The sequence below is a fragment of the Mesoplodon densirostris genome, chromosome 15 (genome assembly GCF_025265405.1).
Source record: "Mesoplodon densirostris isolate mMesDen1 chromosome 15, mMesDen1 primary haplotype, whole genome shotgun sequence".
In the NCBI taxonomy this organism is placed as follows: domain Eukaryota; kingdom Metazoa; phylum Chordata; class Mammalia; order Artiodactyla; family Ziphiidae; genus Mesoplodon; species Mesoplodon densirostris.
In genome coordinates this window covers 74,767,784-74,911,962 of record NC_082675.1, presented here as the reverse complement: position 1 = coordinate 74,911,962, position 144,179 = coordinate 74,767,784, and the positions used below count along the sequence as shown (strand labels likewise).

Here is a 144,179-nt window from a genome sequence, read left to right as displayed (position 1 = left end):
ACAGCAATACAAATCTACCTCTTTTTAATCGTTAGCAAGAATCTGAGCTGAGTATTCAAAGCAGCTAATAAGGATCAGAGCTGTGTGTTCAAACCCATTTTAATCTGAACCCCTAACTTCTTGCCCTCTAAAATATACAAAAAGACCCTGTTTTTGTTTGTCAGTTTGGTATGTCGGTTCTTATATATAGCTAAAGATAATGATCTTCCTTAGAGTGAGTGGGGAGAAAACCCCAAATACAGCTGGGCAAATTATGCAGCTCCTCTTGCATTTCTGTCTCTGTCTTTACTAATAATTGGGTTCCCAAGTGTAATGTAGAAATCAGGTTGAAGGAATTGCATTTTGCTTACATGAGTGCTTTTTAAGAAAGTAATATGTTATTTTGAAAACCTCCTGGCCATAATTGGGCAAATGGCCCCTGCTGAGCTGCCCAGGGTAAACTGACTTTCACCATGAACCCTCTCCTCTTCTAGCAAGTTCTGCTGCTCTGGCCACTTGGGCTCATCCAGTGGGTGTCTGTTATCACTGGCCTCTTTTTTATGCTTCTAAGTATTCCAGGTTATTGCTGTGATAAGCGAAACTTACTTTCCCCTTTTCCCTCCTGTGAATGTGACCCTCCTTGGCTCTGACCACACCCAGAACCTTAGAGCTGGTATCCACAGTGACTTGTAGCCAGCGATCATCTTTTAAGCTAAACTGCCCGAGTCATAAGATTGACCACATCCCTCGTCTCCTTACAACGCTTCCAAGGCACCAGGAACAAAGTTAAAATGTAACTCTTAAGGGAGAGGTCATATTTACCGTATTAATAACTCGGGTAAAGAATTGTATTCTGATCATATAAAAAGCCCTTACAAATCAGTAATTTTTATTTTTATTTTTTTCATTATTTTTTTGCATTTATATTGGAGTATGGTTGATTTACAAATCAGTAATTTGGGGGGACTTCTCTAGCGGTCCAGTGTTTAAGACTTGGCACTTTTACTGCTGTGGGCCCAGGTTCGATCTCTGGTCAGGGAACTAAGATCCCACAAGCCGTGCGGCGTGGCCAAAAGAAAAAGAACCAAAACCAAATACAAGTCAGTAATTTTTAAAAAGTCAAAGAAACTGATTTAAAACCTGCTAAGGATATGAACAGGCAACTCTTGGAGAAGGAAATCCAAGTGACCAATAAATATGAGAAAGTTGTTCAGTCTCACCAAGAAACCACAATTAGACTCCAATTTTTTCTAGCCATCTGATTGGTAAGAATTAGAAGGTTGATAAAATTGAATGTTGGTAAGAATATGAAGAAATCGTTCTCTCAATCTGGCCTCCTGGGAGCTAATCTCCTTCCTAATAGCAACTAAATTTTCTTTTGGAAAATTGCCACTTTCCAACTGCATGGAGTCTTGAAAAAATACCAAGGTGCTGTGTCCTCTCATTGTGGAAGCTGATGGGATCCCTGGAGGCCGCTCCTGCTCTGCCCTCCTGTCCCTGTGACATGAGGTCCCAGGACTAGTGAGGAGTGAGTCAAGGCCTGAAGAGAAGCTTGGGCTTCATTCATCCACAGGTGGTTTCCTCAGAGGCTGTAGCATGTGCGCTGCTGTGGAGGCTGTTTGGACCTCACTGGTCCAGTGACGGGTTTCAAGCCCAGCAGGCCTTACTCTCCCTTCTGTGAGCTGCCCGGCGTCTGCCGAGAAACTCCCCTTTTTGCTGAAGGTTGTCAGGGTTGATGTCTGTGGTTTAACCGAAGGCTCCTTTCTGACCGTATCCCCAGTGGCCCAGCAATTCCACATCTCAGAATCTGCTCCAGGGAAACACATATGAGCACAGAATTGCCAGATGCTTGTGGTATTAATGCTTGTAAAAGCAGAAAAATGGACACAAACTGTTAGGTGGAACCACATGAAAGATCCATTTTATGGGACAAAAACAGTTTAATGTCAGTAGTTTCAAATCGTTCAGCAGGAAAAAGTTAAATGAGCTACAGTACTTTCATGTGCAACAACTAAAATGAGGTAGATCTATATTTGCTGCTGTGGGAAATGCTCCAAGACACTATAACATGGAAAAAAAAAAAAGATTAAGAACAATAAATATATTTTTCAATTTTACAAAACAAAACAATATCTTTCTGGTAGATATAGATGAACAAAAATGCAAGGAGAAAGTTCTAGAAGGATACACACCTATTGCTAAACAGCTGTTATCCAGGAAGGGGACTAAGAATTGAATGAGTGAACAAAAAAGACTTGAGCTTTGTCTGTATTGTTTCCAATCTTCTTCTTCTTTTTTTTTTTTTCTTTTTGCGGTACGCGGGTCTCTCACCATTGTGGCCTCTCCCATTGCAGAGCACAGGCTCCAGACGCGCAGGCTCAGCGGCCATGGCTCACGGGCCCAGCCGCTCCACGGCATGTGGGATCTTCCCAGACCGGGGCATGAACCCGTGTCCCCTGCATTGGCAGGCGGACTCTCAACCACTGCGCCACCAGGGAAGCCCTGTTTCCATTCTTTTACAATGAGAATAGAATCACATATTTAACAAATATAGTGTATAAACAATAAAATATGAACAGAATTTTAAAATCAATATTTTGAAAAATTCTTCAAAGATATTCCATCCTCTAGAGTAGGAGTTGGCAAACTATGGCCCTGCTATTTTTGTAAGTAGTTTTATTGGAATATAGCCATCTCATTTGTTTACATATTGTCAATGCTGCTTTATTAATACAGGCAAGGTTGAGTAGTTGCAACAGAGGCTGTACCTGCCCACAAAACTGAAAATATTTACTATCTGGTTCTTTAGAGGAAACCTTTGCAGATCTCTTATCTAGAGAGGGGATTTTCAATCCTGGGAAGACCTTAGAATCACCTGGGGCAATTTTTAAAAAATACTAAAGCCCAGGCTCCACCCTCACAAAGAATGACTTAATTGGTCAGGGGTGAGGCTTGGGCATTAATTGTTTTTCAAATGTTCCCAGGAGATGCTGTGTGTGGCTAGCCTTGACTGCTGTGCTCTTTCAGATTAATTCCAGACTCCAAGCTCGGTTTAAAAGGCCATTCGTGACCAGACCTGCCTCTAGTTTCATCGTCCCACACCCACACCCATTTCCTCTGCTCCATTATACAGAACGCACCAGGCCTGCACTTGTCTGTCTTTCTGCCTGGAATGTCCCTCCTTCCTGTCTGCCTGGCAAATGCTGAATCATCCTTTGAGTCTGGGCTGAAAGATGGTCTGCCCAGGAAGCAGCTTAGTGTATCAGACTAGAAGGCCTGTAGCTGTTGGCCTGTCTCCCCTGTGAGGGAGGGGCTGTGTCTTCATCAGTGGATATTTCAGAGGAGGAGGTCAATAAACATTTGCTGAGCTAGTTGAATTAAACTTTGAAAAAAACAAGTGCAAGTGCCCCAAATCCAGCTCCACAAATGTATTGTAAGGCCCTCTCTGTGTCAGAAACAAAACTGGATGTATTTATTATAAATAGACTGCATGATTTCCAAATTCCCTTCTCCATCACTGAGTATCCCAAACTTGATAGCCTAAAGTTTAAGGATCTGGAACTATAAGAGCCTTTCTTGACCCTTGGATAAATCCCTGAAGGACAAATGTAGAGAGATACCTAATTCTTCACTTGAGAAGATTAAACTCTAGTTCTCTTTCCAATTGGTGTTTTGCTTTGTAAATGGATTGGATTTATGGTTTTCTACCTGAGGTTATTTTGTATGCTGTGCAGATTTTCAGTTGCATTTGCTTCCTTTCTGGTTATGAAATCGAATGGACAGGTTGTTCTTTTCCTGCCTTATCCTTAATTAGTTTCTGTCAAGAACCTGAGGTGCCAGGCCATGGGCCCTGTCCAAATCTAAATACATTGTGATTGTCACGGGAGGGAAGGATAGAACAAACTAATGATTAAGCCCACCTGTTACTTCAAATTGCATGGCAGTTGTTCCAAGTTTTCATTTCCAAAAGATTAAAAACAATTTGTTTCAATTCTGCTGAGCGAATTAGCAGACACATTTTCTTTCTTGGCAACGATATGCAGATATTAAAATGCAGAAATGATTAATTTCTGGGTTTAAATGAAGGAAAGAGAGACCTTGGTCAATGGTCTTAAATTTTAAAATATGGGGCTTCCCTGGTGGTGCAGTGGTTGAGAGTCCGCTTGCCGATGCAGGGGACACGGGTTCGTGCCCCGGTCCAGGAGGATACTGCGTGCCGCAGAGCGGCTGGGCCCGTGAGCCATGGCCGCTGAGCCTGCGCGTCCGGAGCCTGTGCTCTGCAACAGGAGAGGCCACAATGCTGAGAGGCCCGCGTATCGCAAAAAAAAAAAAAAAAAAAAAAAAAATCTTTAACTTAAACTTATCTGCATAGCTCTTGTTTCCATATAAGGTAATATTCACAGGTCCCAGGGATTAGAATGAGATATCTTTGGGGATCTATGTTTCAGCCTACCACAACATGGATGTTTGAAATCCAGCTAACCCAGAAATTTCAGTGAAGCCCCTTGTGTCGGCCTTTCTCTATTCTGAGATTTTCTTGGTTTCAGCATCTTTTCTGCCCCTAGCTCCAGCACCAGTGGAGAGGCTGGGCTTGAGTAAAAAAATGCCCTCTAGACTGGCAGCCAGATGGGAAAAGAGGCGACATTCTGAGAACACAAATCATGTAGATGGTCAGTCGTCCACTGATGACCAGAGAACAAAGGCAGGGCTGGGGCCAGTGATTGGCTCGCCCAGTGAGTGCCACCTATGGATTACCTCCTATGCCAGGAGCGTAACCACAGGCCTTGGCTTCCAGGAGAGAGAATGAGACACACAGATAGGAGACATGAAATAATCACCTCAAGAGATAAACGATGAAACCAAGGGAGTAAGTGATCAGAGTAGGAAGTTCGGCAACCCAGCCATCAGGGTGGGCTGAGGGATGAGGACCAGGGAGAAGGGACTCGAAGGGTTAAAAAAGTTTCATAGCAAAAGTAGCTGCTTGGGGAAGATTTCAAGGCTGTGAGGAGATTAGAGAAAACAGGAAATGAAAAACCCTGCAGGCTGCTTGGGAAACCGAGGCCTCCCTCCACCCACCTCCCCACGCCCCCCACCCACCCCAGGAACAAAGTACAGGAAAATGCAGACATCATGTGAAACCATCAAGCCCTCAATATGCTAAGCAAAGTTTTAATTCCATATAAATAGATTCCCTCTGAAAGGCCTCCGCTGCAGACAGTGCTACAAATGGGTCTGCTTGGACTTGATGAAATGACCATGGGTGGGCCTGGTACATCTCAAGGAAAATGAATTCCAGGACCTACCTGAGACTGCTTGTTTTGCTTTTTTATTTTTGTCTCAGATAATAAACACATGCTTTTTTCTTCTGGATGGTGGTTTTAAGAAGCCATAGCTCCCTGTATTTGTTTCCTAGGGCTGTCTTAACAAATTTCCACCAACTGGGTGGCTTGAAACAACAGGAATTTTTTGTCCCACAGTTCTGGAGACTAGAAGTCTGAAATCATGCGGGCAGTCCTTGGCGTTCCTTGGCTTCTAGACACATCACTTCAATCTCTGCCTCAGTCGTTACGCATCAATTCTCCCTGTGTGTCTCTGTGTGTCTGCGTGTGTAGTTCCCTCATAAGGACACCAGTCACTGGGTTAGGACTCTTCCAAATCCAGCATGACCTCATCTTAACTTGATTACATCTATAAAGAGCTTATTTCCAAATAGGATCACAAATCCATGGTACCAGGTGTTCGGGATTCAACATATCTTTTTGGAGGACACAGTTCAACCTGCAACACTCTCAGAGTGGGGATTCTAATCCAAGCCAAGGATGCTACTAACTAGCTTGTGAGGTGTGGCTGGGGAAGCTACGAGCCTAGAGAGAAGCAGCAGCCATGTGCTCGGGGAAGGTATGACAAGTTTATGGAGAGACAGGATCCCAGGAGGGTGGAAATTGGAGAACAGAGTGGGTCATGGAAAGACCTGAAGAAATAACCGATCGGACGCCTGATGGGACCAAAGACACACAACATGGCTTCAGAGCCCCCTTTCAATAGTTTTTCTATTGTGTGGTCTGGTCATCTGCTTTTTAAATTATATACATTTATACCAACTGCCAACATAGAAGGGCATAAACCCTTCTTAGTTTCCAGGTGCCCCTCCTCCAGAGAAAAGATGGAACAAGACAAGATAGATATTCAGACAAGAGACATGAAATCATTATTCCAGAACACATATGATAAAGCCAAAGTCAGTAAGTTCCCAGATTAGAATAACTGAAAAGGATATATGGATATATAGATATACTTCTACAAGTATTTAATAAGGATCACATATTTACTAAATATATTCACCATTTTATACTGGAGTCCAATATTAAAAACATAGCAAGGAAAACAAGTAGATGTCGGGGGTGGAGAACCAAAAGTGGTGATAGAACAAAGGGGTAGGAAAAACTGTAAGAAATGGGGTCACCGGGATGTGTGGCCACACTAATCAAAGTGAGCTTCCTGCAAGGCTGTATGAGTTTCCTATGGCTGCTGTAAAAAAAAGTAACTTTGATTGTTGTAACTCTGTGGCTTAAAACAACATACATTATTTATTGTATAGTTCTAGAGGTTAGAAATCCAAAATGGGCTTTTACAGGGTGTATGGGCTGAACTGTGTTCCCCACACCCACCTCCCCACATTCCAATATTCATATGTTGAAGCCCTAACCTCAGTACCTCAGAATGTGACGGAGATAGGGCCTTTAAAAGGAGGTGAATAGGTTAATATTTATTTATTTATTTATTTTTATTTTTATTTATTTGTTTATTTATTTTGGCTGCACCGGGTCTTAGTTGTAGCATGCAGGATCTTTTTAGTGGCAACATGCAGGCTTCTTAGTTGTGGCATGTGGACTCCTTAGTTGTGGCATGCGGACTCTTAGCTGCGGCATGCATGAGGGATCTAGTTCCCCAACCAGGGATCAAACCCAGGCCCCCTGCATTGGGAGCTTGGAGTCTTACCCACTGGACCACCAGGGAAGTCCCAAAAAGGGGTTTTTAGGTTAAAATGAGGCTGTTAGAGTGGGCCCTCATCCAATCTGACTGGTGTCTGTGTAAAAGGATATTTGGACACACAGAGAGACACCAGGGAGAAGGTGGTCATTGGCCATCTGCAAGCCAAGGAGAGAGGTCACAGAGGAAACCAACCCTACCAGCATCTTGATCTTGAACTTCCAGCCTCCAGAGCTGTGAGAAAATAAATTTCCCTTGTTTAAGCCCCTCAGTCTGTGGTACTTTGTTACAGCAGCCCTAGCAAACTAATACAGGGGGTTGGGTTTTTTGTCTACTTTTGGAATCTTGTCTGACGTATGTTTTCACCAGTAATTACCAGTAAAACTGACATCCCTATTTTCAGCTAACTATCACAATGATCAGAATCAGGTAAGAAGCTTCCTTAAAATTCAGATTCTTAAGTCCAGCTCCTAGGGACTTCCCTGGTGGTGCAGTGCTTAAGAATCCGCCTGCCAATGCAGGGGACATGGGTTCAAGCCCTGGTCGGGGAAGATCCCACATGCCACAGAGCAACTAAGCCCACGTACCACAACTACTGAGCCTGCGCTCTAGAACCCACGAGCCACAACTACTGAGCCCGTGCACCACAACTACTGAAGCCCATGTGCCCTAGAGCCCACGCACTGCAACTACTGAGCCCACATGCCACAACTACTGAAGCCCACATGCCTCGAGCCTGTGCTCTGCAACAATAGAAGCCACCGCAATGAGAAGCCCGCGCACCACAACAAAGAGTAGCCCCCATTCGCTGCAACTAGAGAAAGCCCGTGCGTAGCAACAAAGATCCAACGCAGCCAAAAAAAAAAAAAGAAGTCCAGCTCCTAGAGGTTTTGCTAGCAGTGGGGTGGGGCTGGGCAGTGAAGATAAATGTTTAATAATCTGCTCTCTCCCCAAAATGAGGGGGAAAAATATATATATATATATACACACACATATACACCATACATTATACTGATATAAAGGATGTATAGCATAGTATATTACTTTGCTCAGGCTACCATTACAAAATACCACAGACTGGGTGGCTTAAACAACAGAAATATATTTCCTCACAGTCATGGAGGCTAACAGTCCAAGATCAAGGTGTTGGCAGGGTTGGTTTCTACTGAGGCCTCTCTCCTTGGCTTGTAGACAGCCACCTTCTCTGCACCTTCACTTGGCCTTCCCTCTGGGTGTGTCTGTGTCCTGATCTCCTCTTCTTATAAAAGCACCAGTCATATTAGATTAGGCCCATCCCAATGACCTCAGTTCACATTAATTATCTCCTTAAAGACCCCGTCTCCAAGTACAGTCACATTCTGAAGTACTGGGGTTAAGTCCTCAACATATGAATTTGGGAGAAACACAATTCAGCCCATAACACGTACAGATTACAAATAATAATTAAATCAATAATATTCCTTGTTATAAATTCCATATATAGCCAACTGATTCTCACAGAATGCATTCACTAATTTTTGCCAAACTCTCATATCTGTAGCCAATCTATGATTTTACCTATGACACCGGTGAGTGTCATCCCCACATAAATGTTGGGTGATATTTTTGTCCACCTTAATGAGTAATACGGATGTGAAGCCAGAAAGATATATGTCAGAACTTCACTCATTTGTCCATGATGTGAGCAATGTTTTTGCTGAATAACAGTTTTTGGGTGCTATTTATAATGCAAAGGCTATAGACATAACACACGTTTAAGTTTTATTTTAATTTGTAACATTTTCTCCATCAACTTCTGAAGCCTAGACAGTCAACAAAACATCAAGCCCTGACCTACAGCGATTGCTGACTTGTGTGGTGAATATACTTCTACCACAGCTGACTTCAAGCTCCCAGCCTGACATCCCTGAACTTGAGCTTAAAGGATGATGTCCAGTAGCACAGCAATACATTTTCACCACACAGACTCAGTTCAAGAGTACAGAAGATGGTCAAGTGCATACGACAGTTAGGAAGTGGTGAACCTGGGGTATTCATTCCTTTTGCTCTTAACATAATTTACTCAATTGTTAATTTATGTGATTCAACCCTTAAAAGTCACTGTGTTGGACAACCAGATTGAACATTTAACCCCGGCTGGAGCAGATTGGTGGGTGCAGGAATTAGAACATGTTTTAAGCTGCTGTAGATTTTCAGACTTGGAGAAACACAGCCTCTCCACTTCATAGGTGAGGAAACTTGTTCAGCAAAGTGACATGGCTTGGGTAGGGCCAACCGCACAGCTGACTATCGGCCTAAACAGGATGAGAGCCCAGGCATCAGGATGTCTGTGGGCCAACACCTTGTCTCTAAAATGTGACTTGTTTACAAGAAATGTACGATGAGGAAAGGAACAGGTGGGAAGGTACAGGCGATCAGGTGGAGAGAGAAAGGGCAGGAGAGAGAAGAAGGATCCCCATCAGGAAAGACCATCCCTGAATTAGAAACAGATGAGTTTTAAGAAGGAAGTGAAATCCCACAGCGGTCAAGGAGAAAGGAAATTGAGAGAAAAAAAGATTAATCAGGAGGGAGGATGCCAGAGATGTTTTTTGAGTGTTTTCATAGTCTTTTATTAATCATTCATTTATATATATGTGATTGATGTGGTATACACCTAATACACACTCTGAGTTCCAGGCACCGTGCTAGGTTTTGAGTTTGCAAAGGAAAACAAGATAGACAATCTCTCTCTACAAAAGAGACATAGCACCTCTCTCTCTCTCTGTCTCTATAAATATACGTTTCTGTATAAATATATATATATATATATATACACACATATACACACAGTTATCTCTATATGTTTTCCAAAAAAGGTATTATATTATACATATTGCTTTGTATCCTGATTTTTTTCCTTAATAATATACTAAGATTATCTTCCATACCATTAAATATTTTTCAAAGGCATTATTTTTAGTTCATAATATTTTATTTTCTAGATGCTCAATAGTTTTTCATCTAATTTTTCTCTTCTTGATAATGTAAGTTGTATCTACTTGGTTACAGAGATTTTTAGGCTGCAATTTTTATATGTAATAAGGGATTCAGTGTAGATTTCTGTGGATTATGGAGTGTAAAAACAAAACAAAAACAAAATCAGAAGCAGAGGGGCCAGGGCTTCCCTGGTGGCGCAGGGGTTGAGAGTCCGCCTGCCCATGCAGGGGACACGGGTTCGTGCCCCGGCCTGGGAAGATCCCACATGCCGCGGAGTGGCTGGGCCCGTGAGCCATGGCCGCTGAGCCTGCGCGTCCGGAGCCTGTGCTCCACAATGGGAGAGGCCACAACAGTGAGAGGCCCGTGTACCGCAAAAAAAAAAAAAAAAAAAAAAAAAAGAAGAAGAAGAAGCAAAGGGGCCAGAACACTGGCCTGAGGACTTCAGCAGTGAAAGAAAGGATAACAGACACGGACCCAAGAGCGTGGCAAAATTAAAGCATACAAATACTGTTTGATGGATTCTGTTCCCGTTAAGATGGTGGGCTTGAAAGTGAATGGAGAAGGATGGCGGGAACGAACCACGGGAACTTCACTTTGGAGTTGTATTACTATACGCTTCCTTCTCATAAACTCTATGCTGCTTAATCCGTCCTCCCACTGCCAGACTGTCTGTCTCAGGCTCTAATATCAGGCTCTCTCCCTGCTCCTGAGGTGCAATGATGCCAATTCCCTTGTGCAAAAACATGTCAGCCTGAATTTCAAGAACACTTTCTCTCCACTTTATTCCTCAGACCTCACCCATATTCAGAGGCTCTCCTATTGTCACCTCTGTGCTTTGGATTGGGGATGGAGTTTTGAAACATTATTAGGCAACATTTAATATCTTAAAAAGGCATAAAGAGAAACAGCAAGAAACACCTATGTTTCAATCACAAGCTTAAAAAAACACAGCCTGACCCATCGTTTGAGATCTGGTGGGTCCCCAAGGACATCTGCACCCTCACCACGCCCACTGCAAGGCAACCTCTAACTGAATTCGGAGGTTATCATTTCCATTTGTACTACTTACATAGGTCTCCCAAAGGAGAGCACCTTAATTTGCATTTTGTAAACTTTACATACTATATATATCCTTCTACAACTTTTGTTTCTTGATGTTACTTCAGTATATTCCCTCCATATTGATACATGTATCTCTGCTTCATTCCTTTTTTTGCTGATGACTGTTTTTTTGTCTTGTTTCTCTGGTTGCTGCTTATTTAGGCAGTGATTGAAAATGCAGGCTCGGGAATCAGATGATCTGGGTTGAAATCCTATCTGCACCACTTATTTCGGCAAGATACTTTACAACTTCGTGGTTCATTTATAAAATAGAGGTGATAATAACACCCTCCCCATGGTGGTGGGGTGCATTAGGACTAAGTGAGACAACTTTTGCCTAGGGCTGGGGACAGTACCTGCCATGTAAAAGTACTCTCTAAATATTGACTCATATTTTTGCATCCACATGACTGCCAGGAAAACCATGCTGAGAACAAAGGTCAGAACTACGTTCTGCGCTCAGAAATCTCAGGCAAAATGTCAAAGCAACGATGTCAAGTGTTTTTGGAGTGCGTTAGAAAGAAAATCAGTTAAAACACTAGATAGTAGTATTCATCTGTTAAATTAAGTTATTGTCATCTATCCACTTATGTACATCATTCAATTCTTTCTTGGACCATTCAACACAGGGAAATTTTTTTAACTAAAAAAAAAAAAGAATTTCAACTTTCAGATGCCTACAGATGAAACATCATTGGTACATGACTAGAGTAACTTATAAGACAAATAAAGCATCAACAAGCCTGTGACTAATGATGACAATATGTACGACCACTGCATCACCAGAAATCATTGCACCCTTCTGGATTTTCTTGGCCAGCTTATTTGGCCTGGGTTTGTCAGAATGTTCCCTGTCAAACATCACCAAATGTTGTAGCAAAACATAATCAATTCCAAAATACAACTTGAAGGTGGTTATTGAATCCATTGGATTCAAATCTCCCTACCATTTCATTAACTATCAGGACACATAATTCAGTGTAGAATGGCACTTGCTTCAAACCATGTGCCATTTTGAGTTACTCAATATTAGATCAAAACTTGTTTTCTCTTTATAGTGTATATTACGCTACTAAAGGTTTTTCCAATACAAAGTAAACTAGTCATGTGTACAAAGCAGAAATGGAAATTGCTATGATAGTGTTTCTGGCTTTGGAAAGAGTGAGTTTTTACATTTTTCCTTGTTAGTTGTTTACATCAGCATCAACAATGAATCATTCTCCTAGAGAGGTTATCCCACTGAAAATGAATCTGATTTCCTGCCCCTTTCCGTCAGGAAGATATCAATATATGTCCCTTTATTTGTGAAAATAATTTTGGGAAACTAACAAAAATAATTACAGCAGCCTGATGTCCACCCATATCACATGCAAAGAGGTCTGGCTACCATTGAACTTCTTCCAGCTTGAGCCAATGCATTCACCAGAATACTCCTCAGAATTTACTATCCGACATATAATGGGCAAGACCTGTTTCCTGAATAATGAAGCTATTCTTTACCCAAAGCAGACTAAATGTCTAGAAAAAGAAATAAACCAAGCCATCCCCTATGACAGTGAAATGTTATCAACTTCAGAATAGTAAACAGCATCATACAGTTTACAAGTAATCCTCGTCTTATTAAGAGATTGGTCCTCACGAGATTCCTTCTGGCTAGAATACCACGCCCTCTATTGCCTTCTGCAAAAAAAATTCCTCCTCCCTCCTTGATTCCTGGAGCAATTTATAAATTGAGGATCCTTCTCTCTCCTATTTGGTTCTGGGTTTTTAATTCTCAGGAGTTTCTCTAGCCCCCAGCCCAAACCTGTCTGCCCTGCGTTCACCTACCCAACCGGTTAAGAAAAACCTACTTACTTCTTTGAGCATATTCTTTGGGTTCCACTGAATTCAGATCAGAAAGTAATTCATCAGTGTCCTGCAGGCACTTGAGAGAAATGTTTCTTGCAGGAAAAACAAAAGGCAATTGAAACTGAAAAGAGAGAAGACAAAATAGTAAGGTCAGGACCATCTTTGGTCAGGATCTTAACCTGTCAGGATAAAACTCCCCTCTTAGACAAAGCCTCATATGTATGAAACACTAGTCTATAACGTGTTGTGGGGAAATGTGACATTCTCACCCCTTAACATGCAGAGACAAGCTGCGTCTCCTCCGCCACCTGCAAAGCGGCTGCAATGAACAAACCATGGAAACGGATTTGTATACAACTTGTTATTGTTGAGCAAAATCGTGCTGTGGATGTGAGGGCCGCTGACCACCTGGCTTCCTTTAGTTATGCAGATTAACATTTCCAGCTAACATGGATAAAGCTAGATTTTCTCTAGTTAGATGTCTTGTGTATACCTCTGGGTTTAAAAAATAAATATACCGAGGATGTTAAGTGGCAATATTTGGTTTTTATCTGAGAATGAGTGTGAATCCAACCTATATAACATTCAGATAAATGATAAGCAAAGAAGGGCTTCTACATCATCATCTGGGCTTTGTATGCATCTGTTAATGTGCTTGCCGGACTTGAAAGCCACACGTGGGAGTGATTAACTCCCCCATGGAAAGAGACGGCATTGCGGTAGGACAAATAAACACACCCGTCCTCTTGTGGGAGCTTAGGACACATGTCCTGGGAAGCAAATGATGCTGACATAAGACGGTGGTAACTGCGTTCATCTACTTTAAAAAAACATAAAATGTGTGGATCTGGATTTCTCATGGTGTAAATATTCTTTCCAGAAAGCCTGTCCTTAAATAATAACCTCGCCAATTACATTTAAAATGTGATGCAAATTTTGTTTACACTGATGGAAAACATCCACTGTGACTCAGTTGTACTTCCTGGCTTCACAGCAGCCTCTAGCCTCCCAGACCCCTACCCTTTGTCTGAGTCCATTGGGGCTGCTATCACAAAATACCACAGACTGGGTGTCTTATAAACAACAGAAACTTAGGGCTCACAGTTCTGGAGACTGGGAAGTCAAGATCAAGTTGCTGTTCTGGTAAAGTTCCTCCTGCTGTCTTAGCCAGCACCTTCTGTGTCCTCATGAGTCAGCAGGGAAGGGGGCAGGGCACAACCTTTCGCCGTGGCGTACAGGACATAAACTGGTTAGAACCACTTAGGCCCAAGAAGGTGGAAGACTCGACTTCCAGAAGACCTTGAGCCTCATTTTACGCTCATTGTAATATATTTGCATATGCTAAGTGACACACTCACAGTCGCCATGACAGTTCCGAGGCTGACCATAAAAGGTCAAAACGTGGACGGTGGCCCAGTTCCTGGAAATCCCTGCCCCTTTTCTGGAATAGTTGGAATAATCCTCCCACTTAGCCTGTGAAATTACCCAGCCCATAAACACTAACCACCCCACTTTTCCAGATGACCCGACACCCTGGGACCACTCTCGCCTTCTGAGACAGACCACGTTCTGCCTATGGAATGTGTATCTCTCTCAATAAACCTGCTTTCACTTGACTATGGCTCACTCTCTTGAATTCTTTCCAAGGACTCTCACTTGGAGGCCCGTCCCACGGACTCACCCAAGACCTGGGACGTGACCATCCCCTCACGCCCCATTTTCCTGGAACACTCACAGGATGGAAGTGACGAGGGAGCTCTGTGGGATCTCTTTTAAAAGAGCACCATCCCATTCATGAGGGGTCCACCCTTAAGACCTAATCGCTTCCCCAAGGCCCCACCTCCTATTATCATCTTTAGGGGTTAGGATTTCAACATCTGGATTTTAGGGGGACACAAATATTCAGACCAGAGCACACTTCCTTGTACACACTCCACTGTCTCTCACCTCTGTTCGTTTGTTCCTGCTGTGCCCCCTGTCCCAGTGCTCTTTGCCCAGCTCACCTCCTCCTGAGCATTACTAGCCTACTTATTCTTCTAAGCTCTCTTGTCCAGGAAGCCCTCCTGGACTTCCCCTTGGGTCAGAATAGGTGTCTGTTCTCTGGACTCCCCACTCGCCTGGCATATTCTCTTTATCTCCTCACATTGAAGGCATCTGTTTTCTGTTTCCCTCTCTCCTACAGCCTGGATGCTCCATATGGGCAGGCAGTGTGCCCTTTTTAGCCTTTTGTGCTTTTCTGAGTGGCAGTTCATATAATAGCTAAGACCCAACGCTGACACTTCCTGTGTGACCCAGGGAAATCTCACTGCCTCAGTTACTTCATCTGGAAAATTAGGAAAACAAGTAGTCTCTACCTCTTGGAATTGCTGTGTGATTTAATTAACATATTTAAAGTACTGCCAGTATCTGGCTCACCATAAATACTCAAAACAATTAGATGTTATTCTCTTTATATTCAAAATGCCTACTACACACATTGCAGATGATAATATATATACCAGACACCCAGATAATGTATATACAAGGGGGCCTTGCAGGGTCTGACCTATGGTAGACCCGTAATAAACAGTGGCGATTTATTATTATTCTTTGTTATTGCTATTGACCTAAAGAAAAAGATTCAGGCACACAAGCTGAAATAGTTACAGTGCTACTGGTGAATAGTTCCTTGAAAAAAACAGATCATTAGATCCACGTTACAAAGGGACACTTTTGAAACAGTAAAGAGCTTTCTCTTCAAAACTACCCAAAGATGGCCTGGGCTCTTTCCAGTGGTATAGAGGTCTCCAACCTTGGAGGTATCCTAATAGTGGTTGAGCACTGGATGAGAGTGTTAAAGACAAGATTCAGCATCAGATGGTCTTTATAAAAATTACCTTTGGGCTTCCCTGGTGGCGCAGTGGTTGAGAGTCCGCCTGCCGATGCAGAGGACACGGGTTCGTGCCCCGGTCCGGGAAGATCCCACATGCCGCGGAGTGGCTGGGCCTGTGAGCCATGGCCGCTGAGCCTGTGCGTCCGGAGCCTGTGCTCCGCAACGGGAGAGGCCGCAACAGTGGGAGGCCCGTGTACCGCAAAAAAAAAAAAAATTACCTTTAAGGTCTTCTCTGACCTTGAAACCCTCTGAGTCTACCTTCAAAATTATTTTCTGCCATGAATACATTGGTTGTTACTATGCACCAGGGACACTGTTCTTAAATTGAAGTAGAAGCTGAAATATCAGTGCAAAAAATGAAGGCTAACATCCAATCTGGAACTACACAGAGAAAGCAACAACTTGGACTAAAAAAGGGACCTAATTTGGCACCAGAAACCAGGGTTTAAGCTCTTCACTTTCCTCATCTGTAAATTCATAAAAGCACATAATCAGCCTACCTCAGTTGTTTCCTAGGATTACGTTAGAGTGATAGACAAACATTAATCAGTGTTTAAGGTCTCAATTCCGTATGTATCTCCTGTGCTTAACTCTCTTTCGAAGTTAAGAAAAGGTGAAGAAGGGGGAGGGGTGAAACTACTGGAGGTTCAGGTACTTTGAATCTTTAAGAATGCTTAAACAGAAAAATCCCCGAAACCTAGATGTATTTCCAAGTCAGTTGTTGATATTGTGTAGTTATTGAAAATATGAAATCGCTGTTAGAATTCAGTACTAAGTACTCCATCTTTTGTCAACTGGGGGCAAAATATAATGAGCGGAACACATATCCACATTTTAATCATTAGTAATAAAAACCGCCTCAATGAGTTTTTAAATTCCACCTAAACAAAAAGGAAAAAGAGAATCTTACTTTTCAAGATCGTTGTAACGTTTGTCCCAACCCTCAAGGAATAAAATTATGACTAATCAAGTTTCAAAGAGATTCAGCTGTTTTATGAAGACATTTTAAGCACCTGTTTTCCACAAGGCAATGAGCTGGGCATAAAAATAGGACATGAAAATAAATAACGCCTTCCTTTCCTGAAAGCAAGCCTCTATCATGTCCTGAGGCCGTGGCCATCACTAGCTGATGCTGGTATTCATGCCACAGTCATTTTATTCCAGTAACTAGCTCTACAGAAAAGGAAAGCGCATTCGGCCTCTCATCATTTGGCAATGGACTTGAGAAAACAAGGAGTTGTCTTTGCTGACAAGAATAAGGGTCAACCGGATGGGAAAACTAATACCTGCTGCTCCCAGGTTGCAAAATTTTCGAAAAACGCCTCTTGCAATGAGAGGAAATGGTGAACGCAGATCAGAAAGCAGGCAAGAGTTCATGGAACAGCTTGGAATGTTTCATCCAGAGGATGGCACAGGTTTAACAAATAAGCATACAGTAGCAGGAGGGATTAGTGCTGGGAAGAAAAATAATGCGGGTAAAGAAATGGAGAGTGTCGAAGGGGGTGTGTGCTGTTGGTGGGCGTGGGCACTTTGAGTGAGGTGACCCCGAGATCCCTCTGAGCAGGTGACTTCAGAGCCAACCTGAAAGAAGGGGAAAGGCCCCCGTGGGAATAACAACTGGGGCAAGCAGTCCAGGCAGAGGGATCAGCAAGTGCCAAGTCCTGTGATGGGAGGAGGAGGGGTGGGGGAGGGAAGGACTGGGAGTTTGGGGTTAGCAGATGCAAACTAGTATCCATAGGATGCATAAACAACAAGGTCCTACATGTCCCTATAGCACAGGGAACTATACTCAATATCAATATCCTGTGATAAACCCTAAAGGAAAATAATATGAAAAGAATGTATATATGTATAACTGAATCACTTTGCTCTACAGCAGAAATTAACACAACACTGTAAATCAACTATACTTCAATAAAATATTAAAATAAAATAAAATAATTGATATTGTCATGTTGCTTGGATGGTGTCTTATTAAGAGGGAAGGAAAAGCTTAAGCTTCAAAATGCCCCACCATGATGGCACCCCGGGTCCAAGATGGTCCGTGGTTTCCGGAAGGCAGACTGGTTCCCAACTGGCCGAGATTCCGAGGAATGTCTACATTCTTTTCTTCCAGATCTTGGTTCTTCCTTTTCCCTGACCAACAAAAGCAATGCTCTGTGTAATTCTCCACCTGCAATCACCATGACCATCGCCCCCATGCCACCAGAATGAGTACATTTAAACTGTCCCTACTTTGTTGTATCACCCGCTTGAGAGTCAAAGCAGGAGCATCATTTGGACCAAGTATTGGTCATCCCATGCCTAAGGTTAGGCTGCTGGGGGTCAGGGAGAGTGACCTTCTGGTTTCGGGAGTAGGAGGCAAGATCCATCCCTCAGAGGTTCATACAATGGTAGATTCCCAACCCCAGAAAGGGATCAGATACTGAACTGACAAAGTCAAGATAAATGTCCATCACCCCTGCTTAGAGATGCATCTTCTACCCTTTCCAAGACAGGGTCGTTCCCTTTGACACATACAACTCTGCTTTTTCCTGACTCATGTCAACCTCACACCATTCTCTCCAGTCAGTGGATCTCTGCCTTCCTTGTTTTTTCAAAAAATAGATGATGTTTCTTCTCCAGAAATAACTGATTCAATTAAACTTGACTCGACCTGAAGGTCAGACAATTACTCTTAGGCTAAACCCACACTTTCTGGAACTGAGTTGGAGGTGTGCTAGGGTGAACTCTAATTATAGAGTGCCTCTAGATAAAAATATCATCTTGCAAAGGAGTGCACTTAGAAACAGACTTGCCATGGTAGTGTAATTTACAGTTATAACTGTAAGAAAAGCTCAAGGATAGCAGCTTATAATAAAAAGCAAAGCAAATTAAATAATCAGTTCCTTTAAATACTGTGAAAGAGTATAAATAGTGTTGCTTTCGGAGTCAAAACTAACCTCATAAATTTAATTTGGAAACTAGCTAGGGAAGACGGACAGTAGCCAAGTCTCAAATTTGGCCTTACACCCAAAACATGTAGACCGAGACTGGGCTGTTCAGAGTCAGTGCTTTGGGAGTAATGGTGACTACAAAATTACAACTGGCTAGTCCAGAAGCTTCTAGCAGCAGGAAAAGAGGCTCTTTGCAGAGAAATAAGTTCACATTGTCATATCCCAAAGGTTTATGATTAACTCTGTAGGGATGTGAGGTTCCTCACTGCAAAAAGAAAGTCAAACAAGAAGGTTCAAGGATCCATTTAAGCGAAGACTGCATAGTGCAAAAGCAGAAGCCAAGTTTTTAAGGAAACTAATTCCAGGTTATTTAAAAGATGTATGCTTAAAAGTAAGAGCTACAATCTGGGATCCTTACAGCATCTGATTTGGAGAGAGAGAAAGAGAGAGAGAGAGAGAGAGAGAGAGAGAGAGAGAGAGAGAAACTAAATGGCATAAATAGCATCCTGCATTTGGCACTCCCCTCTTTATTTTCAGACAATTCTCTGGGACAGATGAATGGTTCCTTTAAGTCATATTTTATTTATGAAGTTCTTTAAACACATTTCTTTTTTCCCCTTCCAAGTAGGCATCAAAAAAAAAAAAAAAAAAAGAATAACAGTGCTCACAGCATGATGAATATATTATGAAATGATGTATTTATCTCAGCCAAAATTTTCAACAGGAAATTTCCGTTGGTCAAAGATCCTGGGACAGAACTCACTAGCCCACCGACCCCGAAGAGAGGCACCCATCAGAGCTTTGGGGTGGAACAGTTGTTCTTTGGAATACTTACTGGAGTAGGAGTCAGGAATTTGCAGAAAATGTGTTTGGGAGGAAGCAGTTGTCTATGCCAGGGATTCTAAGCCTGCATTGTCCTTTTCTTCATTTCATGTTTTACCACCTTGATGGCATTCTTCCTTATGCATTACTGTTACTCAATTATTGATAATAAAATCACCCAACCACACACATTCAAACAAAAACTAACCTTGAATGAATATCTAAAGTTCATCTGCCCCATAAACAGCTCTTAATTTTGACTTCCATATTTCTATTTAAGTAATCTAAACGTTGAAAAAAAATCTGTTCAAGAAATCACCTAGGTTTGAACTTTCAGGCTTCTCTTCTTTCTCTGTATCCCACAGCACGAAAATTTCCTTGATACTCCTTCTGAAATGCTACCTACAGCTGCAGCCTCTTTCCAAGAATACTTCCCCCACCCTAAGCCGAGTCCTCATGCCCACGTGGACCACTGTGTTGGCACCATAGCTACTTCGATTTAAACTTCATTCCTGTGATGGTCATTTATGCTGTGCAAATATTTTCAGTCTTCTGCCTTCTGGGCACATGGTAGGATCACACTTCTTGACCTCCTTGTGATTAGGTGGGACCACGTTACTGGTTTTGGTCAATGAACTGTGAGAAGTGACATCTGTCACTTCTGTGCCAGAACGTTCAATTGCACTTTCCGTCTGCCCCAATAAGCAGCAACTTTTGTTGAAAGTGGGGTAAGGGGATAAAGAGATTTGGAGCAATGTCTCCAGTCTGAGCAAGAAATAAGTCTCAGGGGACTTCCCTGGCGATCCAGTGGTTAAGACTCCGCACTTCCACTTCCAGTTCAACCCCTGGTCAGGGAACTAAGATACTACATGCAGTGGGGTACAGCCAAAACAAAAGAAAAAAAGAAAAAGAAGTCTTGTTATAAGCCGTTAAGATTCAGGGTTACAACCATAGCATAACGGAACTTATGCTGATTGATACACTCCCACCATCCTTTTTTTTTTTTTTTTTTTTTTTTAAATTTATTTATTATTTATTTTTGGCCATGTTGGGTCTTTGTTGCTGCACACAGGCTGTCTCTAGTTGGGGCGAGTGGGGGCTACTCTTCATTGTGGTGTGCAGGCTCCTCATTGCTGTGGCTTCTCTTGTTGCCGAGCACGGGCTCTAGGCGCTGGGGCTTCAGTAGTTGTGGCACGCGGGCTTCAGTAGTTGTGGCTCATGGGCCCTAGAGCACAGGCTCAGTAGTTGTGGCACACGGGCTTATTTGCTCCGCGGCATGTGGGATCTTCCCAGACCAGGGCTCGAACCCATGTCCCCTGCACTGGCAGGCGGATTCCCAACCACTGTGCCACCAGGGAAGTCCCATCCTTTTTTTTAAAAATAAATTTTTTAAAAATAAATTTTTATTTTAAAAATAAATTTTTATTTTAAAAAATAAATTTATTTATTTTGGCTGTGTTGGGTCTTCATTGCTGTGTGCAGGCTTTCTCTAGTTGTGGTGAGCGGGGGCTACTCTTTGTAGTGGAGCACAGGCTCTAGGCACTCGGGCTTCAGCAGTTGTGGCTCGTGGGCTCTAGTGTGCAGGCTCAGTAGTGTGGCACACAGGCTTAGTTGCTCCACTGCATGTGGCATCTTCCCGGACCAGGGCTCAAACCCGTGTCCCCTGCATCGGCAGGTGGGTTCTTAACAACTGTGCCACCAAGGAAGTCCCTCCCACCATCCATCTTAAGCACTGTCACCAGTTAATCTGGTTGTCACTCCCCTGTCCAAATAACTCATCTCTATCAGAGTACAAACCCCTGAGATTGTCATTCAAGGCTTTTTACACCTTGGACCCAGGCTACTCTGTCAGCCTCACCTCCCCTTCCCCACCAACAGAGGAAATGGGACTCCTAAAAATCCATGGAATGTGCCCCAGTTTTCTACCTTTGGTCTATGTTCTGTTTCTCAAATGCCCACATTGACGACCACACCCAGTATCTTCAACTAATGAAAAATGGGTAGAATTCACAAGTCCCAACGTGGACTTTTTGCTCAGCATTCACCATGTTAACCCAAGTATTCATGTCTTTTCATTAACAGCTAAGAATTTTCCACACCGGCTCTCTCCAGTTCCTTCTATTCCCCCTTCTGGAGCTCCTATTAAACTTGTTAGCGCTGCTTATTTTGTCCTTCTGGACTCCTATGCTCTTTCATATATTTCATCTCCTTCTCTCTTTGCTGCATTCTAGGGAATTTCTTCACAATCCATCTTCCAGTTCATCAATTCTCTCTTCAGTTGAACCATCCAGGTTTCCTCCCAGGGCTACAGCATCGGGTGCTGTTTTTCTACTCTGGATTTTAGTTTCTTCTTCATTTTGGACCTCTGGGCCTATTTTAAAACTTTCCTGGATGCTCATCTAGGCATTTAATAGATGCCAATTTCACATTACCTAGCACATCTGGGTATTTATGAGTAGATAGACTCCCAAGTTATCTTATAAAAGTCATAGTGCCACAAACAAAAATTTCTAGTACTGTGTTTTGCACATACTTTTTATTTGTTGAATAAAGGAGTATTTGTGAATATGTACATAAACACATAGCGCGAGCACTAGATTTAGAGCAAGAATATCTGGGTTGTCATACGCAAAGCCACTTACCAGCTCTGAGGGCTTAGGCCAAGAACTTAATGAGTTCAGCTTCCTCGACTGTAAAACTAGGCTATTAGACCCGTGCAGCCCACCACACAGGTTTATTGCAAGGTTCAAATGCAGAAACATATGAAAAGTGCTATGAATACAACTTAAGAGCAATACAGTATAAATATAACAAGTAACAGCAATTGAATTTCAAGTCGAGGCGTACTTAATCACACCCTCGGGTTATACCGATGTACTGATGGAGTCAATATGAAAGTGACAAAATAGCCGACTGCTAACGAGAATGAATATGCTGCTCTTCTGAGCAGGGAGAATTCAGCAATATCCCGTAGCCCATCCCTGCAATGAATCACTCCCTAAACTTCATGAAGATGTCAGCGACCCACCATCAATAACTCTCTCACGGAAGCACAAGGGCCAAATGTCCCACGTTTATTTACATATGAAATGCGTTTAATACAGTTAGGATGGATATGGTTAGTGCATGACACCTGACAGCAGCAAGACCTTTTGAGGAACCGAACGTTGACTACAGTATCTCATGCAGGTATATCTATATATACACAAAAGAATTTCTTCTCTTAAAAAAAAACAAGTACAAAACATGTTTAGGGATAAATACAAGATATAAAATGCAAAAGAAAACACAAAACACAAAACCAAAAAGTATAACTCTCCCAGAGAACTATAAACGTTTGGAAGGGACAAAAGAGTACCTCGGCTGCACTAAGAAAGCGGAACTACCGATGTTAACGATACTAATTGAAATGGCTGAACTAAACCCAGGTGCCTCAGTGCTGACTCGAACGGCCAATTGCGACACGCCGGCTGCTGCATCAATAAGGTGGAAGTTGTGCATCCCAAGTCTAAGTACCAGGACGTTTGGCAGTAGCACCCTGAACAGGAAACGCCAACTCTTTAGACAGCAAAGGGTTAAGTCAATTGTGATTTTTTTTTTCTCCTGTCAAGAGCCAGAGAAATACTTGATATTTTTAGTTGTGTCTTTGCAATAGTTAATAAATTACATGACAAAAGCTTGACTATATAAATCTATTGGTCTAACTATGTATTTGTAACTTTTACAGTAGTCCAGCCCTTTCGCTGCTGTATCTCCTTGTGCTCTTCAGAAGTCAGCCTTGCAAATCGGCCCAGAAAGCCACCGCTGCCCCCAGCCACTCCGCACCCCCGTTTTTTCCCTTTAGGATACCCTCCTTCCCCATTCTGAGACGGAACTAATCCACGTTCCTTACTGGATTTCTGGCCCAAGTTTTCATCCCCCTACTGAGAAAGAAGCGACCTGCAAGGCTGCTTTCGACACAGTTTGGCCTGGAGAAGACGCCACACGCCGGGCTGTGGTCCTGGCGGGGCCGGCACTCCCTGGCGGAGCAGGCACGTTGAGGATAGTGCTAAGACACTTAAAAGTCCCTAGTGTTTTTGAGACCTACAGTCACCTACAATTTATGTAGTGAATTCTAAAAATTAAAAACACTAAAAAAGGCATTATCGTAGCCTGTAATTAGTTAACCCATTCAAATCTGTGACATACAAAATGGTTTATTTGAATTCAGGAACTGCCCCTGATACTAAGAACTGTTTTAAAGAAACAGTACAAAAAGAAAAATTCTAACTCAAATTAAAAAACAAAAACAAAAACCAAGAACGAAACAAAACAAAAAAACTTCAAAACATTTCCCACTAAATACTGATATAAACATGTAACAAAGAGTATAAAAAGTTATTCATTTAAATATATACAAACTCTTTTCAACTCAAATACTGTTTTAATACTTAATCGAGGAGGATATACAGGAGGAGGCGGAGAAGGGAGTGGAAGGCGGATATATTGCAACAGCCTAGACAGTACTGTTCACTCTATGAGAACTGCCAACGTTTTGTAAGAAAACTGTCTCTATGTTTCCAATGTGGACCAGGACTCTCGGCGGGAAGGGTGCGCGGCTATTTCTCTGCCGAGCTCACTCTCTTGGATTTGATGAAGGCCATGCCGTGGGTCCGCATGTGGGCGTTTAAGGCAGCTTCCGTCTCGAACGTCTTTGCACACACTTTGCATGTTCTGTCCGACACGGGGCCGTCGGTCGGCGCGTCCTCTGGGCCAGGCTTGTTCTCCTGCTGGCTCTCCTCACCAGCCCCGTTCTGCTTGGCCGCCGGCTGCGGCTCCTTCAGTTTGTGGACGATGAAGAGGTGCCGGGACAGGGAGACGTGCGACGTGTAGCAGAGGCCGCACTCGCGGCACTGGTGGGACGAGCCGTCCGACTTGTGCTGCGGGATGTGCTCGTGGAACTGCAGCAGGTTCTCCGTGGTGAAGCCGCACACGGCGCACTTGTGCACCTTGAACACATTGATCTTCAGCTTCTTCAGGGGCTGCGTGATGGCTCCTCGGGGAGGTCTGAACTCTAAAACGGGTTCTTCCAACTTCCGCTTGGGACTGGGAACCTTGGAGAGAAAAACAGAGCGGGTGACGCACTGAAAACCGGTCTCTGGGCGGGTGACGGGCGGTCGGTGCTCGTGGGCTCCGGGGCTGCGGGGAAACGTGTCCCAGGAGCGGGGGGGTGCGGGCTCCTGACGGCTGCGCGGCCGCCACCCCACCCAAGGGTCGTGCCTTCCAGCCCCCCGACAGAGGTGGACTCAGCTCCAGGATGACCAGGCATCCTCCATCAGCCGGCTTGGTAGGACAGACAGGTCCCGGCCCTCGTGGGACGCAGGCGCCAATGGAGTGACAAACAGCCATGAAGGAGCCAGCGTGCAGTGTGGCAGGGACAGCCTGAGCCAGGAGGCCACATGGGGAAAGGGGTCCAGGAGGCAGGCCAGGGGGGCCGGGGCAGGGTGACCAGGTGAGTGCGCAGATGAGGCCAAGCAGAGGCAGGGGGCGGGCGGACTGAAAAGCAACCTCGTGGAGGAGAAGATGTCTGCACTTGTGCTTTTCCCGAGACTCAGATGGAGCCACCCGAGCCTCCCCGGGTCTCCTAAGCGCCCTTTCCTGCCCACTCACTTCCCACTCCTTCCTCTCTGGCCCCATCAAATTGTCTCCCTTCCAGCTCTCTAAAAATCCAAGCCGAGGGGACGCCCTGTCCTCCCAGCTCCGCGGCCGTCCTGCTTTTCCGCCTCGACCTAAAGCTGCTCCTGCACATACATTCTTTAATTCCACCCCCGCCTCCCCATCACTTGAGGGAAGGGGTTACAATTTAATGCAACACGACTCTGACTTGTATTCTTTTTTTTTTTTGCGGTACGCGGGCCTCTCTCTGTTGTGGAGCACAGGCTCCAGACGCGTAGGCTCACCGGCCATGGCTCACGGGCCCAGCCACTCCGCGGCATGTGGGATCTTCCCAGACTGGGGCACGAACCTATGTCCCCTACATCTGCAGGTGGACTCTCAACCACTGCGCCACCAGGGAAGCCCCTGACTTGTATTCTGATTTCAACGATTAACTCCTTGAAAGCACACACAGGCTTTTACCCAGGAATGTTCCAGACGCAGCACAGGGCCAAAGACAGCAGGTCTCCTAAGTGTCTGCTTTACTGCAACAGCACTTGCGACACACACACTGTGTACTCAGGTTAGTATACGTTCTACTGTCTGCTTCAAGTTCACTACCTACTGATAAGGCACTATCTACGAATCTTATCGTAATCCTTTATCAGTACAAAGAGAAGCTAAATGGAATCAATTTTGATTAGGTACCTCTCACAACCAATATACTGCCAATGAAAAGGAGTCTAGATTCACACAATCCCCTGGCTAAGAGACAACTTCTGTGAGTCAACATAAAATTAAAAAAATTTTATATGTAAGTAGATCAATCCCTAAAGTTGTGTCTGGAAGGATACAGAAGAAACTTAATAAAGGTTACCTTTTAGGAGCAAGATGAAAGCTCAGAACGAGTGCAGAGAGAGCGTCCCTATTATTTTAAAGCTTTATGCACAGTCTGAATTTTTAAAACTGTGTAACCGTAGAATAATTTAAACGCAAAAAACAAAATGGCAAAAGCAAGTCAACACAACTTCACTGTAAAGAGAACACGTGCAGTGTTTGACCTTGGTATCTTCTTTTATTTCTGTTTCCTCCTCATTGGTGGCTTCTGTCATTTCTTTCAAGTCAGGATCCTTAATTCCGTGCATGAGTTGGATATGTTTCTCCAGCATTAACCGTTTCGTGAAGGTACGCCTGGAGTCTGGGCAGTGCCTGTGAGGAAAAAGACAAGGAAATAACCTACTTGCTTTAAAGGAACTGACTGAGGCGCACATTCACTGCTGAAAGCCCTCAGCCGGCCGACAGCCCGCTCAGAGGGGCCAGGGTCGTCTGCATGAGTACCACTGGTCCAAAGCGAAAGAGTAATTTTGCTATGCATCATAGTTTCCAATTGGTGAAAAAAAAAAAAACAAAGTTCTTGCAGCTTTTGTTAAAAGTTTTCTATCAGTTTTTGTGTCCTTACAGGACCAGCCTAATTTGGGTCTGATGGAGTATTTATTTTCTGAGTTTGGTTAAAGTATTACTTAATCCGTTATTCTAGATGGCTGTAATTTTAACATGGAGAACATTAAATTTCAAAAGTTTTCTTTCCAGTGACTCAGACTGTTCCCTCAGAATTTACGTCATGAGACACTTTAACAGGAAGAAAGTCCCTGCCTGACTCCTTCACGCTGGTGTTAATGATTCCTGTCCACTCTGCCGTAACACAGACAAGACAGACTGTCTCCCCATCAAATTCCTCATCAAAGCACAAATGCAATATGCATGGTTAGAACCGCAGTGCTCAAATACATGTGTTCAGTCAGTCGATTAAAATGCAGAAAACTGTGACCAGATATCCAAAACGGGTCAATTATTTAAATTGTCATTTCAGCTTGTGCAAAATTGTTAATGATGATTACAGTTTTTCTTTAGAAGATATGAATTTATCATTTTCTTCATCAAACAGGCCAAAAACAGGTAAAGGAAAGTGAATGACCATGGTGATGACAGATACTCTAAGCCAGACATCAAGAATACCACTGCAGCGAAGGTAGATGGAAAGTTCCTCATGGCTTATGAAGAACCAAATTTGCTGTCTTCAGAGAGGTTTCTAAGAATTTTATAACGATTGGCTCCCAAATCTGATGATATCCTGTTAGAGACGCTCTATGGGGCAGCAGTGGGAACCAGCACCAACACCGAAGAACCAACGAAGTTAGCCGGACAACCCTGGCACCTCACTGCCTTACAGGCACTTCACGAGGAAATGAACACACCTGTTAGAGGAAGGACTGTGCCATCCACGCCAGCCTTCCTTTCCATTTTCTCAGCCCAGGGTTTCCTCCTAAATTCACTGATTCTTTCAATGCAGTCTCAACATACAGTCTGTATTTACAGCATGTTCTCATCTCACCAAAATCACTCCTGGCTTCAATTTCACGGAAGGAGGGTCCCTGTTTTCCTACCCAAGAAACTTTCCCTAACTAATGAAGACACAGCAAAGCAGCAGCGATCTGGCAGCTGACTTTCTCGCGTTCCCTCAGCCACATGGTACACGGAGCCCTGCTTTCATCATGGCCACACGCTGGCTACATGGCTTCTGTGTCGTTTAGTCCTTTTTTATGAGAAGTGCCTTAAAGTAAGTAACCCTGTTACATCACCTCACTTCAGGCATGTTCTGAGTGGGTGAGAAAGCTTTCTCACTAATAATAAGCTAATAATCTCTGACCTTCATATACAAAGAAGAATCTCATGGACTGTCCACTCAGTGGGTTGGCCCACTCAGTTCCTTGAATTTGGTCTCTAACCAACAGTGTGTGCTGAGATGACGGATGCACTGCAGCCGAGGGGCAAATGTCCAGTCCAGGATGACTCCATGACTGGCCCCACCAGGGCCCGCTCTGAACCCTGAGTAGATCCACCAGCCCAAATGGCTTACTGCTGCTGCAACTCACTGTGTGTAAGAGACCGCAGGGCATCTCATTCAACCGTGCACCTACCTGCCCGTGAGCCACTTCTCCAAAATTCTCAGCAATAAAATGCCTATCTCTGTATAATGGATAAGAACATAGGTGGGAATTCCCTGGCAGTACAGTGGTTAGGACTCTGTGCTTTCACTGCTGAGGGCCCGGGTTCAATCCCTGGTCGGGGAACTAAGATCCACAAACTGTGTGGCCAAAAAAAAAGAACAAAGGTAACAGATAAGAACATACAAAGGGTGGGCAAGGGACTGCCCCCTTTTATTTTAATATTGTTAAGTGTTACAAACCAAGCAAGAATGGTCTGTCAAGACAAAATACAATTCCGAAAGGAAATCCATACACCATGGAGCAGAGAATGGGAAAATGGAAAGTTAATGGTGAAATGGGAAAAACCTTCGAGAAGTTCCAGGCTAATCCTTTCACTGTGCTTCCCACATTAGAAATCACGACTTACGAGCAGGTATAAACTTTCCTGATGCCTTTGTGCTTGATCCGGTTGTGACGGCACAGGCTGTGGGATGAGCTGAAAGACTTGTCACACTGGCGGCAGGGGTGCTTCTTCATTTGCTTTATTAGGAGAAAAGGAAAGAAAGTCACTTGAGAGAACAAAAACGGAAACACTTTACAAATTAAAAACTTTTGTAAGAGTCTAAGTATCATTGCTGTTTAGCAATACAGTAACAAGACTAGAAGATTTTAAAGATGTAAATGAGGACTTGCCTGGTGGCGCAGTGGTTAGCCTGCCAATGCAGGGGACACGGGTTTGAGCCCTGGTCTGGGAGGATCCCACAGGCCACGGAGCAACTAAGCCCGTGCGCCACAACTACTGAGCCTGCCTGCGCTCTAGAGCTTGTGAGCCACAACTACTGAGCCCACGTACCACAACTACTGAAGCCCACGTGCCTAGAGCCAGTGCTCCGCAACAAGAGAAGCCACTGCAATGAGAAGGCCGCGCACCGCAGTGAAGACCCAATGCAGCCAAAAATCAATCAATCAATCAATCAATCAATCAATTAAAAAAAAAAAGTAACAGGGGCTTCCCTGGTGGCGCAGTGGTTGAGAGTCCGCCTGCTGATGTAGGGGACGCGGGTTCATGCCCCGGTCCGGGAGGATCCCGCATGCCGCGGAGCGGCTGGGCCCGTGAGCCATGGCCGCTGGGCCTGCGCGTCCGGAGCCTGTGGTCCACAACGGGAGAAGCCACAACAGTGAGAGGCCCGCGTACCACAAAAAAAAGAAGAAAAAAAGTAACAGAAAGGGTGGGCAGGGCTGGAGTAGTCACGGAGGGGTTCAATTCTAGAGAACACTTTATCATAAGACTAAAAAACGATTTTTTCCCTTAAAAACACTTATGATTTTGATTCAACACAAACACCCAGATAGCTGAAAAGAAAACATTACATAAATTTTCTTTGCGTAAGAGACGTTATTTTTAAAAAGCAGATAACCTAGAAAAACAATTCTTCAGCAGATACCAAATAAAGCCATTAGTTAATTTGTTATATCCAGAAAGAACAGGTTTCCTTCTCCAATATGCCATTTTAAACTACATCTCTGGCTAATTTTAAACATTTTAGCTTCTCCACTAATAACTAATTATTCCTTAAATAGGGAAAGAGTTTTCCAAGAATGCTTTTTGTTTTAAATGATACCATTTGGTTATCTCAAGAACACAAGCTTGAAACCACTTTGGGGATATTGCCTGTTGGTATATGTAGAGTGTGTGTGTGTGTGTGTGCGCGTGTGTGCGCGCGTGTGTGTGTGTGCTGGGGAGGGACACTGAGAAAGCAAGAGAGCACGATCAAGAGATATATAAAAATCAAAGTGAAAGTTTCCCACTTTGGCTAAGACATAATGTTAATTCAACAGATTCCCATGTGGAACCTTTGAAGTCAAATTAGTGGCTTAACGTTTAAAACAAATTATTTGGGCATGATATGTACTGCAGTCTGGAAGTAATGTCATATCACAAGGAAATGAAATCAAGAAAGAACTGTTCGCCTCATGAATGAAACAAATTTGGCTCAGCCCTCGTGAAAAATAGGGATGAAGAAGGAATAAGTTCTCACGTGAAATTGGGTTACTATCTTTGGCAATAAGAAGAGATAAGCAAGCAACTGTGACCTAAGCGATAAAGGAATGATGGTTTGGTTTTTTTTGTTTTTTTTTTGCGGTACGCAGGCCTCTCACTGCTGTGGCCTCTCCCGTTGCGGAGCACAGGCTCCGGACGCGCAGGCTCAGCGGCCATGGCTCACGGGCCCAGCCGCTCCGTGGCATGTGGGATCTTCCCAGACCGGGGCACGAACCCGTGTCCCCTGCATCGGCAGGCGGACTCTCAACCACTGCGCCACCAGGGAAGCCCAGAAATGATGTTTTTTAAAAAATTATTTTTACATTAATCACCTGACAAACACATCCTTATTCAAGCTGGTAAGCAAAGCTACTCAGGCGGCTGAGAGGAGTCCCAGAGATGGGCTGGCACCTTTTCTCCACCACTCACAAACCACGTGATGGGGGAAAGTGTCCCAACCTCCATAAACACCCACTCCCCAAGCTGCCAAGTGGGGATCACAGCAGTGCTGTGCTCAGAGAGGGTGCTGGGGGAAGGGGGCTGCTGAAGGGCTAACACAGTGCTCGGGACAGAGAAATCCTCAATATGTGTTACTTTATTAGTAATAATAAAGTTACATATCCAAGTTTCATTTTTTAAAAAGTGGAAAATACTATCTTTTAAATAAAGCAAATCAGTCCGGCGGACAGTGAAAAGGTCTTGAACCCAGACAAAGGCAAAGGAGGAAGTTCCTTCTCCAAGTTAAAGATGCAAGTCGTACCATTGCTTGTACTGTTTTCCTAAGCATATCCCCGGGATATATGCACATACATCATATATCCCAGACTGTAAGAATCATCTCTGGGGAAAAAAAGAGAGACACAGAGAACAAAGCAAGTGACCAACTAGTGCCTGAGACATCCTGTCCCTTCTGCTTCATAAAAATTTTTGATCACATTAAACAGGCCATCCCTAGTCTCTTTTATTAGCATATGTAGCCAGAGAATGAATAAGAGGTTTCTTTTACAATAAAACTTTAAGTCAAGAACAGTCAGTTATGAATAGTTCTACTATGTTTCAATAAAGGTTTTTAACATCTACGAATACCTAACTCCTGTTGAATTCTGTACATATAAGATGGACAGTGTTAAGACCACCTGGGAGAGTTGAAACACAAGACATCTTTCTGAAAGCAAGACAGTTGTAGCAAATAATCATAAAGGAGGGAGACGATGGAAGTATATCTTTCTAAGCACAGAACAGGGCAGAGACCTCAGAGACATGCAGACTGGATTTTCTATTATGGTGAAGATTTTAATATTCTACTTCTTGTTACTGTGTAGTTATATTAATATCAAATCAAAATTGTAATAGAGAAATATCAATAAAGAAATCCTCAGAAGATAATAAATGAAGAGCAGCTTAGCTAAATCAATAATTATTATTTTCAAAAAGAGTTGACAATGTATGAGATACTCTTTTTCAACATCTTTATGAAAAAAATTGCAGAAATGAACTGTGCAATCTCAAAACAATGGGGCAAGGTTTCAAAATCACTGGGGACAAGAAATCTACAAGTTAAACTCCAGTTTCCAGATCAAACCTGCCATGTTCACAATACCTAACAAGACAAATGACTTTCTTCTTTGTTAAATTTTAAATACTAACCTGTTTAAAGGTGCTTTGCCTAATTTATCTTCATAACTTGTATCTTCAATATTATAATAGTTCATACTGCTACTTTGTGACACAGGAAGCAATTTTTAATCAAACAAACATGGGAAAAAACAGTATTAAGATAGTGTAGGACTTCCCTGGTGGCGCAGTGATTACGAATCCGCCTGACGATGCAGGTGACAGGGGTTCGAGCCCTGGTCCGGGAAGATTCCACATGCCGCGGAGCAACTAAGCCCGTGCACCACAACTACTGAGTCTGCGCTCTAGAGCCCGCGAGCCACAACTACTGAGCCCACGTGCTGCAACTACTGAAGCTCTCACGCCTAGAGCTCGTGTTCCGCAATAAGAGGAGGCACTTCAATGAGAAGCCCGCGCACCGCAACGAACACCCAACACAGCCAAAAACAAATAAATAATTAACTTTAAAAAAAAAGGAAAAAGAAAGTGTAAAAGTCTATCATGATTCTGTTTTCAAGACTTTTAACGTCCTTTACTTCTGCTGGCTCCAAGGCTACATAAACTGATATGAACAGAACCAGGGCCTTAAGTGCACTTTTTATAGTTAATTAAAATCAGAAAAGAAATTTATGAATTATAAACTATTTTGTTTTTAAAGAGAACTCTTTAAAGAAATAGTGAACTAATAAGCTGGAAGGGTCTGAAAATTTTGCTAAAACGTTAGGAGTAAAATATCAAATAAAACCCTTGGGTACACCTCCTAAACCTTCTCCCTAATCTCCAATTTTTGACTCTTTTACGTTTGTGTCCTTCTGGAAAGAAAGCGTTATTATTAACTGCTCTTACCAAACAAACTCCTTTGTTCTAAATGCCCCAGCCCTGGGCTCAGGTCTGAGCTCTGGGATTTTAAATGCCTCTGAAAGCCATTCTTTTTGGATGGCACTTGGTGGATGTGGGCATTCTCACGATCAGACATTTCCATGCTGATAACCAGTCCCTTCCTGTCTCAGGTGACTCTGAAGAAGTTAGAGGGAGAAAAGCCACAACTTCACACTCCCATCTGGCCAGACACCCACTCATCTCCATCTCTTCTGCGATTCCCTCCTCCACAAGATATCTGCCTCACACCAACACGCACAGGGCCTCCTTGACGACCAGCACACGTCCAGGAACAGCCACAAGTTTAAGATAAAACGGGAGCGAAGTTATTCCCAAAGCATGCTGACATACATCCTTCAGCTCTATCATAGCGGTTTTGATGAAAAAGGAAAACCAAACCAACTGCATAATTTACGCCTACCACAGCAGCAATCCCTCAGAATTTAACTCCTAAAACCCTGGACCCTTCCACTTGGGAATCTATTCTACAAATAAACCCGCACATGGTACAGTCAGTTCTGAATTAAGACAACATACACAGAACACGTGCTCTAAATCACTGAACTATGCAGAATCAGGCAACAAAACCCACAAGACTTCCAGCAACCATGAAGTTCAGGGCGTAACATTCAAAAACTGCCAATGACTCATTTAATAAAAACTAAACTAGCATGGATTTACACATGTTAAACGGTTAAGAAACACATATTAGGTGCTGCAAAAAATGTGGCACTTTACCTTGAAAAAGACCTTCAGTTTGCTTGTGGAAGTGAGCGCCAGGGGGCTTGCTTGAGTTTTTGTGAAGTGGTGTAAGGAGGGTTATCTGAAATTGGAGGGAAGTTGTAACACCAGGTGTGGACCTGTGTGACTCAGCCCATGGGGAGATGAGGTCACTGGTGAAGGCAGAAGGTGTGTGCACAAGTGTGTCGGGTGTACTCCTACACAACTCTGTTGCACAGTTTTCTATGTTCACCTAGTGTTTCTCAGGGATGGAATCACACGAGCAAACTCAGAATTCATGTTATGCTTCAACTGTTCCCTGATGTATCAACTACATTGGAACAAATCTGTGTTTTCAACATAGGCATTACAGCAGAACTGACCTTACATACAAGGTTATTCACTGCAGCACTGTGTGTAAGGGGAAAAGATGGGAAAAAATGTGGGCCCATCCAAGGAGGAATGGTTAAGTAAATGATAGGCACTCAAAACAATATTCTTGTCATGCAGCGGTAGAAAAGAACGAAAGATCTCAAAGCACTGATATGAAAAGAACTGTAACATAAATTACATGGAGACGGAACTGGTGCAGAAAATTATATTAATAACCCGTGTTCTGTGTTAAAAAGAGGTAGAAATGAGAACACAGATGCATATAGGATGATACTGGCATAGAGAAACTTCAAGGGTGGCAAGGGTTGAAATGAGGCTTTTAACTGCATTCCTTCATACTGTTCGGATTTTTGAACCATGTGAATATAGCTCATATAAAAAAATTTTTTTGTTGTTGCCTCAAAAAGATCTTAGGTCAGGTTCACTGAGGTATTAATTTACGAAATGTAAAATTCACTTTTTAATGAGTTTTGGGAAATGGATACAGTTAAGTAACTGCCACTACAATCAAGATATATAGAACAGTTCCATCACCCCCCAAATTCCCATGTGCCCCTTTAGAGTCAACCCCTCCTTCCTACACCCAACTCTTGAAAACCACTGATCTGTTTTCCATCCTACAGTTCTGCTTTTTCCATTTGGCACGTACGTGGGACCATGTATATAATGTGTGTGGTTTTGTGAGCCTGGCATCTCTCACTCGGCATCACGCGTTGGCAACTCTATCGAGTGTATCAGTAGTCCCTGCTTCTCACTGTAGAGCAGTACTCCGTTGTATGGACAGACCCCTGTTTGTTTATCCATTTACCAGGTGAAGGACTTCTAGGTTGTTTCCAGTTTTTGAAAATTATTAAAGTATACAGTATAAACGATAAACATTCATGGACAGGTTTTTGGTGTCAACATACGATCTTATTTCTCTTGGGTAAATACCTAGGAATGGGATTACTGGGTCCTACGGTAAATTACATAAGAAACTGTCAAAGTGTTTTCCAGATGGCCGTACTCTGTTTTTCCACCAGCAATGGATAAGAGCTCCAATGGCTCTGCAGCCTTCCCAGCATTTGATATTGCCGTTTTATTTTACTTTATTATAGCCATTATCAAGGGTGGCTAGTGGTATTTCATTGTGGTTTAATTTGCATTTCTCTAATGACTAATGGTAGTAAGGTAAAAATTTTTCAGTTAACAGATAAAATACCTATCTATATGGTGTGCCTCTTCCTCCAAAGAAAAGCCCTGAACTCTGTTTTTGGCTTTTTATTTTTATTTCAGGAGGAATTTCACTCTCTTGTAAGGTCCTTGAAAACAGAAGCTGTGGATCATTCGTCCTTATAGCCCTGGCATTCAGCATACAGAAAACACTCAGTAAATAGTCACTGTGTAAATGAATAAAAGAAAAAAATAACTGAATACACAATTATCTACTGGAAAAATATGAGCATGTTCTACAAAGTGTTCATAGAATAACAAATTTACCATAAAGTCCTGGACAGAGAGCAAAGCACTGCTTGTTCCTGGAAGATGGGTGAGATGTGGGCATGTTTAAATCCTGATAAGAGCCTCTAAAAAACAAAGACACCGAGGACAGAGGTGGGGAGACAGGGAGGGACTCACACAGAAGGAAGAGCACATCCTCCTGTGGACTGGAGATAAGGCTCCGTCCATAAACAGGTGCAATATTTACACGTCCAGTGGTGGGCGGGTGAAGGGACTGGGAAACTGAAGGAACTCCTGCCTGGCAGCTTCCATATCAAAGTGAAGTAACACGATGCATCTAGATGCTGCGGCTTTCACGTTCTTTCTCTTACTGTTGCCAATTATAAAAATAACAAATGGTTATTGCAAACTAAAAGAGAATGAGATTGCTTCTAATCTCACCAATTGAGGTAAACACTATCAATTTCTAGCTATATATCCTGCCCATGTCTTTTCTGGATACACGGATTCACGTGTATTTATGAGTCTGTATTATACATATTGATTTGTCACCTGATTTTTTGCTTGTAAAGCACACACAGCTACACATATTTTGATGATTCCACATTCTTCTGAATCCACCATTGTATTCTATTGTATAAATGGACCATAATCCATTTAACTATCTTCTATTAATGATTTAGATTATTTTAACTTTTACAGATAAAATTTTCTATAGTCAACCAATTATTTCCTTTGGATAGATTTCTGAAAATAGACTTTCAAGTTGTAAAAATGTTAAGGCCCTGTGACCCTTCTTGCTGAACTGTCCTCAAAAAGGATACCAGTGGCCCAAGTCGGTGTCTCTTCATCAGGAGTCTTCAACACCAGGTCACATTCTTCAGCTCTGCCAAAGGGAATGGTAAAAATTCTACTGCACTTTTGTTTCTCTCTGAGGCCTAGTGATGCTGGACATCTAGGCACAAACTCCTGAGCCATTGATACTTCCCTGGGGAACTGCCCGATCACATCCTTTCCGCGGTTTTCTATGCAGCGAGGGCTGGAGACGGCAGGTGGGGAGCTCAGAGCGCAGACAACAGAGCCTTGCACACCATGGTGAGGGCTCCGGATCGTCCATGAGTGCGAGGAGGGGGCACTGAAGCGTTTGAGCAGAGGACCAATATATCAGACACAGTTTAGATGTGTCACCCCGGCTGCCAAGTGTGGAAGCAGGGAGCCAGGGCACAAGCTCCAGGGGAGAGATCCTGTGCCCTAGGCTTGGGGAAAAAGGGTGATGATAAGCGGTTAGATTTGGTATGTACCTCCAGGGTAGGTGTATGGATGGGCTGAATGTAGGTGACAAAGACGAGAAAAAAAGGGGTCAAGCATCACTCCAAATTCTTTGGCCTGGGCATCGGTGGAGCAGTTACCAGTTGGGAAAACAGGGGAGAAGCAGGATTAGGGAAGGAGAGGAATCAAAAGAGTGACGTTTTGGATACGTTAAGTGTGAGAAGCCCATTGGAGATCTAAGCAGAGATGTTAAATAAATAGGTGGTTAGTCCGGATCTCAGGGGAGAGGTCTGGCTGCAGATATAGATCTGTGAGTCACTAGGACATAGATGGCACTCTGAGTCATGGGCCTGGATGAGAACCGTCTGAGAGTCAAAGGACACATCAACGTCCTAAGATGATAAAGACCAAGAAGAGCTATCGATGAGGCAGGATGAGAACCAAGAGAAGACAGTGCTTAAGAGGCCCAGCAAAGAAAGCACTTCTAGGAGGACAGAGCAGACGAGTGCTTCAGGCAGGTCAACGATGACGCCAACTGAGAAACCCAAGCCCCCTGAACTCAGGGACACGGAAGCACTGGACAGGTGGGCAAGAGTGGCTTTGGTGGAGTGGTGGGACGGAAGTCTGAACAGGAGAAGGAAGCAGGGAACAGAAGGACAGACAACGATTCCAGGGAGATTTATTACAGAGGGAGGGAGAGAAAAAATGGCAGTAGGGAAGGGGGGTGAGGAAGGCTGCTTTGCTAGGATAAGGGTACCAGGGCAGAGCTTTATGATACTGAGAAAGATGCAGGAGAGAGTGGACGAGTGCGGGCGGCTGACACCCTCGAGTGGTCAACAGGGGGCTGGATGGAGTGTGCAGGTGGGTGGGCTGCCCTCACAGGGGGCGGGGACACAGGACCATCCTCTGTCATGGGAGACGACACAGTATTTGAGATCAGATGCAACAGGGTTTTCACTGCACCGTCTCCTTATGTGTAAGGCAAAATCCAAACTTCTTGGCTTTCGAGACGGTCCACAATCTAATCCTCAACCCACCATTTTGACTACATCTCCTGGGACTTTATAAACCTTCCATTCAAAGCCTCTCAAATCCACATCTTCTGAAGACCATGACACATTCCTCCCTGCTCTTCTGAGACAGCTTTCCCTCTCCTGGACGCCCATTCACACCCTTTCCCCCTCCAGCCAGCTCAGCTCTCAGGTCCTTGGTGGGCCTTCCCGATCTCTCCAGCCACCTGCCTCTCCTTCTCTTGCCCATATCCCACACAGCTACGAGTGAACCTCTGGAAACACACATCTCAATGTGTCCCTTCTCTCCCTAAATCCCACCTGGCATTCTCTGTAGCTTCAGGGAATTAGGCCGCTGGACTTGCCCACCTCACCTGTCCCAGCCTCCCATTACCCGCTTCCTAGAGCATCACACTCCAGTACTACGTGCTGGCAGTCACTTGGCAAAGCCATGACGGTTTGCACCACATATCCTCCAGATACTTATGTGTATAGTATGAGGTAGCATTTCTTCTGTGCAGCCTTCCCGGGCATCTCCCCACCCCTGCTGATGCTCCATGGAACAGTGGTGCTCAAATCTGCTTCCCTGTACCTTAGATGTAAGTCTAATTCTTCTCTTCCACGTATCAAACCCAATTTTATTTATTTATTTATTTATTTATTTATTTTTTGGTGGTACGCGTGCCTCTCACTGCTGTGGCCTCTCCCGTTGTGGAACACAGGCTCCGGACGCACAGGCTCAGCGGCCGTGGTTCATGGGCCCAGCCGCTCCGCGGCACGTGGGATCCTCCCAGACCGGGGCACGAACCCGTGTCCCCTGCATCGGCAGGCGGACTCTCAACCACTGCGCCACCAAGGAAGCCCCAGTTTTAATTTTTAATTTCACTCTATCTTCCTGCAATTTCTTTTAAGGCTGGACTATATTTTATTGCTTGCTTTATTCACAGAGCCTCAACAGGTACTGAGCTAAAATCTGAACTGAATGCACCTTTCCCTTAGCATTTAATTACGTTAACACCTTGTGATGCTCCTAAGACTCTTGTTTCATACCCAACTCAAACTAGTTTTAGCTTTAGAAGTATTTATCCTTTCTTTTTCTACCCAACTATAAGCATCTATAAGGGCAAGAATTACATTTCACACTTTGTCTGAGCTCCCTCATAGCAAACACTATGCAATTTGATAAATATTTATAGAATAAAAGAAAGTTACATACGGAAGAACAAACATGGTGTAAAGCTAAACATTCCCTAACTATGAATGAATGGCCTGTTCTAAACAGTTTCAGAACTGTATCTTATTCCTATAATATGCAAGTACCCAGAGGCACCAAAGACTTTAAAAACATAACAGTATAGACTGATAACCTGAACAGGTGAAAAATCTCTATATATATACATATAGTCTAATATATGCCTCCTGTAAAATAAATTAGCTTTTCTACAGAATAAAAATGTACTCAGATTACATATAAATTATAACTCAGTAAGTTGATTATTAAAAAAGAAATTCACTAAAGAAACATGTATCATTAGCATATGTATTAAATAAATAAAAGGTATAATTTGCATTGTGAGAATTCTTGAAACTTTTCACCAGGATAAATAAAAATTAATGCTTCATTAGTATTTAATTCATCTATTCCTATTAGATCCGGATATAGTCAGTATGTGCCCACAAAACTGTAAAGCTTTCACTCTATATGAGTATTACCTACAGTCATGGATGGTGAATCACAAGAAATAAACCTGCTCACCCAAACCACCTATGCTCTCTTAGAAAATGGTCTTGTACGCACACAAGTAGAGTAGCCTTCCTCCGAAATCTGGAATACTGTGGGTCATAAATTCTAGTCTTTTCTGAGAGAATTTAATATTTAGGACACTAGTGAGATTTTCCAGTCTCACTACATCTAAGAATAGACAAATAAAAAGGTATTTAGATGAACACAGCACAGGAAGCTCAAACTTCATACATGTGAAAGCATCAAGAAAAATAATTTCTGAGTAATAAACCATCCAAGCTTCTACAAATTGGAACTGAGTGGTTTGGGGGAAATACATACAGAGTATAAATTTAGACCAGAGGTTGGCAGACTTTTTGCGTAAAGGACCAGATTGTAAATATTTCAGGCTTTGCAGGCCATAAAGTCTCTGCTGCAATTACTCAACTCTGCCTTGTAGTTCAAAAGCAGCCACAGACAATGACGAATAAATGAGTGGGCGTGGCTGTGTTTCAATAAATTATTTACAAAAACAGGTGGCTGGCCTGTGAACCAGTTTGCTAACCCAGATTTAGACCCCTGTCTCAAATTCTACAGAAAACAGAGCCAAGTCTCAATCATTCAGAACCAAATCTATTTAACAAAGTAAGTAACAAACCGGGTAAAAAAAGAAAAAGTCATGACTACAAAATGAGGAGGATGGTTTCCTTTCATAGGAAGTGCTCAGATCATGTCCCGCGTACCACCAGGATCTAGATTACTGAATGAACACCGAGTGGGAATCTGTGACCTCTGAGTCACCTTCCAGAGCCATCTATTTTATGACTCTTACCAAGTCAACCACAGCCAAGATGGCCTTGTATTTTCTTTGATGCCCCCACTTCGGGATGTAAAATTATTTTCTGGTTGTTTTGGGCTTCAAGGTAGTATATCAGCTTACTGAATTGGGTGCTGAATTATTATTATTATTTTTTATTGGCGTAGAGTTGCTTTACAATGTTAGTTTCTGTTGCACAACAAAGTGAATCAGCTGTATGTATATGTATATTCCCTCCCTCATGGACCACCCCCCCACCCCATCCCACCCATGTAGGTCACCACAGTCGGGAGCTAAATTCTTAAAATTTAAAAATTTGGTCTGCCAGTTGGACTTAGGAACGCATTTTCCTAAAGAGATTACAAATGGATGCTGCATTCCTGGGCAAGCACACAAAAGCCTCCTCACATCGCACCACAATACCGTACCAATATTCTAAAGCCTCGCCACCATTCTCGGATCTGGTTCAATGAAGAAACCCAATCCCAGAGCAAACCTGGACACTTCAGGTCATAAAAGAAACTACTCTCCTCCCCTAGCCTCAGCCCATTGGAACTATACCTATATCTGCCTACCGGGGATGCCAGGGGCAGGGAGGAGACGCTGGGGCACAGGAAGGGACTGAGGTTTGACAGAGAACAGGGGGTGGGACCCTGGGAGGCTTCAGTCTGGGTCGGGGGCAGTGGAAGCGGAGAGGAGGAAAACTGCTCATTGGTGACAGCGAGGGAAGTAAGTCCCTGGCTTCAGGCAATGTTTTTAATAACAAATGTTCTTAGGCCAGCAAGTCCTGGTACATTCACCCAAAGCAGACGGAGACGGCCAAGTCTCGTGTTTCTCCCATCTGGCAACAGCACCAGCCCAGCATCCAGGGAGCCTCCACCTCCTAAACCTCGAGAGATAAACAGAAAGAGCCCAGAGAGGAAGAGTCTTCCTTGGTCTCCAAAATCACAGCAGCCCTGCTGGGCCATGCACTGCAAGCACCCGAACGTCTGCGAACACCTCAGTCCCTGCAGGGGCGGGAGGCAGCCCTCTCTAAACAGGTGCTGCCGGCACGCTCTCAGGGCAGAGGACCACCGAGCTGTACTTCAAGTGCAAAGACACGCTGCGCTGCAAGGAACTATATTCAACATCCTGTGATAAACCATAATGGAAAAGAATATGAAAAAGAATGTATATATATGTATAACTGAATCACTTGGCTGTACAACAGAAATTAACACAACATTGTAAATCAACTATACTCCAATCCAAAAAAAAAAAAAGATACATTGTGCTGGTCAGCAGCACCAGCGCTTTAAGGTCAATGAACTCACACTGATCCAACCCCTTTGGGCCAGAGGCTTGCACCTGCCAGGCGGCAAGGTAAAAAATACAGGTGCCACCCACACTTACAAAAAGGAGTGAGAGTAACCAGCCAGAGCCTGGGCCTGGCCACACTGAAGGCCCAGACAGCCTGGTTCTCCAGCACCCCATGGGGCCCAGGGCTCTCTGATTCATTCCACACTGTTAACTGAGCTCCTACTTTCACTCACCAGGATCTCCCTGCTCTGTAGCGGGAAGATCACAGTCTGCTGAAGAAGACAAAAAAAAAATAAAGCGTGGATGTCCCGTTTATGAGCGCAGTGGCCACAGGCAGGCGGAAGAACACAGAGCGGCCCCGCGGGCACAGGGGCACTGCTGCTAGCCACAATTAGCTGGATCCACCTGGGAGTTAACCAGGCAATGAGGCAAGGACAGGGATTTCCAGGCAAAGGGAACTGAAGTGGCAAAGACAAGGAAGAGTGTGGTGTGCGTGAAGGGACCATAAGCAGCTCTTTTTGCTGGAACCACAAGGCCTGGCAGGGCAGGTGTGGGAAGGCCCAGGAGAGACACCAAGAGCTTCAGGACTCCACCTTAGACAAACCCACAAGGGTCCACCCGGGACAGACAGACAACATTCCCAAGAGATGCTCTGGCAGTTGTGGGGGGATCTACCGCTAAGCTGTGTTGTCTGCTGCTGGGTCTGATCTCCTGAGTTCTGATGGCAGGGCGATTGGTTCTGCTGGGGACCCTCTCTATTGGGACCACGAGCAGCTCCCGCTCTGGCTCCACCAGCCCCTAAATCCTACAAGACTTTCAGAGGCAACCTCACTGACCTGATGACTGAGACTTAACATATTTGCCTACTACTTTGTTATTATGTTTATTGTACATCTTTTTTTTTTTTTTGGCCATGCTGCGAACCTTGCAGGATCTTAGTTGCCCGACCATGGATTGCACCCAGACCATGGCGGTAAAAGCGCCAAGTCCTAACCACTGGACCACCAGGGAATTCCCTGTACATTTTTCAATTTGGGGTTTTATACTTAATATCCAATGGAATGTGCAGTAACATGCCATGTCCTACGGTGAATCAGAAAACGTTCACTAAAGGAGCTCACAGAGGAAGCCATTCTTATCCTTTAGACCATGTAACTGGGCATATATAAATATATATTTAGGGCTTCCCTGGTGGCGCAGTGGTTAAGAATCCTCCTGCCAATGCAGGGAACATGGGTTCAAGCCCTGGTCTGGGAAGATCCCACATGCCGCGAAGCAACTAAGCCCATGCGCCACAACTACTGAGCCTGCACTCTAGAGCCCGTGAGCCACAACTACTGAGCCCACGTGCCACAACCACTGAAGCCCACGCGCCTAGAGCCCATGCTCTGCAGCAAGAGAAGCCACCAAATGAAGAAGCCTGCGCACCACAACGAAGAGTAGCCCCCACTCACCGCAACTAGAGAAAGCTCTTGCACAACAACAAAGACCCAACGCACCCAAAAATAAATGTTTATTTTTTAAATAAATAAATATATATATATATATATATATATATATATTCAAAGTCCTTCAACTTTGTTGGCAGAAACCTCTTGGTGAGTTTACAGAAAAATGTCTCCTAAAATAGCTGCAAGAGACATACGAGCAGATATAAATGTTTTACATCTAAGAGCAAATCTTCTGAAGCATCTGAAAAAAAAAATCTCTTCTGACTATAAACAAAATTTGGAATAATATTTTATAGTCTTATTTGAGTCACACTTTCAAAAGAACTTATTAATCTTTCTTGAAGGTTTTATATTTCTTCATTTTCTGTCCCTCATAAATTTCAGAAGTGGAAACTGGTCACTCAACTTGTCCTTTCATCTTCTTTGAATTTAGTGCCAAATCTCATAGTTCCTTCTCTACATCTGTAACTGTATTTTGGTTCAGTAAAACAAGGCAGGATTGCTGGGAAGGCGGGGGCTTTCCAAGTTCTTGTTCAGGGTTCAAAAAAAAATAGGTCTGCTAAAATAGTTTAACTGGAATATATTAGAAACTAACATCAAAGAAGTAATTCTTAAACTTTTTTTTTTTTTTTGGCCGCACTGGGCGGCTTGCGGGATCTTAGTTCCCTGACCAGGGATTGAACCCAGGCCCTCGGCAGTGAAAGCGCAGAGTCCTAACCACTGGACCGCCAGGAAATTCCCTGAACTTTTTAAATGGAAGGTAATGCCCGAGATAAAAACTTGCTGCTTTCTACATATTTTAAAAGATGTATTAACTCCTAAATTGAAGTTATTCTCCAGTGCCATCTCCCTGTTAGGCATCAGTAAGAAGTGAATAGTGAATACCCTCAACAGCTCGTCATGCCGAGGCAACTAACTAATTCCTTTAGAGCAGAACTTCAAGGGACAAATCGAGGGGAGGAGTGTGAGCAAGTGTGATGCTGTCACAGTTACCCACAGTGGACCCCACCCAGGTCCCACCCGCCTCTCCTCGCCCCAACTCCCCAGACCCAGACCAACAGACAACACTCTGATCCTGATTCTACTCTCCCTGAGAGCCTCTACTGTCGGTAACTCCTGGAGTCAGGCAGCGGACTCCCTCATGCGTTTCTGCAGGTTTCCGAGCCCTCTTTCTGCAGGAAGATCCTCTATCTCCCAGGAAGCCCACTCCCGCTACAATCCACTCAGCCACAAACACAACCCAGGTAGTCTCTAAGAAAGGGGAGACACCCCAAGCATCCCAAGACCCCGCAGGAAGACCCGCACAATGAATAACGACACATCCCATCACTGCAACCACTCCAGGAAAGCCGTGCGTCCCAGCTAAGGAATCTGAGACCGTTACACTCAACCTTCTCCCTAAACCATAGACACATGCTGGTTTAAGGATGACATAAACAACTTTAACCAAGACCAAACGCCTAAATTAAAGTGACGATGGATGGAAAGTCACATACTTGCTAACTGTTCCACATCGGTATTGAAAGATCTAATGAGACGAAAAGTAAGCTATTTTTGAAATATCAAGCTTTCCTGCTCTGCAAACAGTAGCTGCTAGCATTACACTGGGGAGTCTGGATTGGAATCCTACTTCTGCTGCTTACAAGCTGTAGAGCCTGGGGTAATAAATCAACCTTCCCTAAGGTTCCATTCCTCGCCTGTAAAACGGCACTCGTAACAACGTCCACCTTAGAGCCTGCTTCAAGGACAAGTGCACTACTTATTAAAATGGTGCACGCCACACAGGCAGCAAGTCCTCAAGCCCTGTCATCTCATCACCCCACCTTCCAAATCAGCACAACTCACCCACATCATCAATAGGTGTGTCTTAATATGCTTTGAACTAAAAACTTTGACATTTTTCCATTTAAAGTTTTTAAATCACATAGACTCTTATAAAACCATATAAACTATACTAATAAACTATCCAATAGAATAAATAAAATATACTAAAATTATAATAAATGTATAATTTAAATTATAAATATAGTAAAATATATTCTAAAATTTACATATTAAAATTATAATTAAATTATAATAAAAAATATATTAATAAAATATCAATTTCAGTGGCCAAAATTAAAAATAAGTCTCCTAAAACCAGCAATGATGTACACTTCTTGCACAAAGCATTAATATACAAACTCTAACTTATGTGACTTTCAACCCTTGGGTTCAAATCTGATGCCAAACATACAATCAAGTGGGAAACCATCCTTCACCAACAAATGACCAGGAGTGCAGAATACACACGTGACTTAAACACACTTCTCCTGAGACCTTGAGCAATCACAAATAAGTTCTAAGCCAAAAAGATATGAGAAACTGATGTTTTTCACCTCTTGCCAGGGTAGTATAATTTTGGCAGCGTTAACCCCACCACAGCTAAAAGACTGAGCTTCAGGATAAAAACCTATTCCTCTCCTTACAGTCATATTAATTAAAGGCCTTTTTGTATTCCTAAGTAACGCAGGCATAATGACAACAGGATGAACTCTAACTAAGGCTAAAAGAATGAAAGTGAAACCATCTGGCAATTAACTGCAAACAGTTAATTGCAAACAATATTTTCATATTCTTAACTAATAATCAACACCACAGTAAAGCAGGAAGACAGAAACAAAAAGGAGATGTAACATTTTATTACATAATTTTCTCTAAAAATGTTTCAGAAAGATTAAGGGAAAAAAGTATGCCCTATCATATATTTTATAAGCATGGCTAGGATCCAGGTCGGATGGGTGCTTTAAAAAAATACACACATAAACACACACACAAATGTATACACACACAGGAAACTCACCATCACTTAAAAAGGCAAATGACAGCATGCTCACATCAATAGCTCTGCTTATCTCCCAGACACTCTCATCGTTTCATTCTCCCATTTTCCGTTTCTGCCATTGCCCCCTTTTCAACTACATCTCTGAGTATGCTGAAAGTGTATTTCACAACAGAAGAGACGAAATAATACCAAGTATTCCAGGTCACGCGCAACCAGTACCAAAACAGGAGGCGATGAGATCTGTGGACTTTTTTTTTAAAGGTTCACAAACTCATTAGCAACAGAAACATTAAGACACCCTGGAATAGTTTCCAATTAGGCACTGAATAGTGAGACTCGGCCCAGCTGCTCACCTACGCACTAACATTGAACTTTCCATGAGTTGTGTCACCCGCATTCACCCCCAACAGTGAGCATTAGGTGGAGTCTCGTCAACAAATGCGCTTGGGACCAGCCTCCCCTGCACCATAAACCAGCAAAGGTGTGTGCTTCCGTCAGATGAGCGAGGGCCACAGCAGGTCCCTGAGGACACCAGTGCTCTTGACCCTGCCTATACACCAGAATCACCTGGCTTAAAATGCCAATGCCAGGTCCCATCCACAGCATCGCCCGGGAAATTGGCCTGGGGAGCACATGGGTGCTGGGATTTTAGTGTTCCAGGTGGTTCTAACGTGCGGTCACTCTGTTGGACTCAGTTCCACTGGGGTCACAATGACTTTGTTCTGCAAGTTCTGCTGCAATTTACAAATTAGATCAACTGTGAGAAGAAATGCTTTTTGCAGACAGATGGAATGACTTTTAGACTATGATCGCATACAGATGCCTACTTCCTGGTAGCTAGGCCACCACTGCATGTATTACTACAGATGCTTTCATTTAATCCTGGTGTGAGTCTGAAAGGCATCCTTTCTATTCCATCCCTTTACAGGTGGTCACTTGGCTGCTGCCTGAATCTACCTGCCCATGACAAGTAGGTAGGTATTTCACCCACAAGGCTCCAGCTCCCCCATAATTAATCATGCACTGGTCCTTCTATGGAGGATACAGGTATCTAAAGACAGCTATCAAAGCTCCCTCGGACTCCAGCTTCTTTTCCTCCTTACGTTGTTTCCAGACCCTCACCCTTCCGGTTACCCTCCTAAGTGCTAGTGTTAATACCCATCTTCAGCCAGTGCCATGAGAACCCGGGCACACCACTTCCGATGCCATGGCCACCGCACTGGGCATGGTAAACACTGCCTGTCGTTTCCCCCTCCCCGGCCCCCCAGCCGGGGCACAGTGAAGACTACACTGCCAGTGGGTCTGGTCACATGACCTGTCCTGGCCAATGGCATGTGTTGCAGGTCACAGCCAGAATATAAGGGCATGTGATTCTCTAGTCTTTTTTCCCTACTGCAGGGGCACCTATGTTGAGATGATGGGGGTGAAAGAAACGGTCTTGATCACTGAGTCACTGGAAGGAGAGCTGCCCCAGAGAACTCCTCACACCGGTAACAAACTCTGCACGGGCAAGAAATAATAAGCATTTCTCGTACAAATCAATGGGCTCTAGGGGCTTTTACTGCTACCTAGGGTACACCAACGGTTGTCAAAGTGGAGACCTATAAGAAATGCAAATTATCAGGCTCCATCTCAGACCCTGCATCAGAAACTGTGGGGGGGATGGAACCCAGAAATGAAGATTTTAACAAGCCCTCCCCCAGGGGATTCAGATGCACAGTCAAGTTTTGAGAACTACTAGCTAGATTACAGTGCCAAAGCAAAGGGCATTTGCTCCCTTGATGTGGATGCTATCTCTGCAGCCACAGAGGATGGTGGTCTTAAGATGGGCAAACAAAGGTGGAATGTTTTTTCACGTAAGATAACTAAACCCTATCTTCTCCACATAATATCAGTGTGCTTGATTTTTTGTGTGTGTGTGTGCTTGATTTTTTAAAACCTAAATGAAACATCTGTGTTTACTTGTTAAGATTTACCTTGTGAAATCCCCCCTCAGTTTCTTTCCCTACAGTCAAAAGTCATTGATAGAAATATTGGGTAAAATCTGATCCAAAATGGAAGTTTTCTCTCCAACAGAGCAATGAATCATGAGTCAGCTATAAATTCAACGTCTCATCTAGGCCCTTCTGTGCGAGCCTACACAAAGCAGTACTGAGTGATTCTGTCAAAGGTTGTGCGAAACCCAGTTACTCTCCATCTCTGGTGTTACTCTACCTACCACCAAGTACCCTGGTAAACAGAGGAAAATAAAACTTACCTGGAACTACCTGTAGTTAGGATTCACCACATTCTTTTTCCTGGTGCTCAGAACCAAGCTACTCAACAACCTGTTCTCTGAAATGGTTGGGCTCCGTAAGGCCAGAGAAAGAATTCAAACCCAAGTCTGTCAGGCTCTGAAACCCCAGGCTCCTCCCAATTTCTAGACACAGAACTGGACCACACTTATACCTCGAGAGAACCTCAGAAAGTCTCAGAAGGTCCATTTTGATGGCATCTGAGTCCCAGAATTCAGTAAATGCAAATCTGCTTTAGGATCTTTCTATTTAAAAGTTAATAATGGTCCCTTGATGGGTAGGGGTACCTGGCAGCAAATGAGAAAATGGCTACAGTTATCATAGATCACTGAGTAATTCTCAAGATATGAACAAGTACAGACAACTTTCACTTTTTTATTTACTATCAGGTGCCTTAAATTCTAGATTTATTTGTTCTGTGAGAATGACCTCAGACACTTATCTCATTGAGGGGATCCTAATTTGAAGTCCCTAGGACACCCCTAGAGCAACCAAGAAATTATCTCAGGAGGTACGTGAGCCCCTAAAATTGTATATAAAATTCTGTGTATTTGTACATTTATCTGGGAGAAGGCTCACAGCTTGGATGAGATCACTGGATTAATAATACTGACAAGCTCATCTTTCTGATTTTATATTTGAGAATAGTTTATGTTCCTTGTTGAACAGGCTTAAAGCTTCTGTAAATGATACAAGAAGCTGAAACACTTGGTAAGTGGCTGGATTTCAGGGACTGGAATACAGGCAAGAAACCAGAGCTATAAACAGAGATTTGGAAGTTATCTGCACATATATTGATATATATGAGAAGTGAAGCTGTGAGGATACCTGAAACTTCCCAGAGAGAGAATTACCAGGAGAAAACGCAGGAGAGAGTGTACTTTCTCGCACTTAAGAGTAGAAAATGCTTTTAGGAAGAACCGTCAGTCGGGTGAAATACTGCAGTGGGTCAGGGACGTAAAGATGGAGAAATGACCACTTGCCTCGACAAGGAGGTCACGAGTGAGGTGGGTCTGGTGACGGAGCCCGCAGCGGTCAGCTGAGGAGCACAGTGGGTGGAAATGTGAGGACGGCAGGGTGCCTGCTGGCTGTCCGGAGGAAGGAGAGAGAAAAAAAGGGGGCAGGAGATCTGAGGTTTGGGGACAGGAGGGAAGAAGGAAGGAGTGGGAACAGACACCAGGACGTCTGTAGGTGGGGTGTGGAAGCAGAGGGCCCAGTGTGACTCAGCGCGGAGAACTCACGCTTTGGTTTCTGACTCAAGTTCAACACTCTTTTCATTTCAAAACAGCTTATAAAGACGTGTCTTTCCTTCCCTCCCCACCTCCCTTTGGTTCTTTCAGGAGGCCCAAGCGAACAGAATTGAAGCTGTAATCTAATCTGATGTGCCTCACTCCAAAAGGCAGAGAGTCTCAACTTCTTCAAAGCTAATCCTAAAATCCTGCTAAGCTAAACATTCCCTCGGTGACGAGCGGCGCCCCGAACGTCAGGGCTCACACCGCGTGCGCGGCGCGCATGCGCACACGGCCAGCTGTGGTCCCGCAGGAATGTGTGACATTTCATCCCACCAACTCTTTCGCTGAGCTGTCTGTTCATGTTATATTCTAAACCCAATAATTGTCAGACATGCAAGATAATTAAAATAAAAAAAAAAAGAAAAGAATTCTGAAAGGTTCCAAGTTGGTTACAGAAATCTCAAATGTATAAGAAATGAACGGTTCGGACTACCAGATAATTATTACCGTCTGCTCTTGTTTCAACGTTTGTTAAATCCAGTTTGGGTGCCAAGAAAAGAAGACGTTTCCTAGAATCATCACACTGGGCTCTGAAAGAACTACAGGTCGTGTATTTATATAGTAGGTTTATCAAGTATTGCTGCAAAAGAACTACCAAATATTTAGCACGAATATTCTAAGATGCTACAGCCCATGAGGGGAGCCTAAGGTTGAGACAGTTAAATGAGCGATGTGCTTGCTATTAAAGCCATTTATATTCTATAAGTAACTAATTCTTTTTGTGTGTGTGTGTGGTACGTGGGCCTCTCACTGTTGTGGCCTCTCCGTTGCGGAGCACAGGCTCCGGACGCGCAGGCTCAGCGGCCATGGCTCACGGGCCCAGCCGCTCCGCGGCACGTGGGATCCTCCCGAACCGGGGCACGAACCCGTGTCCCCTGCATCACAGGCGGACTCTCAACCACTGCGTCATCAGGGAAGCCCTAACTAATTCTTATATGAGGAGATACTGAATTAAGTGTAGCTAGACAAAATATAATAAAAAAACATCTTTTTGCCATCTGTGATCATTGTGATGAATGCTCAAAGGCAAGTTTACATTGTTGGGATGGCAGGAAGGCCAAACATGCCAGCTTCATGAATACCTCAAACAGCATAAATAAGAATACAAAGTAATGCTTTTAATTAATTTGTACATGCTATAGAAACAGACTTTTCAAGGATCTAGTATATACTAATCACAAACCAATTCTTATGCACTTTTTACACAGGTTCCCCAAGAATAACTATTTGGTTTTATTGGCTTAAATTAAAGCAATAAGATGGTTTCTTTAAAAGTACAGTGTTATCTGAACCAGAAGTAGGACAAGCTGGTATTAGGTGCCTCAGGATGTGAAACAAAAATACAGCAACGATGACGTATTCCCATCTAAAAAATTCAACCTGAATCTAATCCAATTTCTGGGAATTATGGGATAAAGAGAAACAAACAATGTCAAAAGGAAGCAATTACCTAAGTCCAGAAATGTGAGGGACAACTACAGGACAGATAACCCAATTTTTCCAACATATACAGCAGATTAAAAAATAAAACAAAATGTCAGAAGGAATGCTAGAGAATAAGAGATTTAAGTTATACAACAACCAAATGCAAAGCAGACTTTTTGGATCCTAACTGGAACAGACCAACTTTGAGACAATGAGAGTAATATTAAAAAATAATCTTGCTAGTTTTATTAAGTCTAATAATGGGCATTAAAAAAATCCATAATAGTTAGAGATGTATACTTATTATTTTAAAAAGAAAAAATAGCACACTCAGATTTTTCAGAGATTTTGAGTTACAGAGCTTCTCCTGGATGGTTTATGGATGAGGTCCTTCTCCTATCACCAAACTCAGGAGAGAATCACAGAAGTCAGACAAATGTTACAGTTTTCAAAACACCCACTTTCTTTCTCTCCTCCTTTCTCCTTTATTTGTCATAGAGCTAATAGGCAAATTCAAATGTTTTTAACCTTGGTTTATCATGGTTCTCCGTTTCCTCAGCTATAAACACGGGTGTGGTGGAAAACTCCCTGCTGGCCTCAGGGAGCACAAGTGAAGGCGTTATCAGCAAAATCACACAAGATTATAAGGACCTGGAGAGTCTTTTTTAAAAAATTCTTTTGGCCACGCCACGAGGCATGTGGGATCTTAGCTCCCCTATCAGGGATCGAACCCGTGCCCCCTGCAATGGACGTGCAAAGTCTTAACCACTGAACACCAGGGAAATCCCAGAGAGTCCATTTTATAGATTAAGAAACTGAGGTTCACAGATAATGAGTGATTTTAGAGGTCATCCTACTAATTACCGGCAGAGCCAAGCAAGCACCCACGTCTTGGGAGTGTCCTCCTTACACTGACAGGGAGGATTTCACTCGTCACTTACCTTCCCATGCTCCTTCCTCACGTGGGAAATGTAAACATCTCTTTGTGTGAATAACCGGTCACACTCCCAACACGTCCACCCAGGACTGGCCACTTTCTTGGGTTCCAAAGATTTTTTCACGGGTGATGGGGATTTCTTTTCCAATTTCTCTTTCCCGTTCACGGATCTGGTGTCCTCTTTGTTTTGATTTGCTGAATTTTGAGTTGTAGGCTTAATGCTCAAAGGCAAGTTTATACCCAAGTTTGGAGGCCCTTCAATACTTTTCAATGTTCCATGCATAGACTATGTTATAAAAAAAAAAAAGAAATATCTTTCACAAGTCACACCACTAAAAGAAAGCACATGTGGACTATCTTACTACATTATAGACATTTCAGTATGATTTTATTTTCACTCAGAAATATTTCTTAATATAGCAAGATGAAAATCTAAGCAAAATATACACATATAAAGAACTAAAGGAGTATTAACTTTTACAGTTGCTCTAAGTTATGCGTTTCTTGTTCCAAATAATTTTTAAAAGCTTATTTGCTTGTGCCATTTTAAAATTTGAAAAGAAAGACTTCTGTATTGAGTCCAAATCATTCCTGGCACTCTCTCATCCCCCAATGTACCAGAGTGAGTCCTCTCTACCACAGACCACTTCTGGTGAAGAACATTTTACTTTCACATCTACCCAGAAATGTTTAAATAGGCTAATATACTGGTAGGGGTTCAAAACCCTTAGCTAACCAACTTTAACAAACACCTGAGACCAATGTGTTAATAGCAAACCTTTCTCCTTCCCTTGAATGTCTTTCACATTCTTGAAATACTTCTTACAGTTTGGGGTTTTGCTGGGGGGATTTTTGGCAATTTTAATCTCTCTACCCCTATCCCAATCCATCCCTTCTTACTGATAGCACCCAGACATGTGAACTATACACAGTAGCTGCTCAAAAAGCCTTTCTAAATTGCCTGTTTATTATCGTTAACATAGTAGCCTCCATAGCCTCAACTTAAAACTCACAGGATTTCAAATTCCACTGGCGTAAAACTAGTGCAATTTGATCCTGAAGACCTCACTTTGGTTTTTGTTTTGTTTGTGTTCTAGAAGGCTGGAGTCCAAAAAAAGCAAGCAAGCAAATATGTCTGTGCCTCAATTTACAATTTATCTTTGGATGGGGCTGTCTCCTATCAGTATCCTCCGAGTTCTTGAATCTTCAGAAAGACAACAGGACACGTCCTAACTCGTGTTAGCACGGCTAGTGCCCTGGGCCACAGAGACTCACACTGCACAGACCTCAGCTCCCGACTCTGAGCGTTCAGGTAAGAAGCTGTTCCTCTGGCGAACTCACCAGCATACTTTCTCAAGGCAGGCTCTTCTCTAAATCGTACCAAGAATTAACCAACCTTCTTCAATACTGTCTCACCCCAGAGGGAAAAATGGGGCTTCTATAATTTCCTCATGAGCAGAGGTTATAGGTCTCCCCAGACAATCGTTAAACTGGGCTGTGGAAAGGGCCTGGGCTGAATGTCTAATGTGCCTTTGCAAAGAGAAGATCTGGGGAGAGACGTCCTCTCTTGACACCAAAAACTGTGCATTTGCTTCTTTTCCACCATGCAGTGCAGAGGCCTCTGTGTTTAAATGGTCCTTTTCAAAACAGAAGCCAAATTTTTACATTTTTAACCATTTAAAACCCAAAGAAAACAAACCCCAAATTTTCTGACATACTTTTCATAAGGTTCTAGGCAAATGCACTTTTACTAACTAAAAAGTTGAAGAGAGGGTAAAGTATCATAAGTATTCTAAGATAGCCTTATGCTACAGAAACTCCAGAAAAGCAGCAAAAAGTTCTGCTGTGACCACAGAGTAATGGAATGTGTGCAAAAATGAGAATTTCTGATTTACTCATTTTGTTTTTATATTTTAAGTAAAAATAAAATTATTTTTTAAGGATGAATTTTTTTTTTTAATAAAAGAAATACAACTTAATTCTTCTGGAATTAATGCTTCCTTAGCTCCTGCAACAATAAAAAACCTGAATGACTATAACTTGAAGGTTTACTTTAAATGCAGATGCAAACATGGAGCACAGGGGTCCCACACAGTGAATAAATCCACATTGTGGTGGAACAAAGAAATGATACAAATTGGATTAAATTGGGCAAATAAAAATCTACCTCTAAATAAATATGTATGTAGAGAAACAGGGTTCCTGGGCTCCTTTCTCTTAACTTCTTCCTCATGAAAAACTGAACAGCGCTGGTATCAGACAACGTAAATAAATTCACAAGCTAGATATATACATACATTTAAAAAACAAAAACAGAGTGCCCCTAAAACTATCTTTATTCTTACCCAGCCCCAAACACATAAAGGCAGGATAATATTTTCGAACATACAGAACACACTTGAAATAAGAACATCAGTGAGCATTCCCACTGTTTTTGTATCATGGAGTCTCGTGAAGGTTCGGATGAATAAAAACAATTCTCTCCTCCTTGTGGCCACAGGGTTTTACCAGTCTTCTTCAGTCTCTATTTCTTTGGAACCTTGTATTCCTCCAAATTCACTATTAACACAAGGAAGACCCTAACCACAGAGTCGGATGACCCCACTTCCAGATGTAACATGAGTTCCAGAAAGCAAATACCTTAAAAGCCTCTTAAGAAGCAACTTTTCTTCTTTTCCTCGCACCCCACCCAACCCGCATATCGTACATGTAAAATATCTGGGTCTAATTCCAATGTCCCTGTGTTTTTATTAGCAGTATGTAGAGTTCTTCGTGATGATTCATTAAATATTTATTGTCAAGATAATTTTGTAATTTTCGTAAGAATCTTTAAAACATCTTAAGAGGATTTTATCGTACTTAAAGTGAGAATGATGAAACACTTCTCCCATGCATTTTATTCGCCCTAGTAATGCCACGCCGTCACTGCCTTCACCTGGCTTCTAGTGAGTGGCCTGAGAGGTTTTAGGCAGTTATGCTCATATACACTCAACACGGGAACTTTCAAGAATTAAGAGTCCGTTCATTTAACTAACATGAGGTTAGAATAATTTAGAGACTTGGTTTGCTCTTTAAACTGACCTTTTCTGTATAATACATTTAAAAACAGAAAAACTAAGAGAAAGAGAGATTGAGTTTATGATAATACTGGGTCTGTTGTCTCTCTTTTTAAAAAGGAAGTCACTTTAATCTCTGAGAGCCGATGGATATTATCTCCTAATGACACAGGAATCAAATTGCTTAACCTCTCACAGTGGGCAGTTAAGAGGCTAGGACTAAGCTCTGTCCTTAGTGAGCTTAAAAGGCTATAAAGAGATTTAGGTGCCCCTTTTGGGGATTGGAGAGTGGGTCGTCCGAACTGGACATTTATTCATTTCATTAACTGAACACCCAGCAGGTGCCAGATACTGTGCTGTATCCTGGACATTTCACTGTCAGTTTACATGCAAACTTGATTTAAAAAAAAAAAAGACTACAAGATCCAGGGCATCAATCATAATGCAAACTTAACTGCCTAAGTAATTTCAAGGGAAAACCTTCATTTTTCTAAACACACCAATATTTATACAAATTAACATAATTCATCAAAGTCCCTGTCTATTTCTAAATCCTACATAACACCAAGTTCTCAAAAAAGTAAACTTCACAGCCTTCATTTTCACATATGGGGGAAAAAAAAACCCTAAAGCTTTGATTATTCTTTTAAAGTCAGGGCATGCATTTGTTACTTTGCTTTGATTTTTCATGGTATGCAAACCAGGGCTCGGGAATAAAAAGCATCCCTCAGTTAAGTGAACTCGTGATGACAGCATGTTGTAAATTGCTCATTACCAACGACCAGCGTCCATCCCTTCCTTCGACAGAGCACATGCTTTACCGTAATCTGCAGCTCAGCCTTGAATTATGACCAATGAATGGATCTGCAGTTCATTTAAAGGACGTAAGAGATGCGCACACACCTTGATATGGTCCATCATGAGTTGCTTCTGTGCATATAAGAGAGAACAGTCTGGACACTTGAAAACAGACACCTTCTGGTTTTCGATGTGTTGGTCAAAGTGGCGATACAGCAGGGTTTGCAGGGTAAATACAGTGTCACACATGGAACACTTATATATTATTCTAAAACAGAAGAGGTGCAGGGAAATGTCAGTCAGCCCTCGTCTCTCAGGCCAAAGGAACCACTACTTCACATCCAAGAATTCAGGAGGCAGAAGCAGCAAGAACAAACAAACACAATAAAAAGAATAGAGCAGTTTAGCTTTGAAACAAACTTTCAAAGGCAGCTGGCATCACTGGAGTGCAGCCCAACTTAACATTCTGGGTATAGAGGCACTGGACCACATTTGTTTAGAAATCATTCTACTACACACAGATCTACAACTGACACATTTTTACAAGGTCTTTACTTGTAAGCTACTTTAACACAGAGCAAAAGCATCCTTGATTTGTTTTTTTTTAATATTTTTAAAGATCAGACAAGGAACACAGCCTGATGGTGGTACCCTAACTTGAGAGAATTTGACTGATGAACTAAGCAGGCCCACACATCTTGGATGCCTGAACACACTGTTACTTGTTGCAAGTTTTCTTTCAGAGTTAGTAGTAATTTTACACTTGAATGTCACTATTTCTGTACCTGTTCTTAACAATGAAAGCCCTGCACCAGGAAGCAATTATGCATGAAAATAAAGACGCATAAAAGAAAATCCACAAATCAAATGTTGCTTCAACACCTGAATGTCTATTGTGCTCTAAATGGTTTAAAATACTCACTGTCCACTACAAATCATTTCCCTACCTAATATGTTACTACCAAGCAGCCTCCTTAAGTTAATTCAGCAGCTCTGAACCCTCTGGACATAATTCCTTTATCCATCCACGCTTTCCTCTGGCCCTCAGGGGAGAGTCCTCTGGGAGAGAGTCCTCCCCGCTGCCAACCTTTGCCCCCAGAGATTTGCTGGGTCACTGGTGAGCGCGTCTGCCCACAGGAGGTCACCCTTTCCCAATAGGGTCGTCCTGGGCCTTAAGGGAGGCCCTAGGGACACCTGTGTTTCCTCTGAAGAACCAGAAGCACCAGAACAAAGAATCCCAAAGAGCAGCTTAGCAAAATGGCAGAGAAACACTGACCAAAGGTGTGAGCCACATGAGAAAGAAAAAGCTGAGGTTTTGTTTGCTATTTCTACAGAAAAGTTAAAAAAAAGGAATGGCTTTCTTCTTGAAACCGCTTGTCTCCTCGTAGGGTCTTAAGAGAGCACTTCTCACGTACCTTTGGAACTCACTCTCTATTTCTATACCCCAAAATTATAGATTTAACTTGTTTTCTCTTTTTCCACATGAAATTTATAAATTTAATTGGCGTGAGTGACATGTTTTTAGAAGGTCCTGACATGTCAGTTACCCTGGCACAGAGCGCAAGCACCCTTGATATGAGAAAGGTTTTTTTTTTTTAAGATCAGACAAGGTTTACAGGATTTCATCATTCAGCCCAAAGGTGGTACATTAATGATGTGTCACCCTTAAGTCTACCAGATGCGACAAAGATGTGCATCTCCTCACTGTCTGAAATAGCTCAGAGCTGGAAATAACCGAAACGTCTAGTAATCTAAGTAGTTAAATAAGAGCAATAATGTATGAATTTTTAAAAATTATGATGCGGACATATACCAATGACATAGAATGATCTTCATGCAAATTAAAAAACAGGTAACCAGACAGTATGTGGGGTATGACCACATTTGTTTAAAGGGTACAGAAAAGAAACAGATGGTATATAACTATCGTCATCTCTGCTGGATGGTAATTTTTTATTGTTTTGCTTGCTTATACTTCCTGATTTTTCTGTAATTAGCAGAATAGCCTCAAGAAAAGTACTAAGACTTACTAGCTAGGCTAAGTATTTTCTCAGGACTCTATTCTCACACTTTCAGAAATAACTCCTTCATGAAAAATGGCATGGCTTGTTTTATTCATGCTACATTCCTTCAGATTTTGTTTGTTTTGCTTTGTTGCCGTCTACTGAACTGCAAAGAAAGTATAAAACAGGACATAATCTATTTACTTCAGCATTTTTCTGAGGAACAGGTTTTTGGTGTAATACTAGAATACACCCTACAAACCACTAACAAATAACCAGGGGGAGGGACTTCCCTGGTGGTCCAGTGGTTAAGAATCCTCCTTCCAATGCAGGGGACGCAGGTTCAATCCCTGGTCCGGGAACTAAGATCCCACATGCCGCAGAGCAGCTAAGCCCTCACAATGCAATGAAGAGACCGCGTGCCGCAACAAAAGAACCCACATACCACAAGGAAGATCCCACGTGCCACAACTAAGACCTAATGCAGCCAAATAAAAAAATTTTTTTTTAAAATTTGCTATCCTTTAAAAAAAAAAAAAAACAGGGGGAAATGGTGACCTCACAGTGCAGAAATCTGGCCGCTGCCAACTGGACTAGATGATGGAGAGTAACATCCCTAGAAGGACAGGTGGGCGGTGAGCATCCTCGATGGGATTTGATGAGGAGATTCCTGCCAGAGTATGTATCCCGAGTCCAACTATGAGAAAGCGGGGCCGGGCCGGGAAGGAGGGTCATCCTCAGAACACAAGACCGGTATCCTCTGCTGGATGAGAGGGGGAAAGACTGAGCAACTGCTCCAGATGGAAGCATGCTGATGGGACAGGACAGTTAAATGCAAAATGTGCTCCTGGACTAGATTTTGTACCAGAAAGAAAGAAAAAAAAAAGACAATTATCTCAACAACTGGAGAAATTTTCATGGGATCTATGAACTGGTTGGTAATGTAATCCATGCTGGTTCCTGGTTGGGAGGCTAGATGGTGGTAATAATATACATGAGTGTCCTTTTGGGGAGGAGAGGCAGAACACACTCAAATATTTATGTCATCATGCCCCATTATTCCTAAATAGGAGAGAGGGAGAGATACAGAAAGAAGAAAATGAAAGGATGAAACAAATGTCAGAAATGCTAACAACTGGGGGATACAGGTGACGGGGACGCACGAGTTCTCCACGGTGTTCTTCCAACTTTTCTATAAGACAGAAACGATTAAAAAATTAAAAACTGGTGCTAATGTCAAAAAAGAAAAGTCCAAATAAGGGTACCACGAACTTCACAGACATAGTGATAGACCATGACCACAGAGCAGACTCTCCAACTATTGCTACAGTGCAGGAAAGAACCACAGGGAGACTGGCAGGCAGAGAAGAGGGAGGGCTTTTGTTCAAGACAAGGAGACCAGGACTTCCCTGGTGGCGCAGTGGTTAAGAATCTGCCTTCCGAGGCAGGGTACAAGGGTTCGAGCCCTGGTCCGGGAAGATCCCACATGCTGCGGGGCAACTAAGCCCGTGCGCCACAACTACTGAGCCTGCGCTCTAGAGCCCGCGAGCCACAACTGCTGAGCCCAACGCACCTAGAGCCTGTGCTCTGCAACAAGAGAAGCCACCGCAAGGAGAAGCCCGCTCACTACAACGAAGAGTAGCCCCCGCTCGACGCAACCAGAGGAAGCCCATGCGCAGCAACGAAGACCCAACGCAGCCAAAAATAAATAAATAAATTTATTTAAAAAAAAAAAAAGACAGGGAGACCAGTGCGCACAAAGGCGGAGTCTACACGGGCACAGCATGCTGGGGATAGTGTGGCTGGATGCAGGGGAGGTACTTTGAAAGCTGAACCTAAAAGTTTTTGACTTGACCCAACTGCAAGACTGAGTGAACGGCAGGATAACTGGACTAGAACAAAGGAGAGAGGCAGTGGCTGAAAAAACCCTGCAGGGGTGGGGAGGCAGGGGATGGAAGGCAGGGGAAGGGAAATAGGAGGTGGGAAGGAAAAAGTAGATCCAAAAGCCCACCCTCAGTCAGGACAGAGCGCTACCCTTGAAACAAATGTAAAAACACATGAGGAAAGGATTCTAAGCTCAGAACTGCTGCCAACCGCGCCTCCATCACCACTGAGTGAGTACAGCCAGGTACAAGGCACCGTCCGAGTAGGACACGTCCCCACACCTCCATTAGGTGAATCTGCACCACTGCCCCCTCACAGATGGGACACGGGCTCAGAGATTAGAGAATCTGCTTGATGCTGTGTAAATCCCAGGGCCGTGCTTTAAATTCAGCTTAGTCTGAATCAAAGTCCTCCACCACGCCGCTACTGTAGTTTTGTATTTTTTTATTTCTTAGGAACTTGCTCCAAAACTCCATCTCTTGGGACTTCCCTGGTGGCGCAGTGGTTAAGACTCTGCACTCCCAATGCAAGGGGCCCGGGTTGGATCCCTGGTCAGGAAACTAGATCCCATGTGCCACAACTAAGAGTTCACATGCCACAACTGAGGAGCCCGCATGCCACAACTAAGGAACCGGCGAGCCTGCCCGGCGCAACCAAATAAATAAATAAATAAATATTTTTTTTAAAAAAGGAAAGAAAGAAAAGAAAAGAAACTGAGACATAAAAAACTAAACAACTTGCCAGTAAATGGCAGAGCAAATAATCTGGATTCAGGGCCCATATTCAATCACATAGCAATCAGCTGAGCACTAATGATAGGAGACCCAGGAGTGTCATGGATGAGGGCACTCAGACTCTTTAAAAAAACAAAACGAAACAAAAAAAAAAGAACAATCCGTCTCATACAATTCTTCACTTTGAAGTCCTCATTGCTCTATTTATATACATTTAGAAGAGGCAAATAGAAGGAAGGGAAAAGCAGCCAAAGAAACGGCTGGTTAATCAGACGTCCAGGAAGACATAAAAACAGTCACAAGACTGTATCACCATAAAATCTAGTAGTGGACATTCAAAATGATCTTAAATTACCCAGAAAAGATTAAAGGGTGTTCAAAGTTCCCTTTGACACAGCAGGGAAACATGCCTGACCACACACTGGAAAACAAAGCACTGGAATGGTACCTGCACATAATAATCACTACATAAACGTCTGTGAAATAAAAATCTTATGTTGTGCTTTTCAAGTTGAGGTGCTGGGACTGCAGGTCTTCATGGGTATATTTTCAGACTTCCATATATTCTCTAAAGGAAATGGGAGGTGGGATTTTTAGATTGATCTTTAAAAATTAACATAAATAATCTGCATAATTTTGAGTCATTTGCATAAAACCACCTGTTAACCAAAGACTGCTGGGAGATTTCACGCCTGACGCTCTACTGGAGTGGGAGCTACTTATCTACGTGGGGCTGTAACTTTAGCAGAACAGAGGTCTAATGTCGAAGGAAAGCTTCTGGGTCAAATGCAGGCCAACCAGCTTCCAGCACGGCACAGGAACCCAGGCTTTATAGGAGTGTGCATAGGGAAAGGTGGGACCTGTAGCACAGGGTGACAATCACAGGGCCCGAGGAGCAGCACCTGCTACTGCAGTGAGGACCTGACTCATTACCCTGAATTAATGCTCTTAACTGTGTTCACTGGTCTGGGAGTTTTGTTGTATTTCACTTGTAAATTTGTTTTAGTTTTACAGTTTAAAACTCAATCGTTAATGCCTATCTTTGGGCTTGCACTTGTTAAAAAACCACTGTAGTAGAGAAAAGTTTTTAAGACAATACTGGAATGATTTTTTTCCTATACATTACTCAAATTTGAGGAATATTGTTTTAGTTTACTTTAATCGTTTGCTGTGCTGTATTCCCAGGTAACAACTCCTGTTCCAGATTTCATGCACATTCCAGTGAATCAAGTTTTATTTACTTGAATTAAAAAAACAAGTCAAAAACTATATTCGCCGGGGGGAAGGTGGGGGAAAGAGTAGGGGGTAGGGCAGACTATGCTAGTGTCCGAAAGGATGATGACCAGGAACACTGAAGGCTGTTTAACTGATGTTTCACTAATGTCTGTCTTTGGAGTCAAGACACCAAGTCGTATGTGGATCCCCTAATTTGTAATGTGTTTCATTTTGAAGATCTACAAAGATCAGAGTGAAAGTCCTATTAGAATAAAATTCCATTTTCTCATAGTTTTTTAGTAAACAGAGTCACTTCTATCGTGTTTAGCCAATGACATTTCCCCCAAACTAAATGTTACATTAAAGCCAGACATACATAATACGGCATATCCACATATCTTCCCCTAATACTTCCTTGATTATAGAGTTTTAGACAAAACGCACCAATAGGTTTGAGGAAGCAAATCTAGCCTCACATAATTATCAAATTCCACACTGCTGCAAACACCACAGGAAGAAAGTGAACATCAGGCCGGGCATCTGATCCAGGGCTGTGTGCACATCCAGGGACCGAGGAAGCAGGGAAGGAGCCGAGGCTACGGGCCCTCCGTGTGCCAGAGAGAGGGGCCACGTGCCGTGCATTTTAAAGACCTCACCCTGCTTTATCCTCACACAAACCCGGGGACAGAAGCATGACCCTCACTTTACAGGGGTCAGTGCCGGCCCAAGGTCACTCAGCTGGTGGGTGGCGGCAGGGTCCTGACCCCAGCGCCCTCACTGCCTCGTCTTTGCTAAGCTGGCCACCACTGCAGGCGGGCAGCCTGTAACTGCCTGCTGAAACACCACCTCAGGATTAAAGACTCAACGAGGCAAACGCTGACAAAATTAAGAGCGAGATCAAGCAAAAAATGAAATTTACTTTTTACTAATCAAGGATTTACATCGGCTATGAAGTTAAATGCAGGAACCAGTGTCTTAGGTTGACTTCACCTTATAAATGTTACTGTGAAAAGTGTACACTATAAGAAACTATGAAAATTGCAAGAGGACAGTTTTTTACAGTCTTCCAAGAACCTATTAAAATCATCTTAAGAAAAAGAACAAAATCATCTTCAGAAGAAGAACAAAAATGATAAACATTCACTTGTTTAGCAGAAACTGATGACAAGAGCATAAATAGTAAGTGACATTTTAGGACAAAGAGTTCCCCCTGGACAGTACTGAAAGGTTTAGGGAGTTATGAGCTATACTTCACAGAGCATCAAAATCTGCACAGTGGCATAATTTTTCATATCTTAAATTATATCCCACAGAACCACCACCTCTTCTAAATTACTAATAAAGGAGTGGGGTAAAAGTCGAAAGGCAGCATGACTTACTTTGGCTCTCCTATCTTGATGCCGGGATGCTGCGTGTAGGCATGAGAATGTGTACTTGGGGCAGACTTAAACGCCATTGGACAAATAGGACACTTGTAGAAGACTTCACAGTGAGAACCTTGAATGTGAGACTTCAGTGCGGCCACATCGGAGTACACAACATTGCAATGCACACATCTGTTAGAAAATAAACACACAGTCGTTAGCACGAGACTACTAAACATGTATAACTTAACTGTGTAAAACTGGGTAAAATGAACAAATAGCCCTTTAAGGTTCTTAATGGCTTTTTTAAGCGTGTGGGGTTTTTTCTGTTTATAACAGATCAAATTATTTTTATATATTTGAGAAGGAAGATCATGAAGAAGAAAAATCAAACTCCAATGGACTATTTTTTGAGCATCTTTCAAGTTTCTAAGAATGAACATCCAGACTCCAGGCTGTGGTGAGACCAATGGACCATGGGGCCATGTCAAGGCCAGCAGCACAGCAAGACCCTACGACTGCTGGCTTTGAGAGGACCCCCACACGCTGGATTCTGAGGTCCCCACCAGCCCCAATACCCAACGGAAGAAATCTCTGCTATCTAATCCTATATGCCATCGACAGAGGGACCCAGAGGAAGGAATGAGTGCTGGCTCCAAAGCCACAGCCACTGTGTCCTGACCACACGGAGGCACAGAGAAGGTCAACCACCTAGTGTGTTTGTCTCCTGGAAATTCAATGTAAGTACACTTACATTTGTTTAACAAATGACGTGAAAGATAAACCGTCTGAAAAACCAACCTCCCTATGTAAACTGCCTCTCTATCTAACCTCTTCTTGAATTTCTAATAGTTTGATGATTAGCTCACTCTTCACTCAAATCTAGTCCTACAGAAACAAACTTTAGAACTTGGAGACATTTCTCCCCGGCCTCACCTTTCTCACGCAAGGACGCCCAGCACCACTTACAGTCCACCCGTCTATCACCTAGTCTTCCTCCTTTGTTCACACCTGAAAATTATTTGAGAGTGGTCTCTCTGTCGACCCTCGAGGGTCTGCAGGGGTAGACCTTTCACACACCCAGCCGACGTGTCCTGGGTGTGAATGTGAGAGCTGACCTGGGGGAGGAAGACTGCAGTTGGGGCTGCCTTCCAGGGGCAGCGCTCAATGGCGTTAACACCTAAGACACTTCTGTACTTAGAACCTCCCTCCAAGTTCAAGGAGCAGCTTCCGAAGCCATACAGGAGTGACACACTCTAAATTCCACGTGCTCTATAAAGCCTGCCATGTTAAGCTTTGCGGGCATTTCATAAAGACCATAATTAATGCCTTAGCATTTTAAATGACTTCAGGCATCACGTTCAGCAGCATATACATTAAAAGCACTGAATTTAGGAGAAGAAATACAGAAAGCTCCTCTGTCCTGTCTACTTGACCTACTGTTTCGGGCAATAAAGCCACCCGAGCACACTGAAACAATTTTGAGTTAACTAGAGCTTGGGTTTTCTTGAACAGGTTACTGATCCTCTCTGGGCTGGTTTCTCATTTGTTAAATGAGAAGAGTTGGGATAGATAATTTTTTAGTCCTTCCCAACCCCAGAAGCCAGTAATTCCTATGAAAGAGGATGATTACACAAAACAAAAATAGATGGGCTACTAACTATTAAACAAAAGAATCTGCTACATCGTGAATCATAAAGTATTTTCCCCATCAAGAGTACAAAGGTGTATTCAAAGGGCAAAACACCAAGGAAGGGCTGTTTCTCTGAAGTCGCCTGGAGAGGAAGATTTAATCTCTAAGAAAACAAGCAAGAGGTTAGAGAACCTACAGCTGATAAAGGAGGTGGCTAAGGCTTGGTCCGAAGAGCCTCATGGAGGCTGAGGGAAAGCCCCCCTCCCCTTAACGTGAGGAAAGAAAGGAGAAAACTTTAAAAGAACTTGAAAGAAAGTTGTAAAATATCTGCCTACAAGTGGAAGAAAAGAGGCCAATACGGAACGCAAATAAAATAGAAAAATAGAAGGAGAATTTGAAGGGTTCATACAGCATCCTAATGCTACTAAAAATCCAGTCTATTAATAAATATTTAATATAGCTGAAGCCCTGTGTGTTCTGGGTACCAATTAAGTTTCTCTTCATTAAAAAAAAATTTTACAGTATACAATCCTGTAATTCCCCTTCCTAGATGCAGATCTAGTGGATCAAGAAGCAGAAAAATTCAGAGAAATAAATGACTTTTACCAAGCCAACCAGAAGCTAGAAATGACCCCCTCAATATCTGGGAGATGCAGTATATGATCAGAAAGAGAGTAAACAAGGCGCCAAACCAAGAAGACACAAAGTCAGGCTAGGAGCCATGCTAGAGATGCTCCTCCGGCTAAAAATGAAATTAAAAAGTTTTTTAATTGGAAAAACTATAAAGCCAAAAAAGGAGGGGAAAATGTACAAGGTCAAGGGGCTGCTAAACCCCAGACAAGTAGCAGACTGGACCATTATTTGAAACAACAGGAAAAAAACTCAGGTCAAATTCTGTTCTATTACCTAAAGAGGTAAACATGAACTAAACTTCAGAACGTACAAACATAGTGTTTTTTATAGCTCTTGTAACCCTCAAATGGCAAGAAAAAAAAGTCTATACTAAACAAAGAAATTTTAGTAAAAATTCAAAGTGCCAAATTTAAGCAACTCTGTGAATGAGGGGGAAAAAAAAAAAAGAAAAGAAAAGCAAGGGATGGTCTTTTCCAAGTTGAGTTAATTACTTTTAGCTTGCCGGCAGAGCTTTTGTTTTAATTTAGAAAAGATACCAGGAACAGCTGGCATTACAGGAGTCTGACTTCCTTTATTCATTCCAACTTAAGTTTACTTTCATTATATTAGAAAAATCAACTACAAATATCTGAGGAAATTGGCATCCGTTAAAAGAACTGCACTTGTAGTTTTATATTAAATAAAGAATCCAGTAATAAGAGTTTCAAAACATGGGATAAGAACCAAAGTATCACTGTGTAGGAATTCTGTGGAGTCAAGGGCACCTTCCAAGTGGACCGTTCCTCTTAAGCACTTAGCATGCTTTCGGATTATCCTGTTTTACTCTAGAACATGCCCACAGAGATGGAGGCAAACATCACAGCAATGTTACAGACAGGGCACCAAGGCACAAAGAACACATGAATTACCACACAACGAGGAGCATAACGGGTACAAAAACCCTGGTTTCTACATTTCCAAACCAAAGGCTTTCTACTAGGGTGGTTGCCATCCATTAAACATCTGTGCATCACAGGTTTGGAGGCATGAGATAAAAATGTGAAATAAGTCTTAGTGTTAGAAAAATGGACTGAACCACCTAGAAACTGGTGATGCCATAACGTAAATTTAACTGAAATAAAACTTCTAAATCATACCGACTGGCCTTCATTTTTATAAAACATCGTATCTGTATCACAACTAAAAGAAAAAAATCTTTGTATATTAACAGTCTAACATTAACAATACCAGGTGAACGAATGTTCAAGTTTAAGATAAATACACAATACAGTAATACCTCTATTAACAAAGACACTGTATATCAATGACGTGTGTTCTTGGTGGACCTTCACTGGGTCAAAATGTACAGGAATAAAATGTTTCTAAAAGGTACGGGAATGCATTTCAGAAGGTCACAGAGTGGAGGATCAAGTTCAAATGCATCATCACTCAATACTAAACTAACATTAGCCTTGTCAGATGTTGTAAAAGACACATGTGAGAATATTAGGGGGCAGTGAAAGGGGTCACGGTTAAGATGTGCACAGATGAGGGAGAAGCCTGGACTCAGGTAATGGAGAAGAAGGAATAAAGGAGGGTGATCTGGGCTGGAAGGCTCTTCCACAACGAGCGCTGGTAGGAAAGGACACACACCCAATCCTTTAACAAGACAAGATAAAAGTAAGGGACCATCCACACCCTTTCTGTTTTGATGAGAGCAAGTATTCAGAGGTACAGAAATGCACTGCATTCTTGCAGGGCTTAAAATGCAGACAGCATGACAACAGAAGTATGCTAGAAAGGGTGCAGAAAGTATAAAGGCTCTAACAGTCCGTCAAAGCCAAACCTTACCACCTGCACACTTTTGCTTGGAAGGATGGGCCCCATTGACCCTCGGCTTCGTGTGGACCAGAGTCAGTACCACATTACAGGATTCACACAGATCAACTCGACTACAAATGAGCCAGCTTCCCAGAGGGTCTGTTAATCGAGGTATCACTGTATGACCCTGAAAACGATGTGCACAGACCACTCCGAACCCTGTGCCCTCACCCGTGAATAAGCTTTATTTGCACGGAAATGAAGGATATACTGACCGAAAACCAACTCTCCGCGTGTAGTGTAGACAGTTCTTGGTGACGTGGGTCTGGAAGTGCACCGACCTGCAGATGGCCCCGCACTCGGGGCAGGTGTAGGGAGATTTGTGCTGGTGGATTCTCTGATGAGATGCGTAACTGCACTGGTTAGGAAGCAGCATCTGGCAGACAGTGCAAGTCTTCTAAATAAACCAAAGGGGGAAACAGGGTTGGTCCTACGAAGTATTTTCTAATATGCAGAGAAGCCTGGTTAAACCTCAAAATAAGTATACAGCGGTCAGTTCAAATACTACGATAATTGATTTCCGAAGAAAAAGCAAACTTACAAGTTAAATGGTCAATGTAAAATGTCCCTGTAAAATACAAACAATATGTACTATGTAGTCATGCTCATCCCAAGGTACGAGGTAAAGAGACTGTTGGCATTAGGTAGACTTCCAATTTTGTTACTTTTACATTTTTTTTTTTTTTAGTGTGAAGAGGTATCCTTATAAAGTATGTTAGTAAATCTACTTTAATGTATAATTAACTTTACAACACAAGTTTATGGGCATCTATCTTGACAGTAGAGTTCCCACAACTCAAAAAAGTTTCTTCAAAATGATAAAAATTAATTAGTGGTTAATTCAGCTTTCTTTCTTTTTTTTAAATTTTTTTTCACTTCAGTTATTTGAGATCTGAAATACAGGAATGCAAAAAGAATGGCCGCAGCAATCAGTTGTTCTTTTTTGCACATGAACTGGTTTCTTAAGTGGATGAACTGACCATTATGATTTATGATTAAAACCAATGAACCAAGTTTAGATACATAAATTCAGATATTAAACTGAAACTTCATAGAGCTTAAAATCTAATCACATATAAACTAAAACAGACTGAAATCCTCTTTGGAAAGGGCTCTACACCATTAACTAACCAGGAAAAACTGAAACACGCTACATATTTTTCATCCCCTTAGATATAAGCGCTAAACATGGCATCTTTTTAAAACACAAAAAAACTCAAAGTAAATATAAATAGAGAACTCAATTACTTCCATTCCAAAAATAAACCTAACATAGCAGAAGATAAAATGTGTCTGAATACTATCTGGACATTCGTGCAACAAGTATCTACTACTACCTTGTAAAATGTGTAATTTTTATTAAAGTCAGTTAAAGAAAGCCTCAAAATATAGACTCCAGCTAAAATTGAAACAATCTTTTGTACTGACAACAAATTAAGACATTTTCAAAAGACTTTTTCTTTCAGCTATTGCATCAAACAAATTAAGGTTTAAACTTCTGAGGAACCTAAACTAAGAAAAATCAGAAACTCACTTGAAAACTCTTTCTTGGTTCTCTCCTGAAAGGACTAAAATACAAATTTTATCCCATAAAATGTTTATTGCAGTCACAAAATAAGAACATTACAGGCAGCTATGATGAGGTTAAGCAGCATTTAAAAATAGCATTCCTTTTCGAATAACACATATTCCAAAGGTTAAAACAAGCCACAGCAATGAAAACCAATCAACAGATGCATTAATTATAAGATCCTGGTGACATCTACATTATCACAGGTAGTCTGTTTCTTTGAACGAAGGTCTTCTATTCGCTTTTACCACACCGTCATTCATCCCAGGCAGTGAATGATAATGTCTGAATTTCCACAGACATCTCGGAATGTCTTGCACTTACTTAGGAATAAAACCAGTGTTTTCTACACTCAAGTCAAAACATTTTATGTTTATCATATGTATTGAGCCCATTCCACTCTAAGCCAAGTGGTGAACTAGGTCCTTTAAACAGATAAACTTCGATACATCACCTCATCTGATTCTCATAATAGCCTATGAAGTGGATAATATTATCTCCAGTTTACAGATGAGGAAATGAGGTTTAGAGAAGTTAAGAAACCTGCCAAGGCCTCACAGCCATGAGGTGGAAGAACCGGGATTTGAACTGGGCTCTGAATAATTAATTCCAAGGCCAAGGGAGGAGTAGGGTGGGGGTCACAAGGAATAAACAAGCAAAAATACGCGCCCCCCCCCTCCACCGCCAGGCAAATGCATGTGAAAGGCAGAGGACCGCTGTCAGCGTTACAGGCCACCCCCCACCCACCTCTGCAGCTTCTCCTTCTCAGGGAGTGATGTGGTTCTACCACTTTTATTATATGGAGACATAACAACAAGAATAAAACAGGAGATCTAGAAAGGAGACAAAGTATGTGCTCCCTAAAATCTGAAGAGAAGTTTCACATGATCTCTCATCAAGACATGTTAACAAACACCCTTCACGACACACATAAAATTCACAATGAATTACTTAAACACGCTCCCCTACGGGATGCCTGTATGTTTGTAACACGCGTAACTATAAAAATAGTTATGGACCGGTTGGTGGGTGAAAGGGCTCTGTTACTAGCAGGTCAACTAAAATAAGTATCAAAATTATTCAAGAAGAGGTTTTGCTAATTAAAGTGCTCTTTACGCTAGAAACGTCTGACTGCAAAGACTATGAAAAATGCTTTAGAGTAACAAGGTCACCTAATTACCAACCTTTCAAGAGCGACCTCTCTCGCACCAGTCCTTGGAGAGGGGACGCCTTCCCATCACGCTGCACTGTGCAGCGGGGCACTCCTTGTGGCCCCAGGGCTCGGTGAGGGCAGGCGGCAGCCTCTGGCCTCCCTGTCCCCTCCACCACTGATGAGCCACAGGAGTCTGCGCTCAGCCACTTCCATGGGCTGAGGCTCCTCACCCACTGTAGGTACAGAAAGAAGGAGAGGCGAGGGTGGGAGCTAGAGTGGGCTACAGCCCCAGGTCACAGTGTTCCCATATGGCTGAAACGGGAGAATTCAGTCCCTGGGAAGTCACATCAGATTAAGCTCTGCTCTTTAGTTCGCACACACGGGTGCGTATGCATTTGTGCGCATCCTCTGTGCTGACTCCCACGTTTCCGTTTACCTGTTCCCACTCCATTCCATCTTGAGAACAAGCAAGCTGTCTGGACTGCAGACGTTCTCTTCCTGGATACTTGTGTGCTGGCAATAGTTTTAGGGTTTACCTAATTGTTCTCCCTCCGGTTTTATCCACCGCCCCCGTTTCAGATAACGTGTCCTCTCTGCTTCCTGAGACAACGGTGACGGATCTTCACAGCCCAGAGGAGCAGATGCCATTAGCTTCTCTGGGATACTGGGAATTCACGGTAAGGACACACGTTCTCTGGATTCGGGGAAATGCATTTGAGGATGGGGGCAGGCCAGGATTTCTCTGTGGTCTACAAGAATCTGACTGTCCTTTTTTTGTTACTTTAAATCAAAGAAGCAAAAATGTATTAACTCTCTACTATACAAGTTGAGGCTACTTTCGACAGGATAAAGCAGTTTAACATGACAGTACCTGCCTTCTGAACAGAAAACAGTATAATAAAATGCACTTAAATGGTCTCACGTGTCTTTTGACAGTTTACTTATGTCATCTGAAAATGGAAAACGTTTGCAGTACTTAGGTAATAAGCGGCTAACTTCTAGTCTGGGGCAGACTCATTTGCTCAGAGAACTGCTACTTTTTAAAGTAAAATATTATTTTTCAATACTCAGGTAACATGCGAGAGCTGAAAATAAAGCTGAAAAGTAATCACACTCATAGTTGACAGCTACCTGTATTGCACCCTTCTCTGCCCAATCCTGGCACAGAAAGTGAAGGCTAGGCCTCCAACACAGGCTGTGAGGAAGGGGGAACGGGGTACACTGGGGCTCTGGTAAGGATTCAGATAGCCCTAGGGCTCAGCACCCTCTTTGTATACAGGAGGAATTATCTGAGTAACAAGGAAAATAATTCTGTGTGTTTCAACTCATGTTTTAGGGAGAAAAGTAGCAAGGGAAAAGATGAGGAAGGCTAGGGAAATGTGAGTAAATATAGCATCTACTTATGCTTAAATGTCAAACAGACCAAAAGCCTGCGACAGCATGAAACCCACTGATCCAGAGGTCAAAACACTGTCAACTTAACAGTCAGCCCAGATGCTAAGTACACTGCTTCTGCCTCATTAACAGCAGTTTTGTAATTTTCCATCTACAGTATAATTACCAAATAATAATAATAATAATAAAAGTATACCAGTTTGTTTCCTGGCTCTCACTTTCACCCAATTTCACAACGAGAACACAGACAAAGCACTGCATTTCAGATCTCAGTTAAATGGAAGTAACACAAAGCAAGCATTATAGCAGAAATAACTGTATATACCATTGTTCCCAATGCTAGCTGTTGGTGCTGGTTTTGTCCTCAAATCATTCTGCACTAAAAATCCCTAATAAAAGTTGACAGTGAAATGAGCAAATTCGCAGAAAGCAGTATGGTCCACCCATATAATCCACTCAGATGACAATCCCTCAAGAAGACAGATAAATTAAGAGTTGATAACATTAAAATATCAACTGGGACAGGACTAGCCTGACCGAAATTAATAGTAAATATTCCGGAGAGCAGGGCCAAAAACCAAGCTAATAATGGTATTTGGGGTGGGTGCGGGACCTGAGGCGGCCCCATGGCCTCCAGAAGCAGCTGCTGGAGCAGAATACGTCTAGAAATGAGACCTGGGGGAGGCTGCTCGGGATAATTTAATACACCTGGTATGTTCTAGTAATGATGCCCATAAACTCCCTGAACCTAAACTGAATCAGCAACCCCCCAAAATAAGGACCGTTGCAGATAAGTCACCTTCACCTGCACCCTTGAAGGTAATCTGAATGTAACCCCAGGGTCCATTCTCAGAAGACTCCTATGGTCCCTGCAACGGTAAAGTTCTATGGTTCTACATCTTAGGTTACCAGCATCACAAACTGGAAAGAGTAACTAGCAATAAAGAAATCGTGCCTCAGGTTCTGAGCTGGCCACTGATTGGGCATTTGTCTCTTCCACTGTCAAATAAAAGAGATGAGCAAAGGACCTATGACATCCTCTGATTCTACGGCTGATACAGATTCTACGGGAAGAAAACTGATTTTACCAATTCGGAGGTTATAATACACACTTCCAGTCTGTACTTGGCTAAGTTTAGTTGTGGTTTTACCAAGAGGTGAAGCAACATTCTAATAAGTTTAATTTTCAATTATTAAAACTACGGTTGTCAGCTCTTAACTACTTCATGGAGAGGAGGGAATCTTCTCTAGCCCCTCCACCCACTCCTTTTCTCAGCGTGCCCCAAGGCAGGAATTATTAATGGGATAGGGTGGAATATACACCGCAAACCAGGGCAGTTTTACCGGTGTTAGAAGTCGATGTCCATGTGCTCCGTTTTTATTGTACCGCTTGGTTCAGTGCGGCTGGGAAGGGCATGATCCACCCGATGCTCCATCGCACCCCCCACTCCTCGGCAGGGTAAGCAGATGCAGGCAGGGCAGACTAACCTGGGCCCGAGCACGCCTGGGGTCCTGGCTTGGATTCAGGCTCGGGGGATGCAGGGTGAAGAGGGCTTCCCGCTAAACCACAGATTCCCACCCAGCTCTCCACAGAGACCTGCATGGGGGTTTGCTGAGCACAGGGCCAGCTAATGATAAAGCAGCACTCTGAGTCTCTGAGTCAATCATTACCTTGTATAGACTGTCCACAGAATATCTTTAAGAGAAGGAGTAACTGACAAGGCAGAATTCAGCAAATGTCACCAAAACCTTACTTTATCCCATGACATGTTGGCAAAACCTCCAGAGCCTGAACACGTATGTACGGTGTGACGGTGAGAGGAGGTATTGCACAGACAGCCACAGCTGGTGTCAAAAGAAAAAGAAATCCTTTACCAGGTTCAAACAAGCACCCCTGGACCAACCTGGAAAAGGATGCTTTCAAACCATAAACGGGTAAAAATATAAATGGGGAGAAAATGAAAGATAAAAAGAGAAGGGAGATGGTGCCTGCACTAAACCAAGAAGTCATTCTCAAGAGAAAGGCTGAGGTCTTAAGAGGCTCGGTTCAACACATATGAAAGGGAGAAGAAGAGATGCTCACTCCTGACAGCTGTCACAGACAGGCCAAGATAGAGGTGACCTCACTGAGCAGGGGACATGCCTCAGGCTCAAAGAGGAGAGGAGTCCGGAGTCAAGTGGAATGCTGTCCTCCCAGGAAGCCTGACCCCAAAAAGCGACTGAGAATCACAGGCCGGAGGCCTCAGGCAGAGCCCAATGATGTAACTACACACTCTCTCCTGGAAGACAAAACAGCTGTATTTGAAAAAATAGAGTGAAACTTCCACGTCCAGGGAAATGGAATAGAAGTACCTCTCTGTATTCCTTCCACTAAGTACAACTAATACTCCTGGGCATTACATACACAACAAACATAATGAGACTCTGAGAGGCAGAGAGAAGGCAGGATGGCTAGGCACCTCAGGTCCCTAGTGATGACTTCTCTGGGGTTCTTTTTGCCTCACGGATCCCAGATTTGGAGCTGAGGAAACGGGGAACCCAGAAACGCCAATGGGCACAGACAAAAAAATCCCCAGCAAAAGCCTGCTATCTCTAGCCAAAGGATCCGGAAAGGGGAAACCTAGCAAAAGACACAATTACTGCTGTACTCCAGCCAGACACCCCAGGAAGCACTGTGGCCTCACCCATAGCACGCCAAGTCCAGGTGGAGCCCAGACCTCCGCTCCTGAGGCTGTAATAAGGTGTCCTAATACCCTCACCCAGATGGTATCAGAGAAGGCACCAGGGAAGTGGGAGTTTCATCCCTACCAAGTGATAATGAGTCCCTCCACCAGCCCAGAGGGTGTTTAACAAAAAATCCCAAAAAAGAAATCTCCAGGCCCAGATGGTTTCACTGAAGAATTCTATCAAATATTTAAAGAAAATCTAACACCAATTATAAGTCCCTTCCTATATGAATACAGATGCAAAATACTAACAAAATATTAGCAAATATAATTCACAATATGTAAAAAGAATTACACACCTTGATCAAGTGGGATTCATCCCAGAGATGCAAGGCTGGTTCAATATCTGAAAAATAATCAATATAATCTTTCCCCCCCCAAATACCCTAAATCCAATAACAAGTTTAACAAAGACAAGGGATACATGATAAATACACAAAAATTGTGTTTCCATATATTAGCAACGAACATGTGAACACTGAAAAATATAATTACCATTTACACTTGCCCACATGGAAGGGGGAGGGCAGGGGGGAGGGGGAGCACCAACAAAACATGTAAAGAAGGAAAGCTAGCAAACAAAACATGTATAAGACTTGTATGATAAAAACTACAAAATGATAAATCAGGAACAGATGTATATGTATGACTGATTCACTTTGTTATAAAGCAGAAACTAATTTAAAAAAAAGATAAATCAAAGAAGATCTAAATAAATGGACAGACATTCTTTGTTCATGGACTGAAAGACTCAACATAATAAAGAAAAGAGTTCTCCCCAAACTGATATACAGGTTTAACATAATTCCTATCAAAATCCCAACAAGAATTTTTTTGTAGATATAGACAAGACTATTCTAAAATATATATGGAAAGGCAAAATCACCAGAAGAGCTAAAAAACGATTTTGAGAGGAAAGAATAAAGTTGGAGGAGTCAGTCCACCAGAGTCCCAGAAATGGCTCCACAAATATGCCAGCTGATGTCTGACAAACTGCAAAGGCCATTCAATGGAGGAAAGACAGCCTTCTTGACAAGTGGTACTGGAGAAAAAGGACATGCATGGGGAAAAAGAAATCTCCATCAAAGTCTCACACCTTATACAAAAACTAACCCAAAACGGATCACAGACTTAAACGTAAATCATAAAACTAAAATTTTTTTAGAAAAAAAACATAAAAGAAGGTTCTCAGGATCTACAGCAAAGCGTTCTTAGACCTGACACCAAAAGCACAAGCCGTAACAGAGAAAATGGATCAACGGGATGTCATCAACATTAAAGACGTTTATTCTGCCAAAGCCTAAGAAGACGAAAAGACAAGCCACGGACTGGGAGAGAAGACTTGCAACCACATACCGACAGAGGACCAGTATCTAAAATACATCAAGAACTCTTAACACTCAACAGTAAAAACAAACACAAAAACTAATTAGAAAATGGACAAAAGAAGAGACATTTCACCAGAAAGGATATGCAGATGGCAAATAAACACAAAAAGATATTCAACATTATTAGCTACGGAGGAAACACAAATTAAAACCACAAGATATCACTACACACCTATGCAGATGGCTAAAATACAAAATGATGCCAGCACCAAATGTCGGTGAGGATGTGGAGAAACTAGATCACTCATACATTGCTCCTGAGATTTAAAATTGTACAACCGCTGTGGAAAAGAATTTCTTAAGAATATAAATATGCAACTACCATACAACCCAGCACACAAAAGGATTTATCCCTGAGAAAGGAAAACTTACGTTCCCACAAAAACCTGCAGACAAATGTTTGTGGCAGCTTTATTCATAATAGCCCCAAACTGGGAACAAACTAGTGATACATCCAACAGCCTGGATGAATCTCCAGGGAATTACGCTGAGTGGAAAAAAAGCCAGTCTCAAAGGCTACATACTCCATTTATATATATATATATATGACTCCATTTATATAACATTCCTGAAATGACAAGATTATAGAAAGGAGAAGAGATTAGTGGCTCCTAGGGGTTAAGAGGGATGCAGGGGTGGGAGGGAGGAGACTGGGGCTCTAAAAAGGCAATATGAGGGATCCCTATGGTCGTGGAAAGGCTCTACGTATCGTAGCATCAGTGCCAACAGCCTGGATATGATACTGTTTAATAGTTTTGCAAGACGTTACCACTGGGGGAAACTGCGTAAAGGGTACACAGGCTCCCTCTGTATTATTTCTTACCTGAATCTACAATTACCTAAAAATAAAAGGTTTAATTTGAAAATGGGATGATCTGAGAAGACTCAAGGCATTAATGAACACGGAATACTTTCAGCATTATCACGTAAAATTTTTAAACTACCTCGGCAATCGTAAGTAGAAGGTGGGCAGGACAAAGGAAGGGAGGAATATCCCTGACGGGAGGGAGGGAGGGAAGGAGGAAGGCATATCCCCGCTGCCAGGGAACCGGCACACCTTTCTCTAGGTCTGGTCAACGGTCAACTCACACGCGGAAAGGCACTGAGCAAGGGCCCGTGGGCCGGTTAGTCTTGCCAGGGCCCTGAGGTCACACCCTTTAGCCTCCAGAATCAACGCCAGCTGGGGTCAGTACAGGAAGCTGTTGTACGTGACTCTCGAAGCCTACGTGCAGACGTAGGGAAGCCCGGCCCGGGCAGACCTGAGAAGAGCCAGAAGAGAAAACGGGCAGCTGCGGGCCCGCGGCCGACCCTGTAACGGTCCCCACGTCGGGCAGTGAGGCAGCCTGCTCTGGCTCCAGTTCACCCACGCGTCACCAGGAACGGGGAGGCCAACGGAGACACGGAAGGCAAGACGGAAAGCAGGCGCTCAGGGAGAGACTGTGCTTGAGGGGCCCTTCGATCTTCTTACGAAATCGAGAAGTTGAACTAAGTGTCCTAAGTGCCCTTGTCAGAGAGGAAAGAGTTCATACAGGTGGGCTTTTCCCCCACACTTAAATGTAAGTTGACAAACTGTAAACCGGCCAGCGGTCGTGTGAATGGCAAACTGGAGAAGACGAAACGAAGAATTCTTCTCTTTTCTCTCCCGTCCTTCCTGTCTTCAGCCCCAGCCTCCCATCGCCATGGGTACCTGATGCCGCGCCAGGGACCCACCACAGGTGGGGACCCCCCGAGCTCCCGCTACACTTGAGGCTGGGACAGCAGGAGCTGCACGGATGCCACAGGCCTCCTGGGCTGCAGGAGAGACTCTAGGAGGGGGTCAAGGAGGCTGAACAAGGGGCAGCCGCTCCGCACCCAGGGGCGCAGGCTGGGCGGCCGGGTGAGAGACCAGGCTGCCCCTGGGCGCGCAGAGCCCCCGGCTGAGCCTGAGGAGAGCGGCAAGCTGTGGAGGGGATACCGTGGTGAAGGGGACGGTTTGGGTGAAGCAGGGGCACCGGGAGCGGGAGAGGCGCCACGGGGTGTGCTGGCGCTGCCAGCCAGGCGGTGGCTGGCTCGGGCGGCAGCTGACGCTCACTCGACCGAAATGCTCTTCTCAGGTGGGCTGAGCGGACCGCAGCTCGGCAGAGTCAGAGGAAGGAAGCAGAACGGGGTGACTGTCCGGCCTCGTATTACCTGGCCCTGGAGTTAACATATATTCTGCCCCGACGCACCCTGTGGTGCTCCAGGGGAAACAGGGGAGCTGCGCTACACACCTGTCCCAGCAGAATACAAAGAGTCCAGGCAAAGCAACCACCCACACAAGAAGAGACGGCAATCTCTTTCCCTGAGGGAAAGCGCTTCCCTATTTGACCCCAGTTCGGCGGATGAGCCTAAATGGTTAACAGAGAACAAAAATGAGGGGAAAACAGGGAAGAAAGGGTCCCCAAGGGAACAGACATCTCTCAAGGCAGCTCCACATGCCAATACGGACCAGCACATGCGAGCCGGGACATACTCCACCACCTGTGCAAAATACCAGCAGAACAGAGAGAACCACGGAAACGGCTTTTGCTTTTTTTACGGCATCCTTTTAAGACAGAAAGAAAGACTGCCCCTTTGATGAAGTGGTGACCAGGTAAGAGGAGCCCAGACAGAACCCAAGCCCTGTCACCAGGACGCGCTTTGGGGGCTGCATCAATCGCTTCTTCTTGAACCAGCTTAGCCACCTGAGCACTTTACTGTCAGAGCCAATGAAACAGGTAACATCCAGTGTTCTCGATGCAAGAATGTTCTCGAAACTCTTTATCGTCTCCATTTCAAATCAACTGAATGTCCAGAGGAAAAGTCACTGAGGTATTCTTGATCTTTTGTTCCCCAAACTCAAATCCTACAAAGAACTTAACTCAGCAGTTGCCCTCGGGGAGCTGATCACAGTGGAGGTACCAGACGTCTGAACCACAGCATAAAGTTCCTTGTCACAGGATAGTGGAGGCAAAGAAGGGAAAGATCAGTTTACCACTGGGTCTTCAAAAACAGAAGTTTGAGCCAGAGTATATCAGCTCAAACTAGCGCCCCTTCCAATATCACAAGCTTCCTGGTTTGCACAATAAATCATATGGTCTCTCTAGCTTGAATTAGTTTCACTCAACATGCCCAGTTACTTCCATATATCTGTAAAACACATTTATCTATCGCCCAGAAGTTGCCTCATGGAGAGAAGCAAACGGCAGAGATAAAACTGCTGACTGACGTGCACTGTGAAATACATCTCACCAACACCGACCTACACTTCACCGCAAAAAAACAAACCCCAAATGCCACAAACAAGGGATTTCCCTGGTGGCACAGTGGTTAAGAATCTACCTGCCAAGGCAGGGGACACGGGTTCAATCCCTGGTTCGGGAACATCCCACATGCCACGGAGCAACTAAGCCCGTGCGCCACCACTACTGAGCCTGCGCCCTAGAGCCCATGCACCGCAACTACTGAAGCCCGCGCACTCTAGGGCCTGTGCTCTGCAAGAAGAGAAGCCACCGCAGCAAAGAACCAACGTGGCCCAAAAAAGAAAAAAAAAAAAAAAAAATGCCACAAACAAACTCAAAGGTATTCTATTTAAATGGATGGGTTTTCCGTTAGAAGCTTAAATTCACTGCAGTGGAGAATATTACTGAATATACCAGACCAACACCTTAAGTAAGCAGGCACTCCTGAAAAGTGGGTATCAACTGGGTGTGTTTAACTGTAAAAGACAATAATTATAAACAACAACAGGAAATTTTTAAACCCCACTATGGTCGCTAATAAATGACTCAGGAACGCTGGTGACGCAGCCTGACTTGAACACTTAATCCAATGGGTCTATACTATCACTCGCTAGAGCTCAGACTTACCACATAAATTCCAATCACCCAACAATTAAAAACTCCTTTACGTACCCTAAATCTAAGGTGCCATGACCCAACTAGTACACAGTTTCTAACTGTCTAAAAGAATCATCTTCAAAAAAACTGATTTTTAAACAAGAGTCATATTTCAGCATTGCTCTATGAAAACAATCCTCTCTCACGTGTGAGCGTGTGTACACAAATACACACACACATCCCCCCATTTAACTGAGCTCCCGCCCCTAAAATCAACGGCATGGTATACAGCACTCTTGTCTACAGATTCATCACCGAGATCCCGAAATGGAAATGATACCCTACTTGTCCACTTGTATCTGCAGCCTGCTGGAAATGAGTGGCCAGCGACGTCTCATCCTGGAAAACTTCATTACACTCCAAACATTTCAGACTATGCCTACAGAGCTTGGATGGGTCTTCATCCAGAGGCATAGCTGGAATGATGGGTGTGCTGGAAGGGGCTGATATGACTGTCCCGGTTATGCCAGACTGAATTTTTGTTACAGTGTGTGTGCCGGCTCCCGAGGAGCTCGGGAGGGCGGAAGATGAAGCAGGAGTATTGCTTGATGGAGAAACAATCATCTGATCTGCTGGGACTGGCTTCAAGATCAAGTGCGAACACTGCATCACCACTCCCTTCTCCTTGTGCCCGCGGGCATGGGACAGAAGACTGCACTTGTTGTAAAAAACGAGGTTCTTGGTGCAGTGGTTGCACGTTACTTCGATGCGCACGCTGCGCCTGTCGTAGTGTTGGGTCAGGCTCTTCTCGAGGGCGAAGGAGTCCCCACACTCCAAGCACTTGTAGCCGCGGGTCGGTAACGTGATGCCCGCGTTCGCAGGGGGACTAAGGTTCGGGATGTAAACTGGGACTGGGTTGACGCTGCTCAGCACCTTGTTGAAAGCTTCCACCACAGAACTCTGCAGGGAGGACACCACCTGGACCCGCGACACCTTCTTGGGTGGCTGTGAGGCCGCGGCGTTGATTATTGCCTGCTTTATTTGCTGCTGAGGTTTGGTGAGCACCTGGCGGAGCTCGGAGGTGGCCTGGGCGCCCTGAGGCAGAAGGTTAAGGTTGGCAAGGTGCACAGTCTTTGGCACGAGTTTGGCGTTGGCCAAGCTGGAGGCCGGCACCACGACGGTTTGCTGCTGGATGGCGTTGGCGGCTTTAATGATGGCGCTGCTGGCGCTCTGCACGGAAGCAGCAGATATGACCGTGGCTTTGACCGTCGTGTTGTTGGCGAGCTTCAAATTAATGACTTGAGACCCGGCCGTCTTCACGGCCGACACCGGGAGGAAGGCAGTCGCCACAGGCTTGATGGTGACCTGTTTGGGGGTCAGCTCGGCGGGGGCCACTGCGTTGGTAACGACCGCCGATTGCAGAGGCGCCCTGGGCGGGGAGGAAAGGACGGCGGCCGAGGTCGGAGACGACAGCAGCGACGTCACGGACGCCACCATGGACCCCATCTGCTCAGAAGGCTTTTTTCCGGCATCGAGATCGACTTCAGGCAACACCCTCGTCACTGTTCTCTTGATTTCCCCAGAAGACGTCTTGATGGTTTTTATGCGGACTTTGGGAATTGCTGGTGTTGACCCCGCAGGAGAGGATGGCGATCCCTTGCTACTGTTCTCACTGGAAATGCTCCTGGGACTATCCGGCTGCTTGAGGGATGCTTTTTTTGTCCCATCGATGAGACTCTGGGATTCCGGAGACTTTTCAATGGCTCTAGGGCTATCATTTACTTCTTTTGGTAACGGAGAGGCCTCCCGGGAGTTGGTCACTGGTTCTTTAGAGGAGTCGGAAGCGGCCTTTTTTGCACTAAGAGCCGCAATCGCAGCGATGCAGGAAGAAAGCTTGGAGGATGGCTTGGTCCTCGAGGGCACCGCACCGCCGAGGGAGGCGTCGTTCTTCTCCGAGCTCAGCTTGCCCTCGTGCACCCTGTTTTCAAGCACCTTTTCGGAGTTTTCCTTCAGTTTATCCTCCATTTTTCTGACTTTGAAAGGTTCATAAACACTCAGATTTATAGAATTCGTTTCCGTTTCTCTCTTGACAACTTTGTTTTTCTCTAGATTGCCTGACGTAGAGATGCCGGTTTTGCTTAAGCCTTCTCCCCCGAGTGCCTTCAGTTTGTCATAGTCCTGCTGGGGAACCGACCCTGTCAACACGTTCGATCTGAAACCCGAGCGCACGTCCTCTTTGTCCGGGGGGTCGTCCACCTCTATCTTCTCATCGTCGTCAAACTCTTCAGCACTGGAGATGGGGCTGAACTGGCTGAAAGCGGAGTCTTTTAAAGTCACCTCTGAGGTAGGCACGTCTCCTTTCAAGGACTTCGATCCGTCTTTACTGTAAGTGTCCAGAGAAGACGCCGAGAGAAACCCGTTGTGCAGGCCGTTGCCGGTGGGGTTGTGGCCGTCCTTCTCCGCGCCCTCGGAGGAGTCGATGTTCCGAACGTTCTTCACAATAACGCTGACGCCAACGTCAGAGGAGGACGGCGTGTGGGAGTCGTCCTCCGCATGGGCGTTCTGCTTGATGTGGCCTTCCTGGTCGTCGTGTCCGGACTCAATAGCTGCTTTGGGATCGACCATATCTGGGATGTCAAATGCTGCCAGGAGGTCATCAAAGTCTGGGGTCTTCATATCCCCCATGGTCATGAATTTGATCAGATGTTCTGTTAAACGAACAGAAAATAATTCCATCAGCAAGGAACATGCAGATAAACATCCCTGTAGGACTTACACGAACAGTGATGACTGCCACGAAAGAGTGGGTTGCCAACTGCACTTATTATGATGTCAGGACACTGAGCCAAAGTGAGCAAGTGTCCGGAAAACAGGTATAAAGCCCTGATGATTACAGCTTTGAAGTGATTCCTCCAAAATGCCGTGCAGCACTGCCAGCGTGGAGCCTCTCTAACAAGCTCATCAAAACTATTACAACACGAAGAGCAGGTTCTGGTGTAACGACTAGAAAATGTTATTTATCATTGGATTCACCTCACCATTTTCACAAAAAACTACTTCCAAACATATCTTGATCTTGACAGCATTTAATTCTACTGGCAAAATTACTGCTAACACAGTCACCATCAGATTTGGGATATCACATTAAAAGCAATATATTACAGGCAAAAACCCAATGACAGATTTCAATTCGTCCGCAGAAGTGAGCATCCCAACCCAGCACAGGCCGTCTACTGCTAATAAAGTTCTGTCTGAGATTTTCAAAAATCCCCCAGGAGCTCATTCCATCAGTTTTTACTTACTCTTAATTCCCTCCATTATGTTAGGGAAAAAAAACACTCTCCAGGCAGAAAAGTGTGGTGTCCCTTCCATCTCCCTCCCTGGTCTAGTGGTTTCGCTGGTTAAGGGAACGCACAGCTGTTTCCTAATCACTACTCAGCCAGCACAGTCTTGCAAATGGCTGTGGCAGCTGAGAAAGGCCTTCCATGAAATCACTCCCAGCACGTGACAACATGGACCCAAGGATGTGACAGAGCCCGGGGGAGGAAGGCCCTCTCTTTGGCAGCCAGGCTAGATCAGGGTGGACAACAGTCTATGAAGAAGTGTTTGCATTGGGGCTTCCCTGGTGGCGCAGTGGTTGAGAGTCCGCCTGCCGATGCAGGGGACGCGGGTTCGTGCCCCGGTCCGGGAGGATCCCACATGCCGCGGAGCGGCTGGGCCCGTGAGCCATGGCCGCTGAGCCTGCGCGTCCGGAGCCTGTGCTCCGCAACGGGAGAGGCCACAACAGTGAGAGGCCCACGTACCGCAAAAAAAAAAAAAAGAAGGGCTTGCATTAATGTGTACGAAGCCCTGGATGGTAGTAGGATGTAGAGTTTTAGGAAAATGGACAGTCACAGCAGTTACTAAAGATGAAGGATATATAAATACACAGACTGACTGGGGCCTTTACAAGGGGCCCTTCCACTGTAGGGGAGCTCTTCCTCCTCCCTGAACCCCCAGAGCACTCCATCTTATGATCCGATTACACTCTGTATGTATTACAGTGTGTGACTTGTCTCTTCTTACCCACTGGCCTGGTCAGCTGCCTGAAGACAGGCAATGTCCCACATGCCTTTGCACCATAAATGCCAAATAACCAACAGGACACAAGTCAGGGACCAGAACACAGGACCTACAATAACAACAGGCCCTGACCCTGCTCTGCCGACAACTCACTGCCTCTGAGACCCTCAGGAAGTAAGGGATCTCTCCGGGCCTGTTCCTTCCTTCTGCTGTGGAGGCCGGCGGCCAGGAAGAGAAGGCAAGAAGGAAAGGGAAGAGGGAGAATGAAAAACTGGAAAGGGAAGGAGAGGGAGAGAGAAAGAAAGCAAAGGAGACGAAGGGAAGAAGAGAGGGGAATCGAGCAACAATCAACGTCGGAAGAAACAGGGATCACCGCTGACCTTAGGCAACTTTCAATGGAAGAATCGGCCTAAGTGACTTGTAGGCACCTAGACTCTTTCCTTGTCAATATTTACTACATCATTCCTCCTTTAAGTCTGCTTTAAATCACTGAGAAGTTGTCTTTCATATTTTACGAAAGAAATGATTTTTTTCTTGTACAATCTGTAAAAAATCATGCATTCCTAATAAAAATAACTATGAGGATCACAGTAGCATTTCTACTCAGGCAACAATAAACATACCCGTGAAAATTCACATTAACCATAAATCCATCATCAGCTGCTAAGACAACCTCAGCATATCCACCCACTCTGGGACACATCCAAACACTTCAAAGAATTTCGTTGGGAAAAACTACTGTTGAAGATGAAACAAGCACTTATGGCTCAATAGGAGCTGAAGAATAAATCACTTTCCAGGGTTTCCCTGGTGGCACGGTGGTTAAGAATCCGCCTGCCAATGCAGGGGACACGGGTTTGAGCCCTGGTCCAAGAAGATCCCACATGCCACAGAGCAACTAAGCCCGTGCGCCACAACTACTGAGTCCACGTGCCACAACTACTGAAGCCCGTGCGCCTAGAGCCCATGCTCCGCAACAAGAGAAGCCACCACGATGAGAAGCCCGCGCACCGCGACGAAGAGTAGCCTCCGCTCGCCACAACTAGAGAAGGCCTGTGTGCAACAACAAAGACCCAAAGCAGCCAAAAATAAATAAATTTTTTAAAGTGCATTAATAAAAAAAGAGATAAAGCAACAGAAAAAAATCATAAAAAAAAGAATAAATCACTTTCCATGCACTTATGTCTCAGAAGTCACATGTACTTTTCTCTAGATGGTTTGCTTAGCCTAGAGAGAACACTCTGGGCCACTTTTCTCCCAGATGGGTGCCTGCAGGACCAGACAGGGAATAATGCACCCCCGGCATCAAAGTACAACACTTCTAAGCATATAATGACATGAAAACATCTATATGAAGTCAAATCTAGCAAGAAAGTTTGGTATTATGATTTTCTTTTTTAAATGAAGCTGAACTGTAAAATGTGGGCAATGAAAAATCCATCTGTCAGACAACATACCCACTTAAGAGTCCACCCACTTAGGAATAATCCCTGAATGTCACCAGTTTTATTTATTTACTTTTTAATTTATTTATTTTATTTATATATTTTTGGCTGCGCTGGGTCTTCGTTTCTGAGCGTGGGCTTTCTCTAGTTACGGCAAGCGGGGGCTACTCTTCGTTGCAGTGTGTGGGCTTCTCATCACAGTGGCTTCTCTTGTTGCGGAGCACGGGCTCTAGGCGCGCGGGCTTCAGTAGCTGTGGCACGCGGGCTTAGTTGCTCCATGGCAAGTGAGATCTTCCCAGACCAGGGATCGAACCTGTGTCCCCTACATTGGCAGGATTCTTAACCACTGCACCACCAGGGAAGTCCCTCATCAGCTTTATTTTTAAGCATCATACTGCCTTTATAAATTGAATACTCACAATAAAACCACCATTAGCGAAGCATCCCTATGATCTATCTTTACCAGCCATGATGATCCAAGTTTGTAGATCACTTTTTAGAGAATTCAAAACATAGACTCATGAACCACCCCCCAAAACCCCACTGGAGTCGAATGGGCCTGAAAGGTGGGTTTTTTGTGTGTGTGTGTGTGTGTGTGTGTGGTACGCAGGCCTCTCACTGCTGTGGCCCCTCCCATCACAGAGCACAGGCTCCGGACACGCAGGCTCAGCAGCCATGGCTCACGGGCCCAGCCACTCCGTGGCATGTGGGATCCTCCCGGACCGGGGCACAAACCCGTGTCCCCTGCATTGGCAGGCGGACTCTCAACCACTGCGCCACCAGGGAAGCCCTGAAAGGTGGTTTTTTAATGCCACCACTTATCCAAAGCTGGGATCCAGGCTCTGGAGGTCCCCAGTGGTGGCTGGGCTCTGCCTAAATCTCTCAACCCTTTCTTTACAGCTACATGGGATTTATGTCATTTGCCCTCTCCTTATGATTTTGGTGAGCAAAAGACGTCATCCAGTTTCACACCATTCATCCTAGAGGGCAGTCAGTTCAGGAACAAAAAGAACATAACAGAAAATTCAAATACTCAGTGGGCAGTAGGCCCAGAACACACAACCACAAGAAATGATAAAAGGGTCACCACGTGAAACACAACTTGCTAAGCGACTGGCAGTTCACACTGGCAGTGCAGCTGGCAGGCATTCTGATGAATACTTGGAAGATTCATACATGAGCCGTACTATCTCCCTCCTGTGTACACACAACAGGGACCTGCCTGCCTTATGGACACACAGGTGCTCACATATGGCGGCGGCAGCAGCATTAAATCTGATCGTCAGTGGTAGGGTGTCGCCCACCACACTGCCGGTAGCTTTTCCCATCGGCACAAGTAAAGCAGAGCGAACGCTTAGAAAACCCCCGAGAGGAACCTCCACGTCTGCAAACCCCCCAAGGGGTCCAGAAGACATTCCTGATGCAGGAACAACTTTTTCTGTGGACATCTAGCCATACCTGCCCCCACCCCCCTTCCTCTAAACGCCTAAGATGTATATACTTGCTCTTTAGGGAAGAAGATAAACCCAGATGAACTCTTTGGGGTGAAGCCCTGGGACACTGTGGAGAGCTAAGAGTGAATTAGCAGCGGTTTAAAAACATATGAGTCAGCTCTCCTAGTTCACCTGAAAGAATCCTGACTATAACGTGAAAATGCACAGCGGGCCTAACAGGCCAAGTGCAGCGGCCGCTGAAAGCACATCGCGGTGTCTGAAACCCAAGACCACAGTGGCGGTGAGTTCACCTCTCCCGGGTTGTATAATCAATGTAATAAACACCGCTGTCTGTAACTTCCCACTTCTTTTTTGGTTTATAGAAATGTTTGTCATGCCCACAATCACACGGTCCTATTACCCTCACCCTTCCCACATTCTGGAAGGCAAGAGTGAATTTACCACTTGGGGGGAAAAATGCTTAACTCCTGCTTCATTTCTCCATTCTATCAAGTACAGAGAGAAAAGTTTATGTTTGAAAGTTTTCTTTACTTTTGTTCACCCCAATTCCTAAGTACTGCTGTAAAAATAGATTCTTCTGCTTAAAAACATTACAAAGATAAATCTCAGTCTTCTCGTTTAAAAGATAAGATAGGGGCTTCCCTGGTGGCGCAGTAGTTGAGAGTCCGCCTGCCGATGCAGGGGACACAGGTTCGTGCCCCGGTCCGGGAGGATCCCACATGCCGCAGAGCGGCTGGGCCCGTGAGCCATGGCCGCTGGGCCTGCGCGTCTGGAGCCTGTGCTCCACAGAGGGAGAGGCCACAACGGTGAGAGGCCCGCGTACCGCAAAAAAATAAAAAAGATAAGATAAAAAGATCTCATTTTAGCTTCCCTTTCCCTCAACAGCTTGACTTTCAAACAGAATTAGTTTTAGTTATTGCAACAATGTCTTTCATCTCATTTAAACCCTGTAAAATACAGCTTCCTTCAAAGGCACTAACAGTCTTTTAATTTAAAACTAAACCCCCTATAAATAACGTATAACTCACTAACAGCATTTGTGCTTAATGTATAAAAGTCCTTTCACCTTGAAAATGTCTGGGGGGGAATGCAAGGCCTGTTTATAAAAAAAGAAAATCAAAGAGCTCCAGTCTGTCACAAGGTCACTCTATTCCCTCCTATGACACAGACAAAACACTTCCTTTCCTACCAAAGTCTCTTAAAATTATAGTAAGCTATTTCATCTTTGTTGGTAAAAGTCAAAAGTTATCAAATCTTAAGAAAAACCCATTCACCCCTTAATCATACTTCTTATACTTTGCAATAAAAAACCGTTCTTCATGGAGCCACTTGTCAATTTCCAACTACAGGATGATGGCATTGAAGCTCCCAGACATAATGTAACCACTGAACCCAACTGCAAATAACCCCCAGATACACGCCTGCAAAATGAATATGCAAAGGTCAATGTGACCGGTGACAACACATCGGCTTCCCCATGTAAATGGAGAAACTAACATTTCCTTTAATGAAAATCAATAAACGCTAAGTCATAATAATCCCAAAGAAAAACAAATCAAAGTCTACAGATAGCCTCAACAGCATTATACAAACTTTTCAAAGAACAACTATGATAATCCAAGGTCTGTTATCCTTTTGGGGGACTATATCTGTCAGTTTTCTGGCACTTATCTGGCCACTGAAGCCCTTTTCGAAGAAGTAATTCAACAGATGAATGAATCTAACTCACAATTCTAACCTTCTTTTCTTCAAATATGCAATGTTCTTATAATGTGTGTTTATCTTATGCAATGCTTCACATTTAGTTTGTTCCTCACAGAAAATGACTTAGCACCCTCAGGTTTCATGTCTTCAAAGAAATAAGCAGGGGGTTGGTTTCTCCCGGCCTCTACCTCCCAAGCCCTGCCTTTCCCCTCACACTAGTACACACACACCCCTGGCTCTTTCTTCTTCACCAATCCCTTTTCACCTTTACCATTTTCAACGCTCTCCATCATGACATCTCTTCAAACACAGAAGAGAAAAAGACATCACATCTCTTTTTCCCCAACTGACCATTTCCTTCTCCCTCACTTCAATCTGAATTGCTTATCAGGGAAAAATATTTTCTCACTGCAATTCCATCCCCAACAGCAGGTTCAGTTACACAAATCTGCTTCATGCTTCTTTGCTCCCTCTTCCTAAACCAGCTGGGAAGAGATGTCAGTTTTGTGAAGTTTAAAACAAAAAACAGAAACAAAACAAAACACCTGATCGGCTACGTCTCTGCCCCAGTGCTGCTGTCTAGGGAAGGGTGGGGGATGGACAAGGAGACTGGGCCCCCAAAACTGGCAGACACTTAGGTCTCAAAAAAATAATAACTAAAAAAATATATAGGGCTTCCCTGGTGGCGCAGTGGTTGAGAGTCCGCCTGCCGATGCAGGGGACACGGGTTCGTGCCCCGGTCCGGGAAGATCCCACATGCCGCGGAGCGGCTGGGCCCGTGCGCCATGGGCGCTGAGCCTGCACGTCCGGAACCTGTGCTCCGCAACGGGAGAGGCCACAACAGTGAGAGGCCCACGTACCACACACAAAAAAAAAAATATATATATATATATATATATATATATATGTACACACACACAAACACACATACACACATGCATGGCTATGTGTGTACAGCATTGAGGGAAAAAATAAGCAATAATAAATGGAGCTATGGAATCTCTTAAATACATGCCAGTTGAAGGCCCCATACAAGTGCCAAAACGCCAAAGAGAAGTGTTTATCTCCAACCTCCACACTAATCAGGCCCTGGGTGGATCAGGGCACCATGTAGGTCTGAGGCTCCTCTCCAGCCACTGGGAAGAAGTGTGACCCAGGACCACAGAGCGCCCAGCCCCTCTCAAGCTTCCAGCACTGGCGGGCGTCCCCCCCACTCCCTGCACACCACCTGCTGAGGCCAGAAGAACTTCACTTTCTAAACAGCCTCCAGCAGGGCAGCTGCCCATGTGTAACAAGACAGTTTACACATAAGGTGAAAAGAAAAGAATATACGTTTTCATTCTGTATGAGTTCATAAGACATTAGTTAATTCAGCTGCTGTCATCCAGAATAGAAATCTTCTTGTTTCACCGAATCCTGATGGTAACAATACTGACATACAGATACTCTGGCCAAGGCCGTGTTTTCTTCTTCAGTTAATACCTAATAACTCCTGATTTGAAAAACCACCGATGTGAAAGTTCAAACTGCTTCTGGAAACACAAACACAGAGGCGCTTCATCAGGGCACAACCCTGGGAAAGACAAGAATATATCCAGCCCCTGCCCTACCCTGTGGTTATCCCTCACTTTTCCCTCAAGGCTACACCTATGAGCGCCTCCCCTTTCCAACTCCACCCACCCTTCCTCCCACAGGAATCGAAGCAAACGGTCCCTACAAACCTCGGCCTTTTCCAGAAGCTCGACTCACAGTTCTTGGCCTACTCCTTGCATCACTCCCAACTCCAAGCACTCACAGGTCACACGAAAGCTCTGCAGTAAAAAGCTCCTTTGCGTCTTCCACATGGTTCTGCGGCTGCCAAGGGTACCTCTGGAGAGGACTGCAGCAAATCCCCGCTCCTCGTGCCCCTGGGCGACCTCTGTGTCACTGTGCCCCACCACCCTCTCTTTTCCTTCTCATTAACTCCCACCCTGCCAGGGGACAGAGGCCGTTTCTAACCTTCCCCTGGTACCTACTCCACACCTCCGTCCTTCCACAGTCAGCTTCAAAGACAACAGGCAGGACCCCTCCCCACGGTCCGCCTGCCTTCGGACCCTACCTGATCCAGCACAGCTGGCCTTTCCCAGCTGTCCTCACCGGGAGGTTGCCGCCCCGCTCCGGGGCTTTTGGCCGCGTCTATTACCTCTACCTACTGGCTACAGAGACGTCCCCCAGCCTCGACCTGGAGACCCTACCCTCGTGCTCTGTCCATGGGCACAAGGCCTTCACGGTCAAGTTCTCAGTCGTCGGGGAGATCCTACACCACCCAGCTCCTTCCCCACCCCTTTGCTACCCACTCGCCTGAAACCACTGTTAAAATCCAGGCTGTAGGAGGAAGCGTGGAGGGGACAGCAATGTTCTGTATCACAACTGTGGGGCTGGATACACACGTCTACGTCTTTGTCAAAACCCGGAGAGTTTTACTGTGTGTAAACAAAAAATAAAAGCCATCAGGAATGAGGAGAGGCCCCAAATAAGAGACCAAGTGTAACAAAGAACTAACTGTATCACAAGCAGATGACATAACACCCATGCTGAAGAGACGGTAGGGAGGAAGAGAACCCACCCAAGTAACTCTGGAAAACAAAACCTTGACTATATACTGTAAGGCTACAGAGAAAGGGAACTGTATACAACTAGCGTCCTCCACTTAGCTGAAAACTGCTGAAATTTGAGTAAAGTCTATAGTCTAGTTAGCATTATACCAGTGATAACTTTTTAGTTTTGATTAATATGTTATAATTATACAAGGTGGCTAGGGAAAACTGGGTAAAGGGCACCTGGAAATTCTTTGTATTATTTTTGCAATTTTTCTAGAAGCTAAAATTATTCCAAAATAAAAAATTAAATGAGAATGCATGCGTTCATTTAATAGTGTATAGCTACTAAATGAAATAAAGCGAGTGCCTCATAGCTAGAAAACGCTCCAAAAACGGTCCATTCCCATTCTTTGTTGCCTTGTGCTGGTCCTTGCTGCCTGTGTCCTTTCTTACTGCCACTGCCTTTCAGCAGAATTTCATTTTCCAGACATCCTGTCCTCTCACGGACCCTGCAAGCACTGCTAGAAGCCCCTCGGGTTTCCCCCGACTCCCTGGCTCTTCCCCTCCTGGGTCCCTTCAGACTCTGTCATCTACCTTTGTCCAAAGGCCACCTCGGCCACCCCAGTGGTCACAACAATCCCATATATTCACAGAACTCACACATGTCTACCTACAGCCCTAATTCGGCCTTCAGAGCCACCTTTCCGACTGCCAGCTTTATATGCCACTTGACTCTCCCAACAGGAGGTCAAACTTACACTAAAGCCCTCCTTCGTTTTCCCTCCCAACCTGTCCCCCCTCCAAGTCCTCACCACGTTGTCCATGACACTCACCTCCACTAGGAAAACATTAAAAACCCTTCACATGCTGCACTTCACGCACTGCGAAACACAGACGCCAGTTTTGAAGGACCTTACGAGGCTTTTCACAAATGCAGCACTGAAATACATAGAGTAAATGCTGAATTTTTCCACGTTGAACAGATTTCTTTCTGCAGGACAGCCTCTATTATGCTAACAAATATTATAAGTCTCCAAAAAGAGGGATGCTATAGTTCCCAAATTTTGATCTAACCACAGGTCATTTTTCCTGAGCTGTGAACACAAATGCCAGAATGATTTCCCAGAGGGCTGCACCAATTCTGTCGCTGCCACCGTGCATTAGAGTTACTTTAAGCCCACCCTGCCCCCCAACTTTATAAATATTTATGAGGCAAAATGATGAGCTCTTATACAATTTCTACATTACTAGAAAGTTTAAACTTTTCCTAATATGGTTTGCTTACTAGCTGTAAAAGAAATATTTGTTCTGTGACTGATGAATGAATGCATGGAGGGAGATGATGAATTTCCTATTTACTTCTCTCTGCAGCTCCATGAAATCACTTCCCGACCTACGTTCCTGTCACTTAACTAATAAGAGCATACAAAACCCCATCCATACAGTTCCCTAAAATAAACTAGTTTCTATGGACAAACTCTGGTGAAGAGAATGGGCTTTAATGTCCCAGCGGCAACACGCAGACAGTGCGGTGTGAGGCCCAATGTCCCTCCCAGCACTAACATTCCCTGTGCTCTCTGGCTTCTTTGTGTTGGAAAGTTTTCCACCTAAAAATGGAGATCACAGCATACACCCAACCCCAGGGCTGTGCTATTTAGACATCTAGAGGGAACTCGGTCATGATCAAATACACCACACAAAAAGCACAGAAAGCATAACATTCAAACACGGAGGGCAGGCGGTCAGAGAGTTTCAAGGAATGTTCCTACTCTTTTCATCCCACAACCAGACCAGAGACCTGCAACCACAGCCAGGAGACCTGTGTGGCGGACAGGTTCCTCGTCAGCGTCTGCATCTGAGCAAGAGAAGAAAGGAGCCTAAGTGGGCAGCACTCTCAGCAGGGGGGGCTGGTACCAAGGGGCTAGGGGTCAAAGGTCAGGGGCTCACCTTGTCCAGCACAGAACCCACAGGCTGAGGCGTGAGCCTCAGTCGGGATCAGAATTAGAGGCTGAGGTGCAAATGACCCAGCAGGTCAGAACCAGGGAGGTGGACAAAGAGATGCTCAGACCAGAGGCGTGGGGCACCGCCCTCACCTGAGCTCCACAGCACCCAAAGGACAGCAAAACTCTAGCACTCCATGGTGGGCAAAGCTTCCCAAAAGCAGTGGCAGCAAGCTTGGCAGTCACAGCTGAAAGGATTCTGGCTGCTCGGTGCCCTGCAGAAGACATACTGTCCTCCACGGATGCATGGAAGGTCAGGGGTAGACCTGCCTTCTCCAAATCCTCAGGACCCTCACGAGAAAGTTTTCCCCACAGGAGATCCAAGAATTCTATCAAGCTCTAAGTTTTGAGTCTCAGTTAGTAAAATAAAATAAAATAAAAAACTAATTAATAGGACTTCCCTGGTGGCGCAGTGGTTGAGAGTCCGCCTGCCGATGCAGGGGACACGGGTTCGTGCCCCGGTCCGGGAAGATCCCACATGCCACGGAGCGGCTGGGCCCGTGCGCCATGGGCGCTGAGCCTGCACGTCCGGAGCCTGTGCTCCGCAACGGGAGAGGCCACAACAGTGAGAGGCCCGCGTACCACAAAAAAAAAAATTAAAAAAAAAACCAACGGATTAATAATTAATGTGATGTGGGGAACAGAAAGGAAAATGTGTATCTCTGTTTTGAGACAAGGAGTAAAGAAGAGTATTCACTTCAGCTTACAGTCCCCCTCACACTTAATAGCAAGACATGTGCTCAGAAGGTTCTCAGACAGGGTTTCCCAGGAAGGATAAATACAGAGAAGAAATTACATCCGGAAGATGTGAATTTTATATCATCCCAGTTGCCTACACTTTAATCAATCTCCTTCATTTAACTATACTGCTACCCTTGGCATTCTCTACCATCTAAGCTGCACCTTAAATTGGGGAATAATAAATGCAAACCTCTAGCTCCCAGGTCCATTTTATTTCAGCTGCTTATTTTGCCTTGATAAAACCAAATGCTCAAAATTTAATTTTAATAGGTTTTTAACTATCTCCCTAAGGTTCATGAATCTGTAAAATTCTTGTAAAAACTGTAATAAAAGACAAATCACAGACCAAAAATATCACCCACCCAAACGCAATCTAAATTTGTAGCCAGATTCCTATGTAGTGTTGATACTAGAACACAAAACACATTTTTAAAAGATATAAAAGCAGCTTGATTGCCCATCCAAGGAATAATTTTGTATTGATCTAGGCTAAAATTCTGACAGCTATAAAAACCAGATCTGGGGGGCCTCCCTGGTGGCGCAGTGGTTGAGAGTCCGCCTGCCGATGCAGGGGACGCGGGTTCGTGCCCCGGTCTGGGAGGATCCCATATGCCGCGGAGTGGCTGGGCCCGTGAGCCATGGCCGCTGGGCCTGCGCGTCCGGAGCCTGCGCGTCCGGAGCCTGTGCTCCGCAACGGGGGAGGCCACAACAGTGAGAGGCCCGCATACCGCAAAAAAAAAAAAAAAAAAAAGCAAAAAAAAAAAAAACCAGATCTGGGGACTTCCCTGGTGGTGCAGTGATTAAGAATCTGCCTGCCAATGCAGGGGGCACGGGTTCAAGCCCTGGTCTGGGAAGATCCCACATGCAGCAGAGCAACTAAGCCCGTGGCCACAACTACTGAGCCTGCACTCTAGAGCCTGCGTGCCACAACTACTGAGCCCACATGCCGCAAGTACTGAAGCCTGCGCACCTAGAACCCGTGCTCCGCGATAAGAGAAGCCACTGCAATGAGAAGTCCACGCACCGCAACAAAGAGTAGTCCCTGCTCGCCGCAACTAGAGAGAGCCTGCACGCAGCAATGAAGACCCAACTCAGCCAAAAATTTTTAATTGATTAATTAATTAATTAAAAAAAAAAACAGACCTGGGCAACCATATGAAAAGATTTTATAGGAAAATGAAGAAATGAGTCATGTGAGGTGAACCCAGCACTGGGGCAGATGCCTGGCAAAGACCAAAAGTGAGGACAGCCAGCACCGAGACCTGGGTTTCTAACACTGCTGTCCACTAGAAAAAGAGACCAGCGCTCCTTGAAGAAATGGCCAATTCCAGCACTGGGCAGGAAATGCACAAAATGAGCCTGGAGCATTCTGTAGTGCCAGAAATTAAGGAAGTGCTCCAAAGCAAGACAAAAAGAAAGGAAACAAACTTCATTGAGAGGAACATGTCAGAGGGACACAGAGGTGAACCGAAAGGGCTCCCAACGGCTCAAGCTGGTACAATTTGAGAAACAAATAAAGCAATACTGGGTTATAACCTGAATTATAAAATAAACATCCATGAGTCCATACTGATACAAATGATTGAATAAATGGGGAAAGGCAAACAAATCTCCTGTGCAGAACTCCAAATAATTTATGTAGATGCCCTACCCTTGCGGAGGTGAAGAATCATCCCACTCCTTAAATGAGTCTCCTCCAAAGACGACAGTACGGAAAGCAAGAGAAAAGAGTAACTCCACAGTGGAAAAGCCTCACCAACACTATCTGAGCCAGGTGTCCAAGGTCAGCATCAACAGTGATAAGTCATATGGATAGTACGTCCCCTTGATATGACAGAACAGCAGGTTATCCCAGAAACCCATCACACCCCAGCCTGACCACAGGGAAAACATCCGACAAATCCCAGTTGAGGGACCTTCTACAAAATTCCCTGACCAGTCCTGCTCAGAACTATCAAGGTCATAACAAACAAGGGAAGTCAGAGGAACTGTCACAGCAAGAGGAGTCTAAGGCGACATGGTGACTAAATGCAATGTGATCTCCTGGATGGGATCCTGGGACAGAAAAAGGACACTGGGTAAAAACTGAGGATATCTAAATAAAGCATGGACTTTAGTTTTTTTTTAAAAAGTAAGACAGAGATAATGAATAGTTAAGAGAATGGGGGGGGTATTAAAATGCAAAGAGGGGAGGTGGGATGAGCAGAAGTCGGGTACTTCTATCCTTTTACTCCCAAAGAACGTTGGCGACTGGAATTATAAACAAGAAGTGATTCCTAAAATGTTTAAATAACAGCTCTGCATATGTGGAGATTAATTTTCCAGTTTATCCTCTTACCAATAAGCTGCCTCAAGGTCAGCCACTGAGTAATCAAAACAGCTTTGCAACTTTTAAAACCTAAGTTTATTAGAAATAGAATTTCTAAAAGTTTGCACTCTCCATGCTTTCTTGCACACAAAATGATGGAGATGATCGTCTGCTACTACAGGCAGCCCCAGTCTGTGGCCAGAGACGATAAACGATTTATTTGGTTTCTCTTTATGCCCAAGCGCTGGGCAACTGGACTACTGAATCACTGACAGTTAGCTGTATAAAACAACAGCCTACATGGGGACTTCCCTGGAGGTCCAGTGGTTAGGACTTCGGGCTTCCACTGCAGGGGACACAGGTTCGATCCCTGGTCGGGGAACTAAGACCCCGCGTGCCATGTGGCGCAGGCAGAAAAAAACAGCCTGAAAAATAAGTCCCCCCAGCAATTTGGTTATACAGGTCGCGTGGAAAGAAATGAATCACTTACCCCTCCTGTCATCCTTCAGGTGTCTTCTAACAAGGCCAGCCTTTCCTTTTTTTACAATAACAGCATAACTGGGTTTTGCCAGTCCAAAAGTTAACAGCTAAAATGGGAAATACTGTTTCCCTTTAAATAAATTATATGCAGTATAAGTTCCCAACCAAATATTAAAATCCACACATATCATGAAGCCAATGTAATGAACAGCCCACATACAGGAAAGCAAAGCAAGGTACACATTTCAGTTTTTAAAACTGTGATAAAATATACATACCATAAAATTTACCATCTCAAATATATACATTTAATTTTTATATGAAATTTTTCTCTCTCACCAAGTCCTGTATCTTTTCCTTGGCAACGTTACATCCATGCTGATCATAATCCCCGTCACTCCTCTCACTTTGGACCATCCCATCTTACACCCAGAAAAACACAACACTCCGTTCTCTATGCTCTCATTCAGAACTGCCAGATTCATGTTTCTAAAACTACACTTTAATCCTATCTATCACTCCCTTCTATTAAAAATCCTTGAATCACCTTCCAAATTAAGTCCAAATTCCTTGGCCTGACACCAAAGACCTTATTTAATCAGAGCCCAACCACTGTTCTCCTTGGGCAGGAGCGGGGGAAGACACACACCTTTCCTCCTAGGGCCATGCTATTTCTTAACCTAGAATCTCTCTCTCTCTCTCTCTCTCACACACACACACACACACACACACACACACACACACACACACACACACACACACACACACACACACACACACACACACACACACACACACACACACACACACACACACACACACACACACACACACACACACACACACACACACACACACACACACACACACCCTCCATTAGCCAAGGATGAAGAACCCATTCCTCAGGTTTTTCTGAAGAAAGAGCCTCAATTTCCTCATCTTTAACATGAGGACTAATAATCACTGCCATATCATAAGACTGTTGTATTTAAGAAAACAATATGTACGAAAAGAACCAAACATATAGGCATTAAAATGCTATTTTCTTCCTCTTTGTCTCTTTGTTAGAATAATAAAACAAACTGTGGGGGGTGGGGAAGGAAAAATGAAGAAATGTTCTTGAGACAAGAAAGTGAAGTAGTTTTGAGGTGATGATGGTCTGACTGGAGAAAAAGGAGGAGGAGGAACATTCTTCGGTACTTTACAGAACGATGCCCTGGCTCTTTATTACATCTCATTTCATCTCAAAATGCTGGCCCCTTTCCTAGTGTAGATGTGCCTCCAAGGCCTGCTCTAGGGACCACCCACTGGTGGCTCACCTGGAGTTCATACGTTGAAAAGAATAGTTTCCTCTTAAAGGGCAGCAAAATTTCAACTCACAAAGCAAAATACCTCACTATGTCTCTGGCTGCCCTATAACTCTCTCTTAATTCAGAAGCTCTGTCCTCCCAGTCGAGGATAACCAAGGACTAGCTGCGGTCTCACGCGCTCCCTGCCTAACCCTGGTCCAACCCAAACCTCTGGACCATGTTCACACGCTGACTGACAGGTCACCAGAGCCCAGCTCAGACCAGGCCCTGCCCAGAGGGCTGAGCGCCAGCCTGAGCAGCCATAACACGCCATGGGCGGATGAACGCCTTGCTGGGAGTCCAGCATCATGCCCCCAGCCAGGAGCCCCCATCCTAGAGAAGCAGTGTCCAAGTCCTAAACCAACACCAACAAGTCACTACGCCAACAAAAGCTAGAGAAAAACAGGAATGCAGACTGGGCTTGGAGAAAAGTCAAAGCAATAGTGGGCTAAGTGCCCCCCATATTGTAGAAGCATCTACCTCGTAGCCACCTCGCTCTCTGGAAAGATGAGTTCCCTTTCTTCAGGGAGAGAGGAAGGGAGGCAGTCTTGGAGGTGGGAAAGGAGAGGACCACAGCCTGGCAGGCTGTGAGCGCAGTGGGTGAGGTACAGAACCTTCAGAGGAATCCTGGAGTCCAGAAGAGATGGGGACAAAGCTCCCTGGCAGCTGCCCCAAGGAGAGGTTAGTATCCACTGTCAATCCCAAAGGCCATGAGAACTTGTGACCCTGTATTCATCACCATTTATAACAGGTGATGTTGTCTGTCTGTGGGTTTGTCTTCTCTACCTCACTGGCTCAGTCAGAGCTCAAAAGTCCATTTTCTAAAACTGCCCAAGAGCAGGTGTTGACTGACTAGTGAATGCATGGGAGTGAGAGCTGTTAAGTGACTGAAAGTAATACCCACTTTCCAAGCTCAGAGCCTCCACCTCCTCAACCTAGAAGGTACTTGGGGGCCTGGATTCAGAGGCTAACCTGCCAGCTCCAAGTCACCTACCCCATACAACCAGTATTCAGACACTTGAAAACTCCAGAAGCCAAGAGAACTTGAAGGCCACTCATCTGGGCTTGGCAATTCCCAGCTCTGAAAGATCAGAGGTTCCGGTCAAGCAAGGGCATTAAACAAGGGAATTAAAAAAGGCGGAGGAAAAGAGAGAGAATACAAAGGAAACTTCCCACGTCTGTCAAAGGGTACTTCAGTCAATCCTCAGAATGTAGAAGTAGAGAAATGGGCAGAATGCTTTTATATGTTAATATTTTATACATGGCAAGAACTTCTCACGAAAGAAAGTTGACTGAATTCATGAGTTTCTTTCCCTTCCCTCCTGAAATCCTACAAAGATGACATTAGAAGTATTTTTAAAAAGATAAAAATAGCATATATAGACAGAAAGTAGATATGTGGTTGCTTAGGGCTGGAGAGTTGGGAGAACTAGGGAGTGACAACTAAAAAGCACTGTGTTTTTTTTTTTTCTTACTCCATTTTATTTTACTTTTTTATTATTTTTTAAAATTGAGGGACTTCCCTGGTGGCGCAGTGGTTAAGAATCCGCCTGCCAATGCAAGGGACATGGGTTTGAGCCCTGGTCTGGGAAGATTCCACATGCCGCAGAGCAACTAAGCCCGTGCGCCACAACTACTGAGCCCGTGCGTCACAACTACTGAAGCCTGCACACCTAGAGCCCGTGCTCTGCAACAAGAGAAGCCACTGCAATGAGAAGCCCGCGCACCACAACAAAGAGTAGCCCCCGCTCACCACAACTAGAGAAAACCTGCGTGCAGCAACGAAGACCCAAAGCAGCCAAAAATAAATTAAAAAGAAAAGTTTTATTAATAACTAACTAAATAAATAAATAAATAAAATTGAAGTATAGTTGATTTACAATGTAGTGTTAGTTTCTGGTGTTCGGCAAAGTGATTCAGTTCTACATATATATCTATTCTTTTTCATATTCTTTCCCATTATAGGTTAAAGATATTGGATATAGTTTCCTGTGCTGTACAGTAGGACCTTGTTGTTTATCTCTTTTGTATATAGTAGTTTGTATTTGCTAATCCCAAACTCCTAATTTATTCTTTCCCCACTCCCCTTCCCCTTTGGTAACCATAGGTTTGTTTTCTCTGTCTGTTGAGTCTGTTTCTGTTTTGTAAATAAGTTCATCTGTATAATACTTTAGATTCCACATATAAGTGGTGTCATATGATATTTGTCTTTCTCTGTATGACTTACTTCACTTAGTACGACAGTCTCTAGGGCCATCCATGTTGCTGCAAATGGCATTATTTCATTCTTTTTTACGGCTGAGTAATATTCCATTGTGTGTATATATATATATATATATATATATATACTACATCTTTATTCATCTGTCAATATTCACTTAGGTTGCTTCCATGTCTTTGTTATTGTAAATAACGCTGCTTTGAACACTGGGGTGCATGCATCTTTCTGAATTAGATTTCTCCAGATATACGCCCAGGAGTGGGATTGCTGGATCATATAGTAACTATATTTTTAGTTTTTTAAGAACCTCCATACTGTTTTCCATAGTGGCTGCACCAATTTCCATTCCCACCTGTTAACAGACAGGGTTTCTTTTTGAGGTGATGGAAAGGTCCTATATCTGACTGTGGAGATGGTTACACAACTCTTGTGAAAAGACCAAAAACCACTGAACTGTATGGTACAAATGGGTGAATTGTATAGTATGTGAACTGGATCTCAATAAAGTTGTTACCAAAAATATACAGTATACACCCACAGGATAGGGCCATGAGAATGGAGCCAAAGCCAACATAAGACACAAGTAAAGTTTTGGGAAAAGGAAGAGGACAGTGGTCGAGAAGTTATATCCCAAGGTCCTGCAGGAGGGGGCTGCAGACATGGAGGACAGTTAGTCCCAGGGACTACAAAGAAGCTCAGGCCTTGGAATCAGCAAAGGGGACACGAGAGATGGAAGGAGTGGGGTGGGGCTGAAAACGGGGAGTAGATGAAGTCCGCATGTCCTTGTATGATGGGCATCTCCCTGTAAGAGCCCTTGGATGATGCCCTGACCCTCTGCCACATGGCGTAGCTGGGGGAAGGGCAAGAGGAAAATTCTCTGGGTTAACCAAAGCCATGGAGGCTCAAGATTCAGAGCCCCCATGGTGAGGCAGGAGATGGAAAAGCCTAGCCTTCCCTTTCCTCCACCCCTAAGGCCAAAAGCCAAGTTTATTCCCCAGGCAGAAGAATGGACCCCGAGAAACGAAAGCTCCAGGTGCTGATTTGTGGGATCCTTCAGTGGAGAGTCCAGCTCCATGAAGCCCAAGGACGGGTCTGGGCCGGCACAGCTTCCAATGAGCTTGTCACAGTCTCGTCCTTAAAGACCACCAGACCTGTGGAAAAGCCTCCCACACAAGACAGACCAAAGTAAACAAACAAATAAAAGAGCAAAATGAGGACAGAAATGCCTCAAAGAGTAGAGAAACATACGTACGTACACAAACACTATCCTCAGAGGAAAAAAGCAGGAAGTTATGGAGAAGCAGCACCCAAAGAACAAGAAGGAATGTTTAGAAAGAATAAATATTAATAACTGAAATAAAAGATAAAACAGGTAAAAAAAAAAAAGTCAAGGAAATCAGGGTATCTCTCAGAAAGTAGAACTAGAAAAGAGATCTGGACAATAGGAGAGAAAAGGCCTTAAAGTAAAAGTTCAATCCAGTGGGTCCAACATCTAATAAGAGTGCTTCAGAAAGAGAAAACACAGAGACTATATTATCAAAGAAATAATACCGGAATATATCTCCCAAGACCAAAGGAGTCAAGTCTCAGACTGAAAGGGTCCTCACAGAGCTGCCAGACACATCTGAATTTCAGATAAACGACAATTAGTCTTTCCCTAGAAGTACATTCCATTGTTTATCTGGGCTTTTTTTTTTTTTTTTTTTTTTTGGCTTAACCTGGCAAGCCTCTACCTCTGATGGCCCAGCACCTCCTATGACAAATGTCCACACCACAGCAAAGTCACAGAACACCCCAAATTTAAGAAACACAGCAAACAACAGTACAGGACTTGCTGTGCCGCAGGCGCTGTGGTGAGAGCTCTGCTTGGGATTCCCCGCAACAGCCAGGGGCGCTCAGTACCTCTGCCTCCAGACAAAAGGAGCCTCTGCCCTGGGCCCGAGCTTCATACAACCCGTTTATCTAAACACGGAGGTTTTTCTTTTTTCTTTTTTCAGTCTCATAGCCAAGTTTTGTTTCTGCTGTTGTTTTTTTTTTTTAACTTTGGAAACTGGCTGAGTGAATGGGAATCATGGGAAAGAGACAGATGGGGTGAGGGAGGGAGGGGCATTTGCGTGCAGGTCGCAGCCTCTGCCCCGGGGGTGGCAGAGCCCCTGCACCCGCCCCCCACCCCGCCTAGAAGGTGCAGGTTTGGGGAGATGCTTACAACTGCCTGGATAAGTCTCAGTCAGAAAAAGCTCCAGACAATTATCCCATTGGGAGAATCCACCCACAGCCAGGCTCCCTGGGAGGCTTGAGCCGCTCAGTCTACAGCTGGTTCAGTGGGTCCAGGGCCAGCATCCAGCAGGGCCGCCCGTGCAGGTTCCTGCCGCCACTCAGCTCACAGGGCTGCTCCAAGGATGAGGGCGTCTCCAGACTTTGGGTCTTGAGGGAGACGCCGGAGGAGCAGGCTCCCAGGCCCTGGGTGAAAACAGGGGCCAGGCCATAGCTACAGCTTGATTTAAACCTTTCAAATATTTAGGCATATGGTATATACCTTTTAAATATTTAAATGTATCTCTTAAATATTTCATTATCCCTTTTAAATATTTAGCCATCTGGCCTCCTTTTGTGCTCTTACCCCAGGCCCTGCAACATTAAGGGCAGGCCTGGGGGCCATTATTACCATTACCGTCCCTGTTTTATATACCAGGCAGGGAAAGTTTAAGTATGTTGCTCAAGGACAAGATGGCCCATGAAGGGGAGAGGATGGACGGGAACCCAGACCTTCTGTGTCCACAGCCCAGGCTCATCATCCCTACGAGAACAGACAGCCAGAAGGTAATTTCTAAAATGAAGAAGTCCAAATTCAGCAGTGTAAGAATATTATTTTACAGTGAGATGAACGGAAGAACAGATCAAAGAGTTGACACTGACTGCCTACACGGATAAGGACTGGAGAATACTGTTAGATTGTTTTTGTTTAATCTATGTATACATGTATTACTTCAACAAAAAATTTACATTGCTAAAAGCCATTAACCATCCTAACTTCACATCTCCTTCCTCAATGTAAACAACTCAAAAATCACTCTGTTCCTCAAGCCTCATTTCTCCAAAAATACATCAAATGTGTTCATGGCTTTTCCTAAACAGAAATGCAAATATGAAAACAGTTCACTGATTGTAACCCGTAGGCTGTTACTGCACTTAGTGTGGTCTCAAAATTGTTTACAGTGAAATACAGCCAATTCTATTATTTGTCCCAAAATGTTAGGTAACTGAAAACCCCAAAATAGTCATTTTCAATTCCAAAATTAGGTGTCATGAGAAAGAATTTTTTAATGTATGTTTCTTTGTTAGGGCTCTCTTCCCCAACCTCAATGCTTTCAGAAGACCCTTACTCAAGTGAGGGTTAAAAATCAAGGGAAGGAGGGACTTCCCTGGTGGCGCAGCGGTTAAGAATCCACCTGCCAATACAGGGAACATGGGTTCGAGCCCTGGTCCAGGAACATCCCACATGCCATGGAGCAACTAAGCCTGTGCACCACAACTACTAAGGCCTGCGCCCCTGGAGTCCGTGTTCCGCAACAAGAGAAGCCACTGCAATGAGAAGCCCGCGCGCTGCAAGGAAGAGTAGCCCACGCTCGCCACAACTAGAGAAAGCCCGCTCGCAGCAACGAAGACCCAACGCAGCCAAAAATAAATAACTAAATTTATAAGAAAGAGAGAGAGAGATGGTCTATCAAGCAATAGATTCAAAAAATAAATAAATAAATAAAGGGAAGGAAAGCTTTTGGCATTCAACTACTTTTAGATGATCTATATTCTGAAAAAAATACCTACTAACAAAACTGCTTAATTCAGAAACAGCTTAACTGTTCTGTCAAACTTAGCAAATCTAAGAGCAAACATAATGAAATGTGAGTAACAATTCCCCCTTAGACCAGGACCAATATCAAAGAGAAATTCCAACCCAGAGAATTTTTTGTGTTTCTGTCCAAGTCCTGGGGGACAGAAACAGAAAGAAAAAAGAAAAAGGCTAACAACCGAAGACTTGACCCCAGAACAAAACTATGGCCCTTTGAAAAATCTATTCTGTGTAGCCTTTTATGTCTCTAGCTAACCAGGCTGCCCATTCTAAAATGGAAGGTCACACAGGGCTGAGATCTTGTCTCCCAACTTGTTCTTTTGCTGGTTTATCTTCATATGCTCCATTCCTCAGCCCACTCTATCTTCTTCCTGTTCAGAGCCTCCTGAAGACACCTCTCTCTAACTGATTAATCCCAACCTGCTCCAGTCCGCCCCAAGTTATTGGTCTTTTCAACATTTATGTATATCATATGTTGTTTTATCTATATAATACCTCTAAAGAAGGATTTGAGGTGGTTTACAGTAAGAGATTCATATACACGGACCAAAAACTGTGCGGCGGGGAGGAATATAAAGATGCATATGACTGAGGATGTCCCAGGTAGGTGCTGCAATCCTCCTTCCCACCGGACACCGGGGACGGCTCGGCTGGGTCATGGCAGACATGCCAGAAAAAAACTGCTATACTTTCCACTTATCTAAGGTGCCTAGAATAGGTAAACTCAGAGAGAAAGAATACAGAACAGAAGTGACCAGGGGCTGGGGAAAGAGGGGAAGGGAGAGTTATAGTTTAATTGATTCAGAGTTTTTGTTGGGGGTGATGGAAAAGTTTGTTGAGGGTGATGCATTTAATGCCACTGAACTGTATGCTGAAGATCGGTTAAAATGAAAGCTATTATGTTACATGTGTTTCACCACAATTTAAAAAACAAAAAAAACCCTGCTGCACTGAACAGGGAAAACAAGTTACAATCAATTTTTTAAATGAAGATTTTAGAAATGTATTCTAACGTCTAGTTCTCTTTTGCAACATCTTCGGGGAAACGGGCTGATTATCAGCAGAGGGCTTGTAACCTTTAACAACCAGCAGTCTGAGGGGTGGGGAGTCCTGATTTTTAGTGTTTACCCATTTCTGTGATTTAAATACTCCCACCATGATACATTTCCAGGTACTGATGTGACGTCCCTGGGGGGCTGAGAAGAGGTACCCGCGACGGGCGGGGTGTGCTGGTGAGAGGCAGCCTCAACACGTTTCCCACCATCACAAGTCCCCAGAATGTGCTCTCTTTACAGATACTAGGAGGGAAGGAAGATTCTAGGGTCCAATAGTTAAACGAACTATAAACTGGCTTCTTTACCACAAAAGGTTCCACAAAATGTGGGAATCTTTATTCCCACCTCCTTTTGAGATCTTTAACAGAGTAACGTGCATTTTGAATCACAAAGAAGGGCTGGAGTGTGGAATGTTTCCCAAATCTACTTGACCTCTGGACCTTCTTTTCCTTGGAGAACATCTCAGAGGTGCTCCATGCCTTCTGGGAAATACCACGTTCAAGAAATGAGTCTAGACTGACTTCCGGGGAAGATGGCGGAAGAGTAAGACGCGGAGATCACTTTCCTCCCCACAGATACACCAGAAATACAGCTACACGTGGAACAACTCCTACAGAACACCTACTGAACGCTGGCAGAAGACCTCAGACCTCCCAAAAGGCAAGAAACTCCCCCACGTACCTGGGTAGGGCAAAGCGGAGAGATTCCCGCACAGAGGATCGGTGCCGAGCGGCACTCACCAGCCCGAGAGGCTGGTCTGCTCGCCCGCCGGGGTGGGCGGGGCTGGGAGCTGAGGCTCGGGCTTCGGTCGGAGCGCAGGGAGAGGACTGGCAGCGTGAACACAGCCTGAAGGGGTTAGTGCGCCACGGCTGGCCGGGAAGGAGTCCGGGAAAACTCTGGAGCTGCCGAAGAAGCAAGAGACTTTTTCTTCCCTCTTGGTTTCCTGGTGCGCGAGGAGAGGGGATTAAGAGCGCTGCTTAAAGGAGCTCCAGAGACGGGTGCGAGCCGCGGCTGAAAGCGCGGAGCCCAGAGACGGGCGTGGGACGATGGGGCTGCTGCTGCCGCCGCCAAGAAGCCTGTGTGCGAGCACACGTCACTGTCCACGCCCCCCTTCCGGGGAGCCTGTGCAGCCCGTCACTGCCGGGGTCCCGGGATCCAGGGACGGCTTCCCTGGGAGAACGCACGGCGCGCCTCGGGCTGGTGCAACGTCATGCCGGCCTCTGCCACTGCAGGCTCGCCCCGCACTCTGTGCCCCTCCCTCCCCCCCGGCCTGAGTGAGCAAGAGTCCCCGAAGTGGCTGCTCCTTTAACCCTGTCCTGTCTGAGTGAAGAACAGACGCCCTCCGGCGACCTACACGCAGAGGCGGGGCCAAATCCAAAGCTGAGACCCGGGAGCTGTGAGAACAAAGAAGAGAAAGGGAAATCTCTCCCAGCAGCCTCAGAAGCAGCGGATTAAAGCTCCACAATCAACTTGATGTACCCTGCATCTGTGGAATACATGAATAGACAACAAATTATCCCAAATTGAGGAGCCAGGAGTCAGTGCTGTGCCTCTGAGGTGGGAGAGCCAACTTCAGGACACTGGTCCACAAGAGAGCTCCCAGCTCCACATACTATCAAACGGCGAAAATCTTCCAGAGATCTCCATCTCATCACCAGCACCCAGCTTCACTCAACGACCAGCAAGCTACAGTGCTGGACACCCTATGCCAAACAACTAGCAATACAGGAACACAACGCCACCCATTAGCAGAGAGGCTGCCTAAAATCATAAAAAGTCTGCAGACACCCCAAAACACACCACCAGACGTGGACCTGCCCACCAAAAAGACAAGATCCAGCCTCATCCACCAGAACACAGGCACTAGTCCCCTCCACCAGGAAGCCTACACAACACACTAAACCAAACTTAGCCACTGGGGACAGACACCAAAAACAACACGAACTACGAACCTGCAGCCTGCAAAAAGGAGACCCCAAACACAGTAAGATAAGCAAAATGAGAAGACAGAAAAACACACAGCAGGAGAAGGAGCAAGATAAAAACCCACCAGACCTAACAAATGAAGAGGTAATAGGCAGTCTACCTGAAAAAGAATTCAGAATAATGATAGTGAAGCTGATCCAAGATTCTATTTCCAAGATCCATAATCTTGGAAATAGAATAGACAAAATGCAAGAAACAGTTAACAAGGACCTAGAAGAACTAAAGATGAATCAAGCATCGATTAAAAACACAATAAATGAAATGAAAAATACTCTAGATGGGATCAATAGAAGAATAACTGAGGCAGAAGAACGGATAAGTGACATGGGAGAAAAAATAGTGGAAATAACTGATGCAGAGCAAAATAAAAAAGAATGAAAAGAAGAGAGGACAGTCTCAGAGACCTCTGGGACAACATTAAACGCACCAACATTCGAATTATAGGGGTTCCAGAAGAAGAAGAGAAAAAGAAAGGGACTGAGAAAATATTTGAAGAGATTATAGTTGAAAACTTCCCTAATATGAGAAAGGAAATAGTTAATCAAGTCCAGGAGGAACAGAGAGTCCCATACAGGATACATCCAAGGAGAAATACGCCAAGACACATATTAATCAAACTGTCAAAAATTAAATACAAAGAAAACATATTAAAAGCAGCAAGGGAAAAACAACAAATAACACACAAGGGAATCCCCATAAGGTTAACAGCTGATCTTTCAGGAGAAACTCTACAAGCCAGAAGGGAGTGGCAGGACATAATTAAAGTGATGAAGGAGAAAAACCTGCAACCAAGATTACTCTACCCTGCAAGGATCTCATTCAGATTTGATGGAGAAATTAAAACCTTTACAGACAAGCAAAAGCTGAGAGTTCAGCACCACCAAACCAGCTTTACAACAAATGCTAAAGGAACTTCTCTAGGCAAGAAACACAACAGAAGGAAAAGACCTACAATAACGAACCCAAAACAACTAAGAAAATGGGAATAGGAACATACATATCGATAACTACCTTAAATGTAAATGGACTAAATGCTCCCACCAAAAGACACAGATTGGCTGAATGGATTCAAAAACAAGACCCATATATATGCTGTCTACAAGAGACCCACTTCAGACCTAGAGACACATACAGACTGAAAGTAAGGGGATGGAAAAAGATATTCCACGCAAATGGAAACCAAAAGAAAGCTGGAGTAGCAATTCTCGTATCAGACAAAATAGACTTTAAAATAAAGACTACTAGAAGAGACAAAGAAGGACACTACATAATGATCAAGGGATTGATCCAAGAAGAAGATATAACAATTGTAAATATTTATGCACCCAACAAAGGAGCACCTCAATACATAAGGCAAGTACTAACAACGATAAAAGGAGAAATCGACAGTAACACAATCATAGTAGGGGACTTTAACACCCCACTTTCACCAATGGACAGATCATCCAAAATGAAAATAAATAAGGAAACACAAGCTTTAAACGATACATTAAACAAGATGGACTTAATTGATATTTATAGGACATTCCATCCAAAAACAACAGAATACACATTTTTCTCAAGTGCTCATGGAACATTCTCCAGGATAGATCATATCTTGGGTCACAAATCAAGCCTTGGTAAATTTAAGAAAATTGAAATTGTATCAAGTATCTTTTCTGACCACAATGCTATGAGACTAGATATCAATTACAGGAAAAGAGCTGTAGAAAATACAAACACATGGAGGCTAAACAATACACTACTTAATAACGAAGTGATCACTGAAGAAATCAAAAAGGAAATTAAAAAATACCTAGAAACAAATGACAATGGAGACACGATGACCCAAAACCTATGGGATGCAGCAAAAGCAGTTCTAAGAAGGAAGTTTATAGCAATACAATCCTACCTTAAGAAACAGGAAACATCTCGAATGAACAACCTAACCTTGCACCTAAAGCAATTAGAGAAAGAAGAACAAAAACATCCCAAAGTTAGCAGAAGGAAAGAAATCATAAAAATCAGATCAGAAATAAATGAAAAAGAAATGAAGGAAACGATAGCAAAGATCAATAAAACTAAAAGCTGGTTCTTTGAGAAGATAAACAAAATTGATAAACCATTAGTCAGACTCATCAAGAAAAAAAGGGAGAAGACTCAAATCAATAGAATTAGAAATGAAAAAGGAGAAGTAACAACTGACACTGCAGAAATACAAAAGATCATGAGAGATTACTACAAGCAACTCTATGCCAATAAAATGGACAACCTGGAAGAAATGGACAAATTCTTAGAAATGCACAACCTGCCAAGACTGAATCAGGAAGAAATAGAAAATATGAACAGACCAATCACAAGCACTGAAATTGAAACTGTGATAAAAAATCTTCCAACAAACAAAAGCCCAGGACCAGATGGCTTCACAGGCAAATTCTATCAAGCATTTAGAGAAGAGCTAACACCTATCCTTCTCAAACTCTTCCAAAATATAGCAGAGGGAGGAACACTCCCAAACTCATTCTACGAGGCCACCATCACCTTGATACCAAAACCAGACAAGGATGTCACAAAGAAAGAAAACTATAGGCCAATATCACTGATGAACATAGATGCAAAAATCCTCAACAAAATACTAGCAAACAGAATCCAACAGCACATTAAAAGGATCATACACCATGATCAAGTGGGGTTTATTCCAGGAATGCAAGGATTCTTCAATATATACAAATCAATCAACGTGATACACCATATTAACAAATTGAAGGAGAAAAACCATATGATCATCTCAATAGATGCAGAGAAAGCTTTCGACAAAATTCAACACCCATTTATGATAAAAACCCTGCAGAAAGTAGGCATAGAGGGAACTTTCCTCAACATAATAAAGGCCATATATGACAAACCCACAGCCAGCATCGTCCTCAATGGTGAAAAACTGAAACCATTTCCACTAAGATCAGGAACAAGACAAGGTTGCCCACTCTTACCACTCTTATTCAACATAGTTTTGGAAGTTTTAGCCACAGCAATCAGAAGAAAAGGAAATAAAAGGAATCCAAATCGGAAAAGAAGAAGTAAAGCTGTCACTGTTTGCAGATGACATGATACTATACATAGAGAATCCTAAAGATGCTACCAGAAAACTACTAGAGCTAATCAATGAATCTGGTAAAGTTGCAGGATACAAAATTAATGCACAGAAATCTCTGGCATTCCTATATACTAATGATGAAAAATCTGAAAGTGAAATCAAGGAAACGCTCCCATTTACCATTGCAACAAAAAGAATAAAATATCTAGGAATAAACCTACCTAAGGAGACAAAAGACCTGTATGCAGAAAATTATAAGACACTGATGAAAGAAATTAAAGATGATACAAATAGATGGAGAGATGTACCATGTTCTTGGATTGGAAGAATCAACATTGTGAAAATGACTCTACTACCCAAAGCAATCTACAGATTCAATGCAATACCTATCAAACTACCAATGGCATTTTTCACAGAACTAGAACAAAAAATTTCACAATTTGTATGGAAACACAAAAGACCCCGAATAGCCAAAGCAATCTTGAGAACAAAAAATGGAGCTGGAGGAATCAGGCTCCCTGACTTCAGACTATACTACAAAGCTACAGTAATCAAGACAGTATGGTACTGGCACAAAAACAGAAAGATAGATCAATGGAACAGGATAGAAAGCCCAGAGATAAACCCATGCACATATGGTCACCTTATCTTTGATAAAGGAGGCCAGGAATGTACAGTGGAGAAAGGACAGTCTCTTCAATAAGTGGTGCTGGGAAAACTGGACAGGGACATGTAAAAGTATGAGATTAGATCACTCCCTAACACCATACACAAAAATTAGCTCAAAATGGATTAAAGACCTAAATGTAAGGCCAGACACTATCAGACTCTTAGAGGAAAACATAGGCAGAACACTCTATGACATAAATCACAGCAAGATCCTTTTGGACCCACCTCCTAGAGAAATGGAAATAAAGACAAAAATAAACACATGGGACCTAATGAAACTTAAAAGCTTTTGCACAGCAAAGTTAACCATAAACAAGACCAAAAGACAACCCTCAGAATGGGAGAAAATATTTGCAAATGAAGCAACGGACTAAGGATTAATCTCCAAAATTTATAAGCAGCTCAGGCAGCTCAATAACAAAAAAACAAACAACCCAATCCAAAAATGGGCAGAAGACCTAAATAGACATTTCTCCACAGAAGATATACAGACTGCCAACAAACACATGAAAGGATGCTCAACATCTTTACTCATTAGAGAAATGCAAATCAAAACTACAATGAGATATCATCTCACACCAGTCAGAATGGCCATCATCAAAAAATCTAGAAACAATAAATGCTGGAGAGGGTGTGGAAAAAAGGGAACACTCTTGCACTGCTGGTGGGAATGTGAATTGGTACAGCCACTATGGAGAACAGTATGGAGCTTCCTTAAAAAACTACAAATAGAACTACCATATGACCCAGCAATCCCACTACTGGGTATATACCCTGAGAAAACCATAATTCAATAAGAGTCATGTACCAAAATGTTCATAGCAGCCCTATTTACAATAGCCCGGAGATGGAAACAACCTAAGTGTCCATCATCGGATGAATAGATAAAGAAGATGTGGCACATATATACAATGGAATATTACTCAGCCATAAAAAGAAACGAAATTGAGCTATTTGTAATGAGGTGGATGGACCTAGAGTCTGTCATACAGAGTGAAGTAAGTCAGAAAGAGAAAGACAAATACTGTATGCTGACATATATATGGAATTTAAGAAAAAAAAATGTCATGAAGAACATAGGGGTAAGACAGGAATAAAGACACAGACCTACTAGAGAATGGACTTGAGGATATGGGGAGGGGGAAGGGTAAGCTGTGACAAAGCGAAAGAGTGGCATGGACATATATACACTACCAAACGTAAGGTAGATAGCTAGTGGGAAACAGCCGCATAGCACAGGGAGATCAGCTCGGTGCTTTGTGACCGCCTGGAGGGGTGGGATAGGGAGCGTGGGAGGGAGATGCAAAAGGGAGGGGATATGGGAACATATGTATATGTATAACTGATTAAATTTGTTATAAAAAAAATTTTTTTTAAAAAAAGAAGAAATGCGTCTAGGAATTCCCTGGAGGTCCAGTGGTTAGGACTCCTCGCTTCCACTGCAGGGGGGAAGGGTTCCACCCCTGGTGGGGGAACTAAGATCCCGCAAGCCTCTCGGCGAGGTGCAGCCAAAAAATTTTTTTTAAAAAAGAAAGAAAGAAGTCTATTCACAAGCAGACAGCCCCACACAAAGCAGAGACGGCCAGGCATCCAGAAGACGCCTAGTCTCTGTAGAACACCACCAATGCCAGTTGCGATTGGCACACGCTGTCAGACAATCCAAGTGGGGCAAGCCAATTGGGGTCAAAATTTAGTGACAATTTACACAGAAGAACCCAATTAGAGCCTCTGCTCATTGTCCCCGTGCCACAGGGATGTCAGACAAGAGGGGAAAGTTCGGGTACAATTTCTCTTGCCCTCTCCTGTGGGATATTAACTTTTTACCAAGTCCCACAACACAATTCTTATGATTCCAGTAGCACCTCCCCCCAACTTTAATGTACATTAATGTCTAAAATATTCCAGGTAGGGCACAACATTAACCTAGATAAAACTGCCAAAATATCTAGAAAAACTTGATAGGCTAGTTCTGATCATAAAATGCCAAGGAGTGCCTGACAATGAAGCGAGTAAGGGGAGGATAAAAACTGCAGAAAAGGGCTTCCCTGGTGGCGCAGAGGTTAAGAACCCACCTGCCAACGCAAGGGACGTGGGTTCAAGCCCTGGTCCGGGAAAATCCCACATGCCACAGAGCAGCTAAGCCTGTGCGCCACAACTACGGAACCTGCGCTCTAGATCCTGTAAGCCACAACTACTGAGCCTGTGTGCCATAACTACTGAGCCCACGAGCCACAACTACTGAGCCCGCATGCCACAACTACTGAAGCCCGTGTGCCTAGAGCCCTTGCTCCACAACAAGAGAAGCCACGACAATGAGAAGCCCGTGCACCTCAACAAAGAGTAGCCCTCACTCACCACAACTAGAGAAAGCCCGTGCACAGCAACGAAGACCCAACACAGCCACAAATAAATAAATAAATAAATAAATTTAGTTTTTAAAAAACTGCAGAAAAAGCAAATGATTAATTAATTCTTTCGGGAAGAGTAAGGAGGTCAATAGTCTTAAAGCCTCGCAAGTTAATACCCAGAGCGAGCCATGGTTTATTGGATTTGATTAATATTATTTTCACTTATTTTATTATTTAAACACTTCCTAAACAGAAGACTTTCCACGATGAAAATCATGGATTTATGCTTCTTTGCAAAAGTGATGATAATGAGAAGACAAATGATGGACTAAGAACAAGAAGACAATGGGGACCCACTACAAAGGTACCAGCAAGACAGCACAGGGCGGTGGAGCATCTCTTCCTTCTCTAAGCAGTTTGAGTCTAGAGCCAGAGGAAATGGCTCTTCTATCTCACTACCAAAGGCAGTAAATACAGGAGAAGGACAAAGCCACAATAAACCCAGTGAACTCTGACGGCTTTCCTGAAGGATCAGGATATTCTGGAACCACCCAGCTGATCCAGTTAAATTAAAATGGTGCCACCATTCTAACCCACACAATCACTGCTCTCTCTGGCTTCCACACAGAGATGCATAGGCCAAACAAACCCTTTAAAGATAAAATACTAAAGCCAACCATTTCACAAGGAAGCTACGTCTTCAAGCAGTTCTAATATATTAAGTAATAAGCACTTAGATCCAAAAATGTATACAGCTTCCTAATTACCTCATTTCTGAAAGCTAACCATTAACTTACTCCACAATGGGAAGAGATTCACTGATGTCTGAAAGTAATGAGAAACTTCTAATTACTCTTTTTTCTTTGAAGTACAAATTAGAAATTGCTGATTTGATAGCCTGGAATAACCAACTTGCTCTCCGTTTACTGACAAGCATTCCTTAGACGTTCTGTGTAATGAATACTACAGAAACGACAGGGCAAGAACCCCATCATTTCATCCATCAGCAGCAGAACCTTGAGTCCCTCTGCATGAATTCCGCTGCACTAATAGTATCCTACCTCCTCTGTCTTCTTCACCCCCTACTCAGGGAACTTCCAGCCAACACAACCTCTTAGATTCTTAGATTCAAAATCTCTACATGAACATCGCTATGTTGTCCTTAGAATCACTCTTAACTCGAATGCCCAGGTAAGCATCTTTTTTTTTTTTTTTTTTTTTTTTTTTTTTTTTTTTTGCGGTATGCGGGCCTCTCACTGTTGTGGCCTCCCCCGTTGCGGAGCACAGGCTCCGGACGCGCAGGCTCAGCGGCCATGGCTCACGGGCCCAGCCGCTCCGCGGCATATGGGATCCTCCCAGACGGGGGCACGAACCCGTATCCCCTGCATCGGCAGGCGGACTCTCAACCACTTGCGCCACCAGGGAGGCCCAGGTAAGCATCTTTGAAAAGAGCTTTATTTAGACAACAGACTGCCATTTATTCAAAATACCTCTCTTTCTTTCCTGGATTTTTAAAACATTTTACTTGTAAGAGTAGTATATGCTCTTTGCCAATATTCTAAAAAAAAAAAAAAACAGAAGTATAAGCAACAGAAAATAAATGTCTCCAGGAGGCCCACTTGAATCACTGATAATATTTGGGATACAGACTTCTAAATGCATACATAAGCATAAACATAAAAACACATATATAATTTTAACATAATAGGCTTTTTTTACGTTCAACAATACATCAGACAACTTTCTATGTTTATACACATTTCCATTAGGTCACAGACATACATCCACGTTATTTCAACGCATACGTTTGTTCAGGAGTACCCTTTTAAATAGACTTTGATCTATTCCCAAAAGACTTTGCCAAAGCACAGAACCGCAAGAGAAAACTTTCTCTTCAAGAATTCTTGTAAAAATAAGAACACTTCAAAAAATAACCTTTAAGATATACAGTGCTGAGTTTCACCCATTTGCTTTAAAATTCTGAAGATGTATTTTTAACTCATGTGATAAAGTGAAAGATGAGGGAAACAGAGACATTAAAACCATTTACTCAGGCTCTTAAAGCGTAACCCTTGTTTACCATGTCTCAAAGAACAATTTGTCATTCCATTCATCAAGAGACCACATATTCTTGACTTCATAGTAAACTAGGCTTGCCTACGGATAAGTATCCATATTTATGCATATGCCTGATATTTCGTACTCTTTTACTTTCACTTTCCTAAAGGATCTTAGTCTGAAGGAAATCTTATCTAGGCAATCAACTACTTCCCCCAAGTCAATCAAAGTATGAACCCAGGAGTTCACCAAGCCTCAGGAGAGAGGGCAAACTGGTTTAGGCTGGCACTTAAGATCCTATCATGCCAGGATGAGATTGAAAATGGTACAGGTCGACAATAAAAAGCGTTGGTCAGAAAGACAGAATGAGGTAGCTAGTCAACTTTCCAAGGTACCTTTAGTCAGACTTGGCATAGAAAAATTCTTATGTTAGGTAAAAAGTCTTAAAGACGTATGCAAAACAACAGACCAAAACCAAGTACAAAAAAAAACTTTAAAACCCCATTTATAAAGCATAATCCATTTTATCTGGTGATTTTTTAAATATCCTTAAGTACAAAGGTCCCAGGTCCCAGGAAAAAGGAGAAAAGGGGAGGAGGAGGAGGGAAAGGAGGAGAAAAGAGGGCTGAACAGAGAGACAGAGGGGGAGGGAACAGAACATGTATACAAAGATATTCACAGCTAAAAGAGTGGCTGGTAGGAATATAGGTAGTACTTGATATATAACTCATAATTTTTAATTTTAAATTATATTTTAATTTAATTTAAAGTACAAAGTACTTTTAAATTTCTCAAAGTGGGGGGGGGGAGAATTCCTTTGCGGGAAGGTGGGAGCTGGGATGAACTGGGAGATTGGGATTGACATATACACACTACTGATATTATGTATAAAACAGATAACTGGGACTTCCCTGGTGGTCCGGGGGTTAAGAATCCACCTTGCAATGCAAGGGATGTGGATTCAATCCCTGGTGGGGTAACTAAGATCCCACATACCTCGGGGCAACTAAGCCTGCGCACCGCAACTACTGAGCCTGCATGCCACAACTAGAGAGCCTGCGGGTCGCGACTACTGAGCTGGCGTGCCGCAACTAGAGAGCTCGCATGCTCTGGAGCCCATGCGCCACAACTAGAGAGAAGCCCATGTGCCGCAACGAAGAGCCCATGTGCCGCAACGAAAGATTCCCGTGTGCCGCAGTGATGATCCCACGTGCTGCAACTAAGACCCAATGCAGCCAAATAAATAAATAAATATCTTAAAATTAAATAAAAATTTTAAAATAAATAAAATAAAACAGATAACTAATGAGGACCTACTGTATAGCACAGGGAACTCTACTCAATGCTCTGTGGTGACCTAAATGGGAAGGAAATCCAAAAGAGGGGATATATGTATACGTATAGTTGATTCACTGTGCTGTACAGTAGAAACTAACACAACATCGTAAAGCAACTATACGTCAATGAAAATTAAAAAAAAAAAAAAAAAAGAACTCCTTCAATAGGGCAATTCAGAATCACGGAGATTTCAGCAAGCAGATACCAGGTACAGTTAAAGGTCAAAAAACTAACTAGAAGTCATTAAAGAGGTAATAACCACCCTTCTGGTGAAAAAGAGTAGGGAAGAATGTGGAAGCCCGAGGCACAGGAACATCTGGATATGCCCCGGTTATGACAGTGGAGCACTGACAAGGGTACTTCATCTTACTTAGGAGTTTATATTTCTTAAGCACCTGCTCCAGTCTGGGAAAATGCCCTTTCAAGTTGAATGTACAAGTTAATGTGATGCTGTTTTCTTAATAACTGTATTTTATAGAAATAAAGTCAAATATACATATGAAGAGGCAAGTAAAAGTAATATAAAGAAAAAGTAAAAGAAAGACAGCCCGCTGGATGGAAGGTCCACCCTGACAAACACCCTTCTTTATATGTGACACCCACCTGGAAACAGGGAGCCCACGAGGAGTTTATTCACCTCCACTTACCTAACTTCAGAGCTTTTAGCTCGTAAGTGTTATCTAAATGCTTGGGAAGAAGGAAAGGAAGAGAGGAAAATCAAGGAAAGAGAAAATATGGTCCACAATATGCTGAAGACGGGAGGAAAAGAGAAGGAAAAGTCTGAATCACATAATCATTTTTTTTTAACTCAAAATGAAATATTCTATTTCATATTCACAAAATTCGAAAATATGCAACACTGAGCCATGACAGGGTACATTAGAAGTGGTTCTTTACTTTCACATGGAGTTAACTGATTTAATATTTGATTTTAATTTGCAGTTTGCTAAAATGTTCCAAAATGCCCCATTTTCCACATTTTGCTTTATTAATGAATACCCAGGAGTTTTTTTTTTTTTTTTTTTTTTCTTTTTGCGGTATGTGGGCCTCTCACTGTTGTGGCCTCTCCCGTTGCGGAGCACAGGCTCCGGATGCGCAGGCCCAGCGGCCATGGCTCACGGGCCCAGCCGCTCCGCGGCATATGGGATCCTCCCAGATCGGGGCACGAACCCGTATCCCCTGCATCGGCAGGCGGACTCTCAACCACTGCGCCACCAGGGAGGCCCTACCCAGGAGTTTTATCCTGAGTCTGCCTGTAGAAAATTAAATATCCCATGAAAATTGTGTTTTATTATTCAAGTGACTACATTCCTTTAAAAGGCATTTGAGTTTTCATAACTTAGATCAGAGCATAATCCCAGAAAACCCTCTGTGGAAGACAAAGTCCTGCTGTTTCCATCTTCTGTTTACCCAGGTATAGGACATCCACAGAAAGACAACTGGAATGACAGAGCAGTAAGAAATAATTTTTGAAAGCGAAGCACAAAAAGATCAAACAGAACTAACAGAAAGATGTCCGCAGAGGGCTCCTTTAATTTCAAAGCCCCTGCTCAGAGGACAATCAATCTGCATGGGATGTCTGCTCCTCCCCGGCTGGCCCCGTGGGACTCCTGGATAAAGCAGCTTTCACAGAGCTCGCCCTCAGTCACTTCCTCAGGAAGTGGGACTAACCACAGCTCACCACCCCCCCCCCCCCCACCCCCCCGCTCAGCGTGGTCCTAGGATTTAGGAAAGGACACTTTCACCACGACTGGCACGTCCCGCAGGGCAGAGGCTCCTGCGCGCTCAGCCCTGGGGTTCTGGCTTGGCTTTGTGGAGGCCCCAGTGGGAGGGGACAGGTCCCACACCGCTGCCGAGGACCCGTTTATGTCCCTCTTCTGTCACCAGACCACCTCCCCAGCACCAAGCGCGGGAGACTCAGGGTGCTGGATTGCCCCGTGACTGAACCCGCATCCGACATACCCAAATTAAGCAACTCCAGTCCATCCACATGACTGCTGTTTTCTTTCCCTGCTCAAGAGTCAAAAATAGAGCTGTGCTGACTTGCTGTGAGTGCTAAGGCTCTTCAACAGTGGAACATCTACTAAACCGAATACACAAAGCTTCCAAAAATACCTGTCCTGTGTTTTTCTTTAGAAAGCAGAATGTAAATTTGAAAGGCAGGACTGCCCTCGGGTTAGCATTTCAACATGATGGCTCTGCTGGGAAAGCTTGAAGGCCGAAGTCAGAGCTGACCAAATACCAAAGCCCTGCGCCTGTAACAGCTGGCTCACTTCTGCCCTGACAACTGTGCGAAGGAGTAAGCCCCTAACCGGGCGGCCAAACCCGGTTACTGAAACTCAGCCACTGGTCTTCTCAACGGGTGGCCTTCCTTTCACCTCCAGGAATGCCTTTGGGAACCAGGTCACCTACCTGGGCTGACCGTCTCTGCAGATATCTGGCGCAAGACAGTAAACAGGTGTTCAGGGCAAGGGGCTTGCCCAGACACCCTCCAAGTCTAATGAAAGAAAACCTTCAGCTGAGGAGATTACAAACTAGGGGATTCTCTCTCCAAAACCACACTCACAACCAAGAAATTCTTAAAGTCCAGAAGGAAAAACCTGCTCTTTCCTTAGCTACTCCCAAGGGAAAAAGGGCCAGGATCCTAGTTGCTGGATCTGGAAGACATGTCATTGATCTTAGTGCACAGGCACAAAGCTTTAAACCAGAGAAATAAAATCTTCCAAAGTGAGGGGCATCTGTATAAAAACGTTTGGTGCACAGTTATTTGCAACACAGCAAAACACTGGAAAACGTGTAAATGTCCATCAGCAGAGAAATGATTCTATCAATTATGGTACATCCTTTTTCTTTTTTAAATTGCAGTAAAATATACATAACATAAAATTTACCATCTTAAACATTTTGAAGTGTACAGTTCAACAGTGTTAAGTACATTCACATTGTTTATGGTACATCCTTCCTAATGGAGTGCTATGCGTTCATTAAAAGTAAGGTAGAGGGCCTCCCTGGTGGTGCAAGTGGTTGAGAGTCCGCCTGCCGATGCAGGGGATACGGGTTCGTGCCCCGGTCTGGGAGGATCCCATATGCCGCGGAGCGGCTGGGCCCGTGAGCCGTGGCCGCTGAGGCTGCGCGTCCGGAGCCTGCACGTCCGGAGCCTGTGCTCCGCAACGGGGGAGGCCACAACAGTGAGAGGCCCGCATACCGCAAAAAAAAAAAAAAAAAAAAAAAAAAAAAAGTAAGGTAGAGCTATTACAGATACTGACATGGAACAATCAAGATACACCATTTAGTGGGGGGGGGGGGGAGAAATCAGTTCCTAAAACAATATATACACTACATTAAAATTAAAAAGAAAAAATAAGCATATTGCATTGTACATGTTTATACAGATAGTTATGTAAAATAAACATACTGCATTTTATACATATAGATATGTAAAATTTATAGATATGTAAAGTTCATAGAAAGGCCTAGGTTTCACACTAAACATCTGATACCTGAATCCAGAAACGGTAGGGGATGGAAGGCAGGGGCAGGATGGTTTTCAAAGTTCACCCACCTAAGCATTTTCACAATCTCTTACCTACAGGGAAGTAGATGAAAGTTTACATTTCCTATGAACTCAAGGAGAGTCAGAATCCTCAACCTTGGCAATTCTGTCAAAGGTACTTCTGCAAGCGCTCCATCTCCCACTGGATATTCCACATTCTTTTAACTAAAAGGCCCCTGTGCCGGCAATTCACTAATTTGTCAATGAGTTTATAGAAATACTGAAAGGGTCTGGGCTAAATCTGTCACCATTAATAAACTTCAGAAAAAGTCATTACAGCCTCTGCTTGAAGTGGGTTATTCAAACAGTTCAATGATGAGAGAGAAAGAAAAAAATTTCTAAATTTCTTTGCTATTAGTTGGATACAAAATGCTTCGTGTTTGGTGAATTCCAATTATTTCAAAACTAAGAAATCACTTACAGACCCATTTAAGTACTAAAAACAAAAGATCCTGGTTTAAGAGAAAAACTCATGAAGGCTTCAGAAGCATTCCTTTGGCATTTTATAAATGCCACACTTTTTAGTAGCACCTCTATAATTCTAGCTTGAAGCAAAGCATAGATTTTCCAAATTAGAGGTGATATTTTGAGAGTACAGACAGGAGAACTTCAAAGTAATTTTCCTTTGTCACCTGAATAAGCCTTCCAGATTTCTGCACAAAAATCCTAAATCCTGCACAGAAGCCTTTGTCCCTGAAATGCTCCCATCAAACCAGCGGCTCTATTTTTTGCTGTTTTATATTCATTTTACCAGCAACTTTTTTATTTTCAATACTAAACTTAAACTATTTGCAAACATTTTTGAGACTTCCAGCGTTAGAAAACATGGAGGCAAGCACTAGCAGCTGAAGGTATCTTGCTCTTCTCTGGGGATTTTACAGTCCAGCCACACGTGCTTGCTGGCTTCCCTCAGAGGTCTTTCTTCTGGAATCTTTACTACCCCAGTTTTGAAGTGTTGTCCTTGCTACAAGGCTCTGAGTCAGTGGTTCTCAACGGGGGTGATTTTGCCCCTCCTCTACCACCACACCAGGTCCTCTACCACCAAGGTCCAGGACGTTTCTGGTCGGCACAGATCGGAGCGGGGTAAGGGGTGCTACTGGCACCCAGTGGGGTACTGAGTAGAGGCCAGGGACGCTGCTAGACATGCTACAGCGCACAGACAGCCCCCAGACAAAGAAGTGCCCAGCCCCAAATGTCACTAGTGCTGAGGGTGCAAAGCCCTGCTCTGCATGAACAGACATTCCCCTTATCACCTGCTCTCCTCCCACCAACACCGAATCCTCCTAAGATCATGAGAAACCTGCTCCCCTTGGGCGTGCACACCAGAGCCACCTCCCAGCCTAGAGAGGGTGGCGTCACCACTCCAGCTACCCCTCCACTTCCTCTCCCACCAGCTGAGGAAGGGTGTAGACAAAGGGGCTCCCCGCAGGGTTATCGCCAACTGGTCCTGAATTCCAAAATGAGGCCATTGCCTACTCTTGCTAGATACCAAATTCACTTAAGGCACTTTTGGATTTATGAAAGGTAGTACTTTCATCTATAAAACATGACTGAGAGCATCCCCCAAGGTTATCATTCACAGCATGTCTACAGGCTGCTGACTTTAAAAGAAAACTCACTTAAAGTTCTCTTCCTGGAGGAGACAGAAAACAGAAAAACACAGAGAAAGAGAATTGATCATATTTTGTCCAACGCTATGTTATATTAAAAGGAGGAGAAGGAGGAAGGTGTCTATTTCTCACAAGGCCCTCCCTCACTTTTTACTGATTTCATCAAAGATAACCGACAGCTTGGAACAATGGTCCCCCAAGAACACTCCTCCTGCTGTTCAATTTCCACCAAAAAGGAAAAAGAAGGGATTCTACAGTCTAGGAATTTGGGAAGTGCTGGATTAAACACCCATACACACACCTTTCTTTTAAGGCTTCTCTGAACTTGCAGGTGCTGATGTGAACTTCTAGTGCGAAACTTCATCACGGGGATCCAATGCCCAGGCTGGGAACACTACCCAAGCTTATTTGCTGCTGGAAGCTTTCAGGGTGAGACATCTTTGGGACATATCTGAAACAAGGTCTAATCAATTATCCTCCTTGGAAGACGGTATTAGGAAATAGGAATTCTGCAGCCGAGTGTGAGGGTGACTCTTTCTTCCCATGTTTGTGAACAACTCTACCTCCATGTTTTTCTTGGTACTTCCTCTCCAGGGGCACCTTTGCATCGACCCAAGACGACTTAAGGAAAGAACAAGAGAACAAATCTCCAACTATGGAGGAAGAACAAGAAGGTAGTATTTCTAAAGGGACTCTGCCGTAGAAATGATTATAAAAACAGTGCTTGACTGGTTCTGTAAGTACTGCCAAGAGGAGGCTATCTGTGTTGCCAAATGCACATGCACACAGGTAGGCACACGTTTACGGTAAAGGAAGAAAAACCAGGGGACCACAGTATCTCTTAATGTTCACCTACTCTCAGTAGCCATTGCCACATCAGTGCCAGGCAGCAAACAAGACACACCTCCTGAATCTTGACAATAGGAGAAATACTGGTTGACCCAGAAGCCGTGGCTTTGAACCTCAAAGATATTTGGGCCTCCCACCGATCAGCTATAGAAAAGACACCTATAAACCACAGTACGTTGTGGTAGCTAAAACCTGGGCTTTGGAACAAGACAAATTGGAGTAAGTCCTGGCTCTGCTCTTTAAAAGTTACAAGGTTCTGAGCAAGTTACTTCTTTAAGCTTCTGTTTTCTTGAGTAGAAAATGGAGATAGTAAGATCTACCCCCCAGTTATTGTGAGAATTAGATAAAACAATCCAGGTAGGTGCTGTCTACAGTACCTGGAATATAGTAAGTACATATTAATGTGAGTTATTAAAACATCAAAACAAGGCCAGTGATAGGATTCTAGCATAGAGAAAGCCCTAGAAGAAATTCAGCCACAACTCTGATGCCCCCAAATAGGGGATGATATTGACAAAGATGCCACCAGAATTCTCAACAACTTCAGGGATTTAATAATGAGCATCCTTCACTCAAATGCCTCTTGCAGAAAGGCAGCCCAGCAAGGTCTTCTAAGAAGCCAGCAGAGGTGGAACACAATTTTCCTACCCTCAACGACCTGAAATTAGAGCACTGTGTAACCAAAGAAGTCATAGTTAAATCTGAAACTCCAACAGAAGTCAACAATACCCTAATGCCCGAGATTAGGAGGAAAAGAAATTTTTTAAATATCTGTGAGTCATCTAAATCAAAACCAGCAAAGCCTAATTATTATTACTCAAGTGCTAAACCATGTGTTTAATCATTCCCCCAAATGAACGTTGGACAGCTAAACCAGACTTGCATTTTGCCAAACAGACATACACCTGTGAGGGGCCCCAAACATTTCATACACTCACACCAAGCCCCTGCCACCCACCATGGGAGTCCTCAGATACACATCTACGCACCCAGGAGAGACCCTAAACATTACGCTTGAACAAGTCCTCCAGCCATTCGGCCAGTTTTCCTACCTCCAGTGCCCAAGTCCAGTGCATTCCTCAGACAGCAGCACGTGCTATGTATTTATGGAGCAAATACTGAAAGCTAAACATACTGTTTTTGTGATTTTTGAGCAAACACAAAATAGAGAAGAGATTGCATTTCTACACTCAAAATAGCTCGTACACCTTGGCTACCATACTAAAGAATGTAAAGGCGTCGGGCCCAAAAAAGGCAGGCATGAACACTGACTCCAACAATGACTGGCCACTCAGCCTGGCGTTATCTGTTCATTCTTGGGGCCTCAAGTGCCTCAGGCATAAAATGGGTTAAGGCCACTCACTTGTCAGGGTTGCTGTGAGGCCTAATGATTCAGAAATCCAAAGTGTCTCCAAATACAGTTTCCTTCACTGCGCTTTCCCAAAGTGACCAAGTCACCCTTTAGCTATCTTCCTTGCAACTCTTGTTTTTTGAGTCATTTCCTGCCTCAAAATCTCTGTCCCAGCCTGAAAACTCTGCTCGGTGTCCTCTGCACAGGTTTTCTTCTCATGCCAAGTGCTAAGCTTTCCCACCATTTTCCTCCTTGGATCTTCTTTCCCTTTTTGTAAAAACTCCATCCCTCTATTTTTTCAAAACTACACCCGAAGTTTATCTTCACTGGAACCTCTACTTCCATGCAATGTTTCCCTTTTTGGATACTTCCTCCCACCTCTACCTTTAGAAGCCAAACAAGCCTATCGGAGAACAGTGTTAAAACCTGACACAAATTCCATTCGTTTATGGGTAAGCTATTTCCTGACGGTAATGAATCATGGCAAGGCTACAGACTGCACTCCCTCAACAGCGGAGTCATAGAGCAACCCCGTGCTCTAGGCTAGAGAGGAGGGCAGACGAAAGACAGGACAAACCAAGGAGAACCCATCCTGACTGAAAGAGCCAACAGCTGGTCCACAGCGTCATCGTCACACACGAACAAGAGCACGTTCTATAAAAGGCCCCCTTCGTAGGCCTCCTTTTGGCCTACAGTTTGTTGAATTTCTCTAATAAACACGAGCAGCTCATATTTTCATAGCCTTTGCTCATCTGCTTACTGGTGTGCCAATGTGAGAACAGAGGCAGCCGCCAGATCTTGCTCTTAGGAGGACATTCTCTAGAGAGCATCACATTGTACAATGGGGAATGCCTGGACCAGACACACCAAAGATAGCTAACACTGCGTCCATTTGCCTTTAAGATCCCTCTACTGTGGCAGACCTTCCTCAGGGTGTTTCACAAGCCCACTGGCCACCTCCTCTGAAACTACTGTCCCCCGTTTAGGGTCAGTAGTAACCCTGCCCTCCAAGCCACAGTGGATGAGACCAGGACCAATTAGGTTTTTGGTCTTGAGAACTGGCAGTGAGACTGAGGAATACAGGTGACGTCCACCGGCTTTAAACGAGGGCGCGGGGACACATGGGCTGTGGGACAGCCACGTGCTCAGGAAAGAGAACGCCGCTGTACCAAGGGAGAGGCACAAGGAGACAACTGAGGACACGTGGCCCTAAAAAGAGCACAGAATCATCTTAGAGCAAGATGACGTCTGAGTTCCCGGTTTCAGGTCCTCGTGGCACCAGCTGGGGCCTAACAGTTAGCTCCCTCTCTTATGGTGTTGGTTTAAACAGCCGTGTCCTGATCGTGTGTCCTCTAAAGTCAAGCGAACTCCAAACAATCTAGTGCTGCAATGCCTTCCCACGTGAATCTTGTCTACAAGGAGCTACTGCTTCTCCCAATCCGTCTCCTCACCTCAGCCGCCTGAGCTGTCCTTGGTTGTCACCATCCCATGTGAAGGCCGCCTCGTAAGGTTGGTTCCGATTCAGTTATCCAGGGACCACGGGCACTGTATCTCATACTGTCCTCACTCACTCACCTGTTCACTAACTCGCTCCACAATCATCCCATGGGGCTCTCCTATGAGCACAGAGATCACGCCCATCTCCCGATGCCTGTGGCCCTGTACTCTTACACACCCATCAGTCTGGATGCTCTGCACTCCTGGTTCTTTCCTAGCTCACTGGACTGGGGACCAGCCCTCTTTGCTTTGCCTTCTGATGTTCTCTGCACGTCTATCTGCCTGGTCTTTCACGCTGACTCCTGGCATACTCCAGTAAGGCTTCTGACTCACTACCCCACGACATCCTGAACTCACCCCCAACTCAGATTAACATCCACGGTTCCAACCCTTTTCCCCAGGGCTGTCTCCGTGGCCGTGCCCGTCCTGAATGCCCAGCCTTGTCCCTGCTCCCTGCACGGCAATGTGACACCACGGAAGACACACTCACGGGTCCAAGACACATACCTCTACCACCCCAGGCAGGGATTCTGCACGAAACAAGGAGCTGACGGATTTAGCCAACAATTAATAAATCGTATTCAATGTGCTGGATTCATGTATCATAGAACTCTCAGTGTCCAAATGTCCAGTAAGATCTAAAACTCAACTAGGATTTCTGTGAAATGGGAAGCTTTCTTGTAGAGAGATGGGATGGCAAACTATCTCATGGAACAGATACCATTTTATCCTTACAACTAATTTAATCAATGTCCAGTCCCAATATCAGAAACAAGCCAACTACAGTTCTGTAGTCTACGGTTTATCGTTCAAACACATAACCAAACTCCTTCCTAGAACTCAATTTCTTGTTTGGCCCAGGCCCCGGAGTGACCTTTCCCAAGGCATCTGGATCCAAGGACTCCAGGGTGGTTGCCTTCAACATGCGCTGGACACGCAGGTGGTGGTGATTAGCCATTCTTCAACACCGCCCTGGGAGGCGGCTCATTAGGACTCTCATTCTAAGGAAGAGTCACAAGTCACCCAATTCCTTGTCAGGTATGGAGGCAGAAATCGTGGCCGGCTAACAGCTCTGAGTCCTCACCTCCCATCAGATCCCAAGTCTCTGATCCAAACATGGCACAGTCCCTCTTACGTGTTGATGTTAAGGCCTGAGAGTCTTCATCACAACGACCTGAAATGGGTAGTACCCCTGTCGTGTATCTCCCGGATCTCATCTCAATATTAAAATCACCTTCTATCTCATCAGACTACAGGTGCCAAGGGCTCAAGGTAATGAAGCTGGAGTAACACAGGTATGTGGGAACAAGAATAAACTGAGGATCCAGTCAGACCCCGTGTACCCAGAAATCAGTGTTCACGCCAGACTGGGCGTCCATGGCTGAAAACCAGGGCTGACCCCAACGGCACTCACTGGCATCAGATGCAAAGCGAGGGTGAGTTCCCACAGTCAGGCAAGGCTTGGAGAATCCGATCACTCTGGAAGCAGAGGCAGCAGGTGTGAAACCAAGGGAAACAGTGGAGACCCCTGCTACTCAGTGTGGTCCATGGGCCAGCAGATCACCATCAGCTGGGGGCTTGTCAGAAATGCAGAATCTTGGGCCCGTACCAGTCGTATTGAATCATTATCTGCATTTTTTAACAAGACCCCCAGGTGATCTGTATGCAAATTAAAGTGTGAGAAGTCCCATCTGGACAACAAGGGCACCCAGGAGGGACATGGGACTGTGGGCCGCAGGTACAGGACAGCAGCGGCAGGTAGGGAAAGGCAGCATGAAGCAGGGAAGAACTCCAGAGCCAGCCAGACCCTGGTCCGAGTCTAGGCTCAGTCTCTCACTAGTGGTGCCATCTTTGGTCCCTTAACCTCTCTTAAGTCTCACTGGGGATATTCCACCTGTCAGGAGACAGTCAGTGAGAAGCATCTAGCACACAGGAAACTTGCAGTAAATGCTAGTTCCCTTTCCATTCAGAAGCAGACACCAACCGGCACGGACGTTTAAACCCCATAACCCGGGGATGAATTAGGAATATCTGGGAGAGAAAGGGAGCCCAAACTAGGGGAGAATGCGTTTCTCTAACAAGGAGACCCTAACGTAGCTCTTACACTATCTTTTTCAACCAAAAGAGGGACTCAACATCAATAAATATGAACATTGCAGGGCACCAGAGGAGTTTCACTGTTAAATTTATTTCGTTGTCCGTCCAACAATCCAGACCAGCACTGTCCGACAGAAACAGAATGAAAACCAAATATATAGTTTTAAATTTTCTATTCCTATTTTTAAAAGAAAAGAAGGGGGGGAATGTCGTGAAGTAAGTTTTAATAATAAATTTTATTCAACCAAAATGTCCTTTCAACATATAACCAATATTAAACAACTATTAATGAGACATTTTACATTCTTTTTTTGTATAGGTCTTCAAAACCTGGTATATATTTTATGCTTACAGCCCATCTCAATTAGGACTAGCCACATTACAAGTGCTCAAAAGCCATGTGCGGCCGGTGCCTGCCACACTGGACAGGGCAGTCCTGGACAGAAAGGTCCCGGGGATCCCTTCTCCACTCCATCTTCCATCACCTCCAAATCCCAGTGTGCAAGACACGACTATCTGGTCCCTGCAAGCGAACATGCGCAGGAAAGGGACGGAACAGACGCTTGAGCTACCTGCCATACATTCACGATCAAATTTTGCTTGTTTTTAAACTCTGGTTGACATAAATTACACCAGTAGACAGACAACCCAGACTCTAGCCACTCACCGACTGGGCTGAATTTTCCAGGGAGCAAAGACAGTTGTAAGATTACAACTACAAAATCTGTCCAAGATTTTCCAGCTACAAAAGGAAGTACAGCCAAGTAGGAACAAGTACTCTTACCTAGATTTTCACCCGCTTTCACCAGATATAGGGCAGCTGTAACTGAAAACCTACAGACAAGGCAAGAGCCACTCACTGTGTATGTTTTCATGCCCCACCCTCCAAAAACAAAAATCACTACTGATAAAGGAGGTAAAAGAACAGGAGAAACACTACCTTCCAAGACAGAAAAGATAATGTCAGGGCTAAGGCCCTTCCCCTGTAACAGGAAGCCTCAGGAACACTATAGCTAAGATTTTAGGGAGGTCTCACCACTTACCAGCCACTTCCCTAAGCACTTCATATGCATCTAATCTTCAAAACAACCCTCAAGAAAAGTATGGCTTAGAATTTAAGTAACTTGCTTGACGTCTCACAGCTAGCTGGCGGCAGAACACAGGTTTATATCATTGAGGGCTGGGCAGACACGTATATATCACTGAGAGCTGGCCAAAGGCAACTGAAAATCTCCATGGCCTTTCCACCCAAATTTAAGTAGAACACTAGCCATAATCAATTCTCAAGCTAGAGACCTCAAACTACCTTCCCCACTCTTGCTATGTTAAATCAACAAAACTGTTAAGAACCAGCTTATCAATGAGTACCTATATGAGGGCTTCATTTGAATCATTCAAGCTCTCAAGTTCACATGATGTAAGGACTGTAGGTATGAGCTGACCTATATGTACCATCAAAACACATATGAGAAATTTTGGAAGGCAGAGAGAAAGTAATGATGGCAACAGTCTTAGACCAGGAGGTCTAGAGTGCTGGGTTCTAGTTCCAAATGTGCTACTGATATTAACTACCTGCTGAACCACCACCCCCCAGCCCCGGCCGGCACCACCACCAATTTAGGCTCACTGTAGAAAATAAGGACATAACTGTAAATACTTAATGTATTTCCAGCTTTGTGATTTTTTTTTTTAACACAGAGCTTGAAATTTTCTAACCTAGAACTTTTTCAAAAATTTTTACTGCTCAGATACCTCAAGAATTTATTCCTCATAGAAGAAAATTATCAAAATCAATACTTATTACCAGACCCATGAGTCAGCAGGAGTTTGGTTCCCTAAAAGGTAAGGCTGACTTGAGAAGACAGACATTCAAGAACCACACCACCTTGACTTTACCTTTAGGTCTCTGAATCCTTCAAGATGCTCAGAATCTCTAATTATGTACAGTTGTAGTAATATCTGACTGAAAACAAAACCTGCATTTGGGGGGCCCTAACGACCATCAACTAGAGGATACCTGGTGGGGAATACTTGGGACAGCTAAGAAGGCCACTCTAAGTGCATCTAAAAATTACTTATTTCAGCCTCCAGATTTAGATTAAGTAGAATTTTCTCTCCCCCCTCATTCTAAAACAGGCAGAATTTAGAACTTCCTGTCTATAGCAGATGATTCAAAGAATTCTTTAAACTGTGTTTCTGTGTTAGAACAAAAGATTTTTCACAATATCACTTTCAGTTTCCTTTGATTTTCTTATCCTTTTCAAAGAATAAATAAAACAAAAACACCTCTTTGTTCCTTCTCCCAATTTGTACCTCACCCTAGTACCCAGAAAAAAACATTTAAGTCTTTCCAACAGGTTATTCCTAGCGCTGTCCGTCTTTGGTGTAGATACAGATTCTCCCCTCTCCGTGACGACTAAAGTCAGGAAAACCTGCCTAGTTACAAAAGCCCACTACAGTGCCTCCAGCTTCTCCATGACACACACGCTCACCTTCACCGTCCTTAACGGCCACTCCCAACGCAAGCGTCTTTGATGCCTTCGCTGTTTACCCCCTACTTGTGTCTCTCTAGGCTCCTTCCCCCAAGCACCTTCCATGGTTTCCCCTTGTCCCCAAGGCAGAAGAGCCCAGTGACAAGGGACATGCTTCAAATTCTGCCTCCACCACCATTTCTTTTTTCTTTTTTTGAACATCTTTATTGGAGTATAATTGCTTTACAATAGCGTGTTAGTTTCTGCTGTATAACGAAGTGAATCAGCTATACATATACATATATCCCCATATCCCCTCCCTCTTGCGTCTCCCTCCCACCATCCCTATCCCACCCCTCTAGGTATCCACCACCACTTCTGAGCTGGCAGACCTTGGCCAGGATCTTGGCCCGAGTTTCCCAACCTGCACCATGGGGAGAACAGCATACAGCTCACCTCATCGTCTTGGTATTAAACGCATGGAAAGGCCACCACAACGGACTGTGCTGTCCGCAGGTGTCAGCTACTAGCACATGGTCTGCCTTTCTGGAAGTGTTTTGCCCTCTGACTTTCTGGAGCACGCTTCTCAAGCTCTTCAGCCCTTACCTCCCCTTCATTTATGCTTTTTACTATATAAACCACTATCTTACGGGAGCCCGAACGCAAACCTTTTCATACCTTTCTTCTATCATCTCTGTTCTACATTAGTTGCTGCCAGTCTAGACCTCCAGCTCAAACAGATCTGGGAGGCAAAGGACACCCCATGGGCAACACATGCCAAACGTGAACTCACTGTATCAACCTCCACCTCCCAAATCTTTTCTGCCTCCTGAGTTCAGAATCTGAGAGATGGAATTAATCCGTGGTGGCAGGTAACCTCAGAGAGCAGTCTCTGCCCCTACCCCTCCATCACGGGGCCCAGCACACACACACCTGCCCCTGATGCAGTCGCCGCCTCCCACTCCCTCCCCACGCCAACGCCCTGGAGGGAGCCCTCCTCCTCCCTCCCGCACTGCTGGGGTGGGGCCTCCCCTCTGACCTCCCTGCCCCCAGCCGGAGAAGTCCTCATTCCATCCTCGTGGTGCTGGCCCAGGACCTCGGTCATCAAAAGTCTTTCTGCCTCTGCTGTCTACACAGGGAAGCCCACGCTGGAATGGACGATATAAAAGGACCTTCAGAAGCCTGGCCCTCGTCAGCCCCGTAGCTTCCTCCTGCTCTCCCATCCCCACCTGCGACACCCAGCTCTCCCAGGGCCTTTCCACACGCCGCTCCATCGGGCTCATGCTCTTCCCCCAAGTCTCTGCCTGCCTTCCATACTCTTACTGGTTTTGCTCAGCAGCCACCTCTTCCAGGGCTCCTCCCTCCATGCTTGGCACTAGGTGGCCTAGTCGCATTCCTATCATAGCATCTGTAGGCTACTTCCCACTAGGTTTTCCCCTCTGGATTCCTTTTCCCTCGGTCCTCCCAGTGCCTAGCACAACGTCCGGTGCTTAGTAAACACGCAGTAGCTGCTAAATGGATGAAATAATCCCCAAACTAACAATGATTCCCACTTCTCGGGCTCCTCTCCCTCCACACATCACCATAACCTCTCCTGATCCTGAACGCTACTTAATCCTCTAAAAAAAACCAATCTGCTTCCCAAAATCTCCCTACTTCAGTGCTCTGATATTGCTTAAATACTTTCACTTCTTTAAAAGACACAAGGGTGGGTTTCCCTGGTGGCGCAGTGGTTGAGAGTCCCCCTGCCAATGCAGGGGACACGGGTTTGTGCCCCGGTCCGGGAAGATCCCACATGCCGCGGAGCGGCTGGGCCCGTGAGCCGTGGCCGCTGAGCCTGCGCGTCCGGAGCCTGTGCTCCGCAACGGGAGAGGCCACAGCAGTGAGAAGCCCACGTACCACAGGAAAAAAAAAAAAATACACAAAAGCTGAATAATAACTTCAAATATTAAAATAACACCAATATTTTGACAGTCAATAAATCAGACAAATTATCATTAACGATAAGTTCTTTCTGCAGCTAAGATTTCAACAGAGATCTTTCGTACCCCTTTCCAAAATTTCGATTCTATTATTGGTTGGTGTTTTATGGAACCTGAAGACAAATGGGAAAATTAAACTGCCAAATGCTTCTGAAGAGATTAGGAATAACTGCTGAAGGAAATAAAGGATATTTTACCACTTGCAGGTTCTTGTTTCCACTTTCGGCTAATTCCAATTAGTTCTGGGTTATAAAGCCTGTCATCCCCTTAGTGAGTGGTCTATTATCATGAACATCTCTCATGTGTCCTCAGATAACATTTGCTATGAAAAATTTACTTGGGAAGTCTTAGCTGCAGCTGACAAGGCTAGATCTTTTTTGTGAGCTAGGACCAGCTGAATTTACTTTCATTCTAACTTCTAATTCTTATCTACTTACCATATGACCCAGCCATCCCACTCCTAAGTCCTTACCAAAAACTTATGTTCAGACAAAAACCTGTATGCAGATGTTTATAGCAGCTTTATTCCCAATCACCAAAAACTGGAAATAACCCTAATGTCTTTCAACGGGAGAACAGAGAAACAAACCGTGGTACATCCATACAGTGGTCTCTACACAACTTGGCAATAAAGAAAAGAACCAAGTATGGATACAGAAAACAATATGGATGCCTTTCAAATGCACTTTGTAAGTCAAAGAAGCCATTTGTACGGCTTTCTGGAAAAGACCAAATTTAAGGACAGAACAAATCGCTGGCTGCCGGGGCGTTGGAGTGGAGAGAAGAGTCTGACTACAAAGGGACAGCGGGAGGAAAGTTTTTCAGGCAAGGGAACTACCCCCTATGGGTAGTGGTGGCACACACAGGGAACTACACGCTTGTCAAAACCCATAAAACCGTGGGTTTTACTGTATGTAAATTTAAAAGTAAAAAAAAGTTAATTATTTGACCATGACATAGTTAAAGATTATACGCCAGACACAGGCATACCTCCTTTGCGCTTTGCTTTACTGCACTTCACAGATACTGTGCTTTTTTTTACAAATTGAAGGTTTGTGGCAACTGTGCATTGTCAGGTGATAGTTAACATTTTTTTCAGCAATAAAGTATTTTTTAATAAAGATACGTACGTTGTTTTTCTAGATACGCTACTGCACACTTATTACAGTATAGTGTAAACATAAATTTTATATGTACCAAGAAACCAAAAAATTCAAGTGACTTGCTCTATTGCGATCATCACTTTCTTGCGGTGGTCTGGAACCCAGACCCACAGCATCTCTGAGGTACTGCCTGTATAATTAACACAAAGGTGTGGATTTCCTTGACGTTAAACAGTGGCTGTTGTTATTATTTTGTTGCTACTGTACTGCACTGATGAGGAAGAAATGTTAGGGGGACGGGGTGGGGGGCAACCCCAAGTCTTTCCCCCCTCCCCGTGCTGGCAACCTTTGCAAGGTTCCACAGGAGGGCAACCTCCGCTCCAGCTGTGAACAGCTAAATGGGAGTTCCACCAAGGATATGGGAAAGGTTATTCAAAACCAACGGGAGACAGCCGGTACCCCACAGCACAGCCCAAGAAAGCATTTCAAGGGAAGAAATAAAGGCGGGGGGTAGGGGGGAGACTACAAATCCTTAAGTTCTAACTCATCCTATTCAAAGGTATCAGCAGAAAATTCCATCCATGTGTTGGCTGCAGCATTCCTAGACCCTCCTTTAGAAAGGAGTCAAGGTGGGAGGTGGGTGGGGAATCTCTTTGTGAGAAAAGATAGCAAGAGAGAGAGAGAGAGAGAGAGAGAGAGAGAGAGAGAGAGAGAGGGGTGAGTGAGAGTTCTCCTAAACCAGGAGGCTGAGAGTTCTGAAAACCCTGGATCCAACGTTCTTTAACATGGAAAAAGTGATGCTAAGTAGGCAAATGATAAAAACAAGCAAAGGTTCACCACCCAGTGACACTTTCTTTCCAGTGGACCCTCCTCAGCCAAACCCACACATTCTTCCTCCAGAGGGGATGGCCAGCCTGTCGTCCTTGGAGACTGCCCCAGGCAATCCCGAGCAGGCACTGGGCTCCGGGCTCCAGGTGTGGCTGCCCGCAGGGCGACAGACGATGGGGGGAGGGGGGCCGGGCCAGAGGGCCCGGCGCCAAGGGTGGGTGCCACCCTACTCCCACCTGGCTCTTCTGGGCAAGAGGATACTGCGGCTTCTCGGCACTCACACTCCCGAGCCCAGAAAACTCTGTTCCTCTCCGGGAGACCTGGGCCTGCCACATCCTCAGAGCCCAGCATGAGATCGCCACCTGAGACAAACCTCCAGCCAAGATGGGCTCCTGATTGCAGCCCTGGAGAACCAGCTCTCCGACCTGCAACGGCTCTTTGCAGCTGGAAAGTGGAAAGACGGGGCCTGCGTGCAAAGCAAATGCTATTTTCCAGGCGCCTTCTGGGGGGAGGGGGAGTAACAAATCTAAAAACCACAGAGAGTAAACCAGAACGTTCTGGGACACGCCACGCCTTACAAAAAGGGCTTTTAAACATCCTATCAAGAAACAGTCACTGCGAGGGGTTAGCTGTCAAAGTTAAATAAAAATCACTGACTTTCTAAAGATAGGAGTGAAGGACTCAATTATAAAACAGCTTATTGTAGTATTAAGCTAATTAAGGTTTATCACATTAGCCATCTGAGTTTTAGTTGGCACCAGAAAAGCAGGAACAGCATATCATGCAACGTGGATTGGGATCTGCTTTGCAAGCAGATTTCTGCCACATTCAGACACAGAACCTCTGGCAGTCAAAAATGTTGTAGAATTGAAAACCAATTTTCACACAGTGATTTGTCAAGAATTTTGTTCCATCACATGAGCTATTTACTGGTTTCTCAGTCCGAGATTACATTTATCTCTATTAAATACCACACAAAGTATTCTGAGCTAACCATGCCCTGTTGTTTCTCTTTTGCCAGTTTTATCACACGCTGGATGCTCTGAAATCCTATGAAAAACATTTCAACAATAAAACCCTTGCATACTTGACACCCTTCACTGCAGATATTCTGCCCACCAACTGCCAGCACACAACCCATTCTAAGACCCCCGGCACTTCTGAAAAGGCTGTTCTGCTGAATGCAAAGAGGAACAAAATACCCTCCACAGAGTAGGGGAGAAATTTGTTTTCAATCGTGTCTTCTACGGGCTCCTCCGGGCTGTACTTTTACCAAACCAGAAGACAGAACTAGTTCTATCCGTTGTTGCGATCATCTTGGATTGGATTCTGGAACTGCTGGTTTCCTGTTTGGGGAAGTTGCAGTTCTTTTCACGAGGAACCCCAAGGCGAAATGTTTCATATCCCCTGTGAGGTCTCACTGCCTTTGTTCTTTACTTTGCTACCACTGATCACTGTTGCTTCTCTCTTCTCCTCTAAGACCTCTTTTGGTTTTGCAGGATGCATAAAAATGCCAGCTCAGATCAAACTGTCATCCTTTAAGGCACTGGACATTTTCTACCATCCACTGCTGTAAAGCTCTGAGTTACCAGGCATCTTTGCACAGAGGAAGCCAGACTACCCAGTCTCCTCCTGGCATTGCATTAAGTATTCCATATTAAAACGTATGCCACAAAATAATCCAATGGCAAACTCACCGTCAACACCCCACCCCCGCCCAAATCAATAAAAAGCCATTCCACCACTTGACTCGGAGTGAAAAGCCTTTCAGGTTAACACACAGAGCAAGGTAAAAAGAAAGGTGATGAATGAACAAAAGGCAAAATCTACCTTCAGACTCCTCAAATCCCCAAAAGGTGGCTAGGCTGCCTGGATTTGGCAAAGTCCTTCCATTTTCCTGTAATCATCGGGAAAATGCTACATGTGTACTGCTTTAGTCTTATGCAAAACAGTGCATTCCCCACAAGGCCCTGACGCCTACCATTCTCTTAAACTTGCTTCTTTTCAGGCCTGCCTCTTCTAAATGACCAGCCACATGCGATTTAATGAAGTCTTTCTGATTTCGCCTTGATAGCAACACTATCATAAAGTCACTCTAATCCCATTAAACTTGGCTAACGTCAAGAGTATTTCTTCTCCACTCTCCACCCAATATTATCTCCAGGGTACCAACTCACTGTCAATCTGTGTCTGAACGGATCTTCAAATAAATACTTAAATTCATGCTCAAAATTATCATATCTCACCTTGTGAACCTTGACCTTTTGGAAAGACTTTGGACCAATGTTCAGTTACTGTCACACGGTTGCATTCTCTGCAAATATGAAAGGGTTAAAAGCAGCCCCAGTCAACAGGCCTACAAGGAAAAAAAAGACAGCATGTATGCCTCACAGCATCACTGGAACGCATTTATGCTCATTTCCTAGAACAATATTGTTACCTTTTGGCCTTCATAATAGTCAGAAGCATCCCCAAAACCCTTTAGTAGCTTCTAAAAGGATAAGCACAAAACAGAACATACCCTGCAAGAGAAAAAAAGCATGCAAAGTAGCATTCTCCAGCAACAAACAAACTATCATTACAAATCCCTCAGTTCATTTTGGTTTTGTTTTGTTAAAAAGGTAGAGAAAGAGAGAGCGAGAGTGAGAGAGAGAGAGAGAGAGAGAGAGAGCCTGCAGAAAGCAAGTGTCCCCACCCTAGCAAGGCACATTTTTTTCTTTAATAAGGGTCATAAATCTCAGCTCCTTGTCCATCCCTTAAGCAAAAGAAAAAGGCAGGAAAAGCCCAAGTAATCTCAGACCTTGCAAACCTGCACATTTTCCCCATCTTCTCTACACAGAATCTTCTAGGGCTCCATTAGTCACGTACCAGTGCTGTGTGGTGTCTACGTGTGCATTCACATACTGTGTTGGGATGGTCCCTTCCTGCAAGCTCCTCTGCTTTGGCTGCCATGAAGGGAGGAAGCTGCTATCCCACTGTAGTAGCTCAGTGACTGCATTGTGCTCAGGAGCTGATCTGCCTGAAACCAGTTTCAACCGGTTCTGGTCACCCTACATAAAAAAGCTATGGCAACCCTCGCTGAGTTGCCAACAAGTCCCTGAAAATCATCAGCACGGGGAGGATCTCGCTGGGGGTGGCTGCTCCCTCTTAGGTCTTGGTGAGGACGGGAAGGTCATCGTGGGTCCCCTCCACCGCCGCACAAGCACACAGCCCTGGAAAGGCTCCCCTCACGAGCACCCCAGAGCCCCTCGGGCCCATCCCCCCGCCCGGCCACCCCAAAGCCCACCGCAGACACTGGTGCCCCTCCTTCTCCTTCCCCCACTTACCTCCCACAACCTGGCTCAGATCTTTGTGTACGTGTGTGTCAGTGTGTGTGCTCTGGGTTGGTGGCTGACAAAGAGCCCCCAGGAAAGCAATCTATGTGTGTCTGCTCACCCTGGCTGCGTCGGCGGCAGGGGCCGGCCTCGGCCTCCTAGCAGAGTGCTGCGGGCTTGTTGACCAGGCTCCTCTCTGCCTGTCGCCCCCCCACCCAGCCCCCTCCTCCCGTTCCTCTGTCACCACCACCAGCAGCCCCCCAGTCTCCTCCTCCTCCTCCTTCTCCGACCTTCTCTTCTTTCAAGCACCTGGGGGGGGAGTAGTCCAAATCCCTTCACCTCGGGCAAGAAGTCTAGGGCTGCCCGGGGTGGAGGCGCGCGGGGGGGGGGGGCGGACACGGGGCCAGTGGGACAGAGGGGCACAGAGGCCTTTTAAAAAATCCGCTGCGCAGCGCCAGCGCCGGAGGGGGGGAGGAGGCGAGCGGCGGCGCTCACGTGGCCCCCCTCTCGGAACCTGCGGGGCCTAGCCGGCTAGTCCTCGGCCCCCCCAAGGAGGCCGGCGGGGCGCGAAGGCCGGCCGTCCCCAAGGCCAGGGTGGGACAGGCCGCGGCCGTCAGGCCCAGGGGCCGGAGCCTCACGCGCCGGCCCCGACCGCAGGGCCGGGCACGAGGGGCCCGCGCCCCCGCCCCTCGCCGGATCCCGCCCGTGCCGCTTCCTCCGCGGCCCTGCACCCCTCGTTCGGCCCGGCCGCCCCCTCGCCGCCCCCCGCACCCCGGGCGCACACCCACCCCCTGCCCGGGGTTGGCCTTCGCAGCGGTCAAGCCCGGGCGTCTGGGCCGCAGCTCGGATGACCTTTGTTCAGCGCGGCGCCGCCGGCGGCTGCTGCTGCTGTAGCTGCTGCTGCTGTCGTCGTAGCGGCGGCGGCGGCGGCGGCGGCGGCGGCTTCCATGTTACGGGCGTGTCAGCCGCATTCCCGCTGCCGGGGTCGGGGTGTGCGTGTGCGGCGCAGGGGCCTCGCCGCCAGTGCCGCCGCCGATGCTGCCGATGCCGCCGCCGCCGCCGCCGCCGCCCGGGCCGCCCCGCCGCCGCCGCCGCCGCCGCCGCCGCGGCCTTGCGGTGCGCCCGGCCCGGGCCCCGCGCTTCCCCGGGCGCCGCGCTCTAGGCCGCACGGCGGCGGCGGCGGCGGCCCGCCACGCCGGGGCCTACGATCGCGGTGCGGGCCCGGGCGGCGGCGGCGGCACCGGCGGCTCGGCCCGAGCGGCGAGCGAACAAAAGGGAGCGCGGGAGAGGGGGAGGGGGCGGCCGGTGGGGGAAGGGAGGATCGGGGAGAAGGAGGCGAGACGCGAAGCCCCGCAGCCCGCGGGCGCGGACGCTCGGCCGGTGCCGACTCGGCGGAGGGAAGGCGAGCCGCGCGGACCTGCCAAGTCTCGCCCATATGCGGCCGCCGCATCGCGGCTTCGCCCCGGAGAGCGGGGTGGTGGTGATGGTGGTGCTGAGGGCCTGCTGCTTTTTCCAGCGGCATTGCAGGCTCTCACCCAGTCCTTTTCATGGCCCCAAGCCGCAACTTACTCGAGTGGAAGGAAGCAAGGCCTCGCCAATGATGGTTGCAAAAGACCGCGAGCCTCTACCCAGGATCTTGAAGCCAAGGTGGTGTTTTGTTATCCTCGTAATGGTGGCCAATAAGTCAGAAGAGAGCACGCTATCTTCAGATGCATTAAATCTGGAATTCTCCCTGGAGGTGGAAGAAGGGGCTCTCTTCTGGGTAGTTAGTGGTTTGGAGCCCTTTTCGCCTTAAACTGAGCCACAAAAGAATGGAAGACACCCCCTGGGGTGGGGAGAAAGCCCTGGTGTAAAAGACACACGTTTTGCTTTCGGAGAAAAAGCCACTGGGACCAGATTGAAACATGGCATGTTCAGTTCATGTAGCTTTTTTTTTTTTTTAATGGGGGAATGATATTGAGTAAACAAGATGTAATAGCCATGTCTTTAAATTCACGAAGGGAGATGTGTACAAATGTAACAAGCACATATTGTACATACAGCAGGTGGTCACAGCCTCCAGAACACACACACACAAAAGATACATACATAAACCCCGTAAAGACTACAAATGTGTAAAATCGTTACCACGTCCGAGATGGAGACAATATATTAGCACCAGATCAGGTATGATGTTCATATAGCCTTGGGTCCTGGTTCGTACAAGGTTCACAGACGTGCACTCGGTTGAAAGGTTTTTTAAAAAAACGAGGAACCCCCAAATCAACCGAATTGTGCTTACCCTAGAAATAGGACAAAATGGAAGGATCTGAAAACAATGTCACCAACACCTCTTAAAAAGGCTCACTCCTGTTTGATCGGACTGTGAAGATACTAACGTTACTCGAAGAGCCGTGAAGACTCCCAGCACAGGAAGCGTTTCTGTGCCTTATTTTAAATTAGATTAATTGGTTAATATTTGCAAAGTGTGCTGCAAACTTTTCTTTTGTTAGTTTTTTTTTGGGGGGGGGGTTGTTGTGTTGTGTTGTTTTGTTTTGTTTTGTTAGCTCAGTGTGCCTCTGCTTTGCATTAACTTCCATCGAGGAAGCCATTGTTCTCTGTTATGGGGTCATTGTCTGATGTAAATTGCAAGTAGCATTTTTGCTATTTAAGACTTTTCATGTAAATGACCTGAATGTTTCACGGAAGAGTTGGTGGTCTTTAATTTCAAACAGCAAATTGTTTGGAGTTGCACGTAAATTGGGACACATATTTACACGTGTTTAGAAAGATCTATGTAATCTGCAAATTTTGCCAGCCACGGGATCACATTTATCAATGTTACAAAATGGTGAAATTGAAACGCATCTTCTTTTAGCCTGAAAACGGTGCCAGTACTCTGTGGGTTGAGTTTCAACTTTACCTGGGCTTGATTTCATTTGAAAGGAGGCCTTTTTTCTTCTCCCGAAGGTGGGCCTTTATTAATATGCATGTAAAAACATTACGTGCATTGGAAAGGATACAAGGCCTTGCTTATCTGAAATCTTGATCCACTACACATATTACGATGTATGGAATTTCATAATGTCCGCACAATAGTAAATCCTAGCTTTCCTCGATTTAGAATCTTTGTTTACTTAGAATACCTTCTTACCCCTCCCCCAATTCCCTTCTCCTAAGAGTTGAAAGCACAGCACAAAGTGTTTGAATGGTTTCAAGAATTGTACTTCCAAAACTCAAGTCTGGATTGCTTATTGCAGGAGCCTTCGGTTGTAGAACCACCTCCCATGGCTTCAGAAATGTCATATACGTTTTGAGCAGAGCTTTTTACAAAGCCCAGTATTTTGGTCAAGCCTCGGAAATTAGTTTGAAAGTACAATTCATCATTTGCACAAACAGCAACAGATAACATTGCATCTGCTTTTTAAAAACCTTAAGCAACCAGAAGTAAATGATAATTTCTTTCAAATTATCTCAGTTCTATTTTTACAAAGAGGATTTCAGAGAAATCCCTTTGCCAGGTAGATCAGTAGTGAAAAGCAAAGCACCAATCTTTATTCTATGAAATCACTGAATTTCACAGCAGAAAAAAACAATTTTTAGTGTAAGCTTAAAAAAAAAATAGCACTACCCCTCTTCCAAAAAATTAATACAAAGGTTCATTCTATTATTGTGCATATGTAAGGCTATCTTGGGCACCACCCTGCTTTGGGCAACAATAGAAGTAAAGAATGAAAAAAACTATTATTTGACTGCTGTAGATAAGAAGGGGCCAAACAAAGAAATCATATTATTCTTCTGTCAAATAGAAACTGAAGGAATTCCAAATCCTTTGGGATTTTGTTGTTGCTGTTTTTATTGCTAACTCTTAATGTCTTCGTTTTTTCCTCCAATCAGTGTATTGCAAAATCCCAGCTTTTTTTTTTTTTGCTTTTTTTTTAAACCTTTTGTGGTTTGAAGCTGACTTTGTAGGCGCATATAGATATCAGTCTACACATCATACTTTTCCTCTGAATTCCACTATGAGATTGGGAAATTCCTTTGTTAGGCAGAGCACACAAAAGGTGTGTTCCTTGAGGGAAAGGAGAAGGAAAACAAAAAGAAAAGCCTTTTCTTTATCTCACCATCAAAGGCCCCGACAAACCACTCCTTAAACTGACAGCCCCCTGACTTGAGCTACATATTTTTTAGCTCAAAACTAAGACTAGGCCTAGGAGTTTATAGAGTTTCATATGTTAAATTTGTTGGCTTGTTTTCAAAGGAAGTACTACACTATTTAACACTAGCATTACAATTTCAAGATCTGTAGCTGAGTGGCCAGCAAAGGGGAAAAAAAAAAAAAATCCATCCTATGTCTTCAACAAAATATTGATAGAATCAGAATTTTTTAATATTTTCCAAAAACATACCCTTGAAAGAAATCATAACCAGATTTAAGTTATTATTATATTAACCTGCCAGAAATAGACTGAGGGGAGGTCTAGGAGAGGATTCCCCTTATTTTTTGTTAGTTATTTCGTAAACAGATTTTCCATAGCAAAGCCACCTCCCCTTTCCCAAACCTTATCTGGAAATACCTGCAGAGCCTTCACTCAGAGACCTGAAGGAGGTGGGGGCTATGTCCTATTAAAAGATAAACTGAGACACATTAAAAATTTTAAATGGGGATTCGAGCAAAAATCTATTCCAATAGGGCAGTGCCAAACCGGAAGTGCTAGGGGACTCCACCTACAGAGGCTGGGAAGAGGCATCGGGAGAAGGTGAGGACTCAAAGCAAGGAAATTATTTGATTGGCTACAGCTTAAAACCTAGTTGGCTGTTTGTGATTGGCCGTCCTTATCGGTTTTGATTTTGTAAGCTGGAGGGACTTCCGGGCTTAGATTTTGGTTTATTTATGTAAGTGGCATTAGAGCCACTTCAGTTTAATGGCCTCCTCATTTAATTAATTTAACGGTTCAAAGTTGGGCATTATTTAAGAGTCCCCCTAGATATCCGAATGACCTCCTAATTCCCGGCCCCTGGATGAATTCACTAATCTTCATCTCCTACTGTCTCTTGACCTAAATGCTGAAAAGCCAGCCTTGCCCAAGGAAAGAGAAGGATAGGGACCGAGGAAAGGGTTGTTGTATGAACTCTAGAGAATCAAAGAAGAACAAGAAATTTTGGGATTGGGATACCAGCAAAGAGTCATCTTCAGCAACTATGGGCCAACAGACAATACCTGTTGAGAACTTTGTAAGATTTCCTAACCCTTTGTAACTTTTACATTATGTCTGGGCTTCTTTGAAAGGAACTGGTGTTTGGGCTTTTTCCTACTAAGTCCAAGAGGAGGGGAAGAGAAAGAGGAGAGCTAGGAAGGTATATGAGAAAAGGAAAGACAATCAGACTTAATCCTTTAAGGAGGAGAAGCTAACACATAGGAAAGGGTACTTACTTCCACACGAGAACGGATCTCATTGGTTCCCTGCAGCACAGAGGCTACCTGGGCACTGTGTATGTGAATCTTCATCTTTGCATCTTCCTGCCCCCACCATCTGTAGCAGTTAGCCCAATACCTTGTACATCCCATACTTGAAATTAACTAGTTATTTGTGAACTAAAGAATGGATAATAAACCCACAAATACCTAAAAATAAGCATGTCCCAAGCTAAACATAAGATCTTTTGCCACTGTAGTGGATACTGTAAGTGCTTTGTCTAGAACCATCTTTGGGGTATACACCCCCATCCCCTAGCTGCTGAGACTATTGATAGCTGACCACTCACAACTGAGTCCCCGGAAAATTGCCTTGGCTATTTTGTGCCAGGTCCTGTGAACTGTCTCACCCAAGTTTACACTCCTCCCCCGGGAGCAGCCAATATCTGGCTGATGTAGCAAGACCAAGGCTTGCCTTAATTTGGGCCAGTTCTAAAGAGCCATCCTAGCTCCAGAACTCCCTAGAAATTGGCTTAGGCCTCAGTCTCCATAGCACTGTGCGTCAACTCCTTCTACCTAATCTGGCCTTCCTCACTCCCTCACAGGTGGCTCTCCAGAGATTATCCAGAGCCTATTTCTAAGAAACTCAGCCCCAGACACCAACCAAACCAGATCCACCTCCCCCTTGATTCTGCCATCTGATGACACTTACTATCTCATCTATTCCATCGCCATGTGCTGAGGATTCTACCTCCCGAGGATCTGTTGATTCCAGTCCCTTCTCTCCATATCCATCACCTGGACTCAACCTCCTGCTCATCCCCTCAGCTCAAAACTGGTCCCTAACTGATCTTCTTGCCTCCAACCTGGCCAACTCCCAATACATTCTCCACACTGAGAACTCTAGGAACATTTCTAAAGATGCCATCTTGTCACCCCTCTTCTCAAACCTTTCCGTATCTCTCCATTGTCCTTAGAATAAGGTCCAGGCTCAGAAGACTCTCCATGAGTCAACCCGTTTGCCTGTCCACATCCCTTGCCCTCCCTCCTCACATTCTAAGATCCAGCCTTGTAGAACTTTTCGTTCTTTGAATGAGACCTGATGGCTCTCACTGTCAGGCCTTCACAGTGCTGTTCCCTCTTTCCGGAAGACTCTCCCCACCCTTCCCAATCCCATTCGTCTAACTAACTCCCATGTATCTTTAGGTCTAAATTTATGTCACTCACTTGGAGAAGGCTTCCTTGACCTCTCTCTACACATACAAGCTGAGTGGCCCTGACATGTGGCCCTCAGTTATTCTTTTCACGTGACACTTGCTGTGCGGCTTGCAGGATCTTAGTTCCCTGACCAGGGATTGAACCCCAGCCACCATGGTGAAATCGCCGAGTCCTAACCACTGGACCAGCAGGGAATTCCCAACACCTGAGTTTTTGGCTCTCTCCCCATGTGACAAGAAACCTGTGAGATCAGGGACAATGATACTTTGGCTCACTGAGGTCTCCCCAATGGCATCATCACATATAGAAAGACATTGAAAAATTAGGTGTTCAGAACATCCAGATTGATTAAACACCCGTAGGGATTTTTTTTCTCAATTTCATTTGGAGATAAGAGATGATTAAATACTTCACAATTTTTGCTAAACAATGATAAGTTTATTTAACACCAAAAGACCCAAAGCCACATATCACTAGGGAAACATTGGTTATTTCTGGAGAGGTAGGAAACACAAATGTAAACCAACAAATGTTAAGTTAGGAAAATAATAACCAGAAAATATGACTGCAAAATAAAATACATTCATTTGTCAGCAAACAGTTGGAAGATGCTTAAAAAATATTGCTGTAGATTTGAGGAAACACGTATTAGAATAAATTACACAGTGTGGGAAGATTGCTCTACAGTTGAAAGAGAAGTGCAGCTATTTCTAACATGCCACTGCTTAGGGTATATATGCATGATCCTTTTCCAGTGATGACAGAGCTGTACAAACTGATTTTTTATGAACAACTAAATAAAAAGTTTAGCAGACAAGGTATATTCTCAATAATAAATGATTTCTTTAATGGAAACAATATATGATTTTTAAAAACTCATATATTGAGTTTATGTTATTGTAACAATAACAACCAAAGAAGCAGCCACTCTCCAGGAATTTTTAATTCTGGGATTAAATTACAAAAATTCTAGCACACAAAATTGATCACTGAATCATTCACAGATAAGCTACTGCAGCCAAGAAATTGAAGCCAAAATTTCAGAGATTGCTACAGGATATCATCAGTGAGGTTAATTTTATTTTTAAAGGGGGGTGCAGGGGGGATAAGAAGGACTTTCCTGCCAGAAAGACTCAATCCTGGACTTTGAAAGATGAGGCATGACTACTGAAATCTTTGAACCACACAGTGGTTTGCTGGATATGTTACAGCAAAGAACTTTATAAATATAAGTTATTCATTGTCCTCTTAAAGACAGTAGTTTCAAGTCTGCTGCCTTTTTCATTAGTAAATGCTGTCCATAACACACTGTCTGGCAGATATTTTGTTAGAACAAAAAATGCGTGGGAATTCCCTGGTGGTCCAGTGGT

The 144,179-nt window shown here is 44.3% G+C and overlaps 1 protein-coding gene across 15 annotated transcripts; it reads right to left on the bottom strand.

Moving 5' to 3' along the window:
* Positions 1-22,582: 22,582 nt before the first annotated feature.
* On the bottom strand, positions 22,583-137,246 carry ZNF532 (zinc finger protein 532). Of its 15 annotated transcripts, none has more exons than XM_060118148.1 (12): positions 136,985-137,141; positions 135,692-135,901; positions 135,323-135,404; positions 135,129-135,238; positions 79,167-81,529; positions 66,969-67,150; positions 62,643-62,819; positions 55,533-55,695; positions 51,578-51,859; positions 28,573-28,685; positions 26,220-26,367; positions 22,583-24,617 (listed from the first exon to the last, which is right to left on the bottom strand). In XM_060118148.1, the coding sequence occupies exons 5-12, from the start codon at positions 81,510-81,512 to the stop codon at positions 24,123-24,125; spliced, it is 3,906 nt and encodes a 1,301-aa protein (XP_059974131.1). In that variant the 5' UTR covers positions 81,513-81,529; positions 135,129-135,238; positions 135,323-135,404; positions 135,692-135,901; positions 136,985-137,141; the 3' UTR covers positions 22,583-24,122. The 15 variants fall into 15 exon arrangements, with proteins under 15 accessions (XP_059974131.1, XP_059974133.1, XP_059974135.1 ...); XM_060118150.1 differs by having other exon boundaries at positions 135,751-135,901; XM_060118152.1 differs by lacking the exons at positions 135,323-135,404; positions 135,692-135,901 and adding exons at positions 89,827-89,948; positions 90,899-91,004.
* Positions 137,247-144,179: the final 6,933 nt, after the last annotated feature.

What these genes read in the sequence shown, in the direction of transcription:
- ZNF532 (XM_060118146.1), bottom strand. Translation starts at nt 137,145, where the DNA reads ATGGAAGCCGCCGCCGCCGCCGCCGCCGCCGCCGCTACGACGACAGCA. An exon ending in CGGCGCCGCGCTGAACAAAG is followed by an intron (nt 81,530 to 137,048) that starts GTCATCCGAGCT and finishes TTCGTTTAACAG; the next exon opens with AACATCTGATCAAATTCATG. An exon ending in TCATGATGGACCATATCAAG is followed by an intron (nt 51,860 to 55,532) that starts GTGTGTGCGCAT and finishes TTTATAACATAG; the next exon opens with TCTATGCATGGAACATTGAA.